General features: G+C 39.8%; 1 protein-coding gene and 1 long non-coding RNA gene across 2 annotated transcripts; both read right to left on the bottom strand.

Moving 5' to 3' along the window:
• Positions 1-29,824: 29,824 nt before the first annotated feature.
• On the bottom strand, positions 29,825-30,543 carry LOC142097051 (uncharacterized). Its single transcript, XR_012678104.1, has 2 exons — positions 30,398-30,543; positions 29,825-30,261 (listed from the first exon to the last, which is right to left on the bottom strand). It is a non-coding gene; the product is annotated as an uncharacterized LOC142097051 (long non-coding RNA).
• Positions 30,544-63,368: 32,825 nt separating this feature from the next.
• On the bottom strand, positions 63,369-129,180 carry CWC22 (CWC22 spliceosome associated protein). Its single transcript, XM_075180506.1, has 19 exons — positions 128,938-129,180; positions 121,511-121,566; positions 119,990-120,125; positions 118,895-119,157; positions 116,274-116,402; positions 115,724-115,892; positions 115,117-115,170; positions 111,378-111,513; positions 110,373-110,579; positions 107,867-107,929; positions 107,152-107,265; positions 102,552-102,633; positions 92,822-92,882; positions 75,630-75,707; positions 73,157-73,309; positions 71,847-71,974; positions 70,558-70,659; positions 70,305-70,477; positions 63,369-63,908 (listed from the first exon to the last, which is right to left on the bottom strand). The coding sequence occupies exons 1-19, from the start codon at positions 128,962-128,964 to the stop codon at positions 63,706-63,708; spliced, it is 2,334 nt and encodes a 777-aa protein (XP_075036607.1). The 5' UTR covers positions 128,965-129,180; the 3' UTR covers positions 63,369-63,705.
• Between the last annotated feature and the right edge of the window lie 14,999 nt (positions 129,181-144,179).

Genomic DNA, 144,179 nt, shown 5'->3' with positions numbered 1-144,179 from the left:
TGTCTTCAGTTCCTGCTTGTTCTTGGGGCATTTTCCCTTCAGTTTTGTCTTCATCAAGTGAAATGCATGCTCAATCGGATTCAGGTCAGGTGATTGACTTGGCCATTGCATAACATTCCACTCGTTAGCCTTAAAAATCTCTTTGACTGCTTTTGCAGTATGTTTCGGGTCATTGTCCATCTGCACTGTGAAGCGCCGTCCAATGAGTTCTGAAGCATTTGAACGAATATGAGCAGATAATATTGCCCGAAACACTTCAGAATTCATCCTGCTGCTTTTGTCAGCAGTCACATCATCAATAAATACAAGGGAACCAGTTCCATTGGCAGCCATACATGCCCACGCCATGACACTACCACCACCATACTTCACTGATGAGGTGGTGGTATGTTTTGGATCATGAGCAGTTCCTTTCCTTCTCCATACTCTTCTCTTCCCATCACTCTGGTACAAGTTGATCTTTGTCTCATCTGTCCATAGGATGTTGTTCCAGAACTGTAATGGCTTTTTTAGATGTTGTTTGGCAAACTCTAATCTGGTCTTCCTGTTTTTGTGGCTCACAAATGGTTTACATCTGGTGGTGAACCCTCTATATTAACTCTTGTGAAGTCTTCTCTTGATTGTTGACATTGACACATATGCACCTACCTCCTGGAGAGTGTTCTTGATTTGGCCAACTGTTGTGAAGGGGTTTTTCTTCACCAGGTAAGAAATTCTTCTGTCATCCACCACAGTTGTTTTCAGTGGTCTTCCGGGTCTTTTGGTATTGCTGAGCTCTCCGGTGCATTCTTTCTTTTTAAGAATGTTCCAAACAGTTGATTTGGCCACACCTAATGTTTTTGCTATCTCTCTGATGGGTTTGTTTTGATTTTTCAGCCTAATGATGGCTTGCTTCACTGATAGTGACAGCTCTTTGGATCTCATATTGAAAGTCGACAGCAACAGATTCCAAATGCAAATGTCCCACCTAGAATCAACTCCAGACCTTTTACCTGCTTAATTGATGATGAAATAACGAGGGAATAGCCCACACATGTCCATGAAATAGCTTTTGAGTCAATTGTCCCATTACTTTGAGTCCTTTAAAAAGTGTGAGGCACATATAGAAACCGTTCTAATTCCTACACCGTTCACCTGATTTGGATGTAAATACCCTCAAATTAAAGCTGAAAGGCTTCAGTTAAAGCACATCTTGTTAGTTTCATTTCAAATCCATTGTGGTGGTGTATAGAGCCCAAAATATGAGAATTGTGTCGATGTTCCAATATTTATGGTCTTAACTGTACATGGATTTATATTTGATTTTTACATGTCCCTTCCCTGAAAAGGACATTGGTTTTGGAGTACTGAATTGCAGAGCAGGTCATAGTAGGGGGCAGTGTCTGTCTTGCCTCCTGCTATCATTTATGTGTAAGAATATACACTTTTTATGCCTAAAGTACTCCTGGCACAAATACTACCGATTTTGAGCTGAACCTACCTTGAGATACGTCCTACTCAACATACCCAGGTAAGTACACATTTTTGGTTGTGTACTTCTATTTTTGCCTACATTTGGAGCTCAAATGCATCCAATTCTAAATGAGTGTATTTAGTTAAACTATACATAAAATAAGTTATTTGTGTATGTATGATCTGTAAAGTCACAAATTGTTCAGGAAGAACAATTTACCTTTTATGATTGTCATTTGGAGTACAATTCAAAGTGAATTGTAGCTTTGTCTTCATGGTGCTTATTGAGTAAAGAGTTATATTAAACAAAGCCGTCAGTTGTTTTCTGATGGCTCAGCATGGTAACATATTTTAGTGAGCTGCAGATGTTGTCGCCACGGGTGTATTCTACCACATTAACCATAGGTCACTTTGTCTATATTCCTGGTCCCAGGCATAATCATATACCGATTCTCGTGCTGTTAACACGATTACATTAATACAATAAATGATCTTCAGGAATGCCTCTAGTAACACTATACGCACTTATATCATTTGATTGTATGATTTATGCTTTGTGGAATAACCTTTACTACAACTTTAAGTGATTTTACCAATTTAATTGGGTATGTAATCTCTTTTGCTGTTGTTGTTTCAGTATTTCATAAAGCTGCCTCTTCGGGTGAAAGGAAAAAGAGAGAGAAAAGTGCTTTCCTATCACATTTCTTCTGGACTGAACTCACCTGAGCATTTACACATGGCAAGTGGCAATAAATATGCAATAAGCATTCTTCCCTCAGGTGACAGTGGACATAAAAACATAATTTTAATAATGAATTATTAAACTCTGTGAAGTGTGTAGCCTGAAACGCAAGGCTGAGATATTTATTTGGCATGATGTTATTTTGTATTTTTGCATACATAAAGGGTACATTGAAAACAGTTATTTTATACCTGCATTTGAGAGATTACACTATGTACAAAAATAATAAGAGATGTGTAACTTTGGGATTTTGCTAACATTGCAGTTTAATATGCAACAGTGATCTTTGATACAAGTACGCAGTTAGTTTTTTTGTAATCTACAGTTTTGTTATGTTCCCACTGGGGTATGATAATTGTTTTCACATACCCCTCTAAATATCAATATCGTTCCCTTGCCTCTCTTGAGAATGATGGCATGACATTCTAATTGATTATAACAATATATATGTGTTTATCTATCTACAGGTCCAGATTTATATTGTGTGCTCTCCTAGGTCTGTTGTTTTTTTTGTATGTGTCTGTTCATACCTATATACCGTTCATAGAATATCTATGTTTCCATCTATTAACCCTCGTGGCCAGTGTGGAAAACCAGACCTGAAGGCTAGTATAGAAAAGCAGAGCCTAGTCCTGATGGTTAGTGTAGTAAAATAGACCCTAGTCCTGATGGCTAGTGTAGAAAAGCAGACCCTAGTCCTGATGGCTAGTGAAGAAAAGCAGACCCTAGTCCTGATGGCTAGTGAAGAAAAGCAGACCCTAGTCCTGATGGCTAGTGTAGAACCCAGTCCAGGAGGTTTGCATAGAAAAGCCTTTCAGAGATCAGTTTTTCTGTGATATAAGTAACATTGACAGGCTTTTAATGTGCAGTGGCTACACTGTATCTCAGTTGAACGATGGCATAAAATAATACTTGATGACAAGCAAAGTGTATATATATACTCCAGTATTTACATATGTTTATAGTATACATATAGTAATACATATAGTATTAACATATGTTATCGCTCGTATTTAAAGGATAAGCGCTGACAACTGTCTTTTTGTTTTGTATACATTGCTGGTATTAACCAGTCCTGGTGGCTAGCGAACAAAGCAGAAAAAGGAGACCCCATACTCTAGTGTAAAGCTTTGGGTATGAAATGTCGACAGTCAAAATGTTTATACCATAAGGTTGACAGTCATAATGTCAACACAGTTAAAAGCTTGACATGTAAAATGTAGACAGGCTTGTAATGTTGTAAAGTCGACGGTCAAAATGTCAACAAAAAAAGCAGCTTCACCAACTCTAGTGCTGCCAGTTTAAGCTGGTACTAGCAAAAATGGGGGGGGTGGACAAAAAGCATGAGTCCCCCCAATTTCATTATTACCAGCACTAGGGTTTGTCAAAAACTTGTGGGGTCCCCAGGGCCGTAACTAGGGCTGTGTGACAGGGGCGATCGCCCAGGGCGCAATGATGAAGGGGGGCGCAATTTAGGAATATTTTTTTGGTTCATTTGGTTAAAATTGAGTGCTAGGTGGGCGGCATTTGTCTTTCTCGCCCCAGGCGCTAGAATTCTAAGTTACGGCTCTGGGGGTCCCCGACATGATGCCGAAACAGCCTCAGGCTGGGTCATGGGGCTGGATCCCTAGGGAGATCGGGTCTGCAAAATAAAATGCAAAACCTTGTGCTGATAGCACTAAGGCTCTTCCCACACCCCTGGGCGGTGGGTGGGGTGTAATAATAATTTTATAATGTATAAAGGCATTTTGCACCTGGTGCACTATGTAGTTCCCAGAATGCCGGCATGCCCAGGCTGCCAGGGCATGCTGGCATTCTGGGAACCACAAGTGACAACATGCCCTGGCACCCAGGGCCCGCTGGGACCTGTAGTACACCAAGGAAAATGTAAATAAAACACACACACACAAGTGTAAAAATGATTTTAACACCCCTACACAACCCACATTCACCCTCTTTATTTCTCACCTACACTGTAGGTGTCACTGCTATAGCTCCTGCTCTTTAGAACCACAAAATTCACTGAATTAAACTTTTTCAATTTTCTCCTAAAATACTCATTTTAGCTTTGTGTATGGCTTAATTGCTCATGAGAGTGAAAGTAGCTCAGGACATCAGGATTGTCTCTCTTACACGCGTCACTTTTGCGTTTAAGCTTTATATTATATTGGGTAAAATGGACCTAGAAATGCACTTTTCTGTCAAAGTGCAACTGGAAGGTATGAAAAGTGTCCCATTATAGTAAAGGGCAAGGCAATATCTTCTTACGTTCTTTTATCCCCCTGCTCCTCCACACAGAAAGGAACACCCAAAAAAATGCTGCCTTTCCACCACTTATATTTAGTAATGTCAGTCGACAAAATGACTTGTTTTTTTCATTGCTTCATAGAAACAAGGCGCAACTGTGAGCCTACTCCGCACTTATGGCCTGAGTCATTAAGGAGTGTATCTGCTGATTATGTGCGTATGGTCCTCACATTCATTCTGCACATGCCGAGACCTGGACTATATGCCAAGAATGCAGCCACGTCCAAGTTATCTAGGAGCACAAAGGAACAGAAAGTGAAAGGGGAGGGGAATGGGCATACACTCGTAGTCTTTGTACAGTAAGAGTGTTCCCGTGCAGCAACATCTAAGTCAACCTCCAGTGCACGCAGAGGTCAGCTGGTTTTCTGACGTACCGTATCGCTTGCTCCAGCCACAGGGCTAGTCTAAGTCCTGAATACTAATTATGACGTCTAAAACATTTGTTATGCATTATGGAGCAACTGTATGAATGTATGTTATATACAGTACACATTAAGAACAGCCTAATAAATATTTTTCATTAAAAATAATTTTGGGAAATAAAATATATTTTTTTTAATTTACGTTTTTTCATGAATGCCTATATACATTAATTGAATAGTTTTTTTCCCTGTACGTTCTTTTGTGAGTTTATATTCTATATGGGTACTGTACGTATCCTGCAGTTGTCTTGTCTAGTAGCGCAGAGCAGACCTAAACCCGTAGTCATCACTACATGTATATCTTCACATCCACGCCTTGATGACTTTGGGCATATAGATACCGGACTTACGGGCGTTCTAAAACATTGCACTCAGTATGCGTGGCTTAATGACTCAGGCCCTTAGTGAGGAACCCTTATGCTGTCCAACTTCACCAATTGGTGCAAATTTCTGCTCCTCCCCCAATGCCGCCATCTTGCTCCCTAAACCTATGTGCTTTGGGGGAAATCTAGTCACTCTTGTGGAAATGGAGAAGCAAGTCACCACCAAAGAGAACTTTACTTTGCAGTTTGGCTGTTTTGTTCCAAATAAAAGCAATATCTTGAACCTTGAGAAAAGAGTGTACAAAATGGCAATGCAGACCCTCAAAACTTCACAGAATAATATATAGTCACCTGGGGCATCAACCCACAGCATATGGTATTGCCACAGTATATGATGGAAAACAACATGGTTTCCATTACTTTAATAAGTGACCTGGGCACCGTAAACCATTGGGACCATATTGTTTGTATCTCCTGTATCTACACTCAATTAATGAAGCTCTATTATTGTAATGTACATTATTATTTTTTATTTCTAAGGCGCCACAGATTCTGTAGTCCCGGATAGAGAAGATTACATTTGCTTCAAAAGTAATGTTCTGTTTTGTTCATCAACTTAAGGTCTTGTAAGCACATTAAAACAGTGCCAGTTAATGCAACACCTTATACTTTGTCCTTTTAAGAGAAGCATTTGAGGTGCATTCATTAACATGTCTCAAATGTTCCCTACTGCATAATGTACTTACTGGGCCATAGACCTTGTATTTTATTGAGCAGTAACACTTCCAAACACCGCTGGCAACTTGACGGGAAACAAAGCAAAGCTAACATTTGTCAGAAAGCATGTGTGTACTGACCATATCAGTGGCAAGTCATGGACCACAGACTGTGACAATGTGCATTAAACACTTTAAAATAACAGCCACAGGTACCACACCTAAGAGAGAGGTTTATATATGTAGATGGTACTTTATCTAGAATATTTCTTTATTAAGTTTATATAAAAAACCCTATTATTACATGATTACAGCCTCCTTCCTGTCATCTCTACATCAGTTACGACATTTTAGAACCTCTAAAATTCCACCAAATACTATTTACTTTGCTAATGATTGAGGTCTGTCTTATTACAGAGTAATGTTGTGTAACCCAATAAAAGCAGTGAGGCACAAGCCACTGGTTATTAGTGGAGTCATAGGATGTATTCTCAAAAATATTGGTTTAGCCCACAATAGTATTTATAGGCTACATTGTAATATATATTTGTACAGCCTGCAAGATGGCTTGTTGCACTGTGTAATGGGGAATTTGAAATATTAGACTGAAATAACTGCAGTGACCTGAATTCTTTTAAGGTTACGCACATTTTTATTTCTATCAGCAATAGAACCTCCCAGATTGATTGACTACTACTGACTAATAGAGATGTTCACTGTTCCCTGTGTTTTGTTCTGGATTAACTTCGTGTTTTGGCAAAACCGCCCTTGTGTGTTTTGGTTTTGGTTTTGGATCTGTATTTTTAAGAAAAAATAGCTAAAATATACTAAAATCACATAATATTGCGCTTTTTTTGTTCCTACATTATTATTAACCTCAATAATTTCCTCACCTCACAGGTCACAATATTATTTTCATCCACTCTCGGACAAATACTGCAGCGACCTGGCTGGTTGCTAAGCGAAAGAGCAATGACACAAACACAGGCCAGTTCATAGCACATCTAGGAAGCATTGCCACACAGCAGTGGCAGAAAAGAAAAGTGTGCAAGATGGAGTTGTCCTTGGGCCCTCCTACCCAACCTTATGTAAGATATTGAAAAGGACATGTACAGTTTAACAAACCAAGCACTCCAGCGACAAGCAGTGCCACTTTTGTGGCTGAAGTGCTTGGTTTGTTTGTGCCCCAACAAAACAAACTATCAATAGCTTAGCTGCCTTAAGCCTAACAGTGCTGTCAATGAACTCTACATTATTAAACCATGTCTGCACCTGCTGCATCTTTAATCTCCTTCTCCTCTATAGACACCTCCCTCTCATCCCTGAAGAACTGCCACACTTATGTAGACACAGGAATGGATATTACAATTGGAGTAACATTAGATCTGCCACAGACAGACTGTGACACGGAACATGTGGGCAGCATAGAATCTGTCATGTTGGAATACGGTGCATTGAACAGAGATTTAAACCAATATTTAGACGCAGTTCAGGAGACCGCACTTAAGTTGAAACGTGACCCACCGGATGAGATCCCGGATTTAAGAGCGCTTGTACACGAGAGATACACTGCACTTCAGAAGAACAATACAGAGGAGGCCCTGAGGCAGGACGATAAATATGTCCAGTTTAAAGAACAGCTAAGAGACCTCAGAAAACAAATGGGTGTGTCACTGACCCCTGCAGGCTAAGCTTTGGAAGATGAAGACGAGGAAATTCCCATCACCCTGAGCACACGGCCGGTACAGTGAAACTGAGAATGGCTCATGAAATCAGTTATGGTTCATTTGAACGCTCCACCTGTTCCTGGATAACTGTGGTAATTCTACAGCTAATACATGGCGATGAGCGCTGACCCCACCCAGGATGCATGGGTTTATCAGACAAAGGCCAATCTAGGGTGCCCCGGCGGGTTGGAAATGGTGAACCCAGTGAAAAACAAAGTATGTGGACACACGTACAAGAGAGTAGCAATTGAAAGGATGATTAAAAACAGACTTCAGAAGGGTAAATCCACCAAGTGAACAAATATTGGCTGTGATCACTCTGACATGAGTATATCGGATCTTGTTCCAGACAATGCACTAAAAAGAACCATGGGAGTTCACAGCAAAAAGCAAGGTCATCACTGAGCTTCGAATCAGCCCCAATTCCCCAAAAAATATAATATAGTTAGGTACCTTTGATGTAAAGTGCAGATTACAAATACTTTGTGCAATACTGATGAAACAGCAGCAAAGTGGAAATTCTATTTAGACATCCATGCTTACATTACTTCTGCAATCAACATTGTTTTTGTTAATAAAAATGTTGTCTTTATACCGTTCAAAAAAATGAATAATAATCCTTCACTATTCTTTGGATGTTGATAGTTAATAGTAGGATCAGGTGGAGTTACAGCAGACGTGTCACTAATTTTGGTCAATTCTTTTACAGTAGACAAGACCAGGGGGTAAATGTATCAAGCTGAGAGTTTTCCGGCGGGTTTGAAAAACCAATCAGATTCTAGCAATCATTTATTTAGTGCATTCTACAAAATGACAGCTAGAATCTGATTGGTTGCTATAGGCAACATCTACACTTTTCAAACCCGCCGGCAAACTCTCAGCTTGATACATTTACCCCCAGATGTCTTTGATTTTGGCAAAGCACACAATAGTATATAGCACATGTAGGTAACATTGGCAGACAGAGGTAGCTGAAAGGAAAAGTGGTGCAAGATGAAATTGTCCTTGGGCCCTCCAACCCACCCTTATGTTGGATCTTTAAAAGGACATGCACACTTTAACAAACCAAGCACTTCAGCGACAAGGAGTGACACTTTTGTGGCAGATGTGCTTGGTTTGTTTGGGCCCCCACAAAACAATCTAACAATGGGCTTAAGGCACATCAGGTAACAGTGCTGTTAATGAACTCTACTGTGGAAAGATGTTGTTGTCATCATCCTCAGCCTCATCCTCACCCTCATCAGTGTGTACATCATCCTCACACATTATTAATTTATCACCTCTGGAATCCAGCATTACAGAAATCTCTGTATTTTGATGTAATTTGCGGGAAAGTCCTTCCTCGTGGAAATTGTAGTTCATTTTTATGAACATAATCTTTTCTACATTTTGAGGAAGTAGCCTCCTACGCCAATCGATGACAAGGTTCCCGTCTGTGCTGAAAACTCTTTCCGAGTACACACTGGAGGGTGGGCAGCTTAGGCAGTGCAAAGTGAGTTGATACATGGGTCTCCAAATTCCCTTTATTCCTGCCAGTATGTAAAGGGACTGTCTGATGTGTCTATTTCTATGCTGTTGTTAAAATAATCCTCCACCATCCTTTGGATGTTAATAATCGGATCATGTGGAGTTACGGCAGATGTGTTACGTTTTTTGGTCAATTCTTTTTGACCAGGCCAGATGTCAAAATGTTGTGCTGAGACATCTGCATCATCCCTGGGTCTCTTCGGAAATCTAAGTTTAATCCTAGCAGCAGTTGACTGAGAAACTGAAGGAGGAGATGCCGTCCTGTCACTTAACACTTGAGCTGTCATCTTGCTCACCAGGAGCTTCTTGCATCTCTTCAGATTTGGGTCAGTTGGAAACAAAGAGAAGAAATAGCTCTTAAAGCCAGGATCAAGCACAGTCTTCAAAATGCAGTGATCCGATTTCAAGAGTTTGATAACTCTTGGATCCTGGCAAAACTAATAAAGTACTTGATCTACAAGTCCGACATACTTAGCGTAATTGCTTTGTTTAATCTCCTCCTTCAGTTTCTCAAGCTGCTTTTCCAAAATTCTAATTGGAATCACTTGGCTCAAGCTAGTAGTGTCTGAACTCACTTCACAGGTGACTACTTCAGCAACTTGCACAACATGGAAAGAACAAAATATATCCCCCCTCCTTTCCTAATGTCATGGCTTGTGGAGTATTCGTGGATGGCTTTACGCTGTTCCTCCATCCTCAGAAGCATATACAGGGTGGAATTCGACATTATTACCACCTCTTGCTTCAGTTGGTGGCTGGGAAAATTAAATTGCTTTTGTAGCTGCTGCAATCTCCTACATGCTGTTGCCGAATGCTGGAAATGTCCAGATATTTTACGGGCCACAGAGAGCATCTCCTGCATGTCCCTGTAATTTTTTAAAAAGTTCTGCACCACCAAGTTTATTGTGTGAGCAAAACAGGGAATGTGATGGAATTCACCCAGATGTAATGCGCTCACAACATTGGTGGCGTTATCAGAAATGACATATGCTGAGTAGAGTCCAAGCAGGATAAGCCATGTTGCAATGACATCCCTTAGTTTTTGTAACAGATTGTCAGCTGTATACCTCTTATTGAAGCCGGTGACACACAGAGTAGCCTGCCTCTGAAAAATATGATGTTCTTGGGTACATGCTGTTGCTGTTCTTGCTGGTGAAGGCAAATCACCAACCCAATGGGCTGTCACAGTCATATAATCTTTAGTTTGCCCAGTTACGCTTATCCCCATATCTGTGGTTAAGAGGCATTTTGTAGACCAATAATTACATTTTTACGAACCTTCTAGTACAGACGAGGAATAGCTTTTCCAGTAAAATGGTGTAGCGATGGAATTTGGTAACAAGGACACAAGAACTCAAGTAACTGTCTAAAACCAGCTGCATTAATAGTTGATATTGGACGCAGATCTAATACTAGCATAGTCGCCATGGTGTCTGTGATCCGCTTTGGGACTGGGTGACAGCGTTCATACTTGCTTCCTCTTGCAAAGGATTGTTTAACAGTCAATTGTTGTAAACTACTAGTAGTCTTCTTCTTGGTCTGCTTTTGGGATGAAGATCCACCCCCAGCAGCAGCAGCAGTGGGACTAACGCTCAAGAATTCCTCTGAGGAATCCAGGATCGTGGAGGAGTCATCTAGCCTTAGCAACTTGGATGCAGGACTAACTCCGATCGCTACTGAGGATATTGATGAGGACGGTGTTGTGGGTGTAGCTTGCAGGTGTCGGGATTTAGCTGAGAGAAGAGACCTAGCTCATGCTGGACTGGTTGTTGTTATTTTTTATCATAAGTTCCCTGATTTTCCGAACAGCTTGCCATGAACTTGCTTCAAATGGCGTAACATGGATGAGATTCCTAGATGGTTAAGGTCCCTACCTCTACTGACTGTGGCTTTACAAACTCTACAAATGGCTAGACTTTTGCAAGGATTTGGATAGAAATAATTCCACACAGAAGAGGTGGATTTTTTGGTCTTATGCCCAGACATGACAATGGCTTTCTTCTTATCACATGTAAGAACTGCTTCCACTGGTGCAGGACTTACACAAACAACATCATCCTCATCAACATCCTCATTAGCGCCCTTGTCAGCTACACAAATCTCCCCCTCATCCTCTTCTAAATCCAAAGTGGCCTCCTCAATTGGTGTATCACCGGCTACACTTGGGCTGCACATGCACACATCTGCAGAATGCTGACAGGGCCCTTCTTTATAGGTACACTATCAGACAGGTCAGGCTTACACATAGCACTCGTGGATAGACTCTGTTCAGGGATATGTGTGATTTCTGAATCTAAACATACATTTTCCTCTAATGCCTTACTGTTTTCTTCCAGCTCGGCTTTCACACGTAAAAGTATTTGGGCACCACTTTTGAAGTCCGAATGACAAGGTCTTGTTTAGTCATAATATTGCTTAATATTTTTTTTATGTTTGATCTTTTGAGATTTTATATTCCACAGGTATTGTACATATCCTACAGTGTCTGGTCTAGTACAGCAGAGTTAACCCACACCTCTAGTCAACACCACACGTATCTTTAGATCCATTCCTTGTTGACTGCGGGAGTATACAGAGCTGATTTACGTGCGGTTAAAAACAAACGCATGATGCCCTCAGTATGTGTGCCTTATTGACTCAGGCCCTGTATTCACACCTTGATGAATCAGGCCCAGAATGTGTCATTTATATTAATGTTCTCCTTTAGCTTCTCCCAGTGAACATTATCTCCCATCATTTTCAAATTAAATTCAAAGTAAATTAAACATCAAATTCAAATTACATACCTTTATATACAAAGCTGCCAACAACACTACTCCTGCATACAGCTCAAATTTCATATCAAAATACTCTCCTTCCCACGCTCTTAGATCTACCTCTGACCTGTGCCTTGTCTCGTCTCTGGTAACCACCTCTCACTGGCGCCTACAAGACTTCTCCCTTGCTGCTCCCCACTTATGGAATTCCCTACCTCTCCGACTCAGGCCTTCCCAGAGCCTTCAAATCTTTAGATGCTCTTTGAAAACCCATCTCTTTTTTTAGAAGTGACCTTATCCCCGATAACACTATGCACACTAATACAGTCTCACAACTGTCCCAATCTCCACTCTGAGCCACACTCGCTCCTCTTGTTTCAGCTGTGCCCTCTTCTACTTACAATGTAAGTATGGAGGGCCCTCCATACCCTTTGTTTTTATGTCTGCATTTGTTTTGTCTGCCTTGTATGTTCCTGTTTTATGTAAGTCCTGTTTTCCTTACTGTACAGCACTGTGGAGTACTGGATCTTGTGTTATACCGCTCCTGTTCAATTTCCCGTTTGTCCAACACAGTGACAAATTGAATGCCCTCATCCGAATCCTATTTCTGCTTCATTTGTACCACTTACCTCTTCTACTGCTACCCTATGCTGCCCTGATGAGGCAGTATTTTTCTACAACACACCACTCACTATAGTACTACATGAGTCGGTTCCACATCTTGCATTGCCTCCATCAATGCATTCTATAACCCATGCAATCTAAACAAACAAGCCGCCTACAAAAGTAATCCATTACCACTATATGATTATATATGCCTCTACATTATATACACACACACACACGCACATATATATACACACACAAATATGTGTGTGTGTATATATATATATATATATATATATATATCTCCACACATACACACGCATTATATATATATATATAGATATATATATATATATATAATATACAGATCTTGCTCCGACACTTACATCCTCTACTACAAGTTAATCCTTTCTTCTTAATATACTGGCCTCTCTCTCCCCAAGCGAACCTACTTTACATCCCTAATATCCACAATGTCTTCCAACCTCCGTCATCTGTTTATCATGTTGAACTCGCTTCTCTGCCAACCACCACCTGCTTCTTCTTTCTTCACTCTTGACCACCTATTTCAAATGGAAAATCAGCACTTTCTGTCAAGAATTTCCTTTTGCCAGATCTAACACCCCACACCCACCTTCTCCTCCACTCCCTTATACTATCATCATATTCTTTCTCTCCCATTACTGAGGATGGGGTTTGCACACTCCTCTATTTCTGGACTCTGCTCCCTCAGCTTTACTCCACACATCAAGTCCTTCACTCTATCATAACATCTTTTCCTTTGAAACTTTGACTACAGTAAATTCCTCCAGCCTAGTTTTCTCACTACATGTAAATGCTGGTCTTTCTCGCACACTGCACCACATCTGTTGCACAATTCTACAAATTCCTACACTAGTTCCCCATAACTTCCAGAATCTGATTCCAGTTACTCATCATTAGCTTCACATCTCTCACGAACACATCCTGCTCATAGTTCTCTGACTTCCTCATGAGACACACTTGTTTATGTCTTCTGAGATCTGTGTCTGACCAGCTCTGCTTCCTCTCTAATTACTACCTCTCACTCTGACATCCAAGTCTTCTCCTGTGTTGCTTCTACCCTACGAAAGGCCCTACCCTGCTGGACCAAACTTTCCCCCAATCTTCAATATTTTAAGCTCGCTCTTCTCTATAGCATACTTGCCAACTCTCCCGGAATGTCCGGGAGACTCCCGCATTTCGCGAGAGTCTCCCGGACTCCCGGGAGAGTGTGGCAATCTCCCTGATCGGCAAAATTCGGTTTAAACGCCGCGATTCACGGCGTTTAAACCGAATTTTGCCGATCAGGGAGATTGCCACACTCTCTGATCGGCAAAAATCTCCCTGATCGGCAAAATTCGGTTTAAACGCCGCGATTCACTCGGAATGACGCAATTTCGGCGCCCCGCCCCCTGCACGCCCACGTCCCAGCCAGCATCTCCCGGAAGCCCGAAAACAAATGTTGGCAAGTATGCTCTATAGCCTATCCTACCCACAATGGATACTAGTATCTCTGGGTATTATCAACTAACATTCCGTCCCACTAGATCCTATTGTCTGAGCTTTGCCCTTTCCCTTTAAATTCTAAGCTCTCAAAAGTAGGGTCTGCTCTATCCCTGTTCTATGTACGATATGTTATACAGATTGTCAGGTGCTGCAGAGCTTTGTAGCACCTTATAAAGAAACGATGCTGAACGTTTAAATGGAAGACAAGTTGTTTAGAATATGTCACATCCACAGCGGGTAATTATCACTCTCACTTGTTAAAATGACACTGAAGGACCCATTCATGATGTTTCATTTAGAAGGGAAAAAATAACACAATTACTGTCATATATGGATTCAATCGTCTGAAAAAAACAATTCAAAATATATGTTAAACACAAATTCATTATATAAATATCTTTATTAGTTATTGCTATATATCAAAGCACATGAGATGAATAGCTTAATATCTTGCTTCTTCATTTATATGAGACTGGCATTGACATAATGTACTTTTAAGTATATCTGGAAGCAATGTACCATTTCCTGAAATTGCAAGAGAGACATACTATGTAACAGGGCAAAACTGTCATTATGTCACTACAGTGCAGGCTAGTGGAAGTGATGTGTGACAGACATAACAGTCTGATGTCATTATAGTAATAACGTATAATACTATCACAGTGTTGTTTCTGATGCAGTGACATTTACCACTTGGGAAGTGTATAACATATCCTACGATCAATGTTAACAGTTTTAATCCAAAGCGGAGTATAATTATTTTGTCACTATAATATTTTGTTTATCTCTGTTATAACTAATGTAACCATAGCTTAGAAATGATATCAAGAAGCTGACACCTAAACTACTGCTATGAAATGTTAATAAAACTACTATCTCTCAAATAAAAACTTCCTTCTATAATATTAAAATACACAGCTTTGCATTTTTCTTAAATAAATATGTGATTTTGTCCATTTCTGAGTGGCTACAATATAAACTGTGGGGTTTTTTTTTCTCCTAAAAAAATATGCTAAAAATATACTGTTTTAACCTATAGCTTTGAAATTCTGAAGGAACGATGCATCCATTATTCATGTCCTGAATGTAATGGAGATGATGGAGATGATACAAATGTGACCGGCTTACCAAGCAGATATGCCGATTTTGAAAAAATGCTAACTTTTTCCTAGCAATCTATGATGTCTATATCACTCCAAACAGAACAGCACATTGTTTATTTTCTTGATCTGAGATGACTTTCTGAAAAATGTGCCAATTACTGAGTAGCTGGTTCGCCCAATTCAGACCTTCTTAAATGGCACTGATTTTATGTTCAATTTTTGATGTTTGCAATGTTATCTATTAATCTGACGTGTGAGCGACTACTGTATTTGTTTGAGTACCTGTCTTCATGAGTACTGTCAGACAGGGAGCTGCAAATAGGAATTGTATAAACCTGTGAGCCAGCTCATCATTATAACCAGATAGGGTGATCACAATCATCATCATCATCATCAGTTATTTATATAGCGCCACTAATTCCGCAGCGCTGTACTCATTCACATCAGTCCCTGCCCCATTGGGGCTTACAGTCTAAATTCCCTAATACACACACACTGAGACTAGGGTCAATTTAGATAGAAGTCAATTAACCTTCCAGTATGTTTTTGGAGTGTGGGAGGAAACTGGAGCACCCGGAGGAAACCCACAAAAACACAGGGAGAATATACAAACTCCACACAGATAAGCCAATGGTCGGGAATCGAACTCATGACCCCAGTGATGTGAGGCAGAAGTGCTAACCACTAGGCCCCTGTGTTGCCCCCTAATCCTGGTGATGTGAGTTGCTGCCCCAGACCCTGGCACTCTCTAGTTGCTGGAGTTACCCCAGCCACTACTAGTATGACCTTGGAACAAAGTTATCTCATTATACAGTTGCACCCCTCACTGCCTGTGACATTGCCATCACAGGCTATTTAGCATCCCTTAACCTGAATACATGACGGAAATAGCTTCATTAGGGACAGTACAAGTGATCGTGCAACTAACGCACTCTTTAAAAGAGTGTGTCACCTAGACATCAATTGTGCCAACAGTACCATAATTCATTAGCTCAGTACTGAACTACTGTTTATTTCTGCTATGTTTGATGTCTTATTTGTGCTTGTTTAGATAGTCAAGGGGAGTTGACTGTGTTGGATGGGGGTTTCCCCAGCAACCCTTATCCAATGAAAGACTGTAGTTCAGGAAAATGAAGTCCTACATAAAAGTTATCACATCCAAATGCCAACTGCAGTAGAAATAACATAATGTACAGTATATGTGTAAAACAAACCTGTATGTAAACATTAAAGCCCATGGATGCACCTTAAACTCATAAAAAAAATCTACCTTAAGAACAATGAGCTCTCTTTTTACTTAAGAATGGCAAGGAAATAACCACCTATATCCCAATCTGACACTATTTATTAATGTCAATTACTTTTTAGACTACATTTTTAAAATAAAAAAAAAAAATGCAATATGTCCATCACTGTAAAAGAAACCGTTGAATATTTAAGTGTTAAAGTGTTAAAGGTGAAGCAAGAAAACTATAAATAAAGTAGAAAAAATCTTTTTAGAAAAATATATAACGATGATGAATGGTGATGATTAAGATCACATGTTTAAAAAAACCTCAAAAGCAATAATGTCTTCACTATACCTCACTCGGAATATAGCAAAAATAATACATACTTGTCAATATAGGCAAGTTGTTTCCCAGGAGATCCGGGGAGCAGGGGCTCAAAGAATCATGTCATTAACCCCGCCCCCAAAACGGTAATCACTGTTTTGGGCCAATAAAAACAGGGGGCGGGGCACAATGACGCGCAGTGTCACTAAGCCCCACCCCCTCCGTTTGATTTACAGGGGTTTGGGAGATTTGCCTGCTCTCCTGGAAGGACTCCCAAAAAATTGTGAGCCTCCCAGACATTCCGGGAGAGTAGGCAACTATCTAATAATAATAATAAAAAAGAAAACCTTGACCCCCCTCTCATCAAAAAAAAATCTTATCATTAGTCCTGGCAGGCTAGGATGTACTAGCAAAATAGGGGGACAAAAAGCATGGGGGTCGCTGGAATTTACCAGCACTAGGCTTTGCCAGCCCAGGTTTGTGGCACTTTAGCAGAAAAACCCACAGTGTGAGGCCACCTTGCCATAGTGCCAAACCAACCCTTGACCAGTCAGCAAGGATTGGATGCCCTAGTTATAATCAGCCCATGCGGCTAGGACTAGAGTTGTACCCACACCCCTGGTGTGGAGGGTGCGGGTTAATGTATGAAAAATTGATGTTTAAAAGCATTTTGTTTGTAGTGAACTACAGGTCCCAGCATGCCCAGACCAGCATCAAGTGTCTGCTCATGCTGGCGTTTGTAGTACTACAAGAACCAGAATTTCTATGGCTGCCAGTGTATGCTGGTACCTGGGGAACTAGAAGTGGAAAATTGTTTTTCGAAAACACGTTACACATAAACATTGGAGTATGTGTGTTGGGGAGGAGGGGGGTGAAGTAAGCTGGATTTTAAACTAAGGATGACTTCATTTTTATTTACCGCATATTAGCCTGGCGTGGAAGGCAAAGGGAGTGCTACATGTGCATTAGCCTATGGCGGCCTGAACCCTTGTTCAGCCCAAAGAAAATCCCCAGGGTTGACTTTACTGTATGGGGTCCGCAACCCCCAGCATGCGTGCCAGATGTGGCACGTTGACAACTTCTGTCTGGCACGCCGGCAACACAGCTGCTTCCGTGAAGTAGACGATGGGCAGGAGCTCCATTACGGCGGTCATCGGCTGCTTTACTGAAGCAGCTCCCGGGTTTCTGGAGGAAGACGTGTTTCCAAGGTGAAGTAAGAGCAGCAAATTGAGGGGCACATCTAATTGGCATTCTATGAATTGGGGGCACAACCATGTGTCATGATATGAGTTGGGGGCACAACCATGTGTAATGATATGATTTGGGGGCACAACTATGGGGCATGATATGAATTTGGGGCTCAACTATGTGGCACAATACAAAGTGGGAGCACTACTGTGAGGCATAACATAAACGTTTGTGCCAATACTATTAATATGATATTAGCATCATGAAATAATACATAATAAATGTGTGTGTGTGTGTGTATGTATATATATATATATATATATATATATATATATATACACACACACACACACTCGCCCGACTGGCACATCTGGGCTTCACTAGATTTTAGCCGGCACACTGATTGCTGGGGGTATATTTACTAAACTGTAGGTTTCAAAAAGTGGAGATGTTGCCTATAGCAACCAGATTCTAGTTGTCATTCTTTTTGTACATTTTACAAAATGACAGCTAGAATCTGATTGTTTACTGTAGGCAATATCTTAACTTTTTCAAAAACGCAGTTTAGTAAATATACCCCCTGGAGCCATGGATGTATTATAGATGAAGAGTATGCCTTGGATGCCAGCCTGGATGTAGGTGAGTAATAAAAATAGAATTTAATTAGGAGGTGGGCATATCATATCATATCATGTCTCCCAACATGACCCATGACATATATTGGCAGTTGGAACATCTGACCTGCTCTGGGAGAATGGACATTCTCCAACTAATTCTTTTAAAATACAGCTGGCCAGCTGATGACTCACCAGATGTTCTGAAGGAGAATTGCGATTACAATCAGTGTTTGTTAATACCTGGTAACACTGTGTCAATTTACTCCAAGGCTATGAACCAATGATGTTATTCAAGCATGAAAGCACATTACCCTTTTATCGGTGAAATTACTTTTACTTGTAAGCAGGACTTATGGACAATACGTCTAGCTACTTTATGTGTTACAGTGTTATAGGGCTTGTTATATTCCCTTATCATTTGATTCATATTTTCACAGTCATGGACCATTTCTCAGAACCTGTCAGAGCATCTTGGCATTGAACAGATTAAAAAAACCTACTCTTTGCTGTGCTAGTTTGATTTTTTTTTCTAAATAAGTAACCAACGCATGTAGCATTACAAAACTTTGTCCTATAAAGTGAGCAGTGAGTGGGATTGTTTTCTAACTCCATTCAGGGGTAGAATTTGTTGGAGTCCTGATTTACCCAGGACAGTACTGGAATTAATCTATTTCCTGAATCTAGACCACTGGGATTAACAGAATTATTGGGAATGGGATCCTACAGCTGTTCTACTGCAAATGGCATAGGCTGGTGTTTGTAGAGCCAAGCTGATGCTGGGTAGGTTCACCTGCAGCATTTTGCGTAATGAATCCATTTATTACAGGAGTTTGTTAACGGGTGGGCAGGTGGGTGGTGCCCACCACAGTTTTGGCATTGCACATATTAGGGTACTATACCAAGTATACTACATACTTCTGCCTCTTTCCTTAATTCCCTTGTACTCCTCTCAGACTGTTCATTAAGCATGCAGATGTGAATAGCAGTTAGTAAAGTCAAACTATTTTCTCAACTGTGTGCATATAGTATCATTATGAATACCACTAACAATTCTGTCTCTGATTAGTTAGATGGTGTTGGCGCCAAAATCAAATTTTTTGCTAGTAGTTTTAATGTTGACACCTATGACTGTACATTTTCATTATGCTTTTGGTTCACGGTATTAAATATATTACTGCCTATTATTACATTCTTTACAGGTAAACATATCTCTTCAAACTTTTTTATGGACACTTCGGGGTCCTCATAATCTTCCCCTTCGTCATGGACAAATTTATCTACTGTCTCTGCACCAGCCAGATTTAGCACAGTATATGCTTCTACCTTTTTTGACTTCTTAGCCCAGCGATGGAGTAGATTTTTCCATTGCTTTCTGACCTGGAGCCAGTTGTCAGCGATGTTTTCATCAAAGATGAGAGGATCAAAGCTGCCGAGACCTTGAGCCATGTTTGCCAACTTCTGAAACCATGTAGCTCAGTGTAGAAGGACTAGAGAGACAACTTTCAGGAGTGAGAAATGTGTTTACTCAGCATGACAAACATAACTACAATGCTAAACAGTGAACAGGGACTTCCCACATGCATAGCCAATGACATCACTTCCTGCCAGCCACGGGCAGGTCATACATTTACACCTATTAAAGGCTAATTTAATTAACCAATTTAGTGCTGATTTAACAGTATGAATGGACATTGATAAACAATCTTAGTTGATTTGATACAGTCATTGTTAATTTTTGGGAGGGGGGTTAACATGTCATGTGTTGTGAGACAACGCATGTCATAATAGTGGGGTGAGGGATTATGCCACAGACCTTTCTCAGCCAGCATGTATGAATTTGGTAAACATTAAATGGCGCGTGATAGAGGACTCGTATCTCAGCCAAGTGTCACAGTGTTACACTGTAGACAAAATGGAAGGCAGGGGTCTCACTGACTGATTTGTTCATCTAAGATGGTCAAAGAAGGGAGGTATAATAAATTGCTGCAATTCACGAGCCAACAAAGGCGTGCAGCTACCAACCCATTTCTCTACTTAATGTAGATTTGAAACTTTTTGCAAAGATTTTGGCAAATAGGTTGGGTGTGGTTTTACCCTCCCTGGTGCATCCAGACTAGTTCGGCTTTGTCCCAGGCAGACAAGCCTCTGACAACACCAGAACATTACATGACCTGATCCACGTAACTAATTCAATGGCTCTCCCTGCTCTGGTGGTCGCACTAGATGCTGAAAAACTCTTTGATAGGGTAGTCTGGCCTTTTATACTCTTGTAAGTATCGAGATCCAGGGTGCCTTCTGTAGAGGGATCTCTGCATTATACCATAAACCTTCGACAACAGTGTTAGCCAACGGCTTCACTCCCTCCCCTATCAACATATGTAATGGCACCTGGCAAGGGTGTCCTTTGTCTACTTTATAATTTGCCCTTATTATGGAGCCCTTGGCTGCCCATATAAGAAATAACCTCGACATAACAGGAATCCCCACTAGTATCGGAGACCAGAAGATCGCCCTTTATGCCGATTATGTTATCTTAACCATCACCTAACCAAACATCTTAAACACCAAACATCTTAAAGGAAATACAGTAATTTAGTTCTTTATCCAATTATAAAATTAATGCGTACAAATCCGAAATTCTAAATATTATTGTCCCATGTCCCAAGGTACAAATTATGAAAACTAACTATAACTTCCGATGGCAAGCCAAAAAAATAAAAATACCTCAAAGGATTCTTAACCCAGATTTCACAGCTCTATGCAGCTAATTTCCCAAGACTTATTAACACTATCAAAACAGACTTAATGCACTGGACCAAGTTTATTATTTCCTGATTTGGCCGTATTGCAACAGTCAAGATGAATGGTCTGCCCAGACTCTTGTTCTTATGGCAAACACTCCCCATACATGTCCTGACTCACATTCTGAAAAACTTACAACAAGACCTTTCCAAATTTATTTGGGCAGGCCGTAGGCCAAGGGTCCGTATGCGTCTACTCTTTAAACACCAAACGTCCGGTGGTCTGGGCCTGCTGAACCTAATTAAATATTAACAGGCAACTCATTTTATGCAATGCATTCCGCCCCATCAGCGAGTCTGGACTCATATAGAATCCGATCTCTTAAGTCTATATTCCCCATCCTCCCTACTCTGGATATCTCCAAAACACAGGACTAAGCGCTTGGGACAGATTCAAATATTCAATATCTATATGGGATCGAGTAACCCATGCCTATGATTTACGATAAAACTATCCGTTGTTGGCTCATTTGTGGAACAACACAGGTTTTGCACCTGAATTGGACCATAAGGTGTTCCACCGCTAGACCCGACACAATATACTTTTCGGCTGAAATATTGCTCCTATACGTTTCTTCCCTTCTTTCCCAGAGCTTAGCACATAATTGGAATTACCACATAAATAATTTTTATCAATATCTACAAATTAGACACTTTTTCCTCGTTCTGCAAAAGTCGCTCCCCTCAGACCGATGTTCTTCTCTGGAATCCTTGTGTCCCTCGACAAGAGGTCTCATATCCACATTGTACCAATAGATAAACAACCATAACCTCCAGCCCAAGGATCCACACGAGCCAGCATGGGAGAGAGACATTGGGGAAAGTTGAACCCTATTTGATGGTCAAAGATTGAAACTAATCTAGCTAAAACATCTATTTCAGTTTGAATTAAAGAGAACTCAAAATTTATTACAGGTGGTACTTATTCCCCTCTCTTTTACAAACTATATTCCCAAGCTCTACAGATAGATGTTGTAGAGTATGTGGGTTTAGAGGTACCCTGCTGCATGTTTAGTGGTCCTGTCCCAAACAAAGCCTATATTGGCAACAAATGCACGCACTCATCTTCTCGATCACTAAATTCAAATACCCGACTCCCCATCCCAGACACACTGCATCCTGTTCCAAAATTAGTCAGACATATTTTGAATGCTGTTAACTGCTTAATAGCACTGCATTGGAAAAACACTCCCCTCCCCCCTCGATCTCTGAAACTATAAACATCATACGGTCAACATGCCGATTGGAAAGCATTACTGCCATACTAAAGAACACCCCAAGGCATATATAGACTCCGTGGACTTCTTTCTACGATGCTGAGCCACCTTTATCCACCGTTTGACATTTTCCAAATCTTCTAAACTTATCTGTTGAATCTCCGTGGTTACTTGGAAACCCTATACAGATCTACTCAACATAGCTAGCTATCCAGTAGCAATTTCCCTCCATTTTCCCTCTTTCTCTTCCCATTCCCCACTAATATGTTTCTCCATACGTACAAGTCATAATGATGTCTACACTCTACAATACTTCTGTCACGCTTCAATGCTGAAATGACAGCTATGGAGCCCGGAATATGGTGAAAGCATATGATATTTATTGAACATATATGATCCAGATAATGCAGAAAATGGTACAAATCGAGTATTGCAGACACTAAACAAGGATTTCTGAAAGGCTGAAAGCTGCTAAACAAGGAATACGACTTGTGCAAGTGAACAGGCTGAGTGGAGAGAAACCAGGTACAGAGATGACAGCAAGTAGCTAGTAGTATTCCCAGAGAACAGGAGAAACAAGTGAGCACAACAATGTCAGGCACAGCAACATAAACAACAATGACCAGCAAAGGTAACTAGGAGAGGCAGGTATAAATAAGGAGGCAACAGGTGCAGATCATTAGCTAGTGCAGCAGGTTAACCCCTGGTAGTGAGAAGAGATAAGGCAAAGCACAATAGCAACACCTCTGGTGGATTAGCAGTACTGCAGGATACATTCAAAGTAACAAGTCCAGAGTAGTCCAAAGACAGAAGCTGCAGTATAATATCATATAACAAGCAAAATATGCGTGAGAAATATAATCACAGATATGTTTGGAAATGGCTATATAATGAAACACAATTGTAACTGTATAAGAGAAATGGCTGTTTCTAGGGACTCTGCACCCCTTAACAAAGATGAATACACAATAAAAATTAAGAGGTACTCAAAAAACCTTAAACATAAATTCAATAATGATGAGAGAAAAAGAAAATTTAAACTCCAAACTAATTTATTCATAAAGTAGCAATATTGGGGAGACTCAATTGCCGGTGATGTGGTACGCGGACATTGCACTTTGCTGGCAATTACAGTAGGATCTCTGATGTGAGGTGTCTCGTGGACGTTCCTGAGACACCTTGCATCTAATTGGATCTCCCCCTATGTCTCACAACACCAAAAATTTCCCCTTCTGTAAAAAATTTTTTTTTTTTAAAAAAATCCAATTATCTAGCTGGCGGTCTGGGCCCGCCAGGCAGGCCCAGGGCCCGGTAATTTGTACACCCCCACCCCCCCTCAGTGCCCCTGACAATCAGACCTCAGCTATTACTTTCAATGGGATACCTTTTGTTCCATTTAAGTGCATTTTAAGGGGGAAGCACATTGATATACACTTCAATATTACTTTTGAGGTTGCTCAATTTAACATGGCATGCTTAAAAAAAAAAAATTAACTTTTTCTTTCTACCACCTTGTTTGTCAACTCCCGTGCTCTTACAAACAGAGGCCTCACAAACCTATTGGAACCTTTTCAGTTCAGCTTTTGTTCCCAAACCTCCACAATCTGCACTGACTAAACTGGTCAATGATTTGATCACTGCTAAACCTAAAATGAACTACTCACTAATAATACTCCTTGCCCTCTCTGCTGCGTTTGATACTGCCAGCAACTCACTTACAAATGCTGCATTTACTACTTCAGGATCTATCCTATCTTAGTTGTTATCCTACTAAAGGGAAGTTTCCCTTTACAAGGCAGCGTCGCTTTAAATTTAAGTGCTGAAGACGCCGAACTCGCGGGTGTTGAAGAACCTGGAGCTTCATACATTTACCCCTAAGTATGTGTTTCTCTGGATTCACCTCCTTTCCACTTCCTCTATCAGCTTTTAGTATTACAATGCTCAGTCCTCTTCTGTAGTGTATATCACTTCTATTGGAAAACTAATAAGCTCAATGTCTTTCTGCTATTTCATCTTTGATGTCATCTTGCCATCTCAAATTAATCTTTAAAAAACTGAGCCATTCATCTTCCCACCAGCCAACAGATGCTACTAAACTAACATCCCTATTTCTGCTGACAACACAATAGACAACGCTCTTTAAGCTCTCTGCCTAGATGTCATCCTTGCCCTTTATTCCCTACATCCAATCTGTTTCCACGTCCTAATGCATTAATAAACCTCTCTGGAATATGCAGATATCTTCCACAAGACACTATAGTAACTTTGAGTTCATGCACTTGATTGCATTTTTTATTTCAATTCCCTTCTTACTGCTGTTCTACTAAACAGACTTTAACCCCTACAATCTAATTTGAACATAGTGGCTGCACTATTTTTCCATGCGTTCTATAGTTATTATTATTATTACCATTTATTTATATAGCGCCACTAATTCCGTAGCGCTGTACAGAGAACTCACTCACATCAGTCCCTGCCCCATTGGGGCTTACAGTCTAAATTGCCTAACACACACAGGCACACAGACTAGGGTCAATTTGTTAGCAGCCAATTTATCTACCAGTATGTTTTTGGAGTGTGGGAGGAAACCGGAGCACTTAGAGGAAACCCACGCAATCACGGGGAGAACACACAAACTCCTCACAGATAAGGCCATGGTCGGGAATTGAACTCATGACCCCAGTGCTGTAAGGCAGACGTGCTAACCACTTAGCCACCGTGGCTATGTTCTGCCAAATGCAGGTAATTCACTAAAACTACACGTACATACCACTCTTCAATTATATCAAGATATCTCCCGTCTCAATACGCTCTCCCCAGAACCATGTCTCTCATCCTCTCTCATTATTCGTTCTCATTCCGATTTACTGGACCTTTTGGAGGCTGCAGCGAATCTGTGGCATTCCCTCCTTCGTGCAGCTAGTCTTTCCCATAGCTTACAAACTTTGAAGCATTCATTGAAAACTCACCATTTTTAACAAGCTTATCAAATTTACAAACCACTCTCTTTACCTTCTAGGATGTTTTATCTGATTACCAACCTTCTATACATTTCACAAAAGACTTGAATGTGTTCTCCTTCTATAATCAAACAACCTAATGATCTCCAAACCAGCATTGTTGTGTGACTGGACTACATATCCCAACTAAGCACTTTTACTCATTGCAATCAGGCTGGACTAATATATAATCTGTATCAAACTCTTATTTTCCTATAGATTATAAGATTGGGAGCAGAGCCCTCTTACCTATTTATCAGCAGCAGCACTATTTATATAGCGTCACTAATTCCGCAGCGCAGTACAGAGAACTCATTCACATCAGTCCCTGCCCCATTGGAGCTCAAAGTCTAAATTCCCTAACATACACACACACCCACACACACCCACACGCACCCACCCACACACACACACAGACACACATACTTGTCTAATCTCTGGTACTAATATTTCTGGACTGCCTAGTGAAGTGGAATCTCGACGGGATTTGGTACCGGGGACACAATAACTCCATCAACCATCTAAATCCCACTCCACTGATGGCGGACACCGGACGCACGTCTAACACCAACATAGCTGTTACGGCCGCAGTTATCCGCTTTGCCATAGGATGACTACTGTCGTACTTCATGCTCATGGCAAACGACTGTTGTACGGTCAACTGTTTGGTGAAAGACGTAGAGTTCTTACGACTTCCCCTCTGGGAAGATGACCGACTACCAGCAGCAACAGCAGCAGCGCCAGTAGTAGGCGTACCGCTGCAGGATCCTCCAGAAGAATCCCGGATTGAAGAGGACTCAGTCATGCCGGTGACATGACCTGCAGGACTATCTCTGATGGAGATCGTGGAGGAAGTTGACGAGGAGGGTGTTGCTGGTGTGTATACAACAGGACCAAGGGATTTAGGTGTCCCTGGACTGCTGACGGTCCTAGCCACAGGTCCTGAACTAAACACTGAATTATGAAGGTTCTTCAGGTGACGTATAAGGGAGGATGTCCCTAGGTGGCCAAGATCCTTACCCCTGCTTATTTGAGCTTTACATAAGGTACATATGGCCATACATTTGTTGTCCGGATTGGGATAAAAATAACTCCAGACCGAAGAGGTGGATTTTTTGGTCTTCTGCCCAGGCATAACGATGGGCTTTTTCATCCCATGGACAACAACTGTTTCCCCACCTGGTGCCTCATTTAAGATAACCACATCAGCATCCTCCTCGTCAAGTTCCTCCCCAGCTACATTAATATCCTCCTCCCGTTGTACAACATTGAAACCTTTATTAGCCAAATCTGTAACTGGACTGTGGGTGATCCTTCAAGCATATGCAGAGGGCGTGCTGCAAATGGTGGAAGGAGCCACCTCTTCCCGTACAGTGATAGGAAGGTCAGGCTTCGCAACCACCAACACTCTTGGACTCGCCTTGGGGATTTGTGATGCCATCTCTTTAGAAGGCAGAGTTGTTTGCTGTGTTGTTGCTGACAGCATAACTCTTTTACATTTTTTTGAGGGGGGGGGGGGAGGAGGGCTTAGATCCTTGGGTGAAGCTGAACCACTAGTCATGAACACGGGCCAGGGCCTAAGCCGTTCCTTGCCACTCCGTGTCGTAAATGGCATATTGGCAAGTTTACGTTTCTCCTCAGATGATTTTAATTTTCTTTTTTTGCTAATTTTAGTGAACTTTGGCTTTTTGGATTTTACATGCCCTCTACTAGGAGATTGGGCATCGGCCTTGGGAGACGACGTTGATGGCATTTCATCGTCTATGTCATGACTAGTGGCAGCAGCTTCAGCATTAGGAGGAAGTGGGTCTTGATCTTTCCCTACTTTATGCTCCAAATTTTTGTACTCCATTATAGTTAAATCTCTGGTACTACTATTTCTGGACTGCAAGAACAGTGAACGTATTTTAATTTAGCAGTACTAATATTTCTGGACTGCAAGAACAGTGAACGTAGGTAAATATTGCAGTACTAATATTTCTGGACTGCAAGAACAGTGAACGTATTTTAATTTAGCAGTACTAATATTTCTGGACTGCAAGAACAGTGAACGTAGGTAAATATTGCAGTACTAATATTTCTGGACTGCAAGAACAGTGAACATATTTTAATTTAGCAGTACTAATATTTCTGGACGGCAAGAACAGTGAACGTAGGTAAATATTGCAGTACTAATATTTCTGGACTGCAAGAACAGTGAACGTAGGTAAATATTGCAGTACTAATATTTCTGGACTGCGAGAATATATTGCACTAGAATTTTTTTTATACTTTTTAAATATTTTTTTTATTTTTTTTTAAATTATTTTTCTATAATTTTTTTTTGATTTTTTTATGATTTTTTAATAATTTTAAAATAACTATGGACTTAGCAGAACAAAGCACAGGACAAAAGCACCACTGGACTCAGCAGGACAGAGCACTGGCCAAAGCACCACTAAACTGATCAGCAGGAGGGAGCACAGGATCTCCCAAGTAACCACTGAAAATCTGGAATGACTTTTTACCTTGTAGTGCTCTGTATAGTGATTGTAATATGGGCACTCCTGCTGCTGGGAGCTGCATCCTTTAAGCACACAAACACATTTTAATATAAAAAGGGTTTTTACTAATAGCAGGAAATACAGACAAGTAGCATTTAATTATGTGTAAATGGGTATTTATCTGCTTGCAGTATACTCTACTTCTTCCCCGACAAAAAGACTCTGTACGACCCACTCTGGATTCCTGACTACTAGCACTCCAAGAAATACATTAATTGCTTTTTCTTTTTACTCCTAATAATTTCTGCTTGTTGTTAGTAGCTCATTTATGTCATAAACCATGAAAGTACTTTATATTTGTGTATTACACTAGAATCTAGAATTACACTAGAATCTGTTAGCATACCTAATAACTATGCTGGTTCCTGCATCAGATGTACCTAAAATTGTGCAAAAGGCTTCTCACTGAAGGTATATATACAGGAGCTCCCAAACTACAACCTCCCTCTTCAGTGATCGCAGGCAGAATGAAGATGGCGGCCACGAGCGGGGAATTTATGACATCCGAGTCTCGCGAGATCCGACGCGAGACTTGGATGTCATAGCCTCGTTTTGGATTCATTTGGCCGCCGGAAATACCCGAACAGTGCTCGGATCCCGTCGGATCCGCACTGTTCGGGTGGGCTCGGATTAGCGAAATCCGAGCCCGCTCATCTTTAATATATCTATAATATAAATGCTTAGTGGCGTGTGTTAGTCTGTCTGTGTGTGTGTGTGTGGAAAAAATAAAACCAAGCTGCAGTGCCACCTGCTATATATATTTCTTGAAGGAGAAGTGACAGTTGGGAGTGGTTAGTGGTTGCCGGGGGTGACAGTGGGGAGTGGTTGGTGGTTGCCGGGGGTGACAGAGTGAGAGGAGTGTGATACTCAGGACGGCTGAGAGAGATCCCTGTGTCTGGATAGACATCTGGATAGATGTGGCGATGAAAATGAAGGATAAGGTGATGGAGAAGAATGATGAGGTGGTGACATGTGGACAAAACCATGTTAAAAAAGGGCGCTTACGTTGGGAAGTAACGCTCTTCCCCTGAGGAGGCCTGAGCTATGGCCCAAATGCATGACAAGAACCTTTTTAACACCTTAAGTAGCTTGATTTGACTAGAATGCATGAGTATCATGCACGGGTTAACTTGTGTGTGTATATATATATATATATATATATATATATATATATATATATATACACACACATACATACATATATACATATATATATATATATATATATATATATATATATATATATATACATATAAACACATACATATATATGTATACACACATTTATACACACACACACATATATATATATATATATATATATATAGTGACCGTGAGAGGGGGTCAGGTACCATGTCCTGGTGTGGATGGTGACGAACAGCAGCAATAAGTTACTTGAATGCAGGGTTTTCAGTTTAACTGGCCTCAACCAGTTTTATTATGGTAATCAAAATAAACAAAACATAAATAAAAACCTTGCCTGTCCGGCACTTACTTAAACATTTAACACGCAAATAATATACTGATCTGGTTTTGTGGCCGGGCAGTATAATTATGTATATTAAGTATTCCTTATTTATCTTTAGACTCTAGTGTAATAAGACTTTTAAAGGTGTGTTTATACTGCACCATTTGTGCAGCGTGCATGTAATATGTACCTTAACCCCCTTAATACTTAAAAGATCACAGGAGACCAAATTCTGCTTATTTTTTTATTCCATGCTTTTTAATTGCACCTAGATTAACCTAAATGCTATCGAACTAAATGGCAATGGTCCCATGCAGAAGTAAGCTGACACTCAGTGTGACTAAGCCTTCCACACTGACTAACTTATTTTCTTCTTCCTTGCTTTTTAACTGCACCTAGATTAACCTAAATGCTATCGAGCTTAATGGCAATGGTCCCATGCAGAAGAAAGTTGACACTCAGTGTGACTAAGCCTTGTACAGTGACTAACTTATTTTTTTCTTCCTTTTCTTCTTATTTTTTCGTTTTTTTTTCGTTTTCTGAATGCTGTTTAAGGCCAGATGAGGTGTCTGTGTAAGGTCAGGTGAGCTGCCTCTGGCATGTGGAGCAGGTCACCGGCATCATCTTGTCTTTCGTCTCTAGAAGGTCAGACGTTTACGTCTGTAACCTGCAACAATGAAATATAACAGCTTATTAGGATAAAGAGTCACTTTTTCATGGTAGACAGAATTTGTTGAGGAAATCTTGAACAACACTGGCCTAGACTATAAGTTATACAGTAGCTGGAACATATATATATTTACCTCTCTTTCTGCCTTTAGTAGGGGCGACACGCTTCTTCTGTCTTGTGATGTGCCGTCTCCTTTTTCGGACGGTCACTGCCCGTTTTTTGGCCATGTGGCCCTTCTTTTGTTTTCTTTGATAGGCCATGGTAGTGGCCAATTTGCCTTCAGCCAGGAGCAAATGACTTGTGGGCTCCCAGCCCTCTCTTTTATACCCTGAGACTACATCTGTCTTTAATGATGTCATATGGGTGGGGTTTGGGTGTGGTCTGGCCAATTGTTTGTGGCATCGTCAGCTTGTCATGTGGGTGTGGCCAATTAACCAGTCATAGAGGTCATACTAAACATTATCATCTGAGTTCACTGCAACAATAAAGCAGGTGACTGGAATATATGTTCCAGGAGAGCCAAGAAAGAAGCAAGCTTTATATTTGGGTTGTAAACACAATCACAAATGTTTGGAGAGAGCAGGAAAAAACAGCTCAAACAGACCTACACGTAGTGGGAGGGTTATTAGGTACAGCCATGGATTACAACAGTCAGTAAATTTATTGACAATAAAATAACTGAATTTTCTACCAGCCACTAAAAAAAGTAAATTTCGGAAAGAAACAGACCATGAGATTAAAATAAATTGATCACAATACTTTCTTACAGGTGATTATACTTAATTATTATGTTTCTCTTAATTCAGAAAACAACCATGTTTGTATATCTATATGTATTGAGAATGGAAGTTCTCTTAATGATACAACACAAATCAAAGTAAAAACATTATTTATTACCAGACGACGGCTGGATAACAACATCAAAACAAGCCAAGCTTCAAATTTGCATATATTCTCCAATCCCGGGTCCTGATTCATTAAGGATCTTAACTTGAGAAACTTCTTATTTCAATCTCCTGGACAAAACCATGTCACAATGCAAGGGGTGCAAATGAGTATTCTGTTTTGCACATAAGTTAAATACTGACTGTTTTTTCATGTAGCACACAAATACTTGATAGCTTAATTGTACACTAAAATTTAAAGTTGATATTTGTGTGCTACATGAAAAAACAGTCAGTATTTAACTTATGTGCAAAACAGAACACTCATTTGCACCCCTTGCATTGTAACATGGTTTTGTCCAGGAGACTGAAATAAGAAGTTTCTCAAGTTAAGATCCTTAATGAATCAGGCCCCCTGTGTGGATGTGCTCTTACCCCCGTTTGGTGAAATACAGGCATGTACAGTAAATACCCCTCACTGAGTAACCTTCACTGGGTAGAGGATCCCCACTACCCGCCTTATTGAGGCACACAATCAGGGCCGTCTTTCCTATTGGGCACAATTGCGGTCAGCTGGCGATCCGGCTCCCTCCATGGTCTCCTCCTCCGTGCGGCGCTCGCAGTGCATGTCGGGCGCGACATCATCACGCCCTCCCGACATCCATTGCAGAGCGCGACGGAGGAGGAGACCATGGAGGGAGCCAGGTCGCGAGCTGACCACAAGGTAAGTATTGTCTTTTTTTTTTCCCCAGGTTTTGGTTTTTTTTTTGCTGCCTCCGACGGGCAGGGCCCATATATATAATCATTTTTTTTTTTTTTTTTTACATATAGGGGCCCCGGTGCACTGCTGTGTCCGGGGGCCCAAGATGTTCTTAAGAGGGCCCTGCACACAATGCTACATTTGATGTTGAGCTGGACAACATCAGATGTCTTATCAAAGACATTGAATAGATGTGCAATAAAAGGGATGAGATCGTCAAAGAGTGCAACATTGTAGCAAGAAAATCGAGATTGTAACCGAGTTCTCGTCCAGTCGCCACTTACCTACTCAATTCGATGTCGAAAAGCACTATAGGGTCAAAGTTTTCAATGTACTCGCTAACTCCATTCTGTCTGATTTACTTCAGTGGAAGAAATCTGTAACTTGTTTGAATTTCTTTTGGAGTTCATCAAAATGAGTAATGAAGACCTGCGCTCCGCAGCTGATAACGTACAGCAACAATACAAGAAAGATACAGCCCAAGATTTCAGTGATAAACTAATTTTCCTGAAGCGATTTTATAGAAAGCAGCCAAAGGAATTTCTTGCAGAAATTCTAGAACTAGGACTTTCTCTGGTGTTTCCCAACATCACAATTATTTTTTCTCCATTTGCTAGCATCTATTGCTTCTGGTGAAAGAACGTTCAGTGTGTTAAAAAACATAAAAAATTATCATCGCTCAACTATGGGGCAAGAGCGATTGAATGGGCTGGCCATGCTCAATATTAACTGTAATAGTTGGATTTATTCAAATTCATTGCTGCATTTGCCAAAAAAAACCTAGAAAAGCATTTTTTTAATTTGAAATCTTCAATAATCCAGTACATGCGATATTGCTAAATTTAATTTCCTTCTACACATCTATAGAGGTTTCAACTCCTTACAGAGAAGCCACTTCAATTGAGGAATGACCTTGCACCAAATAAAATCTGTCTTAGGAAATATTGTTTTCAAAAAGGTCCTCTTAATCAAATGAATATTTTTTATATTCTTCATCTATCCAATATTGATACCTCCCAAAAGCACTAATATTACAACAGTAGTGGCCAAAGACATAATCGCTGCTGAAAATATTAGAATCAATTGCACCCTCCAATAATGGTCCTGATTGAATATCGTAATTTGTATTAAGTGTTTGAGCTACATTTGGTAACTGCCTTAATGAAGCTGAGTCATAACTTACCAGACAAAACAGATACAAGAAAAAAAAGATACAATATTCGTTAAAGAACCTAAAATATTCTGCAAACAATGATATTGCCCATCGTTACCTTTATTTGAACTTGAAACCTCATCCTGTAAAGTCATTTAAAGACTACACAAAAGCAGCAGCTAAATTAGATTAAAAGGGTCCTATGCATTAAGGCAAATATAGAGGAAATAGTAGCGCAATTCTACACTTTCTTCCATATTTGCGCCACTCTCTTTTCTCCTCCCTGCTCCAAATTCCTCTGTCACCTCCGGGGTTTTTGAGTAGTGTTGCTTTATATATAATAGCTTATCCTTACATACTTCTCCATTAGCACTGGCACTCTATGGGGGTATTCAATTGATAGCAAGATTTATTTTTTCCCCGCAGCGTAAAAAAAAAAAAATCTCCCGCAGGTTTTTGACGGCAATAGGGACCGTTTTGAGTTAGCGCAGCGGGAAAACTCGTGAAATTCAATTGAAAAAGAGGGAACGCTGCTCCCGCTCATTATAACTTGTGTTTGCGAGATTTTCGGGGATTGAAGGGGAGTTTTAACGCGGTCATGTATAACACAAAAAAAGGTTTTGCATACATTTCCATACATTAGATTGCATTACACATTGATAATATCTACATTACAGTACTTTCTTTAGCATATTTTTTAATTGAACTATATTTTACCATACAATCATCTGTACCATGTCAAAACACATTACTACATTCATATTTGTACCAAAAAACAGCATATTTTCCTGTTTTACCCGCCGCGTTAAAAAACAATTGAATAGCTTTTAACGCGGATGCCTCTCGTACACCCTATACTTTCAATGGACTTTCCACTGGAGCGCGAGAGGACCGTTTAATGAAAAAAAACATAGCGTTAAAAATGTAATTGAATTGCGGGTAAAGTTAACCCCGCTCGAAAATGATAAAAAAACAGCGTTAAAATGACTTAACGCAATAAAAAAAAAACAATGATGACAATTGAATTTCCCCGTATGTATATTCTATGTACTAGAAACAGCTGCTCCTCCTTCTGAGTTGGATCTTTTATTATTAACATTCAAACTTTCTCTTCAAAAGAAGGAGTTGGCCCTTCCTCTGTGACTGGGACACACTTGAAGGACCCTGTGCTTACTCCAGCTCTTAATTCACCAGACTGCCTTAAAAATACCAGGCAGCTTCTTAACAGCTCATCGCCACCAGCCTACTTGGCCTGCCGCCTAAATGCCTCCAGCAAGTTTTCGTCTGAGATTTTCGTTTTTTAAACTGGGCCAAACAGCTGGAAAACTTTCATACAGAAGAAGAAACACAGCGAGGTAAAATTCAATTTAAATATATCTGCCTCCTGTCCTCTACAACACAGTTTACAAAACTAACTGCATTGCATGAAATGGTTTTAAAATGCCAGATGCCAAACACCGTCATTCAGTAAAAACAAAGAGGAAGGAGGCCAAGTTAAAAACCCAGACATTGCACCCTTCACTTCCCTAGGTATATTGTGTTTAACTCTGTGGTTCCATGATGCTTTTTCTTCCTCATATATGGTCCTACACAAAATGAGTAGCTACTTCTTAGTAAGAAGAGTGAAATTGGTAATTGTAGAAAATTAAGATAACTCCAACCAAAACTGAACATTTCAGATGGTCACCTGATGTCTTCATGTTCTGGACTTACTCTACTTCATGGTCTGGAGTTAATCTTCTTTATGGTCTGGATTTACTCTACTTCATGGTCTGGAGTTACTCTACTCTATGGTCTGGAGTTACTCTACTTTATGGTCTGGAGTTAATCTTCTTTATGGTCTGGAGTTACTCTACTCTATGGTCTGGAGTTACTCTACTCTATGGTCTGGAGTTAATCTTCTTTATGGTCTGGAGTTACTCTACTCTATGGTCTGGAGTTACTCTACTTTATGGTCTGGAGTTACTCTACTCTATGGTCTGGAGTTACTCTACTCTATGGTCTGGAGTTACTCTACTCTATGGTCTGGAGTTACTCTACTCTATGGTCTGGAGTTACTCTACCTTATGGTCTGGAGTTACTCTACCTTATGGTCTGGAGTTACTCTACTTTATAGTCTGGAGTTACTCTACTCTATGGTCTGGAGTTACTCTACTTATGGTCTGGAGTTACTCTACCTTATGGTCTGGAGTTACTCTACTTCATGGTCTGGAGTTACTCTACTCTATGGTCTGGAGTTACTCTACTTTATGATCTGGAGTTAATCTTCTTTATGGTCTAGAGTTACCCCTTGCAATGTAACATGGTTTTGTCCAGGAGACTGAAATAAGAATCCTCTTCATTTAAGATCCTTAATGAATCAGGCCCTGTGTTCTTAGGCAAAATTGTGTACCTGCATTAAACATCAAGTATTGTATGGTGACACAATAATAAAGATTGCAACAACAGTAGAAAATGACAGATTAGAACATTAAAAACATTTTTAAAGTTACTTCTTTAAAATTGCACTACCACGTACAGCTCCACCCTCTACCCAGAGCTCCAGGGTCTGCTCCATGCAGCCAATTTTCCCCGGGGCTCTGGTTAATGTCACAGCCCCGGCTGAAACTTATGGATGTGTGATGCTCTGGAGGGATTTGTGCTTGGAGGAGCAAAGAGAGGCCACAGTCATGGACACCCGCAGCTTCTAGTTATTCATCTCTCTAAAACTCCCCTTCCACAGCCATTTTATAGGGTTGTAATTTCCGTGGTGTATACTCACTTGGATTTTCAAATTGTTTCAATGTCTACTCATACATAACTGATAAGCAGTATAATATTATTTTGAAAAAAAACATATTAATTTCCAGAAACATAAGTACTCCTAGTTGTCAATTATATTGTACTCCCATATAATCTTCCTAAGACACCAGCAACTTTAAACATTAAAAAATTAATTATTATTACACTCTATCTAAAGTTTAATGGAGAAGGAATAAGAATGACCATGATAACATTATCATCATTTATTAGTAAGGTGGCACAAAACTCTGCACTATATTGGCATCACTGGGATGTAATATTATAATTGACACTGCATGGTCGCGATTTTTATTGATTATGAAGGGAGAAGTCCATTAAAAATTCAAAATATCAATTCACTCGGAATAGCAAATATTGCATATAGAAAGCAGATATCCTAGTGGACCCAAAAGAAAATGAAAACAAACATAGTTAAGTATATACTGTATAGTTATATATACATTCCTATAATAATAATAATGAAAGCTGTGTCTTTGTAGAATAAGTATGATCTTCTTAATATATGTGTCTTCCTCATTTTGAGACCATATAAAATAATAAAAGGAAGATTAACTAGTGCACAATCTGGGGCTGAAGCACAGTTGGTAGCAAAATGGGCGTAACTTGCACCAAAAATAAGTGCACACGAAAATAGCGAATTTCTGGCCATATACAATGGTGGTAATCGTTTTTACGATTACGATTACCACCATAACGACACAGAGAAGTCCTCCAAATAAAAGACGAATCTGTAAAAAAACGATGTAAAGAAAAGCAGACTTACCTGTATAACGAAGTTGCAGATGTCCGATTGGCGCAGGATGCTGACCGCAAATGAGAGAGACTACTGAGGTGTCCGTCAACAGATTTTAACGTCAGTGCGACTTCTTTTAATTTAAAGCGGCAGTGTTTGGTTAAGTGTTTCAACCCTTAACCTGCGGGGTTTGACATTGCCACTTTAAATTAAAAGGAAAAGAAGTCGCACCGACGTTAAAATCTCTTGACGGACACCTCAGTAGTCGGACGCATTTGCGGTCAGCATCCTTCGCCAATCGGACATCTGCAACTTCGGTATATAGGTAAGTCTGCTTTTCTTTTCATTGTTTTTTTTACAGATTCGTCTTTTATTTGGAGGACTTCTCTGTGTCTGAATATTCTGCACCGAGAGCGCGTACCCCACCCATATACAGAGCGGTACAAATGTCAAGGTGTATTCCACATAAGCAGCATAAGTGCCTGGTTTACACTAAGTCATCATCATCATTAGCGTGTATTCTCACCTGCCCTGTAGCAGGTGCAATAGATACAACAGGCATGTATGCGTGTTTCTGCAGTTCTGCATGAGATGCATTTGCGGGAATGCTCCTTTACTATACTTGGCCTGTGTTTGCACTAGAGACGGTCACTGACCCCCGTGTTTTGGTTTTGTTTTTGGTTTTGGATCTGGATTACTGTCGTGTTTTGGTTTTGGTTTTGCAAAATCGTCATTGCATGTTTTGGTTTTGGTTTTGTTTAGTTTTGTTTTGCTATTTTGTTGGAAAATCAATGTTTTTGGGCATAAAGTAACCAAATTTAGTGCTCCACCTGTTTTTTGGATAAGTAAGGAAATTCTAAAGCTAATAAATTAGGAAGAAAACAGTTTAATCCCTGGTAGGCCGTCCTTAATTCTGCACATGAACCTAATGGTCTTCCTCTCCATCTTAGCCTATTGGCAATGCAGCCATCGTCTTTGGGTGTATATTACACCCTACACTTCTAGTTAAATATCTAAAGAAATGGACAAAGGCAGTTTGGTATCTGTCTGCATCAGCCCCCCCGCCCCCCGCCATCCCTATCCACTTGTAGTAAAATAGAACAAAAGCAGCCTGCATAGACTGTAGAACTAGAAATTCGAATATACAAAGAAATGGACAAAGGCAGTTTGGTATTTGTCTACATCAGCCCCCCCCCCCCCCCCCATCCACTTGTACTTGTAGTAAAATAGAAAACTATTCAGCCTTTATATAATCTAGAATATAAATATAAATTAAGAAAGGCAATTTGGTATCTGTCTGCATCATATTCATCAACATCCTCATTAGCGCCCTCATCGCCTACACAAATCTCCCCCTCATCCTCTTTTAATTCCAAAGTGGCATCCTTAATTTGTGTATCACCGGCTACACTCAGGCTGTTCAGGCACACATCACCAGAACTGCTGAAAGGGCCCCTTTTATGGGCACACTAACAGAATGCTCACGATTAGACACCCCACTGTTGGATGGACTCTCCACAGGGATTGGTGTCATTTCTGATTCAGAGCAAACATTATCCTCTAATGCCTTACTGTTATCTTGCAGCTCGGCTTTGACACGTAACAGTAGTTGTGCACCACTTGTAGGCTCGGTAACATTTTTGGATCTGCCACTGATAGAGAAAGGCGAAGGCCTCATTCTCTCTTTGCCACTGCGTGTGTAGAATGGCATGTTGGCAATTTTTTTTTTATCGGCAGTTAACTTTTCCTCAGTTACACTTCTTTTTCGCTTCAATGCGGTAAAAAAAATTTTGGTGTGGGTTTTTTTGCACTGATTTCAAAAGACGGTGTAGTTTGACATCTCCTTTCCCAGATGACGTACTGGGAACACTACCATCAGGACTGGTGACAGAACCTGGTTGCTCATTTTGCTCATATGTGGACTGCTTTGAATCCATTCTGAGCCCAAAGCACTTGTAGTGCTACAAATTGTTTTTGACACTGCTGCAAAATAGGACTTTTTTGACAGCCAGATAAATTTCTGCAAAAGAATGGGGGACACCCCAACAGCAAATGGGAGTGCTAAATATATTTTTTTTACAGTGCTGCAAAATAGGACTTTTTTCACAGCAAGATAAATTTCTGCAAAAGAATGGGGGACACCCCAACAACACTTGGAGTGCCAGAAACTGAACAAAAACCTCCTCTCTTCTCCTCTTACTGCTGTAACAACTGGTATTAAGCTTTCAATGGTATTGAATACAATCAATCACTGTCCCTGCGCTGATATAGCCAGTGTGACCTAACCCTGCTTTCTCCCTCTGTCAAATGGCGATGGATTGCTGTGGAGGATGGTATTTATGCTTTTCAAATCTCGTGAGATCCGAGCTCAGAAAAACGAATACGTCACAATGACGTTTTGCCTCGATTTACATAAAACATAAATACATAAAAACACACAGGCCCTGATTCATTAAGGAAAGGAAATCCCCAAAAAATTGTAACTTTGCACATGGGCAAAACCATGTTGCATTGGAGGGGGATGTAAATTAAAATGTGGGGACAGGTTTATAGTTGGGGTAGGGCATGTCCTAGATCAACTTTAAATTGCAGTGTAAACATAAAGCTAACAAGTATTCGTGTGCTACATGAAAAAACAGCCAGTATTTAACTTATGTGCAAAATAATTAACTAATATGTATCCCTTGCATTGTAACATGGTTTTGTCCAGGTGAAAACTTACTTATTTTTTTTTATTACTTACATACATGAATCAGGTCCACATTAGTTTGAAAACACATTAAAATGTCACTGAAGTAAAAATCCACATTCAAAGTTAGCGCTGATCTCTCTTACCTGATCTTGCAGTGCAGACTACCTGATGTTCTCTCTTGCTTGTTCTTGAAGTATTGTTGTCAGTTGGCTTCTGGAACATTGGGGTCCTGTATTGAAAATGTGCAAAAATGCAAAATGTTAACAAACCCTGAATGATTCAAACACAACACTCCATTATGACCAAATAAAACAACCCTTTACTACAGGCATATATAGATAATAAAAGATTTGAAAATTATTTATAATAATATACTAACATCTACCAACCCCTGACAGTCAGTTAATTAACCCCCCAGCCCTTAGCCAATTTATAATTTTTATGACCCCTGCAGCTTATTCCCCCCCCCCCAAGTCATGATCTCACCTCTGGCCCCCATATAGAGAAAAATATTTATCCCCCTGCAGCTTACCCCCCCCCCCCCCTGCGTCATGATATGTGCCACTGTCCCCGCCCATAGAGAATAATAAGTAAAGCCTATTATCCCACCCCCAGTCGTGATCTGTGCCACTGCCCACCCCCCCCCCATTAATTAATTATTTCTGCCTGAAAACGCCAGGTTCCCCCACATATTGTGTCTGAAAATGCCAGGTTCTCGCCCCCCCCCCCACCCCATATTGTGCCTGAAAATGCCAGGTTCTCGCCCCCCCCCCCCCCCATATTGTGCCGGAAAATGCCAGGTTCTCCCCCCCCCATATTGTGCCTGAAAATGCCAGGTTCTCCTCCCCCCCCTTATTATTGTGCCTGAAAACACTCCCCCTCCCCATATTGTGCCTGAAAATGCTCTCCCCCCTTTTTTAGTACTCCCAGTTTTTAGTGCTCCCTGTTTTTAGTGCTCCCAGTTTTTAGTGCTCCCAGTTTTTAGTGCTCCCTGTTTTTAGTGCTCCCAGTTTTAGTGCTCCCTGTTTTTAGTGCTCCCAGTTTTAGTGCTCCCAGTTTTTAGTGCTCCCAGTTTTTAGTGCTCCCAGTTTTTAGTGCTCCCTGTTTTTAGTGCTCCCAGTTTTAGTGCTCCCAGTTTTTAGTGCTCCCAGTTTTTAGTGCTCCCAGTTTTTAGTGCTCCCTGTTTTTAGTGCTCACAGTTTTTAGTGCTCACTCAAAGTTTTACTTACCTGCCGCTGCCTGTGAACTCCTCTTCTGGTCTTCTCCGGCGTCCGGCGGTGCTTGTGGTTTCGCGCGGTTTGTCTGATCAGTCTGGTCTTGTGAGATGTTAACATCTCACGTGACCCACTGAACAGCGCACATCGCCCGCACTGACGGAAGCTGACAGCTTGTGATTAGCTGTCATCTGCCGTCTTCTGCCTACACTAGCTGAGCCTGTGTATGGAGTCATAGGTGGACTCCATACACACGGGCGGACCCTATAGGGTAAGAATTTCGGGGGGGGGGGGGGGGGGCTTGGCGGGCGGGGGGGAGTTGTTTGAATCGGGCAAAAAAAAGAAAATTTTTTTCTTCCCCAGCGCTGCTGCGCCCCCCACGACTCAGCACCCCAGGCTGCAGCCTGGTCAGCCTGTTGGCTGATCAGGCCCTGCACAGAAATAACTGCAGCTAATAGACACTTTTGTGTCACTGTTCAGTCCAGACCACTCCACATTGCACGCTGTTTGTTCAGCTAATTTATATATATATATATATTATGTACATCAGTTGTATGCTGAGATATATATATATATATATATATATATATCTCAGCATACAACTGATGTACAATATGTTGCGTAAAATAAATTTGAACTTTGCCAGAGATTCACCTCCTTTCAACCTTTGATGTTCTATATTTATTTTTTAGTAGGGACCATCTAAAATGAATCCTTTAATTCATCTTTCTAACCAGTTAGCAGTATTTAAGAGCATACTTGCCAACATTTGAATAGTGAATTCAGGGAGATCCCGGGCAGGGGGCGTGGTTAGAGGGCTAGAGGGGGCGGGGTGCAGTCAATCGCGTCATTTTGCCATTCTCGTCATTTTGTCGCGGGGGCTGGGCCAAAATTACGCGATCCCCTGTGAATCGCGTCATTTTGGCTAGTAAATTGCAATATGTGGGATACTTGCCTGCTTTCCTGAGAGTCCGGAAGACCTACCCAGATTTCGGGATTCTCCCGGACATTCCGGGAGAGTTGGCAAGTATGTTTAAGAGACATTATTATCACACTATTTCCACTGATATAAATGGGTTGCAGCTGTGATATCACTTTTGGTTTCCAGGCATTGAGAGACTTTGTACAGATTACTTAACACCCACTTAATGTTAATGGCTTCAAGTGTCTGAAGACTTACATCTCCAGCAAGCAGAAGAACCTACTTCCTTCAGTATTATATAGATTGTACAATATACAGGGAGACTGGGAGGTGTGAGCAGCTTGTGGGAGACATTAGTATTCAGACCCATCAAATTAATTGTAGAACCACACATGATATGTTTACTTGCATGATGTGAATGTCAGAAGACCTGAAAATAGTGAGGACCACATTATCAGCTGTCACTGTACTGACCTCAAGCACAGTGTCCAACAAAGCAGCCTGCTATGCCCATGATCTGTCCGAACCATGACTACTGACTGTGATCCTAATAGTGGGGCAGCACGGTGGCGAAGTGGTTAGCACTTCTGCCTCACAGAGCTGGGGCCATGAGTTCAATTGCCGCCCATGGCCTTATCTGTGTGGAGTTTGTATGTTCTCCCTGTGTTTGCGTGGGTTTCCTCCGGGTGCTCCGGTTTCCTCCCACACTCCAAAAACATACTGGTAGGTTAATTGGCTGCTATCAAAATTGACCCTAGTCTCTCTCTCCCTCTGTGTGTGTATGTGTGTGTATATTAGGGAATTTATACTGTAAGCTCCAATGGGGCAGGGACTGATGTGAGTGAGTTCTCTGTACAGCGCTGCGGAATCAGTGGCGCTATGTAAATAAATGGTGATGATGATGATGAAGATGATAGTCATCTAAAACTTCAGGGGTGACTTTCAGGGAGGTCTTAAGGTGTGGACAAATCCAGAACGTTTACAAAACTGTCAAAGTCTAATAGTAATTATTTATAAATAGACCAAACACCTTCCATATTGGTATGTTACCCCTACTTACTGCAGTTACTGATAGCTATATTGATTTATAGTTATCAAAGAGAAAAATAAAAGGGATAGAGGCACCTCACCAAGGTCTCTCTGTGCCCTAGGCAAAGTTTCAAACTACCGCCCCACCACCAAATACTCTCTTCCCAGACCCTCTCACACTTGACATTTGTAAAAATAAAAATGATAAGGCTTACCTCCTCCAGCGGTCCAGATGCAGTGATGTCTGATGCAGATTGCTGTCCAGACTCCACTGCTGCCCAGGGACAAACACAGGATCTCTAGAGGAGAGGTATCCAGGTGTTAGCTTTGGGAACAAAAAACTTGACACAATAAGCCGACAACAGACAATTTTTTGTGATGATTTGAGTCCTTGTCTATGTATTATGCACTTGTTAAAAGCAATGGGCATCTTCTCTCCCATTTCGGTCAAAAAAATGACAAGTCATCACACTGCATCACACTGCCCGCCCTGCTTCACATTGCCCCCTTCCATCACACTGCCGCCCCCTTCATCACATTGCATCACACTGTCCTCCATGCTTCACAGTGCCCCCCTCCATCACAATGTCCCCCCTCCTGCTTAACACTACCCCGCTGCTTTACAATGCCCCCCCCCCTCCATCACAATGTTCCCCCTCCTGCTTCACACTGCCTCCATGCTTCACACTGCCCCCCTCCATCACAATGTTCCCCCCCTGCTTCAAACTGCCTCCCCCAGCTTCACACTGTCCCTCCATCCTGCTTCACACTGCCCCCATGCTTCACACTGCCACCCCTTTGCTTCACACCACCCCCTCTGCTTCACACCGCCCCCCTCCGGCTTCACATTGCCTCCCTCAATCACAATGTTCCCCCTCCTGCTTCACACCACCCCCTCTGCTTCACACCGCCCCCGCCTGCTTCACACTGCCCCCCTCCGGCTTCACATTGCCTCCCTCAATCACAATGTTCCCCCTTCTGCTTCACAATGCCCCCCTCCATCACAAAGTTCCCCTTCCTGGAAGAAGGACTACAGTGACAGGACAACAGAAATAGGTAAGCGCTTGGGGTGGGGGGCAGCAGGTGGCTCACAGGGGGAGGGGGGTGGCTCACAGGGGGGGCCTCATGGTGGAATGGGGGCCCCATTAGCCCAGGGGCCTCCATTCCTTTAATCTGCCCCTGGGGACCAGTGGTTAGCACTGGCTGACCATGCACTGTTTGGTTCAGTTATTAGTTGCAAATTGCATACTTTTTTTTAAATAACTGTGACCTTTTGCTAAAACTTTAAATTGGTGTCCATGTCTTTATATATGTTTGCCTCATGCATGCAGTCACAATAAATGGTGGATAAACATTTTTCTGTGAAATTATCGTAAGACTTTTGGCATGTTATACTAACTTAAACCCTATGCTACCACCCTCATGCTGTTTCCTAGCCACTCACTTATTAGTCTGCAGCTGCCTAACAAGTGTAGCATGAAGGCAACAGCCTGTGGGCTCCCCATGATACAGCCCATTCATCTCTTGTGGAAATTTCTTGCAAAAACTGAGGTTTTCCATTTGCCCCTGACGATTGCCAGCAAAAATCACTAGTGACACAGTAGGTCCACATTTGGATTTAATTTACTGTTTGCTCAGGTCATGAACCCCGCTTGCATTCTGCTCCCAGCTTCAACTCTGCAGGCTCATTCTAGGAAAGTAATGATGCAGGAAAATATTTACCTTTCTGTAAGGTTTCTCTGGCCCTATGAATGAGCTTCAGGTCTCCTTGTCCACTTCATCTGGCATTATGGTTTCAAATGTGAATTCATTCTCTGTACCCATCTTTTTTAAACATGCATTAACTGTGTTTGATTCAAATTAAACTTATGCCTGGGAACTCTCTTCAAAGTTCTACATAATGAACAAATTTAATTTCTTCTAATTCTAAAAACCTTCAATCCGTCTGTTGCTTGACTTGGCCAGGCTACAGGAATGCTCTCTTTCATTGGGCTAGATTCATGACAAGTGCTCTATTTTGGCCTTCTTGGATTCAGTAATTGACATTCGAAAGGTAAACCCACTACCTCCCTACCTCTGTGGAGATCACTCTGGGACCTCTTTTTCCCATACACACGTGTTCTGAAAACAAAAGGCCGAAATACTACTAAATAAGAATTACGATTGTGATATCAACCTGAAGCCTGGTACTACTGCTTAAGGATGTTGGGTCTATTTGTTTTCCATTCCGGAAACTCAAGTCTGAGTACATTAAGGAAGATCTAGGCAGAGGCTTTATTCTACTGCTATTACAGGGTTCTTTTTCGTTTAGATAAAGACCATTCCCTGAGGCCCTGCATTAATTACTGCATCATCATCATCATTTATTTATATAGCGCCACTAATTCCGCAGCACTGTACAGAGAACTCATTCACATCAGTCCCTGCCCCATTGGAGCTTACAGTCTAAATTCCCTACTATAGACACTCACACACAGACAGACTGAGAGGGAGAGACTAAGGTCAATTTTTGATTGCAGCCAATTAACCTACCAGTATGTTTTTGGAGTGTGGGAGGAAACCGGAGCACCCAGAGGAAACCCACGCAAACACAGGAAGATCATACAAACTCCCAGGGCCTGATTAAGGGTTCTGGCCGCCCTAGGCTAATACGGCCGCAGCGCCCCCCCCCCCCCCCCCACCCCCCCTCCTCCGAATATATAGTTGTATAGGAACACTCCTGAATATGAATGTTCAGGTGTATTCTCCAGCATTCAAATTTAGACAGATTGTGCCATTGTCTCTTACCTGTTCTTGCTCTTCTCTCTTGCAACTTTGTTATCCTCTCGCTGGCTTCTGGAAAGTTGGCGTCCTGTTTTGAAAATGCAAAAATGTATTATAATGCAAACCCTGAATGATTAGGCCCTTTAGTTAAAACAAAACACTCCATTATGGCCAGCTAAAAGTACCCCATTGGACAGGCATATATAAGCAATATATTATTTGTTGTCAATCAAATACAAACCTCTACCAGCCCCATCTCACTAATATTTAGTATTCTAGTGATTGCTGAGACCACCCATGTGACCACCACACAGTCATGAGATTCTGCCCCCCAAAGCTGCTCTATTTTTTAAATACCCCCTGCAGCCATTTTCCTTAACCACAACCCCCCCCCCCCACAGCCATTTTCCTTAACCCCTGCTGCAGCCATTTTCTTTACCTCTCACCCTGCATCCATCCCCCTTGCAGCTATTTTCCTTACCTCCACTCTGCTAGCTAGCTATCCCCCCCCCCCCCCCGTCACATTAAAACTCCCCCAGTCACATATATCAGCTCCCCTTCTCTGCCCTCCTTCATACATATCAACCTCTCTCCCTCCCTATAGATTTTCATGGCAGCCCCCCCCCCTCCCACCCTATAGATTTGTATGACATTCCCCCTCTCCCTCCCTATACATATGCATGACAGTCCCCCCCCCTCCCTATAGATATGCAGGGTAGTTCCCCCCCCTCTCTATAGATATGCAGTGTAGTTCCCCCCCTCCCTATAGATATGCAGGGTAGTTCCCCCCCTCCCTATAGATATGCAGGGTAGTTTCCCCCCCCCTTCCTATAGATATGCAGGGCAGTTCCCCTTCCCTATAGATATGCAGGGCAGTTCTCCCCCTCCCTATAGATATGCAGGGCAGTTCCCCCCCCCCTCCTTATAGATATGCAGGGCAGTTCCCCCCCCTCCCTATAAATATGCAGGGCAGTCCCCCCCCTCCCTATAAATATGCAGGGCAGTTCCCCCCCCTCCCTATAGATATGCAGGGCAGTTCCCCCCCTCCTTATAGATATGCAGGGCAGTTCCCCCCCTCCCTATAAATATGCAGGGCAGTCCCCCCCTCCCTATAAATATGCAGGGCAGTTCCCCCCCCTCCCTATAGATATGCAGGGCAGTTCTCCCCCTCCCTATAGATATGCAGGGCAGTTCCCCCCTCCCTATAGATATGCGGGGCAATTCCCCCTCCCTATAGATATGCAGGGCAGTTCCCCCCCTCCCTATAGATATGCAGGGCAGTTCCCCCCCTCCCTATAGATATGCAGGGCAGTTCCCCCCCCCCTCCCTATAGATATGCAGGGCAGTTCCCCCCCCCTCCCTATAGATATGCAGGGCAGTTCCCCCCCTCCCTATAGATATGCAGGGCAGTTCCCCCACCCCTCCCTATAGATATGCAGGGCAGTCCCCCCCCTCCCTATAGATATGCAGGGCAGTTCCCCCCCTCCCTATAGGTATGCAGGGCAGTTCCCCCCCCTCCCTATAGATATGCAGGGCAGTTCCCCCCCTCCCTATAGATATGCAGGGCAGTTCCCCCCCTCCCTATAGATATGCAGGGCAGTTCCCCCCTCCCTATAGATATGCAGGGCAGTTCCCCCCCCCTCCCTATAGATATGCAGGGCAGTTCCCCCCCCCCCTCCCTATAGATATGCAGGGCAGTTCCCCCCCCCTCCCTATAGATATGCAGGGCAGTTCCCCCCCCCTCCCTATAGATATGCAGGGCAGTTCCCCCCCCTCCCTATAGATATACAGGGCAGTTCCCCCCTTCACTTACCTGTAGTTGTGCCAGCGTCGCTCCTCTCCTCAGATCAGCAGATAGGAAGTGAAGACGTCCTGCTTCCTGTCTGCTGCACAGCAACAGGCAGCCTGGCGATTGGCTGTGTGTTGCTAACCACTGACCACCAATGCTTTTGATCGTCGAGCCCTCCACCCCCCCTGCGGCGACCCCCCACCCCGAAAAAAAAATGAATGAAAAAAAATTAAAAAAAAAAAAAAAAAGTTAAAAAAAATAAATAAATACCCACAGCCCAGCGCCCCCCTGGACCCAGCGCCCCAGGCTGCAGCCTGGTCAGCCTAGTGGTTGATAAGGCCCTGCAAACTTCACACAGATAAGGCCATGGTTGGGAATCGAACTCATGACCCCAGTGCTATGAGGCAGACGTGCTAACCACTATGCCACTGTGCTGCAGCGATAAGACTATCACCTTAGAATCACTATTACAGTCTCCAAATGTCAGATCTTTTTTATTAGACCCAAGGTGCCTCCATTTTTACCAGGCTTGTAGACAGTCAAGTTATAAACGGCTGTTAACACTTGTGACGGGCACTACAATTATCTTGTAATGCCCTTTGGTTTAGCAGTCTTTCAGCACATCATCAATGAGATAGTCTGCAATTCCTTACCTGTTCATCATCGTGTAATTGGTTAACATATCGATTTAATCCACCAGTTTTGTTGGGGCCGTGTAAGATTTGTGCCTCCGCGTCTAAGAGATAACAGCCTCTATGCTAAACTTTAAAAATGCGTTATTGACCATCCCCATTCATTGGTTACATAAATTCTGCTTCAGATGGATCCATAAAAGGTCTCAACAGTTCCAAATTGGCCCCAATCGGTATAGCTTTCAGTTATTCAAAGATCCATCAGTTTTTGCAAGCTACTGTAATCAATTTATAAGAAATATTTCTTCGCTTTTTTCAAAACAATGAATAAACCTCACTCACCTGCAACATTCTCCAGGTTTGGAGGATGGAAAAGCACACTGAGTCAGCTAATATTAAATAACATTGTATTATTGTAAAAATGTTTGTGTTGCATGCATATCCCACCTTAAATAAACTACAAACATGTTTTCAGTTCCAGATGTGGGACAAACAAAATTTTACTAAGAAATAAATGTTTTTTATTGTTGAAAAGTATCAATACATTCTATGGTTAAGATTCATAAAACAGGTTTACATTATTTTAAATACATCACACTATTTTGACCCGAGGCAGCTGCATGAGAGGAAAAGATACTTTGTAATAACTGCTGTAAAAATAACACCAGAACCTACTACATTTTGCACACCTACAAACATGCAAAAATTCTGAAACAGAAATTGTCAGATTAGATGATGTCCTTGTAATCAACACTAGTTAAAAATAATGGAATCATTAAAGAAGAGTAATTAAAATTGTGTTTGCATCTGTGAAAAACTGTTGATGGTGTTGAAAAAATAATTTCAGGGATAAAAAAATATTTTCCTGTAATCATTTTTAATACTTTCAAGCTCTTCCATTTACCATAAGACTAAAATATAAACTATGGAGGCTTAAATTGCATCCAACAAAAATATTCAATTTACGTACCAGGCAGAGTCTGCATAATACCTAAAATGCACATGGTAGAGTATGATATGCTTGAATTGTATGATACGCTAAAAGCGTACCATGTGGTAGAGATAACATTCATCAAGTAGATGATGATGACTGCCGTTTGTATTGTATGTTTTGTTTCTCCAAATAAAAAACACACAAACATGTAGCCCCCCATTCCTTCTCTGAAAAGGACTACCTCCACTAATGCTGCCCAGCCTGGGTTGGTGTTGGTAAAATAGACTGGATGAAAAGCGTGAGGTTCCCCCACAAAATACTAATACCAGCAGTAGGCAATGCCAGCCAGAGACAGTGGGGAATCCCCACTGTATGAATAGATAATAATAACCGGCGGGACTCTGTAGCGAGCAAGTACTCTGCATTCTACGTGGGGTTTCTTCTAACCCAAGAAGAGGACCTTGCTGCACCCCAAGAATTAGGTGAGCAATAAATTGTTGTATGAGGGTTGTGTGTAGGAGTGCCAACACACCCAAACAATTTAGGACAGTTAGGGATTACTAGGACCAGTAGAGCACCAAGTCAAGATGCTCCCATCTCACTTCTACTTTATTTTTATCACTCCATACACATTACTCCAGTGGGGTGGGATGAGCCCTAGCGTTTTCAGCACGGCACTGATTTTTCATAAGGGGTACGCAAAAGTATTGTAGGGGTCCCCTTGCTGCAGTTTACCTACTATAGTGCCACTATCCCTGACTGGCATACACTAATGCTGGTTTTGGGATTTTCAGGCAACCAAACCCCAGATGTTGCAGTTACCAACCTAAGCTACAAGTGCTGGTAGTACTTTTTCATTTGTTTATTTTATATCACAGAAGAGCAAGCTGTGTGCTGATGTTCATCATGTTCAGCACACATCTTCCACCAGGGGTGAAGCAGCCACAACAAATACTCTTCCAGACAGGCGTATCTGTGGCTGCTTCCACAACTACAAAATATGTAAGCTAAAAATTTCCTTACTGCCCCTTCCCTCTATACAGAAATATACCCATGCACTTTTGCTGCACATGCGCAATAATGAAAAGCACATTTTTTGCATAGAAGTTGGACTTACATCCTACTCTACATGCGTCCCTATATAAACTGAACGCTTAATCCACTGTTTGCAGGAATAATTGCACTTAGTCCATAATGTGTTTGTTCACCATACACAAACTTAACAAAAATGTTGACTAAAGCTGTCACTCTGCTACAGGATCACTCTCCAATTTGACCATGAACATGGGTGACCAAAAATCTGTATGTTAGTACTCAGGTTGAGTGGGCAGATCACTGCCAGATTACACAGGATCTTTTTAATGCATTTGAAAGATTTTTGAATATACAGACCAATTGTGGTTAATGTTAAGATCCTGCCTGCCAGACTGCTAATTAGATGCGCATAGGCACATTCTGTTTTCATTTGTGCACTACTGACTAGGTGAGTGTGCCTATCACAGTGCTCAGTAATGCACACATTGATAGGCATATAGGCTGTTAGCTGTGGAAAAAGATAACTCCAAACCACTTAAAAATATTAAAGTTAAATCCAAATCTATACTATTATATTATCACACATATGTCCTCCACTTACCTATCTTTAATTTAGGTGCATCGCTGTACAAATGTGTAATGTCTGCAACCGTGCCCAGCAGACTGTCAGCTGAATCCCTAATTCCTCTCTTAGAGGCCTGTGTGCAAACCACTCCCTTTGTCACAGCTGTTTCTTGTGTGCTGATGCTGCCTGAATTTTGGATTTTGATTGCGTTCAGCCACGATCTTTGCTGTGTTTGACCTGTCCTTAGCTTGCTGATTTTGTACTTCAATTCTCTTCTGGTTCCTGACCTTGATTTGTAACTTTATTGTCCATGAATTTTGTCTATTTTCTATATTCAAGTAGTAAACACCAATAACTCTATATATAATTCCTGGGGGAACAGAGCACATCTTGCTCTAAGGGTGCAGTCTCTTACTCTCATCTAAGATCAGAAGATAAGAATGACCTATTTGCACCATGCAGCCATGTGGAAGTAAAAGAAGCCCCCTATCACCGCATACACTTTCTCAATAAATGGATATACTACCAATGTCACGCCTGTGAATATGCCCATTGATCAGATTATTTACCAATGCAAGTGCAGATCCCCCATTTTACAGTAGTTGTCATTTTGAGTAATTACACAATATGTAATACATTTACAACTAAAAATATCACAATTCCATTAGGTGTTACAAGTATATATAATAAAATGTCTTTACTGTAAATTTAATTTGTGAAATTTCCCCATTCATTTATCACTAACAATAATTGTCAGCACACATTCATAAAGCAAATACCTTTAATTGCGGTGCTATACCATATGGTCACTGTAGACATTGCATTAAATAAGACTAAAAGGCACATAACTCTGAAGCATTACTTATTCTAAAAGAGGAAGTGACAGACATAACTCTTCATGGAAGTAAAATCTATAGCACATTGTCCCAGCTTCTTAGTTTGGGCATATTTGTGTGTTGTACATGGACACGTGTACATGTGAGTTAATACAGATGCACCATTATATGTTCTGTTCTATTCTGCTCTTAATGAATGATCCTAAATATTTATGCTCCCTAGAAGTGGTAGGACAAGCTGTTATTACTTCCAAGTAAGAGATACTGAATCACACCACAACAGGAACACCTCGTAGTTTGGCGATTTCTGTCTGTGGAAATAGGATAATTACATATCCAGCCAAGTTGACAAAATCACCAATGAGTGATAAAATAATTCCTAATAACAAGAGCTGTTGGGGGTGCAAGAGAACTGGTGTTAAGAAACACAGCTTATACACATGTTCATTAGTGAAACGCGTTGCAGGGATTATGGTTACCAAAAGCACAGCCATACCTAAGGTCTGTTTCTCTTGTCTCATCTGGAGGATTGGTTGATTATATATTGATGCAATATACTACACATATTGTGTAAGTGCAATTGTATTCCTTTTAATCTTGACAATTAAAGCTCACTTGATAGAATGAAGCTTGTATTTCTTCCTTGACAACTCCTTCTGATTGTGTATGAGATGTTAACTGCAGGTAGCTATGAAATGTGAGTCTGGCTCCAAGAGGGACATTCCAAAACCCAGTGAGAGAGATGAGCTGGAAACACTGCAGTAAATGTACATAGATTATATTTTCTTTCTAAAGTATACTACTATTATCAATGAATGTTGTACTACGATAGTTACAGGGCCTGCTTTGCTTTCATAGATTCTCAGAGCTGACTTTACTGATTATGCTATAGTAATAATGGGACTGTGCTATTATGAATCTTCCATAGGTAGTTTGCAGAGGATCTATAACACACCATGGGCTGATGCTGAGTTGGACGTATGCCCGTTTGCATAGCATAATATAAAATAATTTGCACTATGCATGCTGTCAGGTACATAGAGAACTTACCGTTATTTATAAGGGTTAATCCATCACATAATTGTGGGGAATAAGGGATAAATCATAACTGCAGTGTAAATATGTTATATCAAATGAATTCATTGATAAGTTTAGCTACTAAAGTGTAAAATGTGAAGACAGAAATTCTGATGTAAACGTATTTGATGGCTTTGCACAATCCAGTGTGAGAAGATAGGAGTGTCACCTGTGGCAGCTTCAAATAGCTCCTGCTGTGAGATATAGCCTGGCCTGGGAGGGAGTGTGACACCTGAACAGACTTTTAGGAACCACTCAGCATGTTGTCTGGCTCAAAGAGGCCATGTGGTGACGTAGGCTATATGTGATATAGACAAAAAGAATTCAGTTTTAAAATATGCCACTTAAAATCAATAAAAGTAGTGATCAATCACATATTCCTCAATAGCATGATGAAGAGCAGCTCATATGTCAGGTTATGAATGCTGTCCCACAGAGAAGTTAAGGAAATGAGTGTAAGCTCTGCGAATACACTGTATTTAGGCATGTTTGGTATCAAAAGATGGACAGATTCATAGGGGATTTATTAATAATAAAATTGGGTCTGTGTGACGCTCCACAGAAAAGTTAGGTCACATAGTAGAATTGCGTAGTAAATCAGACAACATGCAAATTGTGATTGAAAAAAGTGTCACAGGCCACAACCCCTGGGGGTAGGAAGAGGTGTGGAAGTGTCTTTAAAAAGCTGAGACCAGTTACAGGAAAATTGTCAGACTTTTGGGAAATCAATTCACATTGATAAGCTGTCCATCCTCCAAGCCAATTTCCCTTGGCCAGAAAATGCAAGTCATGTAAGTGCTACTCTGAATGTAACCCCTTTTATTTTAATCTGCTTTGCTTGTATATGCTATATCAATCTATTGTTTATTAATTATTTTTTTATATCTGAATGCCCTGTACTTTTGTATATTAAACTTATAATTTAATATGTGGCATCCTTGATACTCTAAATAATCCATTAGCCTGTTAAGAAGAAATAGCTCTAACAAATTAACCCTTTGAATGCCAGTGTGTGATTTGTTGATATATTTGATTAACAAGTTGTGTGTGTGCTTGCATTTACATTTGTGTAACAGTCTGGAGGTGTGAAGAGTTACCCCTTTGTTTGCTGGTGTAGGTCTTGCTAGTCTGTGGGCAGCTAGAAGCCTTGTTTGCCAGTGTGAGAGAGACCAGCACCGAGATGCATATACACCTGTCAGGAGCTTTAACTTTTACACCTGCTAGAGGACAAGTGCAAACACATGGTGATGATGGCCTCCAGAGCTAGCTAGCTGCTCCTGATTGGCTGATTGTGAATTCACCTCTGAAGCTGATGGGTGCTTTCTCCATTGATCGTGCATATATTACAGGAATTTGTGGAAGTATTTTTTTTTGCTAAATTCATTCAGATATGAGAAGGAATATTATATGTCCTGTATTCTATCAAGCCTAATAGCCAATGTGTTATTTGATATCAAAACTAATGTTAACAAACTTTTTTTGTGCTTATGACTTGGTTGTGTGTATGTGTATGTATGTATGTATGTCTGATGTAACCCTGGTGTATACATGCATGTGCAGAGTTGGACGCATCTCACAATGACTCATTGGGCATTTACACTCTGGGACCCATTCATTTAGGAAAGTACCCAAAAAAAAAGTAAATTTGCTCCAGGACAAACCATGTTACAATGCAAGGGGTGCAAATTAGTTTATTATTTTTCACATAAGATAAATACTGTCTGTTTTTCAGGTAGCACACAAATACTTGATAGCTTTATTTTTACACTGAAATTTAAAGTTGATCTAGGACATTCCCTACCCCAACTATAAATCTGTCCCCACATTTTAAATTTACTTCTCCCTCCAATGCAACATGATTTTGCCCAGCTGCAAAGTTACTCTTTTTATTTTTCTTTACTTTCCTTAATGAACCAGGCCCTCTATTTTTATGGCTTTTTTTTTTAACATAAATTACTCCCAATATGTGTCAAACTCAGCATCTGCCTCCTTATGTTTAAAGCAGTAATAGGTATTGTAACTCTCTTCCCAGAATCCCGCAGGAAACAATTAACAAGCAGTTTAGAAGAAAGAAGAGTTCACACTCAGATTAACTGTTATCACTGAGGTCAAAGCATCACACTCTAGCTAGTAAATGATAAAATAAATCATTTTGTTAGATAAACATCCACACTCATAGATTACCTTTTTTATCTAAATTCCGGTATGGTCAGCATCACAAGTTACACTTTATCTGTAGACTGCTTTAATCACTAGCTGTCTTTCTACATATTATTTTGTCAATCTGGTCTATGGATAGTGTATCAGATTTCTTGCTCCTGGTATTCAGTGAGGAACTATACTGGCAGAACAGCAAAACACTCCACCCAGCATAACGTATGCTTAAGTAACAGAAATAACAGGGAATCTTGCCATATGCATAATTATGGTGTATGCTAAATATAGCAGGTGCCTGAAATGCTTGCTCTATTTCTGTCTTTAACCTTTAGAAAACATATAGATGGATTAAAGTGGTACAAATATCTTCAAGCATCTTATTTATAAGCTATTTGATTAAAATACTACAAGGACATGTTTATCTGTGATATACTGTGCTAAATATAACAAGCAGGAGTTATGTTTTATTCTGAATGATAATTTGGAATGTCTGAGTGAAAACAATGATACAAAGTAAGTGTGATAACGATTTAAAAAAAATAAAATGTAACATAATGAATGTACAATAATGTTAATCTACAAAGGTCAATTACAAATCGGTTTCGCATTTGACCTGCGCAAAGAGTTTCCTTACATTATAGCATGATAATTAATCTTATGGAGTTTGTACTTCTGGGGGTATATTTACTAAACTGTGGGTTTGAAAAAGTGAAGATGTTGACTATAGCAACCAGATTCTAGTTATCATTTATTTAGTACATTCTACAAAATGACAGCTAGAATCTGATTTGTTACTATAGGCAACATCTCCACTTTTTCAAACTCGCCGGAAAACTCTCAGCTTGATACATTTACCCCTAGATGTGAGGAATAAAGCAGAGGGAGGAGTCAAATATGACACCAAGGCAGCAGGTTTGGGAGTGATGTTACTGATGTGGGGAGATTTGTGGGGAGGTGGTGACTCCGGGAGGATGGAAAAAGCTCTGTTTTGGAAATGTAGAACCTTAAGTAACTTTGTGACATCCATGTGGAGATAATAGAGACAGTTGATTACACAAGATAATACAATTGGGGAGAGGTAAGGGGAGGAGAAGTAGATTTTGGTGTCATCAGGGGAGAGGTGGTACCGGAGGCCGAATGGTGGACGAGTTGAAGAGTAAGAAAATGAGGACCGAGAACAGAGCTTTATGGGACCCAAATGGATAGCGGGAGTGGAGGGGAGGATGTGCCAGAGGTAGAAATACTAAAGGAGATGTTCAATAGATAGGAAGTGAAATAGGAATGAACTATGTCACAAAGGCCAATGGAGCGAAGAGTGTGTAGGAGGAAAGAGTAATCAACAGTATCGAAAGCAGTAGAGAGATCCAGGAGGATGAATAATGAGAACTGACCCTTAAACTTTGCTGTTAGTAGATCATTGATCACTTTTGTGAGTGCAGTCTCAGAGGAATGTTGGGGCCGGAATTCTGTTTGCAGAGAGTTGAGAGTGGAGTGAGGAGAGAAAGTCTGTATGAGTTGTTTAAGTAGTAGAGGGAAAGGGGAAGAGGCAAATTGGGTGGTATTTGTACACAGTTTAGAGATTGTTTCTTTAGGATTGGTGAAATAAATACAGGTTTAAAGGAGGATTGAAATATGAAAGTGGAGAGAGACAGATTTGAAGATGATGAGCAAGAGGTAGGGGTGCTGCGGGGGAGGAGGAGTGAAGAAGTTGGGAGGGATAGGGTAGAAGGGGCAGGTTATAGGGTGAGATGAGTGCAAAGACTTGTCCTCAGTTACTGGGGAGGGTGGATTTGGGAATGTAGGAGAAGGTGGGTGGGGTATATAGGAAATGGAATGAGGAAATTTCTTGGTGTTGATTGTTTGGGTGGCAAAATCATGGACTGTGAGGGAAGAAGGGGAAGGAGGTGCAAGTAGGCAGAGATTTTTAGGTATAAGGTTTAAGGTATGTATTTAAATTTGTGGTCTACGTATTTGGGTCAAAACAATCATGTATGCGCATTTGTATGTGTTTTTAATGCTTATCCAACAAAACATTTTAAGTATGATAAAAGTGCATATAAACATGCAATAACGAAGTTAGATGTCAGCGACACCCAAACATTAGCAGCACTGTGACAAAAGTGAACTGTGACAAGAAAAGAGACAGTGGCTCATTCTTCTCAGATGATGCCTCCTGCATGTACACGGTGTCTTATAGTGGAATATTGTGTCTTGGGGTTTAAGAATCTGTAGTAAAATGAAAGACTTTACGGCCAATGCATTGAACAAAGTGTTTACTAGTTTTGGCCCAGATTCTGGTGCACAGGGAATAGAGGGGGAACATTCCGAGTTTCTGGGGAAATTTTGGAGCCATGGGGGAATACACAATAGGCAATAGACTTGCATGGCAAGTATGGGTACCTGCCGTGCAAGTCTGGAGCTGTTCAGGTATGAGAATAAAAAATGGGTTATCGCTGGGGTGTAGGTATTATATATTTTATTTTACATTCATTTATTTTACTTAATTCCACCCAAAACGTTTTACTTCTGAACGGAATTAGCCTTTAAATGTGTTCTCCAGACAAATTAATGATTTCTCCCCGGCACAGCATGAATTCTACTAATTTAAGAAAATGTAAAATCTGCATTAGCTTAACCTACATAGAGAATCACCTCCCTAACCACTGGGCCCCACTCTCTGCCATCAGGATCAAGAGAACAGTTGGAGATAGGCAGCAAACACCTTAAGATGATTTAAATGATTCATTTCAGTAAGCTAGAGCTAATGTAGTTGCCATCTTTATGACTTTTCTATCACAGCATATACATTTGTAACAACTTAAAACATCTTAAGAAATGTTCCTAATTTGTATTCTTTTTGTCACTGTTCTAATTAAATGCATACCCTCAAAATAACTTCATTAGCAAATGGTATAACATTATTATTCTATAAAAAGAATCTCTAAGTCATCTCTGTCATTCTTATAAATCTGCTATTTATGCATCATGACAGAAGTCAGTTCAACTTTAGATGTGTGAATATGTTATACTGTATTTAGCACAATGGGCTCCAAATTACCATCACTTGGTAACTACAATCTTAAAGAGCAGCTAATTTTATATGATAATGCTACTGTGTTATCATTTCCTAAACCAATAATATGAATGTGGTTTTATACAGTAGATAAAATATATGCAACATTGATATTTCAAAGGGCTGCATTCATATTCAATTAGGATCATATTTTAAGCATGTATATATACAATAAATAAAGGATTCCAGTGAGCTCAATAAAATGCAGGAAATCTTAGTGACCACTATTCAATACAGACTTACACATCTCTGGTGACTTTATAATGTAGAATCCAAAATCTCTGGTGGAGACTGCATCTCTCTGCTCCCTCTTCTCTACAGGTAGTGCCAGGCAATGATCATAACCACTAGCCTGCTCCTGGTACTAGGATTGGTGAAAAGTATAATTTTATGATGCCACCTCCTACAGAGATGGCTATAGAAGTGCCACAGCTTGGCTACATGTATAATGGCTATGCCCTGGACTTGTTTCTGTGAAGATAACCCACCCACCTGAAGTAGTGGACTGCTCAAAGCAGGGATATCTTAACAACATTATGGGCCCCCGGGCAAAGTAGGGCCCATATAGAGATATAGATATAGATATAGATATAGATATATATATATATATGTGTGTGTAAAAAATATAATAAGTGATATATATATATATATATATAATCACTTTTTTTAAAAATCCCCTTTAACTTACCTTTCAATCACCCTGTTCTTCCAGTCCGATCCTCTTCTCTTCCTCGTCGCTGATCTTTGCTCCTCCGTGCTGCGCTCGCAGTGAATGCGGGCATGATGACGTCATCACACCCCACATTCACTGCGAGTGCAGCACGGAAGAGGGGACCAGGGAGGGAGCCGGATCGCCACCTGACCTGGACCAGATGACCGCAAAAGGTAAGCTTTTTTTTTTTTTTTTTTTTAATAGGAGTCCTGCCTCACCCCCTTCTCCGCTGGGACCCCGGGCTCCTGCCCATCGCGCCCAGTCGGAAAGACGGCCCTGGCTCAATGTTCACCCAACTGTTAAGCCAGATGTGTTCAGCAATGGAAGCCTGAAGCAGCGGCATCTGGGCACGGGTAATGTTACTCCTCCTTCCTTCTCTCACCCCACCCTCATTTTTAAATTATTCTCTATGCAACATTTGCCCCCCCCCCCTTCTCTACAGTAACCACCAATCCCCGGTTCCACCTGACCATTGCAGTAGTTTACTTACCTCTCTGCGTCTCCTTGCTGTCTCCTTTTGACTTTTCTCCATTGACAGGGCTGAGATGTTATTAATTACATGACATCAGCGATGCTGCAGGAAGCCTATCTGCATTGTAGCGGCTCTCTGTCCGACAGTCAGGCCACTGAGGGGCTGGGACTGGAACAAATGGTGGCAGCTCTGAAACCCCGAGTTCTTCATAGTGGTGGAAGATATTGTGCCTAAAAGAGGGCCCACTGCCGCTTCCTTAATTACTCACAGAGGTCTCTCCTCACTTCACCTTTCACATCTCAGGAGCAGCTGCTGCCTAGAAATGGCGCCCGCTACCTCCTTTAATTCACTGCAGAGGCCCCACCCACTAATACATTTGTTTGGGCCCAGGGCTGGTGGGGCCCCACTCTGCTGTTCTCTCCTGTACCCCCCTGATGGTGGCCCTGTCTGTGATATCTCCGCACTCTTTTGTGAATTCCACCAAGATACAAATACCTCTGGAGTCTGCTGCTCTACTGACGGAGCTATTCTGGCTGTTGGACAGCTCCTTGCATTTGCTCTGTGACTGAGCTCAATGTTGTGCTTCCCTGATATTGTCGCATCTTACTGATACAACCCCTGACTTCCTAAATAAACCAGGGCATGTCACTTCTTCTCAGCAACAATAAATAACTAATTTGCAGGAGCTTTAAGAAATGATGATTCTGTTGCTACACAAATCTCACAAGCACCGATACCTTCAAAGTTCAGCAGGTATCGTCCAGATACTGAGGTTTCCCAAATCAGTGCTGCATTTGTTTTCAAATGCAACCTGCAGAGTTTAATAATGACAAGAGTTTAATAATCAACCTTTTGACTGAGGAAGCTCTGAGGAATTCCTAAATTGATTGAGAGGCTGCAGAAAGCTAAGATTTTTGACCAAGCTTGACTTAGGTGGGGCTTATAATCTTGTTCACATTTGACCAAGAGATGAGTGGAAAAATACCTTCAGGATCCGATCACCTTGAGGAACTTAATAAACATGCACTGTGTTTGACGGTACATTAAACTGGAAAAATGTGAATTTGAACAGACCTGAATCCATACCTTACAATATATTATTTCCCCAGATGGCCCGAGTAGAGATACCAGCAAGACTGATACAGTTGTTAATTGGCCTGTCCTTAAGAATGAAAAAGAAGTGCAGAGCTTTATTTGCTTTGCAAACATCTATCGAAAATTCATAAGTAACTGTTCAAGAATAATTGCTTCTATTACACAACTCACCAAAAAGATTATTTTATTGTACCGAGTTTTTACATCTGCACCAAAATTGTTGCATCTCTCTGCCTAATTTTCTCACCAAATTACCTTGGTTGATAAGAATCACAATATTGGCAATAACTGCACAACAAATGTGCTTTTTCAGTACGGATATACTATCTTGAGGGTTCTGTCCATCCATCATCACCATTTATTTATATAGCGCCACTAATTCCGCATTGGAGCTTACGGGAGGGAGGGAGGGAGAGAGAGAGAGAGACTAGGGCAATTTTAATAACAGACAGTTAATCTACTAGTATGTTTTTGGAGTGTCGGAGGAAACCCACGCAAACACAGGGAGAACATACAAACTCCACACAGATAAGGCCATGGTTTGGAATGGAACTCATGACCCCAGCGCTGTGAGGCAGAAGTGCTAACCACTAAGCCACCGTGCTGCCCAGTAAACATTCTTATCGATCAAACACAACTATAATTTACAAGCACTGTTAAACTTAGAAGAGAACAGGTATAAGACCCTTTTCTTAAACTGCCCCTAGAAGACAGTGATATGTTAAAATTTTCAATTTGACCTGAAAAAAAACCCCAAAGAACAGCTCCTACACACACCTCTTCGATTGTCTTGTTGATGTGGCATTATGAATGGGATGTCCCTATGTTCCAGACATGGGTCCTCACTATGATATAAAGATGTGTGTATAAAATATATATTTTATAATTGAATATACACACATGCTTTGCCTTTGAGGGCCTGCCCAGTGTCTTCTCCCACATCCGCTCCTCCTCTTCTTACGCCACTATCTAAGCTCTTAATCACTGATGTCTAAGTGTGATTGACTGAATGGGTCCTCCCTCACTTATCTTTAGATACTATACATTTACATTAGTAATAGTTATTCATTTGTGCATCTTGTTGATTTGGGTGGGGATGAATTTCCTAGTTTGGCGCCCTAGTAGCCTTTAATGATATCCACATGTGTTTGTTAGACAATTAAATGTTTTAAATTACATGATGTCTTGATAAAGAACCAGTGTAGGACTTAAATGTCAATTGCTTAAAAAAAAACAAAAAAACAAACAAACAAAAAAAAACAACAAAAAAACTTATCCTGATTATCAGCGAGATCACTCATTGCATATTTTAAAGAATATTTGTTGATTGTAGTTTTCTTAGCAAACTGGGATGTCGAGATATCTTATAACAAAAGGTTGAAAAAAAAAATTACATTGTTCACTGCAATTTCTTGGGAATCGAGTTTCGCAGAGGCGCAAAGTTCCAGCTTTGCAAACTTTGAATTGTGTATTTAATGCTTTTTAAGCTACAGGGTTTGGACAGCAACTGTCTCTGTTCCTTATACTCTGTAATGTGGTTGGGGTAGGAGTAGGGAATTTTGCACATGCAGAAGAAAAGTGAAATTTCACAACCAAATATGGAATGATGCGATTATTCTGCAGTTATATTCTTATAGCCCTTTCAGTAAAATGACTGCTGCTGAAGATGGGTAGTTTTAAAATTCTGATAAAAATAGGCTCATTTTCCTTATGGTAGCATATACATGTATTTATTTTAGATACTATTGTTTGTGAGCAACATTCATGTATATTCTTACAGTCTTTGCTTCCATTTATACAGAATGATTTGATGTGCTGGGTAAAGTATATTAAGGTTCGTTTGACATTTGTCAGAGCACCTTGTTATTTTTCTTCTCCTACTCGTCAGTGTGCACCCTGCTTTGAAGTGGGTATTATATCATCAGAATGTTCACAGCAGTGCAGTATATTTTTGGAGATGGGTGTGATGATCTTGTAGGAGACAGTGACCGGTCCGTTGTCTGTGCGGGACAGTGTCAAGACATGGTGATGAATACCTGAAGGACCATGGTCCTCCAACAGCACAGACTATTGATGGACGACTTCTGTTAAAATGATGCTTGAACATTGTGGTATCAAACTTACTTCTATATAAAACATTAATCAAAGTTCATTCATCAAACTTGTGTTTTTTGGCAATTTGGAGCACCATGTCTAATGTAAACTAAAACACAAAAGTACTTGTATTTTCCCTGGCATTCCCTCCCTCACTGTGTAGCAGTGCTCCTCATAGTGACTGTAGGATAAGACACTCAGATAACTTATCAATCAACAGCATTATTTACTTTTTTTCACTTCTTTTTCAGAGATATCTGGATGCTGTGTCTCAGAATAAAAGATCTCATGCATTAACTGACTGTCCATAAGGCATTACATATTATACCACAGTAAAAAAAAATGTCCTATGTGTTCTAGAAGGGGTTAATTAAAATCACCTGGGGTCTGCGCTCTTAAAAGGAGGGTGTGTCTGTAGAACTGTTGGGAGAGGATTTTTGAAGGGACCTTGGATTCTGTTTGTGACCAGTGTTGTAGTATAGACTGGATATAGTTAGGATTTCATTTTCAGGTGAGCAGGTTTTTATTTTATGTATTGTTTGACTGCCTACAGACCACAAAGCATGGTGAACTTTTGTTTTGAAGCCAGTAAAAGCCAGCCAGACTGGGTTTAAAACTATACATAAGTGGACTATCAGACTGTGGAAGCTGCTAAAAATCTGCTGAGTCCACCTGTATCGGAGCTAACCCCCCAATATAATACATAAATTAAAATGTAAAAAATAATTACATATATATTTGTAAGTAAGGAGGATCTGACAAAGGGCATATATTTTCAGTGTGGTATGCAACATATAAAACACCTGTTCAATTATCAGGGATTAATTATGACAACAGAGAAGACTAAACCTAAAAAACACAATTTACAAGTGGGCAGCACGATCAGCCCATCGAGTAACAGGGTTCGAATACATTAGGCTAAGCTAATGATACTCTTATTTGTACTACAGTGAACCACCTGTGATCTACGTTCTAGACTAGAATTCTTAATCAAGGTGTTGGGACCAAAAACATGGTGATTTAACAATAAATTGTTTGGCTTAATTCTCTTTGCAAGCCTATTTTGTATAAGCAATTAACATACAAATAAAGTGTTAATAAATACTAAACTAAGATATATATATATATATATATATACATATACATATACATATATATATATATATATAGTTGGACAAACCCAGGTCTCTGCTCCCCACTACCAACCGAGATAGCACTCTCTTCAATGTACTTGCCAGGAATATTTACAGTTCATTACAGACAAGAGGAAGGAGCAGCAGGAGGACATTTGGGGGATCACAAGCCAGTAATCATTTAACCAGTATAACATGGAGGGTAATTATATGCTGGCCATTATTAGGCATGAAGTTAGGTTCTCGTTCAATGTACATCTCCACACACCTAAACAAATTGCATGGGTTTCAATTGTCCATTACAAAATTGCATTAATTTATCCAATCGCTAATGTTCTGTCAGATATTGTGTTATTAAAAGCTACAATGAACAAACTTTTATATAAAAGCAGAGGAACCAACATAAAAAAATAAAATAAACACAAAACGAAAAGAAACAATAGGCCACAGAAATTCAGAGCCATCAGTTGGGTCCTCATAGAGAGGTAGATACCCCTGTTCTAAACCTAACATTTAATATTCAGATGTTCAAAAAGACCAAACCAAAGTAATATAAAACAACAGTTTTAATAGACTGGAAAAGTAAGGTTTAGAAACATTAAAACACATGTTTCATAGCTGCTAAAATACAGCTTTTGTTTGGTTTTACTGTCCATTAATGTTGTTCAAATGGCAAAACTCCTGTCCTGTTTAGACACGCTCCTGCCACATGTCCATATGCTGTATATTGATTTTCGGCACCAGGTGTACATGTCTACCTAGACTTTTGGGAAAAGATATAATGTGACAACCGCTTGTTAAAAAAATGCTAATTTTCCACTTATGCCACTTTGCTCTGCATGAAGTGTTTCGATAAAAAGTAGTAGAGAAGTAAACAAAAAAAGATCATCTACGGGAGCCTTTGGAGTTTCTGTCTGGTTTGCTCGATTGTCTCTCATCATGGTTGTCTTTACGGAGTTTCTTTTCTTTGTGCCGCACTTCTTTTCTGGAACCTGATTTGTGTGTTCTCTCTTTGCTTTTCTCCTGCCTTGACGTCTTTTCTTTACTTCTCTCTTTTCTTGACGTCTTGTTTCTCCTCCTTGATGTGTCTGATTGTAATGTAAAAGGATACATGGATTAGCTATGCGACATATTAAATGATGCACATTAAAAACAAGATAACAGGTGTCTTAGGTAAAGCATAAACTATTACAAAAAGGTCATGTTTATAGGACAACTAAACCCAAAAACTGAAGTTTATACAACTGCCACATGAAGATGGAGTATTCATCACAAATGTAGAACACAAATCCCACATAAGGCCAGGACAAGCAGCTGATGACTTATAATCAATAAGGTGGTTATAGGAACCATGTTAATGTCAGGAATAACACCGTAAGCAAACTACGGGTATTTTCATATATTGTTTATATGCAAATCCCCCCACCCAAGAGTTTACAACGTATAGAATCTCTAATGCTTTAAAATCCACAGCTCCTACTGAAGTTTTAGAAGTTTCACATTTTACATCAGCGACATATTACAGGGAGTAGCAGAGACAATTAAGCAGTTTAACAAAATCTAGAACTTGCATAAGCGATGTCGTCTTCTGCACTTTTCACCAACACAACCTCACTCGAAATTAGTCTGAATGTTTTTTGTTTAACTTAATCACCTTCATCAATTAAAAACTGTAATATAGTAATACAATTTAGAAAGTGTTCCCATTATTGGCTCGAAACAGGACACAATGATCAGCTCTGTTACGTAAAAATCCGAAGAAGAAAGTACTCTCAAAGAAATAGGAGTTAATTGATTGCTTTAGGCACGATTACAACTATGTTTACTACCTTCTTTTCTTGTTTTTGTTTTTTTTAATTCTAAAACTCTTACAAGGATTATGTATTCAAAGCTGCCTATAACCATCTCCTTAAAAAATATGAGATTTCAGGACCTTAATGGCCAATTAATAGACTAATGTGGCAAAATACAGCCTCCTGCCATTAGAATTTTGCACTGGTAAAATTTACAGCTGTCCATGTGCCTACATTGCAGTTTCTAAAGTCCAGACACAGGTGACTATGACACAAACACAGCTATAACTACATCACGTACAAATATGAACACATAACTCCTATTCTATGTATCATCATTTACTAGATACACTCTCTGTAAATGTCCAGGGAGATGAGAACTGCTACTAAAAGCAGGCCAGCACCAAGTGTCCCATGACCTGGCATATACTCTTTCCCCCACTGTTGCCTTTCCTGTTGAGGATGATTTTCCATTGGAGTAACACGCAATCACCTTAGACAACATTGCTCCTGAAACATTAGTAAGTTCAGCCATCGTGGTCCCTGGAGCTCCTGCCAAATGTGGCTCAACTCTTTCAATGTCACTGCAGTCTCCTCTTGTAGCCATAATTATAGCCAACCAGGGCAGTCCAGTAGATTTATACATGCCAGACCATGCTAGCATGTTATCTGCTCAATTACCACAAGTGTGGAAGCACTTTCTTTCAATACGTTTGGTGTCCCTCATACACCTGTATTTGTGTATTTATGTGCATTGAGTTATTCTGCTTACAGCACAGATAGTGAATTGGGCAGGGGCACAGGAAACATGCAGAGAGAAGTATAAATCTCACGGCCACTATTTCCAGAGTCGACTTATGCTTCAGCCTCCCAATGGATATAAATCAATGAATTTCATTGTTCTACTAGGATCATCTAAAATGAAATGCTGTCAAATTATTTATTGAAAAATGGCCACGATGGGGCAATATTCTACAGCTCCAATTCATATAAAAATGCATGGTACAGTAGATATACTAAAGCCTGTATGTGAAGCCTGTAAATATTCAACATGGAAATGATTTCTTTCAAGCTGAAGGATGTGTGCTGTACAGGAGAGGGGTCATGGTAAGCGATAATCAACCTCTTCTACAAGACAATTTCCACAATGCAGACGTTTTATAATTATACCCCTCCCCCCCCCTTATTCCACTGCAGTATAATCATTATAAAAGCTTGTGTCTACTACCACACTGGTGTTATAAATCAAATTAATCCCAGATCAGCAAGATCCCCCTAAATACAGACATTCATGCTGTTTTATCATCTGCTCTCTAAACAATCAGTATAAAAGCCATGGTGATCTCTGAATTAGAGGAAGCACTTTTACTTTAATATCTGTATGCAGCAAAATAAATAAAATACCATTTTTAGCCTACACCGATGGAAAAATGCACACGCCAGCATTTCTGACACTGTCTGTAAAAACTACAGGAGCTTAGATATGTCTTACAGTACAGAGAAATTCAACATTCGGAGTCTAATGAACACTTACATTGTTTGTTTTTACAAAGTAGATTTGGAAACTAAAAGCTGAGACAGAGTAAGGATTTCTCAGAAAATGCAACCTACTTAGAACTAAAACTGGTTTCCACTTTATCATTTTTCATAAAAGCCTCATAAAATAAGGTTATTCAGAACAGAAGACGACTTTACTAACATTTTCGGCAAGTGCTGGGGCACAGAGGTAAACATACTTGTTTTCACACTGGTCCTGGGGTTGGTTTTAGGACAACACTATCTTCGAGAACTAAGATACACAATAACACTACAAAACCTGAAAGTCTTAAACCCAGCTCTGGTCCGTAAGAGGGTTATACAATGAAAGCCACACACTCACCTCTGATCTTAAAGTACACAAAATAACTCAATATGCCACTCAATATTAGATGGTGGCCTCTACTGTGTATTGTAGGTGTACTTTTATAGACACACCGACAGAAAAGCTGGAGCGTATGGGAGGTGGGGAAATCATATACCAGATATCTAAAAAAAAAAATCCTAATGTTTATGAAATACGTTGACCAGTAGAATATCAATAAATCAGGTGATGTAAGCAGTCTACGCCCTACATTTCCAATAATCATCACCATTTATTTATATAGCGCCACTGATTCTGCAGCGCTGTACAGAGAACATATTCACAACAGTCCCTGCCCCATTGGTGCTTACAGTCTAAATTCCCTAACACACACACAGACAGAGAGAAACTAGGGTCAATTTTGATAGCGGGCAATTTACCTACCACTATGGGTTTTTTTTTGGGAGTGTGGGAGGAAACCGGAGCACCCGGAGGAAACCCACGCAAACACGGGGAGAACATACAAACTACACACAGATAAGGCCATGGTTGGGAATTGAACTCATGACCCCAGCGCTGGGAGGCAGAAGTGCTAAGCTCTTAGCCACCGTGCTATGGTGAACAAATTGATTTAAAATGATTTGCTCAATCTAATTTTTCCCCTGCAGAATGATTGTTCTTTTTTAAAACTTTTAGGATGCTTTAAATAACAATCTATCTGGTTTTAAAAACAAACAATACCGCCTGACCGTTTCATCACGGCATAGTCAGGTAAACAATGACATCTCCATAAAACACTGTGCAGCGATGTTGTGGGGAGAATATAAGATTCCAGGTCCTGACATTTTAATTTAATGCGTACATTTCCAACAAGAACATTACTTGAGCAACTCATTATTTCACTGAGCTTAATGAGCTGAAACTGAACTCCAGGGAAAGTTATTACTGCATGGACCTAATAGAGAAGTCAAAAAAGCAGAAATAAACATTGCTACTTAAGGAAAATTGTTCTTGTTATTTTACTTTTATATATTAAAGAGAAGCAGCAGTCTAAAATATATTCCAAAATGTTAGAAAGGCTGAGAACGTACACTGGTGCACACACATTCTTACAGCAACATCACCAAAAATGGGAATTACTTAATGCAAACAGAAAAAAAAACTTCTTTCAAACACATCCGTCAATGTTGAATCAGGTTTCCATCCTAGACCTTAAGTAAACTGACTCTCATGCTGTATGTGACACCAGCCCAACAACCGCCCCTCCCCCAAACAACAAAACATTGGTGGCTTCGCCTCCTCTATCTTCTCTCCTCTACGTGACATTCAATTCAATACTTACATTTAACATTTACTATAGTTCACTAGCAAGCCCCCCTGGCCTATGGTTGAACAAAGTAATATATTTTGCAAAGAGTGTATGCATGCCCTTTGCTTCCACAGCTGGGGATCTGTCTGCTAACCACACCTTGCCATTTCTTTTAATGATTTTTTTAAATAATAGGCCACTGCATAACACAGTTACCATTGTGAATAGGTAATAGTGCTATGCTCAAGAAATATGTTCAACCAAGAAATTTGAAAGCTTCATATTACTCCTACTCCCTTTTGAATCTTGATTTAGCATTTCACAAATGAACACATACTTAATAGGAAGCGATTGCCCCAAACACAAGTTTGTTTGAACAGATTCTTAAACAGACTCCCCTGAAACATTTTGAAAGATAGCTAATGGAAGTGCCCCGTTAATTAAGTACATGCAGGCAGACAAGCACAACATGCCATTAACATAACCCAATTAAAAAAAGGACTTCACCATCAGCACACACTCGTATCTTTAATTTCTTGCTTATTTTCCAGTATAGACATTGGTTTCCGAAAATGTTGGTGTGTTACGAATAAGCATGTCAATTATTTGGTACTTGGCTGTAAGAATAGCCACACACTGATGGAAATAACAAGACTGATCGGTAACACCAACCACGCTTGCTGAGCAGGTATAAATTGTTGTCAGTAATTAGCTGGCTGCCAGTTCACATAAAATTCACTAACATAAAATAGCAAATAACCCCAATAGTACAGACAAGTAAACCCAGTATTGTTCCGTCCTGTCCTGGTATTCTTGTCTGCTTGTGCACATAACACCAAAGGCTTAAATAACAGGTTTTTTTCTTTTTTAGATCCAGGGTAGTGACCACGTAACTGAAGAACATGCAAAATAGGGCGACCTGGTTTGAGACATAGCACAAATTACAACACAAGTCACTTTACTTCACTTTGCCTTTGGCATGAAATCAAGGTGAATGTAAAAGGACACCGGTATCGCAGATAAAATAAAACATTACACTAGTTAGGCTCTGGTGTGATCATTTCAAAGAGGTGTCTAAAGTCTGGCTCATTCCTTACTTTAAAACGCCTACTGAAACAAGCACAGAGATAAACAAATCACTAGCGGTTCCACAGATAACATATAAGTGACCCCTCCTAAACTTTACCCCCCCCCAATAATTGAACTTAACAATCATAGAGAATTAACTCCACTTTCCCCTTTCCGTGTTTGTCAAAAGTGCCTTATTTACACCCGAAGCCAAAGCTCAGCTACTTACTAAATATGACATATTTCTGAGACCATCCATAGATAAACCAAGAGAGGGGAGGACACATGACACTGTCAGCATACGTGATGAGTCGAATGCTGTTCAAAGAGAAACTCTTTCTCCAGCAGGGCTTCTCACTACACTCAATACTACTTAATATTCAATAACATTTTATTTTTAATGATCCTTTGAAATGATTTTGTAAAAATCTGATACGACAGCCCTTTCATTTAAGGCCAATATTGGATTTGGCTTTGTTCCTGTGACGAAGATAAAAAAAAAAAGGAATATTTTAGCCTTGTAAATTTTGAGGGAATGGAAATGTACAAACTCTAGGTATTTCTCTAGGATGATATATACATATTTATCTATTAAAAGATGGAAGCAAACATATATCATGAACCATAACATACAAGTTCGGAACATAACTTGGCATGTAGTGACGTTACATAGATTATTATTTGGAGGACCCAGATACTCTGGCTCATCAACTGTGTAATGACAGTATAATTTGCCTTCGCTTCTTTTATTCTTTAGACCAGACATCTGCAAAGTACCATCTCTTGCACGCTATGCTGGATTAAATTCATATTTTTGGTTTCTCTTTTATGCATCATTATTTCTTCCTCATATTTAATTTCGAATGTAATTTACTGTAAGCTGAAGATATTTGGCATTTATAGACTTGTGCACTTCTGCTATTCTGTATGCAGGGTGATATTCTCTTCATCTGATATTGCTGTATAGCTTTTAGTAAATTCAAACAATATAGCTTATCTTGCCGACTGCAATGGACAATAATCTTACAAATTGAATATATAAAGTTGTATTTTGTATCCCCATGTAGAATTACTATAAGTGTGTGTGTCTTGGGTGAATATGTTTTGCATCCAAAATGTTAAAAGGAGTTGTCCACTTTTGGAGATTTACAATTATATTACAGTCAATGCAGAAATTCATAAGATAAAAGCTAATAGAATAGTACATGTGCAATTAAAGTGATCCACTTCTGACACCCCCTCTTTAACCTATCCTGGTCCAGTCATAATAAAGCGCTATGGATGGACTGAGCGAGTTAAAAGCCGCGGCGGGAGATTCAGGGAACGAATGTGTGTTTGGGGTTGGAGGTGAACAGGATGGCACAATATTGCCATTCACACTAAAGTTAACACCACTAATCTAAGCTGACTTACTGATTTCAATGCTATATACACGGTAAAGGATGAAAAAAAATTATTATGGCATAGCAAGTACCTGAGTCATTGCTGGAGCTGGATGAATCACTGTCGCTAGATGAGCTGGAGCTACTGCTGGAGGCTGAGGAAGATTCAGAAGAGGACTCTGAAGATGAAGAGTCCGATTCCACGTTTTGCTTCTGGGTCATGATCATTTTTGGTGCATTCTTCAAATGCTCCCGTAGTTCATCCCTGCGAACAAGAGTAAAGAGACACTTAATAAAAGGATAAATGGGTAATAGTTATAAGGTGACACTCAAACGTGATCTTACGTTAATCCTCCCAGGCCAATTGAAGTGAAAAAGTTGATAGCAAAGCGAGTGTTTTTTGGGTTGTCCATTGGTAATAACCCTTGAAAGAAAGGTTGAAGGGTCCTGAATAAATGACAAGAATCAATAGTCATTAATACCAGCAATTGTGTATTTCCAGTCATATATCTTATGGTTACAAATGATTCATTAATTTAAAGCAGTGCAAAAAAATATATATGCTTTTAGGATACAGCCACGAACATTTTATCACACTACATCTAACCTGCTTACATGTAAAAGTTGGTTTTAACTAATGAAGTATCTCCCTTACATTAGTCAGAATAAAACAAGTTTTGACAGAACTCCAATCTACTATATTGTGAACAATTAACACAGATGAATAAGATCACCAAGAGAAAGGGAACTCCACTGAGTGATGAGTTCTGCAAGTAAACGTACTAGCACTGTCATAGATACAAGGTACAATACAACAAGAAGAATATTTTATACATTTATCTCCATAATTGCATTCGATTGTATTTGACATCCCTATATGTAAATTAAAATTTTGTTTCAACACATGGCATGCCTAACATACAAGATGTTAGCTGAAATACAACGATCACAGACAAATTATGTCTCTTTACACATTTGTTGACAAGCAGATTTACATATTTTGCTCTGGAAAGGTTATTTAGTGATTACTTATTACAAATTGTTAAAGTTTATGAATATATATTAAAGTAGCAGAATAGTTTTAATTCACTCTCCCATAATTATATCACAATGCACTAAAAATCTTAATACAAATAAGTAAATGATACAAAGTAAAAAAACAAAACAAACCTATAATACATCAAATCTCCTAAACGTTGAACCCAAATGGTAACTTATTAAAAAGAAAGACAATCAGAATTTTTCTTAAAGTACCAAGTGGTGTATTTACCAAACCTTTTAAAATGGAAAAGTGAAGGTGTTGCCCATAGCAACCAATCAGCTTCTAGCTCTCATTTTCTACAATGTACGAGATAAACGCTAGTAGAATAATTGGCTACAATAGGCAAAACCTCAACTTTTGCTTTTAAGATACTGCAGGTAGTCTCTTTGAGCTTAAAATGGCTGATAACAAAATAACATGCCAGTAGGGTATGAAATCTAAATTCAGTGGCCAAATATTATATAGGTCATAATTTATATATTTGTCAATGCTATAAGAGGTCTTCATATTGGACCAACCTGTATTTTAGGTAGAGTGACCTTTTAATAAATAATGTTCTGTAGGGGAACGCAGAATCACTAGTAATACTTACATATCCTTAAGTCTGGCATTAAGCTTTGGAAGTCCCATGTATTCACAGAGTTCCTGGAAGAATATTTTCACAAATATTCTACTAGATGAAGTTGTCGTTTCTTCACTAAGATTTATGCACTCAAGAACCTAGACCACAAATATTTGTAAAATTAACTTTTTTAGACTGTGATAAGACATTTCCTTGCAAAATAGACAAAAATACAAACAGTATGCTCTCAGCCAGTGGCGGAACTACCATTAGTGGATCCCATGGAGATACTGGGGCCCGCTGCACAGTAATATAAATATTGAGTACAGAAGGGGAACAAGCGAGCTGTGGGCCCTGGCTCCCTCCTCCTTGCTTCCCTGCACTTGGTCCCACAACTTGCTAGTTTCACCTCTGCTCTCAGCAAGTGCTGCGAGTGAGTGTCAAGCCAATGGAGTAACCATCCTGAAGTTTCAGGTAACACACTTTCATCTACTGTGTATGAACAGTAATCTGCAATTACTATTCTGACCTTTAAATCAAATAAACTGTACAACTTAACAAAAAGTATGCTTGATATTTTTGAACAAATCTTTTAGTCAGAGCTACATGATTTGGTTTTCAATTAAACATTGGCATCACCCAGATGTGTGCAGACCTGGTTATAAGGCCAAGTGACTGGACTGCAAGGACCTCGCACATTGTGGTTTGCCGATAACCACACATCGATGCAATCATTGGCTCTTCCAGTCAGGATTTTCTCTAAACCACACATGGTGAAATGTTTGGTTTTCAACCAAATTGGCCATACTGGTTCAAATTTATGTATTAGTCGGAGCACTCAAAGAGTACATAATATGTATTTTCAGAATTTGTAGCTGTAAAACTAGCAAAGCCATAACCTTATGATGTAGGAAACACAGACAGGGATTAATTTATTGGCAAAATAAAAGTGTTTGCACTTTAAGGGCTTGTACACATGGGCACTGAAAACCTGTTAAAATTGTAGCCAAATCTCTGTCCTTGCTTTAAAACAGAGCATTATAAGTATATTATCATAGCATCATGTACTATATACTCTATAAACGCTCTCGTAGAACTCCATTATCTTATATCAAGAGTTAATGCTGGTAAACGCTGGAGGAATTTTGAAATTAAAGCAGAGTGAATGCTTGTCAGAAAGTGCATGTGTGTATAGGCCCATTTGCAGTCACTAGTCTTATTTTAACATGTGTTTAATGTGTAATATTAATTCCTGAGTACATAATCCTGTGAAGGATGAAAACTTTCACTTAGACATGTCGTAAAGAAAAAAGAAATTTCAAGCCCACATGGACACTTACACTCCAAGGAATTGAGTCTGTGTACAGGAGATGGGCAAACATCTTTGCAACATTTCTTAATTTGTTTGTTTCCAGTCGGTGGATGGTATCATATTGCTCTTTGAAAATACATTCAAAAGCCTCCATGTATTCTTTCCTTAGTAAACAGAAACGCTAAAGATAGAGGTAGAGTGGACACAATTACATGCCGAATAAATACAACAATGAAATATTTTTAAGCTGGAGATTTAGTTTAGTTTTTAAATCTGTAGTACAAAGGGCAATCATTTAGTTTACAACAAGCTAAGTTTCAAAAACACATCACCACTCAATAATAACAATAAGCCATATATTATTTTAATATGTACATCGTTTTTGTCTATTACACTTGTGTTTTATAGTGCATTAATGAAAAAAATACACAAAACAGCAGTAGGAAAGTTACCCAGGAAACACATTCAAAGTGTTAAGAGCAACATTGTTTCCACCAACATAAGTGGGCTATTTATGTTGTTGTTCAGTAGAATAGAAGTAAATTATATCACATTTGTATACTTTATTATTACTACGATTGTTGATTAGCAACGCACCACAGTGATTTGCAGCATCATGCACTGGGGAAAATACAAAATATATAGAACAGGGTAGGGAGGGCCCTGTTCACGAGAGCGCTTACAATCTAGTAAGAAAAAGACAGCGCTGAGGGAGGAGTAACTGAGACTCAGAGTGGAGATTAGAGCAGTAGTGATGGAGTACCAGAGTCTGTGGTACAGGTAGGCTTCAATAAAGGAGAAGTGTTTTCTGAGAGTGTTGGTGGACAGTCTGATTGGACATGGAGGGCAGAGTCATGAGAAAAGTCTCATTGGCATACATAAAAGCAATGATATTTTCTAAGCTCATAAGGTTTCCTCCAATAAATACATTCTCAAACATACTAGTTAGGCTGACAGTCTAATGGTAATATAACCAAGAACCAGATTTGCCAATATCTATAATATAAATGCCTAGTGGCGTGTGTTAGTCTGTCTGTGTGTGTGGAAAAAATAAAACCAAGCTGCAGCGCCACCTGCTGGGCGGAGTTATACACTGACCTACTAAATTCTTCGGTGTGTGTGGGAAAAAAACTCAGAAAGGGCTGAAATTTGGTATACTAAGATGTTTTTAATTTGTTAATTGTTAAAAGTGTTTATAAAGATTTAAAAAAAATATATATATATTTCTTGAAGGAGAAGTGACAGTTGGGAGTGGTTGGTGGTTGCCAGGGGTGACAGTGGGGAGTGGTTGGTGGTTGCCGGGGGTGACAGAGCGAGAGGAGTGTGATACTCAGGACCACTGAGAGAGATCCCTGTGTCTGAATAGACATCTGGATAGATGTGGCGATGAAAATGAAGGATGAGGTGATGGAGAAGAATGATGAGGTGGTGACATGTGGACAAAACCACGTTAAAAAAGGGCGCTTGCGTCGGGAAGTAACGCTCTTTACCCGGGGGGGGCCTGGGCTAGGCCCAAATGCATGACAAGAACCTTTTTAACACCTTAAGTAGCTTGATTTGACTAGAATGCATGAGTATCATGCACGGGTTAACTTGTGTTCACATATAATCTCAACATTTTCCTCTAAGCAAATGAAAACAAAAACTACCAAAAAACAAACATGGTTACTCTAAGAACTATATATATATATCTATCATATACGCTCTCCTCTGGTCGCAGCATGACAGCTGTGATGTATAGAGAAAGCCGGCTACAGACAAAACATACTGTGTGAGTGTATAATTATGTAGGTGCTATACAGTTCACAAATAGTATGCAGCTAGCTTCCTGAACACAGAGGATCACTATTTTATTAGCCAATTGTGCTTATTACATAAGGCCTAATGTATGGGACCTTATGTAATAAACATAAAAAAGCCCACATGTAGACTATGGTGAGCTGTTCTCTTTAAATTATTGGGAGCTGAGAATGAGGAAGCCCCTTATGTCCCACTAATTATGTGAGTAAGCAGCTCATTCCGAGCTATTCATCATCATCATCACTACTATTGGGGTCAATTCCCTTTATGCACAGCTCTAACTTCTGATTGGTCCACATTAATCAGAAGCAGTTGCTTTAAGATTTCATATTCTATTTGTCAGCTCAGTTGTAATCACATCCTATAAAGCATCTATTTACAGATTACGTCTGTAATTATTGCGGTTCACCACAACACTTCCTCAGAACATCGCAGTTGCGCACTTTTACCGTTACTATGGTGAAAATCTCAGCTCAGTTTATTTTTTTAGCATTACTTCCATGATGCTCTTTGTTTTTGGCTATCAAGGCTCATCTTACATAGTTTATAGAATGCTCCATCTCTACTTTTCTGACAAAACTTACAAATACAGTTCACAATTATTGAAGTCTACTTTTCAACTGTTCTCTTTATTGATGATCTGCAAACACTCATATGAGCTCAGGTAAAAGGGGGAAAAAAAAATGGAACAATTAACTTACCCCTGCAAGCAAGCCAAAGAACTTCTCATACGTTCTCTGCTGAGCACAGCAATCCAGGATCATGTTGCAAAGTTCTTTCTGTTTAAAAATAAAATTTAAATATTCAGTAAGCAGATTTTCTTTCCACAGCTGCAGAACAATAGACTGTAAGCTAAATGTGCAGAGAGGCATTTCCCATTTGTTTTACTTCTTAAGTAACTGTAATGAATACAATAAAATATGATTGCGCTAGGGGTTTGTGCAAAGTAGCAGTATATGGATTACTATGCGTTCCAAGATTTTTAATATTCTACATGACATATTTGGAGAGCATTCAACATTAATAAATGTGTTAATCACAGCATATGTTCTTAAAGGAACAATCAGATTAAAAAATGGACAACAAAAACGTTGCAGAAACATATAGGCCAAAAGTAAATATTGAGCACAGTAATCTGTAAAGTCCTGGAGGTCTACTTCAGCACCAGGGTCAGCTACCAGAGCTTGTCAGTGTGGTTGGCAGAGGATCATACAGGCTGATTTTAATATTTCCAGCATGCCCGATAAATATTACATTCATTTTGATTGGATGATCCTGGAGTACGCCGATTGTTTTGGAGCCAGAGACGTGCCAAGATCCGGACAAAGTTGGTGTATGAGAGACAAACATTAGGATAGATTCAGATACTGTTAGATACAGAAGGTTATTCAGTATCTACATGGTCCATGTGATGAACAAATGGAATATAGTAGCCAAATGATTAAATCTAGGAGCCACTTTAAGCATTCAAAAAGTCAAAGAAAATGTGCACCCTTTGGACCAGGGGTGGGCAAACCTGTCCTCAAGGGCCATATCCAGTTCATGTTTTTAGGATTTCTTTAATCATGTACAGCTGAGTTAATCTATTTGGCTGGGTCAGTAATTATCCCACCTGTTTCTACAGACAGAAATCCTAAAAACATGAACTGGATATGGCCCTTGAGGACAGGTTTGCCCACCCCTGCTTTGGACCCTTTCAAATTGATTCCAAAAAGGAAGCAGACAGCTGTACATTTGGGGCAACCTAGCTCCTGATATATGTCCTGGCTTGATTTGGGTCTCAAAGACCTATTAAATACTATAACCAAGAAACCCCTACACTTTACTGCAAGAAAAATAAACAAAACAAAATGGTGTTGAGGGCCAGGAGAAGAAGGTTGTATTAAGATACAGGTTGAGAATTCCCTAACTCTACAAAGCAAACAGAGAACATGGCTACCACACACAGAGTTTAACCAGAGACCTACTGCTTGCTTCTCGTCAATGCATAAATAAATGTAGAAAGAAAACACTGAAGTACATTATGGGCTGCTACAATCAAATCTGCATATGTATAAAGTCACACTGTGCGCTAAATCTTTGTATCTTGGTATTACTTAAAAATGATACATTTTGATGCAATAAAATACCATCATGGCCAGAAAACATTATGTAAAACATTAAGTAACGTGTCAAGTATTTTCTTCTACTTTAATCAGAAACACTTTTAAAGCATTACAATTGCTGGATATACAGCTGCCAGGCTCCTGTAATCTAGATCTAATCAATTCTACCTTTAGGGCTTGTACAAGTAGGGTCTAGCCAGTGTTTGAGCTGCTGTACACAGACAGGACACAGAAGCAGGGGTCATTCAACCCACAGTCTCATTGTGTGCCGTCATGTTCACTAATATTTCCGCACATAATTCTCAGCATAGTGACCAATAATCCTTATATCAAGATCTGCCTCTTCTCTGGTCACTTTGTGCCAACTTACGACCAGAATAAAACTTTAAAACGCCCATCATGTGTGCTCTTTAAAGACAAACTATAGATCATGATACTAAGCAGAGACAATACGGTTGGAAAGTATATAAAATAGACCTCTTCATTTTAGCCAATCTATAAATGGAGACCCCCAGTTTGCTAGTCAGGTGACAAATAGAAAACATTAGGCCATATCTAATGCAATAATTAGTACTTACCACGAAGCTCTAGGCCCTGGCAGACATTTTTTTTAAAATAGTGACCTTGACACCCAGGAGTTATTGAATCCTGATGATATGCTTAAGATTTTTATCCCATCAAATAAAAATGCATTGCATATGGCTGACTGTAGAAGTACCTAGCTCTCATTTAAGTTCTCAAAGACTAGTCGTTAATGTTTATCCACATAGCATATCCCTTCAACGTAGGCTATACTGATTAACTCCAGAAACTATTACTTAGGTTTATGAATTGTATTAGCTGTGATTTTATGTAAAAATCATTTGCAGTTTAGGTACTATAAATAAATGCTACTTTTCTATCATACACTAGCTATCAGAACAGGGTGGGTTTTATATTCTAAATACCAAGAATGGTCTCAACTTCTGTAATGGTCAAGTTGACTTGGCTGGATAATGGTCTATTAGTCATAATAGCAGTGCAGTGTATTTCTAAAAGCACAGATTACATATATATTATAACTTACTGTAGTAAAGTATTATTACTAATACAAGCCACATTCCTTTTATATAACCCGCTATTTGAATAAACCAAATCCCTTTGCGCGATGCACTATGCAAGCTGCATTAAATCAGTTCATTATTCTAGCCCTCTCCTAGATTTTGAAAAACTGTCTAAATTAAATAGCTAATATTACTTGCAACTATGTTAGGTAAGGTATTCCATTTCATGTTTACAGTAGTGTGGCAGGTGTTTTATGGCTGCAAAGAACACTTTCAATATCTCTGACAATTTCTTAATTTTTTTAATATATCCAAATAAAATGCAGATAAATTTCAAAAAGTCAGTCTGCAAATAGATTTGAATTGGCATAAAACTACACAAGTATTTTTTAGTCTTCTCCACAGATATGGACTTTTTTATACTCAAGTCAATTGTTTTTTGCTGACCAATCTTCCATACATGCTAATATAGGAAAAACACATGTGCTTTGAACGATGTACAAGTCATAAGTGTCACTCAAGCATATCAAAGCGGAGTTACTAAAGGCAGTAAATAGACTTCCATGAAGCTCACACATTAACAAATAATTATGCCCTGAGAATTTACCAAGCATTTCTGTTGTGTTTTAATAATGTACTTCCTTTTCACTGCTTCACTGTTTTTTACTAGATTGCAAAAAATGTAATGGATAGGACACTGGGGAAATCGCACAATAAAGCAATGATTTATATTTAATTGATTACAAAGCAATAATAATATTCAACTAAATGTTCATTGTGAGATTTGCTCTGAACACAGAACCCTAGGTTAAGTACCCGCTGATGGATACAAGTTCCTCTACTGGGTTTAGAGGCTAAGCAGATGTAGGTACAATGTGGCACACTTTCTGCATGTGACCATTCTCTCACACCTACAGAGAGTATATTGATGACAAATGCGGTGGTGGTATTTATAAAACACATTATAAACACAGAAACACAGCACTCCACGCATAAGTGAATTTAAATTACTTGTATGGCAGAGTCGCAGGTCACCTCAATGTGCACAGGTTTGGGATGGGGGGGGGGGGACTTTGCAGTGTCTAATAATAACTATCATGAACAATAAACTGCTCAATTAAATTCATTTAAATTCATGATTACACTGAAACTGGTGCCCTGGAAATATGCATTCTTTTTGCCTTTATTGTTCGCAGAAGGTTTGTTCCGCCTTGTTAGTCAGTCTGTATTGCGGACAGATATTAGTGTTCTTGATATTGATTGTAGCTAGGCCCAATGCCCTTCACTTATGCTCCATTTTCTTATGTTCATGTTATTCATTTAACCCCGAAAAATTCAATAAAGCTGATGGCAAAAGCAGAATCCACAGTTTAAGGCTAGTGCCAAACTTAAATTTGTAAGCAAATTATGCTGTGGCCTTATGCATTTAAAAAAATAAAATAAAAAAAATACTATGCTCAAATTCTACTAATGCAGAACTATTTCAAAACATAAAACGCAGCCTGCAGGGTATTCTTATATTATAAAAAGCCAATGGATTGTGTCTTGTACAATGCTAGCAAACATGGTTTGAGGGTAATGAAGTCTGCAGCAGTAGCACAACAAATTCATTCTCAATCTAAATGTGCAAAAAGTCCTTATTCCTTGTGGTTTTTAGTAGGGATGTGCACCGGCGACTTTTGAGGTCTCGTGTTTTGTGTTTTGGATCCGGATTTTCGTTATTTTTGAGGTTCGGATTTGTCTCGCAAAACACTTGACGAAAGGTCTCGGTTCGGATTTAAGGTATTGGATTCGGATTTTTTTTGAAAAAAACATAAAAAGTTTAAAAATCAAGTTTTTGGGCTTATTTTCACTCCTAGGCTATTATTAACCTCAATAACATTCAATAACAAGCATTTCCACTAATTTACAGTGTATTCTGAACACCTCACAATATAGTTATTAGTCCAAAACGTTGCAACAAGGTATCTTTCTGGACTGCGTAGAGGAGTGGGTCACCACAATATATATTAAAAACCCTGAACTTTTATGATTCGCACCAATAATTGTACCTGGACTGCGTAGAGGAGTGGGTCACCACAATATATTAAAAACCCTGAACTTTTATGAATCGCACCAATAAATGTACCTGGACTGCGTAGAGGAGTGGGTCACCACAATATCTTAAAAACCCTGAACTTTTATGAATCGCACCAATAAATGTACCTGGACTGCGTAGAGGAGTGGGTCACCACAATATATTAAAAACCCTGAACTTTTATGAATCGCACCAATAAATGTACCTGGACTGCGTAGAGGAGTGGGCACTGGGCACCACAATAAAATATATAAAAAACCTTCAACAGGTCTGCATTACACTACACATACGGCTGCTCCTCCATCCTCTCCATCATATACATGTTGGAGTTTTAGCGTGTGACAACCTCTTGTTTTTGATAATGTCAGTGCATTTTGAATATTTTTCAATTTGCCCCACACCACTGAATGTACTTTATCTATGATACGCATCTATCTATCTTGACTGCGTAGTGTGGTGGCCCCGGTACACAATTTGGTACCGGGGCCACAATAAAATAAATACACCCTCCACGTGTCAGAATTCCACCAAACAAGTATCTGGACTGCGTAGTGGGGTGGCCCCGGTACCCAACTTGATACCGGGGCCACAATAAAATAAATACACCCTCCACGTGTCAGAATTCCACCAAACAAGTATCTGGACTGCGTAGTGGGGTGGCCCCGGTACCCAACTTGATACCGGGGCCACAATACCTCCTCCAAACATGCTACAGACAATTCGTCATTGACAGACCCCAGACAGACAGGGTCGTAGTGTTATTGTTTGACTTTGTAAACCCAAAAAAATGTCCCTGTTGCACTTGCACATAGTCGTGCAATGAAGACTGACTTTTTCATTTAAAGGCACGATCTTTCAAGTGTAGTGTTTGTAAGTCTAAGTCATATTATACTTTTGGTAAAATTGGTTTTTTTTGTTCCTCTTTATGGTAATTAATTAGTAATAGAATTAAAGTAGGAAATAGAATTAAATAGAATTAAAGTAGGAAATAGAGTGGTATAGAGTTGTAGTGTGGTATAGATAGAGTGGTCCACACAATATAATAATAAAACCCTCAACTGGTCTGAATTCCACCAAACAAGTATCTTGACTGCGTAGTGTGGTGGCCCCGGTACACAATTTGGTACCGAGGCCACAATATAATTTAAAAACCCTCCACGTGTCGGAATTCCACCAAACAAGTATCTGGACTGCATAGTGGGGTGGCCCCGGTACCCAATTTGATACCGGGGCCACATTACCTCCTCCAATTTCCAAGTGTAGTGTTTATAACATCTTAACACTACACTAATTCTAGCACGTCAAAACCTCTTGTTTTAAATAATGACAGGGCATTTAACTTTTGATTTAATTTATTGAATTTGTTGGCATTTTCTTTTACTTTTTGAACATGGCAAACGACTGTTGAATGGTCACATAATGCCAAAAAAAAAGGTGCAAGATGGAATTGTCCTTGGGCCCTCCCACCCACCCTTATGTTGTTGAAATAGGACATGCACACTTTAACAAACCAATCATTTCAGCGACAGGGCCTACCAAACAACTGTGGCTGAAATGATTGGTTTGTTTGGGCCCCCACACCAATAAAACAATTCATCTCTCCCTGTACAAACTAAACAGGCTCTACTGAGGAAAGATGTCGTCCTTATCCTCAACCTCTGATTCCTCTCCCCCTACAGTGTGTACTTCCTCCTCCTCACACATTATCAATTCGTCCCCGCTGGACTCCACAACCACAGTCCCTCTGTACTGTCTGGAGGGCAGTGCTGTACTTCATTGAGGAATTGATTATTCATTTTTATAAACATCATTTTTTCAACGTTGTGAGGAAGCAACCTCCTTCGCCGCTCACTGACCAGGTTCCCCGCTGCACTAAAAACTCTTTCCGAGTACACACTGGAGGGGGGACAACTCAGTTAAAAAATAGAGCCAGTTTGTACAGGGGCTTCCAAACTGCCTTTTGGAGTTCTACCACGTCACTACCTCTAGTTAATTTAGATTGCAAGGCTTGTAAATATAAATACTTTGAAGATAAAAAAAAAGCAGGCTGCACAGACTGTGGAGCTAGAAAGTGAAATTAAATGGACCACGTTACTTTGGTGGCTATCTATGCCCCCCCCCCCCCCCGCCCTACACTTGTAGTTGAATATAAATAAAGCAGCCTGCATAGACTGTAGAACTAGCAATTCAAATATACAAAGAAATGGACAAAGGCAGTTTGGTATCTGTCTGCATCAGATCCCCTCTCCACTAGGAGTAAAACAGAAAACTTTTCAGCCGTTATATAATCTAGAATATAAATAGAAATTGAGAAATGCAATTTGGTATCTGTCTGCATCATAATCATCAACATCCTCCTCAGCGCCAGCTACATCAATATCCTCCTCCCAGTGCACAACATTCACACCTTCATTAGCCAAATCTGTAACTGGACTGTGGGTGATCCTTCCAGCATATGCAGAGGGCGTGCTGCAAATGCTGGATGGAGTCACCTCTTCCCGTACAGTGATGGGAAGGTCAGGGTTCACAACCAACAACACCCTTGGACTCGCCTTGGGGATTTGTGATGTCATCTGTTTAGAAGGCAGAGTTCTTTGCTGTTTTGTTGTTGTTGCTGACAGCATAACTCTCTTAAATTTTTTGTAGGGGGGGGGAGGAGGGCTTTGATCCTTGGGTGAAGTTGGACCACTAGTCATGAACACGGGACAGGGCCTAAGCCGTTCCTTGCCACTACTTGTCGTAATTGGCATATTGCCAACTTTACGTTTCTCCTCAGATGATTTTAAGTTTCTTTTTTTGCTGTTTTTTGAGAACTTGGGCTTTTTGGATTTTACATGCCCTGTACTAGGAGATTGGGCATCGTGCTTGCCAGACGACGTTGATGGCATTTCATCGTCTATGTCATGACTAGTGGCAGCAGTTTCAGCATTAGGAGGAAGTGGGTCTTGATCTTTCCCTACTTTATCCTCCAAATTTTTGCTCTCCATTATATGTAGCACAAGATACTGCAGAATGTGTGAACTTGGTAATATTGCAGTACCAATGGACTTATAATGCTGGATTGGTTTTGCAAATTTGGTTATAATTATTATATATATTTTTTTTTTTTTAATTTTTTATTTTTTTTTACTTTTTTTTTATTTTTTACAAACTTGGGAATAATGGGGAAATAACTATGCCCTTAGAAGCACAGAGCACAGGACACAGCACCACTGGACTGAACAGGACACGGCACAGGACCCAGCAGCACTACGGAACTCAGCAGGACAGAGCACAGGACACAGCACCACTGGACTGATACTGCAGAATGTGTAAACTTTGTAATATTGCAGTACCACTGGACTTTTACTGCTGAATGTGTGAACTTGGTAATATTGCAGTACCAATGGACTTATAATGCTGGATTGGTTTTGCAAATTTGGTTATAATTATTATATTTTTTTTTTTTTTTAATTTTTTATTTTTTTTTACTTTTTTTTTATTTTTTACAAACTTGGGAATAATGGGGAAATAACTATGCCCTTAGAAGCACAGAGCACAGGACACAGCACCACTGGACTGAACAGGACACGGCACAGGACCCAGCAGCACTACGGAACTCAGCAGGACAGAGCACAGGACACAGCACCACTGGACTGATACTGCTGAATGTGTGAACTTGGTAATATTGCAGTACCAATGGGCTTATACTGCAGGATTGGTTGTGAAAATTTTGTGGTAATTAAAAAATATTAAAGTAGTTTTTGGTATTTTATAAAAAAAATTTTTTTTTATTTTTTTAAACACAGGGGAATATTGGGGAAATAACTATGCCCTTAGAAGCACAGAGCACAGGACACAGCACCACTGGACTGAACAGGACACAGCACAGGACCCAGCAGCACCACTGACCTCAGAAGGACAGAGCACAGGACCCAGCAGCACCACTGACCTCAGAAGGACAGAGCACAGGACCCAGCAGCACCACTGACCTCAGAAGGACAGAGCACAGGACCCAGCAGCACCACTGACCTCAGAAGGACAGAGCACAGGACCCAGCAGCACCACTGACCTCAGAAGGACAGAGCACAGGACCCAGCAGCACCACTGACCTCAGAAGGACAGAGCACAGGACCCAGCAGCACCACTGACCTCAGAAGGACAGAGCACAGGACCCAGCAGCACCACTGACCTCAGAAGGACAGAGCACAGGACCCAGCAGCACCACTGACCTCAGAAGGACAGAGCACAGGACCCAGCAGCACCACTGACCTCAGAAGGACAGAGCACAGCACACAGCAGCACCACTGACCTCAGAAGGACAGAGCACAGCACACAGCAGCACCACTGACCTCAGAAGGACAGAGCACAGCACACAGCAGCACCACTGACCTCAGAAGGACAGAGCACAGCACACAGCAGCACCACTGACCTCAGAAGGACAGAGCACAGCACACAGCAGCACCACTGACCTCAGAAGGACAGAGCACAGCACACAGCAGCACCACTGACCTCAGAAGGACAGAGCACAGCACACAGCAGCACCACTGACCTCAGAAGGACAGAGCACAGCACACAGCAGCACCACTGACCTCAGAAGGACAGAGCACAGCACACAGCAGCACCACTGACCTCAGAAGGACAGAGCACAGCACACAGCAGCACCACTGACCTCAGAAGGACAGAGCACAGCACACAGCAGCACCACTGACCTCAGAAGGACAGAGCACAGCACACAGCAGCACCACTGACCTCAGAAGGACAGAGCACAGCACACAGCAGCACCACTGACCTCAGAAGGACAGAGCACAGCACACAGCAGCACCACTGACCTCAGAAGGACAGAGCACAGCACACAGCAGCACCACTGACCTCAGAAGGACAGAGCACAGCACACAGCAGCACCACTGACCTCAGAAGGACAGAGCACAGCACACAGCAGCACCACTGACCTCAGAAGGACAGAGCACAGCACACAGCAGCACCACTGACCTCAGAAGGACAGAGCACAGCACACAGCAGCACCACTGACCTCAGAAGGACAGAGCACAGCACACAGCAGCACCACTGACCTCAGAAGGACAGAGCACAGCACACAGCAGCACCACTGACCTCAGAAGGACAGAGCACAGCACACAGCAGCACCACTGACCTCAGAAGGACAGAGCACAGCACACAGCAGCACCACTGACCTCAGAAGGACAGAGCACAGCACACAGCAGCACCACTGACCTCAGAAGGACAGAGCACAGCACACAGCAGCACCACTGACCTCAGAAGGACAGAGCACAGCACACAGCAGCACCACTGACCTCAGAAGGACAGAGCACAGCACACAGCAGCACCACTGACCTCAGAAGGACAGAGCACAGCACACAGCAGCACCACTGACCTCAGAAGGACAGAGCACAGCACACAGCAGCACCACTGACCTCAGAAGGACAGAGCACAGCACACAGCAGCACCACTGACCTCAGAAGGACAGAGCACAGCACACAGCAGCACCACTGACCTCAGAAGGACAGAGCACAGCACACAGCAGCACCACTGACCTCAGAAGGACAGAGCACAGCACACAGCAGCACCACTGACCTCAGAAGGACAGAGCACAGCACACAGCAGCACCACTGACCTCAGAAGGACAGAGCACAGCACACAGCAGCACCACTGACCTCAGAAGGACAGAGCACAGCACACAGCAGCACCACTGGACTGATACTGCAGAGCACAGCACAGCACAGCACAGCACAGCACAGCACAGCACAGCACAGCACAGCACAGCACAGCACAGCACAGCACAGCACAGCACAGCACAGCACAGCCCTAAACAGCACAGAACTAAACAGCACAGAACTAAACAGCACAGAACTAAACAGCACAGAACTAAACAGCACAGAACTAAACAGCACAGAACTAAACAGCACAGAACTAAACAGCACAGAACTAAACAGCACAGAGGACCACCTAACACACCCTCCCTCTACCCTGATCAATGCCCGAGTGAAGATGGCGGCGACTAGCGGGGAATTTATAGGATCCGAGTATCGCGAGATCCGACAACGGGATTATGAGTCAGAGCCTCAGTTTCACTTTTGAATTTGGCGCCAATACCCGGATCTGTCTCGGATCCGACTCGGATCCGCAACGTTCGGGTGGGCTCGGATTTCAGAAATCCGAGCGCGCTCATCCCTAGTTTTTAGTAATTAAGTATTCTGACATTTTAATTAAATATGCCTAATTGTACAGGGAATTTGGGAAGTGACACATGGAAACTGCACTATAAAGATCTTTGTGCAAACTGTATACTAAATACATAAAAGTACAAATATGATTTTAAATCGTGAAGCCAAACAAGCAAATCATAACCAAATGACCAGATGATTAATGAAAAGCTGACAGGGCCACAAAATGAAGTGCAACTGACTGGAGACATGCGATGTACCTCCAAATTGTGTGTGTTGGCTACAGAGCTCCACAACTGCCAGCCAGTGAACTGCATATGAGCCTACACGGTGTGCCAGGGTTCTCCAGACTGTTGGTTTTATTTTCCACTCCCACTTATGGGTTGTGTTCTTGAAAATGTTGACTCTATAGAGATAGGCAACGTGTGGCTCTACAAGTCCAAGCTTTAGTTTCACAATAGCCTTTGGCTGGCAGGCTATGCTGCTAAGGGCTAACTACCTCTGTTATGTGTAAAACGCTGTAGTAATAATTATAAGAAAAAAAGAACAAAAAAACAAAACATGAAAGGGTTAAACAACAAAATTCTGGATATGGTGATAACTTTTTAGAGCTTAAAGAAAATGTAAATGCAAATGTTTCTCAATGCACCTGGGAGATATGTAATCACAGACATGTGCTTCCTTGCTGTACAGACGCTGCTATGCCCGTCAGCAAGTTACTTAGTATCCATCTCTGACACACAGGCATGTCATTTCTCTATCTAAAAATACAAAAATTCCAGATACACTTTGAAATACAAAAGGTTACATGAGTAAACAGGAGTAAAATGTTACAACAAGAGTAAAGTGTTTTGAATCTTGTTAAAAGCTATAAAATAACAGAGGTATAACAATGACATATAGTGAACGTATGTTAAGACACACGTGTCATGTATATATTTAAGTGTTAACTTCTTTTATTTGCAAATATCATAGATATAGAAGGGCATAATAATGTCCTCCTAGTGCAATGAAGGAAAACAGGTGGCCCTAGGGCCGCACTGCAGCGCTCCGAGTCTATAACTGCGGCCCCTAAATCATCTCTGCTTTATGCCCCGTCAGCTCCAGCTCTTAGTCTTTGCTTTATGATCCGCTGACCTTAACCTGCAGCCCCAGGCACTTATTCTGTGGGTAAGGGTAAGGTGCGGCTATTTTGAAGGTTAGAGGCTATCAGGTTGCACATCACTGTCCTACAGTATAGGAGGAAGTAGTAATGTTGTATTTAACATTTGCCAAATGAATGGAGTTTACAGCAGCAATGATACCTTGACTCCTTCCAGCTCAAGTTCCCATCACCTCATACCTTTAATAAGATGGGAAAAGACCACTGGACTCCACAAGGAGAGATACAATACAGGATTTGGTAAACATACTTTGAAGGTCTGATTTCTGATCGCAAGTATAAACATATTGGTTATCTTGACAAGGAGGCAGATTCGTACACAATCATTGGGTGATGTGTAGTTTTCTGTTATCTCTCCTTTATATCTTGCAACTTGTTACAGGCTTAGAAATATGCAATATTAATAGGTATACTGTATAAGCACTATACATATCCCAGCGATAAGAAATTAATTTACGCAGCAATTTATCATTTTAGTTCATCAGATACAGCGCCTCCGGTAAGTGACTGTCCTGGCAAACACATACCTGCCCAGTGTAATCTGTCGCCACTTGCTTTACGCAGCAGCGTAAGACTTCCTTATCTTGTCTACTGCGCATGTAAAGGAATGACATCTCCACACAGAGTAGAGTGTCATACTGCTCGGGTGTATACAGTGCTAGACTGACAGACAGAGAATCTGTGAATATAGCAGACAAATGTCTGTCACATACAGTCAGGTGCTGGCATTTCTGGGTCCCATGTGCTGACTCTGCTAAAAGTCAACTCTACTATCTGATTAGTGACTGTAAATGTGAACAGGAAGGAGGAGAGGAGTGTGCAGTCTGACAGGGAGGGAACACTCTACACTGTGCACATTTACACCGAGGTAAGAGCTGTGATCGCCACCCTCAGATGGTGTTAGCAACAAAGGACAAACTGTATAGCATGGTAAACTGCCCCATTTGTACCAGTATTGATTGTTACTTTAGTGAACGCCCCAAACATCCCAGATCTCTGTCACTACACGGTTCATGCATTGGTCCAATACTTAAATTTGCCTTAACCCTGCGGAAATGGACGCTTTTGCAGGATTTAAGCCTAGGAAATGTTTGATAAATAGGCACCTAAAGCTAAAGACTTTATGCTGTGTTCTTCCTGCTGTAAACAAAATCTTACGTAGAGAGTAATTACTTTCTGAAGTCTTTCCTGGACAGCTTTGTGCTAGACTGTGTTAATGTGTAAAAATGTCTTCAGCGATGGCAGCATAATTCAGGGAGTGTGGTCTGTCTGGCGGATATTTCACTCAATTTTACAGGTTACAAAAGATTAAAATGGAGAAACTGATTAACACCTTGCAGACCACATACAAGTCCCATCTACTGAGTGCATGCAACAACAGCAGCAACAATAATGATAATTCTAATAAATCATTTTTAGATCACAAACCTGAAGCCCATAAGTGACCACTCCATAAGCATCTGGACAGCACTGGCTTCCTATATACATAGATCACACTATGGTATGGTAACTATATATAAACACCAAGTAATTTATAAAACACTGGAAATGCTTTTCTTGACTCTCCCATGTATTGACTACAGGACACCCCCCGAAAAGGACTGCACAATATTATCAACTGGAATGACAAGAAAACCCTTTTATCCCAAAGTACAAATCAAACTAGTAATGGTCCTTCAGAAAAATAATGTTCAATAGAATCTATTTCTTTCACACAAGCAGCAGAAATAAACCCCTTGATTGGTGATCATACAGAAACCATTACAATTATGAGGCCATCTGTGCCTTGTAGGAAATAAATTGGAATCTTTTCACTAGACAGATGCCCATAAAAAAAAAAATTAAATACACCAGATTCAACTTTGCTTACGGTCACTAAAAATTCAGTTGGCTTTATTTACCTTTTAGGTACCTTATTCTCTTTCTATTTCGAAATAAAATAAAACACACCGACTGTACACCAAGCGTGAGATGCTATACTACAAATATATATAGAATATAAAACAGTTAACAGGCAATAATAAATTTCAATTGGCAAGTACTTAGCAACCAATTGTGGTCATTGGTTTCATGGTTAATAGCCAGTGACTGGCAATCTGATACACTAACTGGGCAACACAAGATGTTTTCTAACCTTCAAAAGGGCCGCACGTTACCCTTAATCTCAGAAACTAGAAGTTAAAACAATACATTTACTGAAAGCTAGACATCTATAGTAATCTATCACACTATTAAATTAATACTCTGAATAATAATTTAATAGAATAATCTATTGAAGACCCGTAAAAGAAAAAAAAAAACTTTTCCATTTTTATGTTTATGACTATGTAAAGACAATACTGCACTCCTAGAAATATGTTCCTCTATTTCTCCAATTTATTTTGATACCAAATGTGTGGAATTCTCAAAAGTTACATTTTGTCTTTTTTCTCTTCTATTTTGTTTTTTTTAATACAGTGTCCTCCAGTAAATGAGAATAGACCCCCTGGGCTGCACTACAAATATATTTTCACTTTTATAGCAAGTAACTGTTTGCTCTAATTGGAGCCGACATACCAGCAGTTAGAACTTACACTGCTAAGACCTAAATTTATTTTAAACACAAAGCTACTTTCACCCAGTACATCGCTCACCTGCAGGGGAGATCATGTGAGGGTACATAATGTGAAAGTACTCTGTTGATTGACAGCCCGGAACACGATGTACTACACTTACAAGTGTGTGGATGTGCCATAAATACACAATGCATGGGTTTAAGGTAACTCATCAAGACCTGCCCACTGCCTATTTGAAGCACCATCACTGTTTTCATCTTCTTAGATACTACCATGTCCTCCTGTGTGATAACATTTCCCAGTCCCCACCTCTATCTGCACCACTCTACATCCATGATGCATATAGAAGTACTGGTACAAATAAATGGACATCATATGACATATATAGGACCAGGAGGTGAAAACAAATATCCAATCTTAGTGCTTATAACTGTTTAAAATGATTTCTTAAAGAGTCAGTTGTTTGCATGAGAGAATGAGTGTAGGTATAACTCAGTGTACATTCAGTGCACAGATGAGTGATAAAGAGGAGGAAGAGTTGGAATTGTTGCCCTGTGAGGAGATACTGAGGACAGGGAGAAAGGGTGAATGAAGGGTGAGAGTAGTGGCGGGTAGAAGGGGAGATGAGAGCGGCTCCGCCACTCAGCTTCATTTTCTAGGTATCAGATTGAAGTAGTTTGTAATGGGGGTTTGACTCAGTGATCGGACCAGGGAGATCTGGTCCTTGAGAAGCTATTGGGGGTGCTGTGCAGTATAGCAATTGGTAGACCATGTATTATGGATTGTAGCAGTGAGGAGGGCTTAGTCTGTTTCCAACTGAATACAACGTGACATTTAACAGCATTCAATATATAGATAATATTGGGATGTGTTTGGTATGAGCCCTGTAGACGGGAATAAAGCAGAGACCCTGGAAACTGTATGTTGGTTAGCTACTTAATCTGATCAAGGATTTTTGCCTAGTAAGGGGGCTATCTTGGGAAAGGACCATCATAATTGTGACAAGGTGCCCCACTGGCCACACAGCATTACCAACATAAGGAGGAGGTTAGAAAATTGGAACGTAGACATGCTGGGACCCAGTACAACCCATAGAATATCGTTTACAGTTCTCCGTGACTCACAGATTTTGAACCCTTGGCATGGCCTTTAAGTCCACTGTTTGGGGTCTAAAATCTCTCCCGTGTCCCTCTATTACTCACACTTGTGCAGATCATTTACCGATTAATTATGTTCGAATACTAATTGGCAAAGTGTTGATATTAACCCTTTGGAGGACAGAGGGCCTAGTGGTGAAAATTGCAAAATAGGACCTGGTGAATACAGCATCTGGTATAGACAAACACTTGCAAGGCTCAGTAATGGGGTATATCTAAAATATGAAGAAAAAAAATCCATAACATTTTTCACTGAGTACATTTTATTTTTAGCATTCTTTTATTACAAGACAGAATTCATCACAAACTTAAAGAGTGCTTCCCACAGTATGACTAAAAACACACAAAATATGCTCCATTTATATTATACTACACAATGCAAGAGATTTGGTACAGGCAGCAAACAGCAATTTAACGTTAACCACTATAACTTATAACTATAACGGCCTTCTAACTGCCAATTTGTTTTACATTGCAAGAAGCATGCTGGACAGAGTAGATTTTGTACCCTACAAAAATAGTCTCTAAAAGGAATCGTGTCAAACTTGAAAGATATTAGACAGTTAAAAGGTGCTATTTAGGAACATCAGCTGAAGTACAGCGTGTAGTGAAATGAAAAAAAAATAAAAAATACATGATACATAAAGCCAAACTGTACAGAAAATGTTACAAGGGTAAAAGTATGAACAAAACTACTATATATTCAATTTAACGATACATCTAAAAAGGTACTTTTTGTGTTTGTTTTTTTTCTGGTTAGCTGTGGTCATTCCTCACTCTAAAAATATTGCCTAAAGCCAAATAAGAAGAGCATTAAAATGACAAATCCTATTTTGGACTGGCAAATAACATTAAATTGTGGCATTAGGAAGTCGTGCTCAGACTTTCCTTTGGAATAATCTTTCAAAATGTGTGAGTGATGCTGACACTGGGAAAGTAGGTATAAGAGTGAAGAAAACATGGAATGCTCAGCAGGCTGTAAATATTAACACATTATTTATTACACGTTCATTTAATGAAAAGGAACATGGAAAGAACCAGACACCTTTTGCTGGAATAGAAGTGACTGCTGGACTGTATGCGCGAACCTGTGTTTGCAGTATAGTAACTTAGGCAGTGTCTTAATAGGAAAGACAAACTGCCCTTTCGGACAGTCCCAATTTCCTGTGAAAAAAGGTGGTCTAATTTGGAATGCAGGAAAGTTAGGCGGTGCGGAGTCAGGTATGTGAAGCGTGCCAGGCACGGTGGAACTTCCCACATACAGAGATTTTAAAGTTTAAAGTTGTAAGGGAAAAATACTATTACTATCTTGTCAAGATATACAGACCTGTACCCACCATGATGTGATACAATCAGAGTAATACAAGCCATTTCCATGTAGGGAAAGTTCTCTCCATTTACAAAGAAACATTCCCATAGCCTGACGGCAATTTCTGATTGTACTCTTAAATTCAGGAAATCAGGGTAGTATTGCTGTGTCTTATACTTTTAAAGAGGCAGATATTTTCAAATCTTCTAAATCATTCCATGTTATAAAGGTGAAAATCAGAGTAGTATTTTTTTAAGTTTAGGACCAAAATACAAAAATACTTGCAGTATATTATCAGAATATATATTACATTATAAGACGTACCGTTTGACTGTCTGGGAAGTCCATCTTTATTAACTTATGGGCACATTCTTCAAAGTCTAAACTGAATAAGAAAACAAAAAAAAGCATTAATATCCACTGTATATGGTCATAGCTATGAATGTCATGCGTTTTCTCTGTTCGGCATAGATCTCAGAAAGATATATTTCATATTTATATTTTTTCCCTTACATTTTACTTAAGAATGATTGGGTTGTGTCCTGGTCAAGTGTCTTGGTGACCCTGTGACATGTATAAATGACCTACCCCCCTCCGCCCCCCACACACACTCCCATCTCGCCCCATCTGCATGGAGGAAAAGTGCCAGTTACAACAGTTATTGCAGTGACCACGAGTTCTTGGGATTGTATCAGACACACATGATGTGTTTGTCATGTATTTGTCAAGCATTCATCACTATCTACGGAGTTGCATTAAGACCCGCTAAATGCAATGTTTTCAATGTGGTCTCCATGTGTTGTGACTTGTTTCAGAGCACTTCTAAAAAGGTGGATGTACACCGGCATAGCAGACCTGAAACATCAAATGCCAATACCTGAGAGTAGGCCTGGTCAGCCACCTGTGGCTCTCCAGGTGTTATGAAAAATTCCCAGCATGCTTTGCCAGTAGACAGGCAGCTGGTTGCTGGCAGTGCATGCTGTTACTTGTAGTGCCACAGGTTTGTTAGACCTGCCTAAGAGTGAATTGCCAAAATATTCTTATGTTGTCTTTTATACGCACATCAGTTTTAAAGCAAGTCTTATTCCAGAAATCTTTTTTTTATTTTTATTTTACAAATGCTGCCTCTATTAATATTTTAGACCACAGCACCAATGTCCCTTCGGTCAAGAAGAATGTTAAAATGAGTTGTTCACCCTCCTTTTCTGCTAAAGATGATCTCAATATATGAAACTTTCGCAACACTAGAAAGTGTCACATGATTGATTGAGTTTAAGTGGCCCACAACCAATCAATCATAGATCACCCAAGGTGGCAACCCATATTTAAAGCTCTTTAACAGATGCCTGTGAAAAGCAGGGACTGGCTTTAAAGAGGAGGTGTACAAACACTTTTCAGTTTTCACGACTAGTTTTGTTTTGTGGCCCATAAATGTTCTGTCTTCAATTACAGAAGTCAGTCATGCATTTGGCTTTTAGAAATACAAGACTGAGAACGGCATTTTCATTGAGGTTTTAATTACATCTGTAAAAGTAGTATGGTCAGTAAATCCGAAGTATCATAAGAAAATTCTATAAAAAAAAATATTAAAAGCAAAAGCCTGAAAAAAAAAAAAAAAAGATTCAGAAATGCTTCCTATATAATGAAAGCACATGGATCAATGCGGACCTGGCGGTAGGGTGATAAGTAGAGATGGAAAAGTTAACATTAGTATCAAACACATTTTGCTAAATCTGAAAATTGCCTCACAGGGAAGCAGGAGCTGTTAAATCATTAGCGGATTTTCAGATGAAATCAGATACATTTATTGCAGAAAAGCACCAGTAGAGTTATAGGAATTGGTAAGCTCCATTAAGCATCTGTAGGTATAAGTACATTTTACGGTCACAAAAAGCCATTACACCAGCATTATTTTGATCCAGGCTTTTTGCCGATCACACACATTTGGAAGCTAGACATTTTTGCTTCCGATTTTTTTTCCTGCATTGCTGACAAATAAGCAGGAAAAATAAATGCTGAAAAGTCAGATGAAATAACCACATTACCATATGATTATCAGAAGGTAAAATTAGACAATGCTGACTGCTGAACACAAGATTCTGAATGAACCAATTTCAGTTTTAAGCATAAATGGCTATATAAATGGACAGAACAATATTAAACCATCTTACTAAGAGGTTATTGTTTTCTGCTAGAATGAAAAGGACTTTACAAATTCAAGGTTATGTTGAAATGTTTTGTACAAAAATTAAAATGTCTCTGATGCATTATATATTGCAAAACATTTTATTGCCATATATTCTAATTAGAAGACATTTTATACATGGCATAAGTTCTGTTTAAATAGGTGGTAACTGATGCATGTCCATCTTTACTGAACTTTTAAGTAGCAATTACTTTTTGCATGTTACTATCTTAACGTAAGATAGAAGACGGCGCTAAAGAGTATGTTTTGAAAATCGCCAATAGAAGAAAGTCATTAAATTCAATCTCACTGTTATGTGATCAAATAATCCTCCACATGAATGTTCAATTAAAGATGTGAATACTTCATTTAGTAATTCCGCAAATAATTCAATATCTTTCTAGCATTCATTAGCTGTTAAATCTTTGGTTGTATATATCAGCGCGTCATGTGAAAAAAGAAAAAAACCAAATCATGGTTCAATACTCAATGATGTATAGTTTCCATAGTGTGATAAACAAGAAAAATATACCATAGTGATATGGAATTATTCTCCAATAAACAGAAAAAATCAACTTGAAACTTTAACACCATAATATAACAGGATATCAATAAAAAATACATAAAATCTTCAAAAACCCGACCTCGGGTACAGATGGATTCTTACCACAACTAGATGAAAAACAGCATATCAAGGAAAACACTCTGATCCCCGCTGAAGGACAACTGCAGGAAGCCGGCCTTTATGTTCCTGTATGTGTGGTGTAAGTAAATGTCAGTCCCAAAGTCTACTCTCCTCCACGGTGGTGGAGAGCAGACTTCAGGACTGACATTTGAAGCTTTCTTTTTTCCCGTTTATTGGAGAATAAATCCATAGCACTATGGTAATTTTTTCTTGTTTATCCCACTATGGAAACTATACATCATTAAGAAATATTGCACCATGATTTGTTTTTTCTTTTTGAATGCTTGAAAGATATTGAATTATTTGCAGGATCACTAAATTAAGTATTCACATCTTTAATTAAAAAATTCATATGGAGGATTATTTGATCACGTAACAGTGGGATTGAATTTAATGACTCCTATTGGGATTTTTAGAACATACTGTTTAGTGCCGTCTTCTATCTTACTTTTTGCATGTTGGTTCTTTTTCAGATCTTTATGGGTGAGGTCTGTGGATAAGGGCTGCTTTGCAGGTTGTGCGCCTATTTATGTTTTCAGGTATTTTATGTTTTTATGTACACTTTAAGATAGCGTTCCATGGAATTTTTGACTCATTATGCATTTGGCTGGGAAACATTGCATACTTGTCAAAATCTTGGCCTGAAGTCTGCAGAATCATCATCACCATCAGCTATTTATATAGCGCCACTAATTCCGCAGCACTGTTCCCCTTATGACTCCCCTTCTCCGCTGGCCAATCACAATTGGGTTCCTAGACTGGCCATTTGAAAAAAAGGCCCACACCATTCACAAAGGGGATTTTTTTGTTTTTTGCTTTCTTTTTTCCTTCATTTGGATTTTAACATATCTAAAGAGAATTAGAGAAGAGGATAGGGTTTTCCATTTGGACTATGACGGAAACAATTATTTCATAAAGTGGAGAACAAGGGTTTTGGGGAGTTGTTTATTCAGTAAAGTTTAGCAGGTGGATTATAATTTAGAGTTGGGTTGATTTCCAGTCAGACTATCCAGATCAAGGGACACGGTTGTCCAAAGCAACAAAGGAAAGCATGAAGAAGCGGCTGTTATTACGATCAAATATTAGATATAACAAGGAAGCCGTTTCATTCAGGTAAGTGGTGCCTGGTGAAAAAAAAGAGGATTTATGTACTTACGTTAAATCCGTTTCTCTGATTCCGTCTGGGGGACACTGCTTACCATGGGTTGTGGAGGGAGCTTGGGGAGTTGGCACCTAACTAGTTAACTTTAGTACTGCCGACAGACCCCTCCCCTCTACAATCCCCCTGCCCCCTCCTGTTCAGTTAATTAAAAAGCCCAAGGAGAAAAGGCCAGTCAAACAAGAGCACACAGAAGAAAAGCAGAAGGGAGGGATCGCAGTGTCCCCCAGATGGAATCAGAGAAACGGATTTAACGTAAGTACATAAATCCTCTTTTCTCTTTCATCTACTCTGGGGTACACTGCTTACCATGGGGACGTTCTAAAGCAGCCCCCTAAGGGTGGGACTACTCTGAAAGCCCCGCTCGTAAAGCACTACGAGTGAAATTTGCATCCGCCGATTACATTAAACCGGTAAAATTTTGTAAAGGTGTGGACAGAGGACCAGGTGGCTGCCCTACAAAGCTGGTCTGCAGAAGCCCCATTTCTCTCTGCCCACGACGCCCCTACCGATCTGGTGGAATGGGCGGTAAGTCTCTCCGGCACAGGACGGTTAGCCTTTATGTAAGCTTGCTTGATGGTTGCCGTAATCCATCTTGCAATGGACTGTTTTGAGGCTGGCCAGCCTCTCTTATTGGCATCATAAAGAACAAACAGGGAATCAGTACGTCTAATCTGAGAAGTTCTTTTGACATAAATGCGGAGAGCCCTAACCACATCTAGCTTTTCCATAGACTGTCGATCCGAATGGGAGGTAGATGAGAAGACCGGAACTACGATTTCCTGGTTCAGATGAAAAGACGAAACTACCTTTGGAACAAAGGAAGGGAGGGTTCTTAACACCTCTCTGTCCTAGTGGAAAACCAGATATGGTTCCCGACAAGAAAGAGCTCCTAATTTCAAAACTCTATGTGCAGATACAATAGCCAAAAGAAAGAGGACCTTCCAGGTCAACCACTTCAAATCTGCCAGAAGCAATGGCTCAAAAGGAGGCCCTTTAAGCATATCCAGTACCTGGTTGAGATCCCATGGTGCTGTAGGCGGAACATAGGGAGGCTGAATATGCAAGACTCTCTGAAGGAAAGTCCTAACATCTGGTAAATCCGCTAATTTCAGGTGAAAAAATACTGAAAGAGCCGATACCTGGACCTTTAAAGAACCTAACCGAAGCCCTGCTTCCAGGCCATCCTGAAGGAAAGCCAACAAGCGAGGGAGACGAAAGGAGGACGAGTGACGTGTCCTATTTTCACACCATCTGATGTAGGCTCTCCAAATCCGGTGATAGATGGCTCGCATCATAGTGTTCACTCACTACGCTGGAGGAAAAACCTCTAGCCCTCCAGAGGCTGGCTTCAACAGCCATGCCGTTAAAGTGAGCCGAAGTAAATTCTGGTGACGGAAGGGACCCTGCAGAAGAGGGTCGTCTCGAGACGGAAGACGGAAACCCTGTTCTTCCGCCATAGAGATTATGTCCGCGTACCAGACACGGCGCGGCCATGAGGGAGCTATTAGAATTACTGGCAGACCGCCCTGCCTTACTCGTCTGAGTATGCGAGGAAGCATGGGGATCGGAGGAAACAGGTATCCCAACCTGAACTCCCATGGCATTGCCATAACATCCATTGCCACCGCTAGGGGTCTCTTGCCCTTGCGCAAAACCTCTGAACCTTTCTGTTGTGTCTGGAGGCCATGAAATCTATGTCCGGAAGACCCCACCTCTGAACCAGAGACTGGAAAACTTCCGGATGGAGTGACCACTTCCCCAACATCAACTGGTTTTGACTTGGGTAGTTGGCCTCCCAATTTCTTATTCCTGGAATGTATACTGCCGATATTGCTGGAACATGCTGTTCTGCCCAAACCAGAATTTGAGCTGCAATATTCATTGCAGCTGCACTCCTGGTTCCTCCCGGCCGTGGCATTGTCGGACTGAACTCTGACAGGGTGGCCCTGGAGGAGGGACTAGGCCCCCCGGAGGGCCAAAAGAATAACCTTCAACTCTAGCACGTTTATTGACAAGGCCGATTCCTGAACCAACCAAAGCCCCTGGAGCCGGAGGTGCAGGATTACCGCCCCCCAACCTTTCAGGCTGGTGTCCGTCGTGGCTATGATCCATGACCATGGAGCGAAGGACCTGCCCACTGTCATGTGATCCTGAATCAGCCACCACTGAAGCGATTCTCGTGCCTTCGGAGCAAGAGAGATCCTCTGAAGGTCCAAGCGTAGGTGGGATCCTGACCATTTCGTCAAAATATCCCACTGAAAACATCGAGAATGGGCTCGACCGAAGGGGATATTCTCGAAGGAGGCCACCATCTTTCCCAGCAGCCGCATGCACAAGTGCACTGAGGGGCTGGGAGAAGACAAGACCTGAGTTGTTATACTCTGAATAGAACTGATCTTCTCGACAGGAAGGAACACCCTTTGCTGGCTGGTGTCCATAAGGAGCCCTAGGAAAACCATGCGTTGACACGGAACCAACTGGGATTTCTTTAAGTTTATTAGCCATCCATGGCTCTCGAGAACCGCCATGGTGAGGGATAAGTGATGACGTAAGTCATTTTCTGTGGAGGATTTGATGAGCAGGTCGTCCAAATAAGGCATGACCTGAACTCCCTGAGGGTGAAGACATGCTGCCATTACTGACATGATCTTCGTGAAAACCCTTGGCGCTGTTGAGAGGCCAAAGGGGAGGGCCCAAAACGGATAGTGGAAGGATCCCACCGAGAATCTTAGGAGGGACTGATGGTGGATCCAAATGGGAATGTGAAGGTATGCGTCTTTTATCTCTATGGACGCCATAAACTGATCCTTCTCTAAGCCGTTTATCACCGACCTTAGGGATTCCATCCGAAATTTGTCCACCCGTAAGTGCACATTGAGGCCCTTTAGGTTTAGGATGGGACGAAAGGAGCCGTCCGGCTTCCTGACCAGAAACAGGTTTGAATAAAACCCCTGTCCCTTCTGGAAATCTGGGACCCTGCAGATAACTCTTTGAGAAAGAAGAGAGGCGACAAAGGACCTGTATCGCCTGCCTTCTTGATGGATCTCGGGGGAGCGGAGTCATGAAGAAGCGATGTGGAACCGGGCCCAGCAGGTCTCTATCCTGTACCCCTCTGATATAATGCCCCTAATCCAAGGATCTTGGGAGGACGCTGCCCATTGTTCTAGAAACAAAGACAGACGTCCCCCCACTGGCGCCCCTTCCAGGAGAACAGAGTGGTCGTCAGGACGCAGGCTTCTCCTGAGTCTTGGAGGCCTGGCGCCTAGCTGCAAACGAGGATCTCCCCCTGGCAGAGGAGCCTCGAGAATTGGGCTGTCTGCCTCTAAAGGACTGTCCTCTAGGCAAGGAGGTCCCCCGAAAGGGCTGACGAAAGGAGCTGACCCGAGGGTTTCGGCTCTTGCTAGGGAATACTGGCAAGGAAGTGCTTTTGCCCCCCGTTGCCTGTGAGATCAGGGTATCCAATTCCGGGCCGAACAAACCTGCTGCAGAAAAAGGAATGGTTTCCACAGACTTTTTTGATTCCGCATCTACTTCCCAGGATTTCAGCCATAATGTTCTTCTTGCTGAAATAGATGCAGCCTGAATAGAAGAGGATACAGCCGCTGTGTTCTGGGCCGCCTCATAAAGGCACCCCGATGCCTCCTTCAAATGTAAAGCCAGGGGAAGTAAATCAGTCCTGTAATGCCTCTGCCAGCTGGTCTGCCCATGCTTCCATAGCTCTAGCAACCCAAGCTGAAGCAAATGTGGGCCTAAATGAAGAACCCGCAGCCGCAAACATAGATTTTAGCTGGGATTCCACTCTGCGGTCATTGGCGTCCTGCATAGATGCAGAACCAGGAGCTGGGAGTAAAGTGTGCTTGGCCAATCGGGCTATTGGAATATCCACTTTTGGAATACTCTACCAGCGAACCACATCTTCCTCCTGCAATGGATACAAGGAAGAGAATCTTTTGGGAACAGAGAACCTTTTATCAGGCTGTTTCTTGGCTCCTTCTGCAATATCCTTAAGCTCTACTGAAGGGAGAAAACGAATAGCCTTTCTTTTGGCCTTCTTAAAGAGACTTCTGTCTGTAGGAATAGGATCCTCCGGTTCTGGGAGGTCCAACGCCTGTCTTACTGCTAAAATCAAATAGTTAATAAATTGGCTTTTAGAGCTTTCTTCCTGTCCCAAAGTTTGAACCTAGTCAGGATTAGAATTAATTTCCCCCTCTTCCTCTGAAAACTCCTCAGAATCTGAAAGGACCATAAGGGGATTATCAGATCTAGGCCTCCTTCTTTTAGCAGGCGGAATATTTGCGGATTCAAGTAACTGGTTTAGTTTATCAAAACCCTTTATAAATGCTGCAGACCATGCCCGTTCTGTGGGAACAGGGGCTTGGTCTGTATGTAGAGAGTAAGGTCCTGGTATAGACGTTCCAATAGAACCTGTGGTAACAGGGAGGCCCAACTGCGCACTAGTATTATTAGCCACCGAAGTTGCCACAGTAGATAGCAATTGATTGGATTGAAAAACCATCTGTGCTAAAGAGGAAACTGACTGTCAGGGAGGTGACCCAGGCCGTTTTCTCCGTCAGTGGGGCTGAAATATGCTGGGTTTGCACAGGGGGGACCCCTGCTTCGCAGACAGAGCAGAGTGCCAACGGGTCCTTCTGCCCACAAGGTAATTTTACACTACATTTAGAACATGTAAAATATTTTGCAATAGGGCCCTTTCCCTTATCTGTCATTTCTTAATAAAGGAAGGCACACCAAACACACAGACTTAAATTGTTAAATTTAGTTGAGTAGAGAAAGAGGTATAAATGTGTGGAGAGTATAGTGTAACAACAAGTAATCAACCAATGTAGATATAAATTATCTTAAACACAAATAATAGTTAAGCAAGTAGGAGAACTATAATATAACCCCTGCTAGCCCCAATTGTACACAGCAATACAAAGTATGTGTGTTCTCTATAGTAGCACACGCTCCAGCTCTGCCACCCGTAAAAAAATACAAGAATAAAATAAAATGAAATAAAAAAAATTACATTAAGCACTAAAAAACACTGCCCAACTCCCTGGGCACCTAAAAAAAAACTGAGCAAGAGGGGGCAGGGGGGTTGTAGAGGGGAGGGGTCTATCGGCAGTACTAAAAGTTAACTAGTTAGGTGCCAACTCCCCAAGCTCCCTCCACAACCCATGGTAAGCAGTGTCCCGCAGACTGGATGAAAGAGAAATGTTTATTAGAGTAATTACTAAATAAAGTACAGCACAAGTTGACATAGCTTTTAAAGCCAATACAAGTCACTACCTAACTGGTATCTACAGCAAGATCTCCAGCCATGTTCTTCTAATAGTACCTGAATATGCAGAAACTGAGGAGTCTAGTCTCTTCAAGAGGCTGATATATATCAGCTGTCACCAGGGGCTTACCAAACTCCTGCCAGCAACCAATTTTGGCAGGGGGTTTTTAGTGACACAATGTTAGGGGTTTGACACACGCAGAGGGCCACATGCATTCCATCTGACAAGAGAACGTTCAGCTGCGGTAACATTATATGTAGTCTTTACCAGAGCGTTGCCAATGGAAACAGGTAGACAGGGACCTGTATTTAAAAAATGGACCCTTTGACTACATTAGGTCTTGCTGAAAGCAGTTTTCACTATTTGAAAGTTAACATCCATTTGACTTATTCAGTATATTCATTAGTAAAGCAAACTTATTAAAAGACAACTCTATACATCTTATTTGTAGACTCTCCCTCTCCCAGCATAGACTGTCAGCTTTCAGTTTTGTCAGCTATTCCCAATTAGAGATAGAGAAGGGTGTTTATAGTGGTCAGATATTCATATTACATGTCAGAAGAGGGAGAGCCAGACATCTGCAGAGGATTTCAGAATTAGGAGCGCCCTTTATGGCAATAAAGGATAGCTATTTTTCATAGAAAAGTATTAGGAAGCAGGAATTTAAGCATCAATAGAATAAACCTTACATGAAAACTATTAACAGCCCAAAATGTAATCATAATCAACTGCCTTACCTTGATTGGATTGCAAGATAGATTGTGCGGCGGAATGAAACCAAGTTAATTTCGGTTTTGTCGTGAATAGTCATTTTTTCTCCTAAATATAAAGAAAAGTGAGTTAACATTAGATTTAATGATAGAAGAACATAGCCCCAAGTACCCATTTTATTCAGCAACATATATTAGAATAGACTTTCACACACCGAATGTGTTTGTTTCTTAGACTCTAAATACCACAAAACACACTTGGCAGGAGAAACACATTTTTTTCTACGTTTCCATTTTCCTAGGCTGTTTAATGCTAATTTTACATTTGAGTAACTCAATCCATTTAATGTATTGCCTGTAATTATATTTTGTACAGGTAAGAATGTGTGACATTTCCATCTGGTGTTATGAGGTTTAGTCAAGAAGCTTTGCCTGAAAAAGAAAGCCTTTCGAGTTACCTTAATCAGACCTATTTTTGCCTCACATCATCAGTGTTCACCCAGCTTATAAACACATCATCTTGTGTGTGTTTATTCCTCAAAGTTGCTTTATAGGGCAGGAAGAGGAGAGCAGACAGTGGTTGAGAAAAAGGAACAAGTTTTGAGTAGACAAAAAGGTATATAAAGCAGTTATCTAAACTGCAGCCTTACAGTAGGATTTTTGGCTAGACATTTATCTAGAGACGCGATTGAGATAGCCAATAGTAACATATTATAGAAAATTAAACAAAACATTGTTAGTGCACTTTTAATCTTTGCAAATGAACAGGCAAAACTGGTTCATCAAATATAACTTCTGTAGGATGTAACAAACTGGTGCGCATTATATCCTTTTGGCTAGGATTGCTGATCGGTTGTGCCACGAAGTAAATGACTAGTGCCACATGGTACAATACTACTGCTCAGCAACATATGCAATTGCGACAGAGGAGAAGCTCAGGCCTTGCAAGTGAATATCTTCCATTGTCCTTGGGGGCTTGTTGGTCCAGCTGCAAGATGACCATTCACACACGGGCCAATAGAGGTCTCTGGCGGTCATCATATGAACTCATTTACCACCATGTATGATAATGATCCAATCAAATTATTACCGGTCATGGACAGCAACTATATATATATATATATATATATATATATATATATATATATATATATATATATATATAGTATTCATCCATTCCTTGTTCCACTGTTTATGCTCCGTAATGCACAGTTCTGTCTCTTTTCACATCTTTTCCTAATATATATATATAATTTTTTTTGTATTTATAATTGTAGTTTATCTTTTGCAATCATTTTTCTATTTGTATGGCCATTGCCAATTCCAAGATAGAGATCACTATACTACAAAAGGTTTTCAGAGCAATTTCAGTCTATTCTAATCCACTGCATTGAAGTGTCACTTGTAAATGAGAAGCTACACTTAAGCATTGTGAACAGATGGTAGTAAAACGGCTTCAGACTGAAACAGACTAATATATACAGCATTTGATGTGTGTCCAGCATAAAGCCAAACAAAATAATAAGTCAAAATTTGACTCTTGTGACTCGATAACCATTGAAGGCTGCAATTGTCTTTAAAGTGAGCAGTAAATGAATATACTCCCAGAAGGCTTCATCATTAGTTGCTGTTTATTTTAAGCCCTCTAATAACCAAGAGAACACGCTCTCAATCCTGCAATGATAACACATTTACATTATTGGTCTAGATCGGAGGTGGGTGACCTGTAGCTCTCCAACTGTGGAGCAACTACAAAATACAGAAGATCTTGGGAAGGCATGCTGGGACTTATGGTTCTATGTAGGCTGGAAAACCACAGGTTAATCAAGCTGGTCTAGATTGTAGGTGTACCTCAAATACTATAATATATAAACTATAGTTGTATGTGAATACTGTGTCCTAAAATACAGTATATTCATTAATAATAGGATACAACATTTCTTACAAGAACAGGTGAAAGCAGATACTTAAAGACATTCATAGAAATAAATACTCCTCGCCTTCACCACCCCCCAAGTTACTAGAACTGTGATGTCTGGGGAGCTTGTGCTTTTGTAGATACAGCTGATAAAGCTGATGCCAGCTGATAAAGTGGACTGAATAAGCCTCAGCTGCTGTACACTCTGCTGCATTGGCCACTATTCAATTCAGCCCAGTAAAATCGTTCCAGGCCTTTATATGCCTGAAAAGGCAACTTGAGAGGAGTAATTTCCTACTACAGTGGGTTCCTAAAGGTAAACAAATCCCTCTCTCTTAACTAGAGGAAGAGAGGTTATATTGGGAGATAATGTAGAAGCACACTCTTGTCAAAAGATCTTTATCTAGTACTAATAATTCTGCTTAAAGACAACCATTCAGTATCCAGCCATTGTTTATCTTCTCTGAGAGCCCTGCTGTCAATCTAAGGGAGACACCCTCCCACAATACAATTTAGTTTAGGGGCGTGACCCAATGACAAGGCATGTGGAGACATTGAGGGGTATACCATCCGGGGAATGGTCAGATCTAGAGAGGTCTGAAAATATGAAGAAAGCAGACAAACAGGTAGCAGACATAGCACCAAGATTGATCATTGCCTACATTACAAAACTGTATGTAGCACATACATCTCCCTGTACTAATCACACAAACTCATATTTCTAGGTTAGTGTCCCTTTAACCAGGACAACTTTACAAAACGGCTTTTGTAGCTTTATCATGCTGTCATATAGATTAAATAGAAGTATATGAATACTATACACAAACGAGCAGTAGTAGTATACTCTTCAAAGCAAAACTGTTGCAAACGCACATTGGATACTTTATGGTCTGAACCAATGTTCACGAGCACAAATCTTCATTCTTCAATGCAGGAACCAGCGACATCACGGATACATAAGGTACTTTGTGCTTCAATTATGTCACCGGTTCCTAATAAACAAAGAGACTGCATTCTAGGAACATTGGTTCAGATCTCAGAACGCTACATTCAAGACCAACTAAAGTCACGTCTGAAATGTATTTATTTACCTTCATGTTTCATATATGAACATTATAATTTTAAGGTTTAAGGTTTGATTGTGCTTTAACTTTTGGTAGACAGCAGGTGTACATTTTATCTACACGTCCCTTTTTAGCAATGGACCTTATTAAAATAAATTAGTTCAGTTTGGGACATCTGTTACACAGACTGAACTTGGATAAACAGCTGTGATGAAGACATAAATGTGGAAATGTGGATGGAAAAACAAAGTTGAGGCAGACTGATTTGTGCAGTGAGCTCATCTTTATTCCATATTACTTCAGCTCCTGTCTTAATTTATCTTCAAATAATCTCAGTGCCAATTTGTATCAGACGAACACCAAACATGCCACTAACCCAACACCCATTTGCGGCTGCCAATCATCCGCTGAATCCATCTTTAGCAGATCAATTGCCTGTATTTAGTCACAACTCTACTATAAATATGTAAAAACTAATTGCATAATGTTTACTTTTTTGTTTTTTGGTCGTTTGCCGGTTTTAAACTTTCCACAATGAATATATGTTATAAATATTAATAGCTAGTGGAAGAAATGTAGTCACTGGCTTTTAATTTGTAGATGCACAGTAACACAAATAGCTAAACGGGTGTCTAAGAAACCAGGAAAAACCTTCAGGAGCTCAGCACACTAAGGAATCTGTAATCATATTGTGTCTTTAAAGCATAATTCTATCCAAATTGGAAAATTAGGTTTTGGGTGGAATATCAAAGAAAATCTGCTACCCTGTGTATCAGTGTACATTTAGCTGGGGCCCACAGGTGAAGGCTCGGAGGGCCACATGTCCCTTGTGTAGAAAACTACAGTACATTTCTGATTGGTTGCTATGGGTTACAGCACCTTTCCTGCAGTTACCCATGTGCACATTTCCATGAAAGCCTCATTTGTATTATGACCAGACTTATTTATTAAATAGAATATTTACATTTATGGATGAGCAATTAAATTAATGAAATACAATGATTGCATATTCAATTATTAAATTAAAGCAAATGATACAAGAGACATGTAAATAGACCTGTAAAGAAAAGAGATCTTATGGAAGACAGCAGTACACAAAGAGGACAGTCGTGTCCACACTACAGATAAAAACAGTCCGAAAGTCAACAGCGAGTGCATGTGCAGGACAGTGGATACCACGGAACGTCACACACGTGGCCAACACCAAAAACATGGGCTTGTACTTGGGGCATACTCATGCTATATACATTTCACCTTTATCAGCAAGGGTATAGCTCTGTGTATGGGAGTCCACATTTTAAATACTAGAATGTATTTAGGTTTAATGGCTAGTTATGCCTAAAAATTCTGAATATTACCGTCACTACAATATAACAAATCCTATAAATGATGATATCAGTACAATAGCGTGTTAACGGGGTTCTTAGACGTCCCGCTACAAAACACACGTGTAAGAGAGCATGTCATGATGGTAATCCACATTAAAATATCAAACCTATTAAATTATTTAGGAGATGGCACGTAAGTTAGGAACCATAGCTGCGGGTCATGAATAAAGTCTTGAAACACAGACCTGAATATATCAAACATTGATTCCATTAATTAATGCAATTAATATATTCCAAACATTAACAAAAACACCAACCTTCCTCGCCAACTTCTTCTCCAGCCTCCTCGTCGTCGTCATCATCATCATCACTGTCATCTCCACTTGCCCCAGCTTCTCCTTCTGAATCACTGTCCCCTTCATCCAAAATTTCTTAAAGCACAAAAAAAAAAACAAACAAACACATTTTAATAGCAAATAAAAAAAGTTTCTATAAATTATACGGAGTATCTCTGGATTATTTAATAATTAACTCCTCATTTCCAATTAAATTCAGAATCATGTTTTCAAATCTGCACTGAGGATAAGAGCAACAACGAGTTACTAAACGCAGTACATGAGCAAAGACGCTTTAACTGCACTGGATTTCAACCTTTAGAAAAGGTGATGTTTTTTCCCCTTCACCGACAATTCATAATGATAAATAAACTCTCCCGAGATTTAAAGGCATTGCTGGTTTCAGATGTAGAGTTATTACACACATTGTAGCAATGACAACTAAATCACATTCCAGGTTTATTAAAAATACAGTATGAATTTCTAATGTAAAGTTATCTGTATTGTGAATTTCAATGGCTTGGAGAAAAATACAACAAAATGCGTTTTGCACATCTCATGAATGGCAAGTAGACAACACGCAGTTATGTTAAAATGAATTTCCCCAGACAAATTATATTTCCTTTTTAAAACAAAATCAAACCCATTCACAATACTGAATTTCAAACACTTCATGTATTTTTTATTTTAAACATACCTTTTTTAATTGCTTTGTACTTTTCTTCATTCTCAAGAAAATTTGGATCCATTTTGAAAACATCTAGAAGAAAAGGTTTTGAAGATTATAGCTATATAATGAGAAGGTCACCAAATAAAAAGTTTATCCTATATAAAGGGGAAAGAAAAAAAAAATAAAAAAAAAATATTACGAAAACGACATGAAGATCCCATACTAAGATAAAATAACAGATTACATATATTATTATGGTTGATTTGTAAGGTGCCACAGTGCTCCGCAGCGCTGTGCAGTGGGGTAAACACAACATACATAACATGGGGACATACAAAGCAGATACAAATATAGGGAGGGAGGGCTCATGACAGAGCTTACAATCCAGTGACTGCTTAATAATAATATATTTTATAAGCCTCAATTTTGTCATCTATAAGTGCTGCTATCTACTTCCACTAAAGTCTGTACACCCACTTAGTTTGCCGGTGGTGCTTTGTTAAAAGGGACAATTGATCTTTATGATCTATAACTTTGCAAACAGCACTTCTAATACTTTATCAATGATTCCACCGGTTCTTTCTTCCTAGTTCTGGGTGTGTTATTCACAGAATGGTGGTCAGAGTGGTGTTCATGAACAAGAAGGCATCCCGTGTGTGGCCCCTGAGGGATAAGTAGGACATTTTAATCAACATTGGAGATTTCATATATTTTTTTAAATTATTATTAACTTTTTTTTAAATGCTGCATACAAAACACAACCTACTGGAAATCTTTTAGGGACAAAATGTAAAAATTATTTTCCTAATCAATATTGTATCACATGGAGATCATGCTGGATACTAAGTTCCAGAGTGCTTAGTTTAGGAATTTGACTAATAATTTCCATTTGCCTCTTCCACCTCACTTGCCGAAGACATTGTGTGAAAATGAGGAAGAAGAGAGGGCATGTCACTATTACTGGGGCTCACTCAGACAGGTGTCAGTACTGTGTTCCTCTAACGTGCCTGTTCAGAAAAGTAGGTCTGCGAAGTTTTGGCACTTACCATCCTGTAACTGTTCACTACTAGGTGGAAAACAGCACAGGACTCATTCCTTATCACAATGCCCCTACATAAAGCTCATCTGCAGGACACACTGAAGCTTCAGACAAACGTATTGAAAAGGTTAAAAGATTGCCTATCCTACCAATTAAATCAAATACTAAATCTGCATTTTAATACTCATATGTGATAATCTGAAGCAGAAATAAAAAAAACTCAGGAGTTAAGTGTCCACATTAGTGAACTCTAGAAAAACTGTAGATAAATACAAGAAAGAATGTAAAATATCCATTTTGCAGATATTTATACCTAAATACTAAAGACTAGATAGTTTAGGTCTGGTCTTCTCTAACAAAACTCAACATCTGCAAACAATTTAATTTATTAACATTCACAATAAAAGTGATGCAATATATTTCTAGGTGTTTGATAGTGGTTGTAGCTAGAATGTTAGGAGAAATGTTTGTTAAGATACATGTGTCATAAAGATTTATGGATACCATGGGAAAACGGAAATACCATGTTCCCCTGACTCCTGGCGTTCATGTTCCTCTCCCATAGGATATCAGGCCAGGGCTTTAAACACCCATCTCATAGGCCAATTATTTATGTAAAGCAAGGTGCAATCATTGATGCTAAAGGAATTGGTTTTAGGGCTACCCATATTTTGAAGAGAAAGAAAAACCCACCCACACAGGAAGATAGAAACATCTATCTATATATGACCAAACACAAAGTCACTGGTACTCCCGGCCCTTCAGCAAGTGGAGCATTTCTAAAGTCTGTGCAGGGAATTTTCATTGACTGTTGAAACTATTTATTAAAACTGCGCTGACAACACTTTTTTTAGCAGTTTCTGTGCTCCAGTTTTCATATATGCCCCCTACTAAGTGAGCTCAAGTATTAGTAATGATTAATAAGCCCTGTGTCAGCATATAAAACCAATCAATCATTTAGTCATCTAAAAAAAGGTTAGTGGTCACCATCACCTGCAGAGAAAGTCCAGACATATTGATCTGTGCTTGCGGCAGGCGCGTCTAATAAGTCCCTTATACCACCGCATTGCAAAGAAAGCAGGAGAGACGTAAACACGTCTAAACATGCATTACGAATAAAAATATAAGGAATGTGCCCAAAGTACCGAATTATCTAGCTCTAAAGTTTTTGGTTATGTTTTTTAATGGGAATAAATGCCTGGGGAACACAAAGCAAGGGTTAAAACTATATTGAATGATCACAGCATTCTAGTTTCAATGCAGATATATAAAATAATTATATGAATGATATACACAGTATAATGACACACACAGTATATATATCATATATAACAGCACATCAAAGCATTAGAGAATAATGATAAAGAAACTATAGCTCAAAAATGACAGATTTTTCTACAATTGAATGATCTTGATTTATGCTGCAAACAAATATTTGTGCAGACTGTCACAGATTTCCATCAATGGAGTGATATATGTAACGGTGAGACTTACTAAGTACGTCTTCTGGGTTATAATCGTCTTCTAAAGGAAGCATGTGTGTAAACTGGTCTTCTTCCTCTACCAGGTCAAGTCCTTCAGGGATAACTGGGTGATCTTTGAAGCCATCCTTTCTCACAGCAAACATGACTTCAATCATGTACTGGACACGTTTGTCTATTTCTGACTCATGCAAGATGTTACGAAGACGTTCAAATATAGCTACAGGGAATACAAATGCTGCACTTAATAGCAAATAAAACAAATGTTTTGAGATTTAAGCCAAATGTTTTTGCAAAATGACACAAAATAACAGAAAGCCTCCATGCAACACATCATTCAGTGACTGGTCCAGGGGTTTTGCACCTCTGGGAAACTGGTCTCTGACTAAACAAGTAGTACAAGCAACCAATCAGGAGCAGTCTCATTTGAATGAGTGTTTTGACTCCCTCAACTCTTCTTTGGCCCTACAATGACAGATCCAGCATCTCTTCTGCACAGGTCCTTATTACAGGCAAGTAATAAAGGGTAAGTAAGGGACCAAGGGGAGGCATCACCACGAATATACTAATCATTTAGTGTTGTAAAGGCCACTACCAATGGTAACACATGCTCAGATGGGAAGTGCAATTAGTGGAGTCCACTTAACAAATTTCTTGAACCAAAAAAAAAACAAAAAAAAGTCAGTGGCTTCACAAAGAGAACAAAAAACATTGGTATCCAGGAAAAAAACAAAACTTTTATTATATTAAAAATAAGTGGGTATGCATGTATCAGATGTATGTGCTGTAAAAGATTGGTTTTAAGATGGCAAAGGCGACATTTGCTAAGTGCCATCCATAATAAACATGTTTTACCTATAATATATTCAAGCAATTCCCGTGGCAGGTGCTTACCTTGATGTCTCCAGCACAGAAAAACAAAGTCTTGTTCAAGTTAAAGTTCAGCTCTTTCCAAGCATTAAAATTAATGAGGAGAGTAATGTACCGTCAGCCAAGACACTATACAGCAACCACTTACCATTTATACCTCTGGGTGTTACTTGAGTTAGCTTAAGCCCACTTTCCTTTACAAATCCAATCGAAACTTCCACACTGTCGTCTGTAGGTCGTTCCAATAACAAGGTCAGCATTTCCAGCGCTAGCACCTCATGGGCCTAATGTAACGAACACAAACCAATATATATGTGAAATTATGTAAAACAAATTCCTAAGCACTTAAGACCACAATCCTTCAAAATACCCCATCACCCATAGAACTACTGCTTTTCTACTTTACAGGTACAAGTGACACTTTTTATGAAACAAGTCCATCAACTTTATAGAAAGACCAAACCATTCCTCTTACACAAATAAGCCCTATAAAAAAAAAAAAAAAAATCAAGAAACTAAGTTACAAGCATAGAAAAACTACAGAAAATTTTGAAAATCTACTAGACCATTTTAAGACTTAAAAAAGGATCATACATAAAGAAGTATAGAAAACATTCAAACTTAAAACTACCATTAAGATACATATGCTACAAATAATTGCATTTAATTTTACTACAGAAATGTTGCTAACTTGCTACGGTGCTCCTCTACTAAAACTACAGCTGTAACAGCAGTGACATCGGCATGCTATAATAACACACTTGCTAAAAGAGAATAAAATGAACACTTTCAAATCGCATGTTTGGCTCTGGCCACATTAATAGCAAAGCACTCAATAACAGTCTACTGGGGAGATTTAAAAGAACAGAAATTAATTTAATAGTTCCTAGCCTATGCACTTGAGGAAGAGGGAAGAAAATCTGGCACAGGCTGGCATATTATGCTTTAAACAACCAAATGACCATCACGTTCTAATATTTTTGGCGAGTAAAAGGCTAGTCATAGCTCAGTAGGCACAGCCACATGTGCCAAAGTGAATAGTTCACAATTGCCAATTCCTAACATTCTGTGAAACTTATCCAGGCATGGAATACAATATATCCAGCACTGTTAAGCCATGGAAGCAATTACATATACATTTGGAAATGAGACATGATGCCTTTTTTAAACCTGAATCCGTTTGTATTTTAAGTTCGTATCGAACTGAATAAAGAAAACACATTTAAATGCAAGTTCCTTTATAAATATAACTGTGCCATATCAGGTGATATAGGGTTTAACAGATAGGCTGATGACCACACAAAATCTTTTGAACCTTTCTTATAAACAAGAGTGGGCAGAAGCAGCCAAGGTATCAATAACTGGCATAAAACTCAAGGCATACAAACATCAAGTAATTTCTATGTGAGTGATGGGCCGCAGGCAGACATCCCAGCCTTCACCTGCATCTCCAAAGCTCCTTCCTGTTTTATTTGCTAAAGCTTGTTTAAAATGCCTGCAGATATGGGATTACAGATAGGTGTGTCTTAATAAGTTAAAACAACCCATGCTGCCCCGGACGTTTATCAGGTTCTATATGCACTGACATTCCCTGGCGTTCAAGTAGCCATTAACATACTCTAACCTTAGGTTCAATGTCACTTAGCTAAGCTAATGTTATTGCATTAACAGTTAAAAAAAAAAAAAAAAAAAATATAGAAAAATCCCAAACACAGCATTTATATACAACTTTTATTTTGGCAATGAGTGAATATCCATGCACACATCAGTTATCCCTAAAAAGTCTAAATAAACAAAACAACAACTGCATAAAAAAACAACTATGGATTTTTGTTTTAAGGTATTAATCACAATATACTACCAAAAGAATGTACAATTTGCTATAAAATGTACTTGGGTAGACTAGGAAATATTAGTCATTCCCAATAATGGTAAAATAATAAAATGGTCCTATAGGAGTTAAAATAAAGTTATATATGTAAGCATATCTGTCTTGAATAAAGTATACATATATACAATTATAAGTCTGATAAGAAATCCTCAGTCTAACAGAATGTGAGTTTTTTAAGAGAGTTATAGAGAAAACCACTAAACACCAAGATATAGATATCCCTGGTGTGTCACATAATACACAGGAAAACAATATTGCTCTTTAACTTAATTTCCAATTTCACAGCCATAATAAAGGATACCAGCCTATACAGTGGTGTAATGCATTTTAGCATTCTCCACCATAAAACAATAGGTCTGGTTGCTTGTGAGAATGGAAGTGTAATATGTAGTGTGGATGAGAGATCTATAAACAGCAGGACACCATTTTTTTATTTTTTTTTTGCAATATCTCATTTTAAATCAAACAGTTACGATTATTTTTCTGATATAGCAGTTTACAGATCCCATGGTGGTTCTTTAAAGTTCATAATATAATTTCATCATTTGTGAAGAGCTGGTTGGCAGCAAACAAATACAGAATGATAGAAAATATCCATTTCGGAATCTCTGGTGGGTGTCGCACAGGTAGACATCCCTAGTGTACCGTTATTCAGATTAGAAATGGACTTCAGGAGTGGGGTGGTGGCAAGGTCAAAACAAAACTGAAGGATCGGCACTAATTGGTTCCTAAACATCTAAATATTCTGCCATCAACATTTATCATCAATAACATTTATTTACATAGCATCAGTAAATTCCGTAGCGCTTTACAATGTTGTTGGGAACAAATATGGTAGTTAAACTACACTGGGTAATACAGACAGACAAGGAGGTAAGAGGACCCTGCTCACCAGCTTACAATCTATAGACTATTTCATACTTGCCAACTCTCCCGGAAAGTCCGGGAGATTCCTGAAATTCGGGTAGGTCTCCCGGGAGAGCAGGCAAATATCCTGCATATGGCAACATGCTCCTCAAAATGATGCGATTTGTGGTGAATCGCGTCATTTTGGCGCCGCCACCACCCCCTGCGAGAAAACTGCATTTTGCGGGGGCGGAGCCAAAATGACGCAAATTACAGTGCCCCGCCCCTTCTGCCCTCCAACCACGCCCCCATGCCTGTGATCTACAGGAATTAGCTTTCCATAGTTGGACCATGATTTTTAGGAACCAATTAGTGTGGCTCCTTCAGTATTTGTTTTAGCTGTTGTTTTGGGGTTACTGGCAATATACCCAGGAGACTAGCAGCTTGGTTGCAATAAACAAGTCTGAACTTTGTATTTTTACAATGGATTTTATATTTAATGTGTTTAAGAGTGAGCAACTGAATTATATTTTTTTCTTTTTTACTGTATGAAGTGGTTGTAAGTTTAACCTCAAAATAACGCTGTTGTCAAATACTACCTTGGAGGGTGCCTTAGAACTTAGCTTTTAAGAAGTTTAATTTATTATACTTATTTATATAGTGCCTACATAGCATGCAGTGCTTTCTGAGAATATTTAAATCATTTATATCAAGGCTTCCTGCAAGTTTAACAAAACATTGCTTCTATTTCTTGCTTCCTCCTTTGTTTTTCACCACAGCCTTTCACTCATCCAAATAGAGGTGCTTATTTTTTTGCCTTTGGTGTAATCCACTTCAGATATGTTGTGTGCATTGGTTACAACTGCATCAATAGAGCAATTCTATGTCACATCCAAGAGCAATGTAAATATACAGGTCTGTCTTCATGATAAAAAAAAGTAATTGTTAAAAAACAAAGGGAGGAGAATAAATATCGCACCTTCCAAAACAATTATTTTAAAATTAAAAAAATAAAATCAAGCTTGTTTGGTAGCTATATAGGCACAGTTTCTTCGGTTTCCTGTGCACCATATTTCATAAAGGAGACCACCTTGTTTCTAAATACTTTAAATACGTCACAAACACAAAGAAATTTAAAATCTGAACTTACCACATTCTGATTAATCAGATGACCGACAAACTTTGAAGATGTCAAACAAAGTTGCTGAAGGAAACAAGAAACCAGAATTATTTCTGTAGTTAGCAGTTATGAAAATATCATTACAAACGCAAGCATCTTTCTTTGGTGACACACACATGGGTATTTGCAATGCATTTAAGGCATATTAAAAATGCAAGAAAGACTCAATTCTCTACGCATTTGATATGTAATAAGATGCATTTAACCTGTAGGGTACAGAGCCAAGGATTTCAACGCTAAAGTACGAATGTGAGGTAGGGTTTTTGATTTTGTTCAAATTTTTTCCAAAAACACAGAATGCCGAAATAGTCAACTCCAAGGGTTAGAGTTTTGTTTTCTCTTAAATGAATATAGCAGGATGGCAAAATACATACATGCACTTTAAACATGCACATACAAACATGTTCTTTATGCTGTAGAACTTGGGCTCATGTTTAACACAAACACCAGTATAACATTTTACATACACATTATATAAGGCAAAGTAGAATAGACCGACATCTTTAACAGCCATGGGAAAAATAATCCCCACAGTGACTACCAAAGCAATTCATAGTCATGAGAGATGTTTCAATACCTTATCATTTCTTCTATATCCTTTACGGAAATTTAGAATAAGCCTCTTGAGTATGAGCTCTCCAATCTGAGGGAACTTGGAATTGATGATTGCTACTACTGCAGCATAGACATGGGTGAAAATGGGAGACGCACTCTGTGCTTGGAGAATAGACCTGGACAGCTGCCCTCTGAAAAGGTAAAAAAAAAAAGCAGTTTAGGGTTCAATAACCAAAAACATCTTTAACTCTAACTATATAGATGGATATACTAGTGTTTATGCATAGGTTGTGTCATTTCCTAGAGCATGGCTGTCCACCCAAGGTCCCTTGGGTCAAATACAAGTCTTTTATGAGACTTCTAGCCAACTTCTACAGTCTCCACTGCATGACAAGTCAATAGGGCTTCACACACAAATAGACCTGCATCTAGTTTATCAGTATATAACCAAAAAATAACTGTAGATAAGATTTGATTATGAACTATCCAATTAAGACAGAAACAAGGATATGTTATCTATTAGATTACAAAATAAAATCTCAAAATAATTAAACAAAGTAAATACAGCTTACCGTCCACGAATTATGTTTTCCTGAAGAAGCTCCTGTATAATATTCCCAATATTTGATACGTTCACTTTGTTAATGAGACCATTGATTGACTTTTTTAATGCTTCCCAGCTCATTCTTTGGTAAGCTAAGCTGTTAAACAGAAAAGGAGTAAATGCAAAGGACAAATAAAATTCATGTACTATATACAACCAATGTGCTGTAACCCATAGCATAATACAACACATCAATTTGGCAGCACACAAAGGAAAAACATACCTTTTAAAAAGTCATTTGATATAACCTCAAAAGAATGACCTACCTCCCATGGTTTGAGTTACAGCAACCTCTGCAAACATCAACAGCCTCATACATTCCCTTCCATATCTAGCAGGGAAAACCAACGCCATTACCCAAGCAGCATGTAAGAGAACCTCACCTCCCTATATCACTGCCAACACCTTGTTAGAAAGTCATAGGACATACTGGAACATTCAACTATGGTGATGTCAGCAGTATAATGTGGTGGGGGTGTTATTGCCCTATTATATACAGAATACAGTACATTATGTGCCCATCACAGGGATACAATTTGTTCTAACAACCAAGATAAGCCATATAAGAACAAAAATATATCTACAAATACAAGTCCTGAAAACTTCCTTCAGGACTCCCACTGGAACAGCCTATGGTGTGGTTTTCCTGCTACCCCAAATGCCTCAAGAATATACTGAGAAACCCAGAAATAAAGGTGCAAATGCACGTGTTATGGCTAAGTCTCCTATTAACTGAGGGTATCCATTATCTCAAGACGTAGAGCCATTCCAAAAAAATACATTCATTTTTAAATTCAGCAAATTCCCTAAATTCATTGAAATATCCTTAGCAACTAAAACGTATATTTTGGGGGTGGGGCTATGTTAGGTCACATTATAGGGAGGGAGAAATGCTCAGTAATGGAGAAGATGCAGCAACTGACAGTCAGTGCTGAAAAGTGTCTGTGGGGTAGACGCAAGTCATAATAGTATATTTATAATGGAAATGTTTTTACTGGAGGAGGGAAAGACACAATATCAGTTGATATCTTTCAAATATTATAGTAAATTGGTAGTTTCTCCAAAGACACCAAAGAAGTTGGTTGTTCCTAAGCTGCCTCCAACTGACTTCCATTTGATTCCTAGAAATTAATCCTGTCAGCTGGTATCTTTGTACAGAGCTCTTGTTCATATTGCTTTTCCTCCCACCTCTGACACAATTAAAGTTTTAGTAATAATGTAGCATCAGCTATTTTCTTTTATATTGAGCGCGAGCGAACTGCTATAAGACAAAGAACTGCATGAAACGTTTTATCAGATACTGTATTTTTATGTAAAAACAGTAGAACCTACAATTAAGATATAGGCAGCTCATGCAGACGTAGGTTTCATTCTATACCGTAACAGTTCTGTGAAAGTCGCTCTTTATCTAAATAACTGTATACAATCTATTGTGCTACTTTTATTTTATCAACCCACACACAATCTCTGTGCCAACCTGCTTCCCTGCAGGTCTTTTTCCCTTTGCTATATATATATTTGAAGTGCCAGATTGCAAGCAGAATCTTTATAAGAGGAGCTGTCAGGTTAAATAAGCAATTTCCTTGGACAAGAGTGCGGGACATTGAAATTGCAGCAAGTACGCCAAACTACAGCACTTTAGATGGATTAGAGAGTGCCAGCAAGAATTTCAATCAATGCAAGAGCATTATACATCATATTAGAGAGTTTTCCAGCCTTTTGGGTGCCAAAATAAGGTTCCATGTGCATAACCCACCCCCCCCCCCTCCCAAAGAAAAACAAACAACAAACCTACATAAAACATAGAACACCAAGCAAAATAAAAAAAAAAAATCTATAAAAATATATGCATACATTCCTGTAATTAATATGTGTTACAGTGTGTTCTGATGCCATTGCTTGTAGTCAATGAGGTCGGGGGTATATATTTACTAAACTGTGGGTTAAAAAAGTGGAGATGTTGACTATGGCAACCAATCAGATTCTAGCTGTCATTTTGTATAATGTACTAAATAAATGCTAACTAGAACCTGATTGGTTGCTATAGGCAACATCTCCACTTTTTGCTAAACCCACAGTTTAGCAAATATATACCCCCAGATCTCATTGACTACAAGCAATGTCATCAGAACACACTGTAACACATTACAGGAGTTTATGCATATAAGCATCACAAGTGCATTATATTAAACTTTACCATAACTCAAACGTAAAAGGTAATCTGCATTTTCTTTTATACTACGCAGGTGGTCATATTTAATAAAATAGTAAAAACAATGGTACAAACTTCAACAAAGGATAGTGACATGCTGAGCGCAGAGAGGGCATCTAAACTGTATAACGTTATGCAAGCTTAACTCAGCTATCCAGTACTTATGGATCCAATTTTACCTTTTCATTGGCAGTGTTATGTATTTAATCCATTGATGTACGCAGTGAACAAAGACTAGCCAACACAAACAATATCAGACATTCAGTCGGAACCAAAGATGTAAACTGAACTATATGATTAGAGTGCTACAACAAAAAAAGCTGTGGCAGCCGATATCAAAATAGAACGGTTACTACACGACTGTGGGGGACACTTACCTGCTTTTGTCAGTTATCTGCTCTTGCATCATACGCAGCTTAGCAGGAGGAATATAAGCTCCACCAGTACGGGTAAGAATTGGATCCAAGTCATCTTTCTTTTTCTTTACTGGAGGCTCAGTCATGGCTTGTTCTTCTGTTCGTTCTTCACCTCTCCTCATCGGTGGAGAAGTATCGCCCTTCCTGGCTGGTGGAGACGGTCTTCTGTTTCGCCTTCGATCCGAGTCTCTGTCTGTATCTCTTCTTGATCGGTCTCTGTCCCTCTCCCTGGGACAAGATTAAACATTGCTCTATATATATACACACTATACCATTTAGTATCAAGACAACTAAAAACATCCATTATGATTTCAAAAAGAACATTTAGCTTCTGACAATGAGAGAAGAGAGAAGTCTATACGTACTGCAATGCTGCACCTGCGAGTATTACACTGTGTACAAACTCAAAACCACAGCTGGAAACTATTGTAATAAAACATGAGACAGGGACATTGGGAACATTTTATTGAACATAACCATTCTTTGATGTAAAAAAGGAAAGAGCTAGAACTTGGAAATGTGGGTCGGCATAGAAATATGAATAAGATCACGTGTACTACTCAATACCTGTAATTTTTATTTATATGACCGTTCTCAGGGAGGCGCACAGCCCAGAAAAGGGACTTAGAAGGCATGTCTTGACACACTGACAGCTTCAGAAAGTTTCAGACTTGTCATTTGTATAATTTAGGTACTTGGAGAGTATTTGATGAAGCTGAGTTTTCAAAGACTACAAAACATTTCCTGTCTGCTACTTTAGAGGCTAAAGCTTTAGAACAGTTTTTGGATTGTTTTTAATTTAGGGGACTGTAGAAAGACATGGAAGAGATTAGAAGGGTATGGCGCACATTTTATTTAATTTCAACGTGTCGGCTGAAGACTGCTGACTAGAAGATGGCCTTAGATAGCTGTAAAAACATTAGTTTAACGTGACTGCTCTAACCCGCAGTAAAACAAACATTCACTTAAAAAGTTACACTATAACAGAAAAACTGCAGCTTCAAACCCTGGCTGTATTTCGGTTCATTGTTTTACCTACCCCACCATCACAGGCACTTGCCTCATATCCTCTGATCTGTCATAGCGCCCATTTCTTGGCCAATCATCATACCGGTCACGATCATTGTAGCCTCTACTGCGATCAGAGTAGTCTCTATCACGTGGAGACAGGGACCGCTCTCTTTCCCGATATCTACAACCGACAGAAATAAAAAATAAGCACAGTTGTTTCTTTTCTTGTATATTGAGGTAGTCATATGTTATCCAAGTTAGCGAAATGTATGTGTGCTCGCTAGATAAACACATTAGATTGAGTCCGTCCCAAAAACAGATTTAAATGGACCGAGTGATTTCAGATATCTGGTAACTCCTAGATTTACCCCAGGAGAGCACTGCTCTTGTTTGTTAATATTTCTGAAAAGAAACACAAACCATCCAGATTAAAAAGTGGGGAGCTGCTGGCAAAGAGAATTCCAATTCCTGAGGCGCTCTGACGTGAAGCTGCACACTAACACCATGATTGTATTGCTTGCTACTGCGGTCTAGAACAAGAGGGCATCTTAGATTTAAATATTTGTGACCACCAGATAATGGTAGAAAAGTAATACAGAGCTGATTTGGAGATCATGAGATCTGTTATTTGGGTATAAATGCTACAAAAAGTTCCTAATTTTAGAAATAGTTGTATTATAGAATCCCTGCTTATTAAATCAATACTAACTTTAACTTCCATACGGACAGCCAGTACTTTTGGTCTGTAACCTTGAGCAGGACTAAAATCTGTTCAGGTATGCCAGAGTTGTCACGTTATTGGACTGGATATATACAGAGTTCCCTAGTCTCTCTGAAAGGTTAAGAGAAAGACCATACATCCAAAATATTTTAAACAAGATAATTTTTCCCCTCATATTTGCCTTCAGACTTTTAACAATTAATACCTCGGTTTTTGAAGTTGATATCAAGAGTTAGACATAAGGGAACTAGAGCAAGTATCTTACTATGGCTAGAATGTGTGAGTATGTCCATCATATGAGAAACAGTCACTGCAAATTCCATCCTTTCCACTTTAAAACAACTTTGAACCCTCATTGCATATGACTAACTTGTGAAACAATGATACATCTTAAAGCTGGCCACTGCAATAATGAAAAACATTATTTTGTTGGGACAGAGGCTAAAATTGCAAAGTGTATTGCACCTAATCTACTGTTTAACTCAAGCACCAACACTATAATTAACATTGTTTAAACAGCAGCAGCAAATCTGCAGCACTTTACAATTTGGGATCAGCACAGTTATAAAACAAGACTGGGTATTAATAGGCAGACAATTTACATTATAAAACAAACATGATGCCAGATAAAAATCTGATTTAAATAACTTGGATTATTGTCAGGCATGTTGGTAAATGCAGTTGGAGTATGAATGCACCATTGCTATCGAACTGTGTTGAGCGTCATCTTCCAAGTACACACACACAGATTCAAGTCATGTAGAAAGTAATCCATGCCCTTGGCCCAGCTGTAGTCAGAAGAGGTTAAAACACATAGTGCAAGCAAGAATATTATTATGTCATACCTGTCCTCTGGAGAGGAGCTTTCTCGGCGAGAATCCCTTTTGTCATAACTCGAACTCTGAAAATTTCAATAAAGATTCGTACTGAGTCACAGGTGATAAGTATTTGGATAACAATTCATTTTAAAATCAAAAATATACTTTTTTTCAAAAAATATATCTCAAAATGTTGTTTTTTTTACATTTACAATAATTTGTCAGAAACTATTAAGACATTTGTTAGCTCTATCCAAGATATGGAGTTATTTGTTGTCCTGGCAATGAAGGTATGTTTTGTCACAAAACAGTCACATGCTTAGCTGTAAAATGGGCACATTATATTACAAAGTGCACATCTTGTCTGCTCACTAAAAACCAGTGGGTTTCATGCGAATGTCTGTAAATAAACAATGAAAAGCCATCTTACAAACAGCATATAAAAAGAATAATAGTGCGTTTCAGGAGCTTGTGTAACCCAGCTCTGAACTACTGATTAACACACATACTGCTCAATTTCTGGTACACTGATCTTTAGGTCTGTTTGTAAGTTACAGCTGCCTATTATAAAAAATATTGCTCATCTATCTATTATTAATCCACCTACCAATAGTGCACACGGGATTGACAGTGTATTTGAAGGAATGGAGGGCAGCCAGGACTGCCTAAAATGGTAGCCCTGCCCCTTGTATGCTGGTTATGCCCACCCTGGTGGGGCTTTGTGGAAACCACCCTCTACAAATCCTGTGTTTGCCAACCACTTTAAAGGACAGAGCTAAAAGATAGTTTGATGTTTTTCCCAAAGAATATTTATTTAAAGCGCAATTGAGTTTTATTCATTTCTGCACCTGAGATCTCCACTGCCAGGCAGCTCCCTCAGAGACCATATCTCCTTTACCCACCACTTTTCTGCCAAACCTCTGGATAGAAGTCTTACATATTCTCTTGTTTAATCTGCATTTATGAACATTTTACCAGCAGTAATATTGTTTATGATCATGATCTAACCACTGTTCAAGATCCCCTTCCCTCAAATCTATATTCACTGTAGTTATACACCTTGTGTTTCTTAAAAGCTTAAAACTTTGCAACATATATTGGTAGCAAGTACAAAAAGGAAGGCATCCATCCATCTATATGTCCAGCAGACTCTCTCACAATCCTACCAATGTCTATTCATTCTCATGCTGGCTCTAAGGTGATGTTTGAGCACATCCTGGTCCTTCCCTTTTTCTATGTGCTGACAGTTTCTCCTTCAAGCTTCCAAACAGGCTCTCTGTGCTCCATGTAATGATTCACGGTCTAATACCTCAACTGGATGAATTATCTGCCTGTTGCTTTATGCATAAATATAAATATATAAAGTCATAATATTTAGAGAAACATGTCTGAACCCTAAGACTAGGGATGCATGCATTGCCATTCAGGTATACACAGCTTTCTAAGAAAGATAGTGCTAAAGAATATGAGCAGTATTATTCCATGTAGAGGATTCCTGAGTTTTAGAATGGCAACAACTTAATGTTTACATATAGATTTGAATGCTTAATTGTAAAATATCATCCCTTCACCAATCCAGTCATTACTGTGGGCATCTATTGACCCTTTAAAAACTCTTTGTAGTCTCCGATATGAAATGTTCTGGGCAGTATGATTTCTGCAAGTCCAAAAAGCAAGCTGTTCTCGGGAATTTTAATCTGAATTGACCACAACAACTGAAATTTTAAATAAATAAATGTAAAGCAATGAGGACCAATCTCAATTCCTTAAAACACTCACTCTTAAACTAGATTGTTTTAATCTGTTGTAACCGAATCTACTACTCTGCTAGTGTATTTGACAATTTTAGTGACCATGCAATAGCTTATTGGGTACCTAAAATCAAATTTGTAAAATTTAAAATTTAAAGTGCTGCACACAAAAACATTCAAAATAATTTAACCTTGGTTATTTCCTTGATAACTGCCCCTGGTATACAATCAATTTAAAGCCCACAAAGGATTTGAGAATTTTTAATATAAGTTCCTAAAACTCTGACACGCATGCGCCATTCAGCAGAGCCAGAATGCATGAGGGTTATCTTCCCTGGGTCACTTCCGAACTTATGGAATTATACCACTCCAAAGAGGACCGTGGAAGGCATGGAAAGTAAAGTGATTTCATTGCAGGCACATTCAGAATAAATACAGGCAGAAGATGCAAATGCCCAATATTACTCTGACAATTTTTATCAAAACACTTAAATCCAAGCATTCCGAATGGTCATTGATAATTTATTTGTGCCATCAACAATGATACAGCGCTCTTTGTCAACAATACTATTGCAAATACATTCAATAACCACTGTGGGGTGTGCAGCTTCTTTAACTGCGAAGCATAATCATAACAAGAATTTAGAGATGTACATACTATTTGAGCACACTCATACAACACCTCCCCCCACAAAATATAATGAAAAGTTCACATTTGCTCCAGTATGTCAAGAGGAGGCAGCACATGAGCTCATATCAATCAAACTAAATAACCAATGTGGGCCAGAGCAGTCAGTCAAAATTTCTACACCTTTGTTCCATGTTCATTACTAAAATCTATTGTATCCTTACTAAACTCTGTTATGTCATCTGGTCACATGCCCAAGGCATGGAAAATAGCTAGAGTCCTTCTGATCCACAAAAGTGAGTTAGATTATTTTAGACCTCTCTCCTTATTGCCTATAGTGGACAAAGTAGAGAAAATGTGTTCAATACCAAATCAGCAGCTTTAACAAAAAGAACAAATTTCCTTATTTCGTTTCAATCTGGATTTCAACCAAACCATTAAACCAGTGGTTCCCACACTTTTGCAGTTCGCAGCACCCTTAGAGTCTCCAAATTTTTTCAAGGCACCCCTCCAAAATAATTACTGAGCAGTCCTGTTTTAGAAGTAGTTAGGTCAAAAAAATGTAATAAGTATTTAGGTCAGGACAGAAATACTTATTTAGTTGTATGCAAAAATGCCCCCTCTACATCCAGACACACTGCCCCCTCTGCATCCAGTCACTCTGCCCCCTCTCACTGCCCTGTCACGCTGTCCTCCTCCTCTGCCCTCTGTCCCCCTCCTCTGTCACACTTTACCCCTCCTCTGCCCTCTGTCACACTTCCCCCTCTGCATCGTCACTCTGCCCTCTGTCACTCTGCCCCCTCTCACGCTGCCCCCCCCCCCCCCTCTGCCCTCTGTCACCTCTCACTGCCCGCTGTCGCGCTGGCCCCCTCCTCTGCCCTCTGTCGCGCTGGCCCCCTCCTCTGCCCTCTGTCGCGCTGGCCCCCTCCTCTGCATCCAGGCACTCTGCCCCCTCCTCTGCCCCCAGGCACTCTGCCCCCTCCTCTGCCCCCAGGCACTCTGCCCCGCTGTCCTCCTCTGCTGCCCCCCTCTGCCCTCCTCCGCTGCCCCGCTGTCCCCCTCCGCTGCCCCGCTGTCCCCCTCCGCTTCTCCCAGCCATAAAAAAAAGAAAGAGCACAGAAACTTACCAATCCGCCGGGCGCCAGCAGCCTCCTCTCTCCCGCAGCTGTCACAGACGTCGATATTCAGTGACAGCTGCGGGAGAGAGGAGGCTGCTGGGTCCCAGCGCCCGGCGGATTGGTAAGTATGTGCTCTTTCTTTTTTAAGGCTGGCCCGCTGCACCCCAGTGACAGCGCCGCGGCACCCCTGGGAGCCGCGGCGCACAGTTTGGGAACCGCCGCATTAAACAGTAACAGCCCTATAAAAAAATCGAATTAAACCCAGTATGGAATGTAATGGGACAGGTGACTAGGACGATATTCCTAGATTTTGCAAAAGCGTTTAACACTTTGGCTCACAATATACTGTAGAGCAAACATCTGTTCCAATATCTCACTGGAACATTCTCACTTCTACTTAGCAGAAAAATCCTGGTTTATATCAATCTCTAGCACCAACTCTAGCCACCTAGATGTTACCTATGGCACCTTTCAAGGCTCTGTTCTGGGGCCACTACTGTTTTTTTTTTGTTAAAGATTTATACACTTTGTAATTCAGTTTCTATATAAATATTTTTATAGATGTTATCTTGAATATGCAGAGCTCAACCCTGTGACCTTATAATAGTACTGCAATCTCATGTGAAACATTGGATAATAGAAAACAAGCTGGTTTTTAACAACGATAAAACAGTGTCCATGTTATGTGGGACATAGGCTAAAATTGCAAAGTGTATTGCACCTAATCTACTGTTTAACTCAAGCACCAACACTAAAATTATTAACATTGTTTAAACAGCAGCAGCAAATCTGCAACACTTTACAATTTGGGATCAGCACAGTTATAAAACAAGACTGGGTATTAATAGGCAGACAATTTACAGAACATTAGTGCCCAAATATAAATTAATGGGTTTATGGCTCGATCTTAACTCTCATTTGGTTTGCCTATTGATACCCCAAAATCCATTCCAAACTCATCATGCAGTATAGAAACAGATCCTGCTCAACTTCCACTGCCAGAGAGCACATTGTACACCAGATGCTACTGCCCATTATAAACTCTACCATTTTCTTTTGCTGTGTAACCACAAAACCCACAATTGTGACTAGTTATCAGGTCTGGGTTGGCTTTCCTTGGAGTCCAGATGTAGAGTACACTGACAATTTATACTTCAAAAGCTTTCTGGACAAACTATGCAAATACCTAAATTGCCTTCTTACAGCTCTTTTCAGCTAGATCTATTTCCACAAGAAACGACTGTCATGGTAGCTTAATCTTTTAATCAAAAGATTATGTGCTAAATAAACTACAAGTGCATCATCACCAATAAGCGGACAGCGATACCTTTAACCTAGGCAGTCTGAACCTGGTTAACTAAGTGGCCTAAGGCAAGAGATTTCAAAATATTAGGCTACACCAGTGAAGCCTTTTGTAGAGACACACTGAACACAATTCAAAAGTAATTAACAAAAAAAACACAAATAAAAAACGTACTCTACACTGAAATATTTGTTATGTTCCCTTTGAATTAGTCTAATGTAAAAATTAAAGGATGTATAAAAATATTCTTGTTATAGGACTTTGCAAGCAGACCCAGTTTAATAAAAACTAGACAGAGTTCTTCATTTAGTTAAAGCACACAATGGAACTTATTTCCCCCCATACTCCATCTTCACCCAGAACTCTTCTGGTCAATCTAGTTGAAGTGTGGTAATCCTCCAGCAATACAATAGTTTGGGCGAGTGGGACTTTGAGGCGTTTTAGGTTATCTTCTTGTTTAGGCAAAGTCTAGCTCATACATTTTCTGTGGCACAATTAAGAAAACGATTTTTCTGAGGTTCGTGTCCATTTATCTTTCTATTTCATTATTGTGATATGAATTTATAATCAAAGAACATATAAAAAGAAACACTGCAGCACTCCACTTATACTTCATTTGTCTATAGAAAACAAATCAATGCAATACCAAAACAAAAAATGTAAACATAACAATGTTTAGCACTTTAATATTTATCAGATATGTTCTAAAGGCTAAATTTATACACATATATAATGTAACCACTGTAATATATTCACTTTATATCACTACTGCACTTATTCATATGTTATACACACACTGTCTAACACAATGCACGGTTCTTCAAACACTGGCAAGTCCATCTTGTCAAGTATGATGTTGTCGTACTAGCGAAACAATTGAAAAAGATCTAAAAAGCTGGGTACACATCTATGCAATTATTGTGGAGATCAAACAATTCAAGACTGTTTGGTCAGATATTGCAAGAGTGTGTACGCTCCCACGATCATGTTTCATCATACCAAAACACATCACACCTGTAGGTTTGGTATTATAAATTTCCTAAATCACAATCAAAGATGGAATCGTGTTAGTCAAAGTGTGTACGCACTCATGACCAGCAGTTTAGGCAGATATATATAGAGAGTGTGTGTATAGAGTCACAATCTTTTCAGCAGATGGTTACAGATGGTTATGAGAGATGAAGATCACAGATCTGAAGGGAAATTGCGTAGATGTGTAGTCATGAATCTGCATGCTCATCTGGACTTTCAATCTTTGGTGAAATCGTTACAGAAATTGCATCTATAGTAAGATTGCACAGGTGTGTACCCAGCTTCACAACACAATTAGTGATAGCAAAGACACTTCTCAAATTGGGGGATTTATCTCAGACACTGGACAACAATTATGAAACCGGGAGCGGTCATAATTTGTGCAGAACAAATGAAAATAAAATATCACAACACTCACATTTATTTGTTGCACTTGCTGTGCCAGTCCTGACTGTCATCATTTGGGCACTTAGTTTGCCCCTTAGAAATATCTTACATTTTTAACAATATTTTAGGGATTACAAAAATAAATAATATCTAACTCCTGCCAAGAACAGTCAAAGGAAAGAAAAACAGTTTTTACCTTAAACATGTCTCACCTATGGGTCTATTTATTACAGGGAGAAAATGTGTATTGTTGCTGGCGATAGGGCTTCTCCCTCTCCATCAAGGACTACTGTTTTGCTTTCACTGGCAGAAGCCACCACAAGCGAAAAGGTTTGCCCGGTTTCTCTGGTGAAGGCTTTCCCATATAAAGTTTAAAGAAGCCTATTTAACAACAATCGCTGTGATACATACATCTCAAGATGGCAACAGTACAGGATATTAAAAATAAACAATGCGTTATACAAGCATTTGTTCAAAGTGCAACAATGTTAATTTAAGTATTTGTTTTTTATTTTTAAATGTGGAACCCCAAGTCAGGGCTTCCAGTAACACTGCACACACATAACCAACAAGCCAGGTCACGCATTTACAGATGCAACAATCACGGGATGGTGAAGCGGTAAGACTTCTCTTAAACTAAGTACACACTGAAGTTTTTTTTCCGACCAACGTGCTATCTCAAACGATTATACCTACGACTGAAGGTCCAATCAGTCTGGCGATTCATGTATACAAACTGACACGATTTACCTTTAGATCTGTGCTTTTCATCTGGTCTTTTATCTAGTCCTCAGAATGACAGCACAATATTCATTCACTACTGCAACATTGTCACACTGATTAAAACCTGCCTTGTTATAGCTATACACATGTCCTGCTGGCAGCATACAATGTGAATAATGTAATGTAAACAAAATGTACTACTAGACTGACACAGAAAGAAAACACACAACTTTGTGTCCCAATTTCTTCTTTGTCTCAGAAGTTAGTCACATTAAAAAAAAAAAAATGCCTCACGCACATTTACAGGTGTACAATACAGTGAAAAAAAGAGGTAAGATCTTAGCTCTCCAGCTGCTGTAGAACTACAAGTCTAAGCATGCTATAGATAGCAGGAGATGGGAGGACTTCCACAACTAATGAACCACGTACTGCCTAAGCCTGATGTAAAGACACAGACCTCAGACCACAAGAACAGGAACAGGATGATGGAAGTAAATAGACACAGCACTCACTTTCACTTGGGCCACGCTGCTCTTCATAATAACACCCAGGTACTGTCCCTCTTACACACGGCGACCTCTACTCTCTCCCTCTTCTCTCCCGCTAACCACAAAGCTTCCAGGGGTAACGTGAAGCCCCTCGATCCCGCTGACCCTCTGCAACCCGTCAGTTCAATGCCTTGGACACCACACAAGGCACCAGGAGTGACTTCCGGTTTCCCGACACGCTCTGCGCTGACGATAGTCTAACGTGGACGGATGCCGGCGTACGACAAACAACCTAGAAAAACGTTTCGGATTACGGTGAAGAGATTTTTTACCATTGCAATAATGTAGAGAAGTTTCTGGTCATATTTGCACCCGAGGAACGTGTTCATTTACATTAAATAACTAATACATTTTGTCAGTATAATCATGTATTTTAGTATGTGTAAGTATGTAATAAGTATATAATGGCCAACACTAACAACTGGTGCTGTCATTGATGATAACGCTCGGCTGCTCCTCCAGTGAGTTCCAGGAGCCAATGGAACTCACCTCTGTAGAAGTAATAGAAATTCTGTTAACAATGATAGGGCTGATGATACAGTTTTTGCACTAGGCAGTGGATGGACTAATTAAGACAAGCAGTCTGTTTTTTACACTAACCTCCAGGGCTGAGGGTTTTTTCTTACATCATCAATAATGATTGAGGTCTGCTTTCTACACTATCCAGTACTTTTGGAATTGTCTTTTGATACTTGTTAATTATATAGATGCCACTTGAAAAATGGACTCTGCCACTGTTATTCCAAGGATTTGATTATCTCATATTTGCCAACTCTCCCTGAATGTCAGGGAGACTCCCTGAACTAGGGGTGATCTCCCTCACTCCCTGAAGAGTCTGGCATTCTCCCTGATGCTGAGCCAGTACAAGACGTGGTTGGCTTCACCATCTGTGGCATGATGACACAGTTCAGAAATTGTGTCCTATGTCCATGTATTGATGCCTATGGAGGTGGCCATTTTCATGGAGACCAAGATTAAATCAAAGACTGACAGGTAAGACAACATGACTTCAGTAATGGATACAGAAATGTAATAGACACTTAAGTCTCTAGAGATTCATTAGCTGCCTTTCTTTAACGCATAGTTGCCTACTATTCCGGAATGTCCGGGAGACTCCCACATTTCTGGCAGAGCAGGACAACTTCCTGGTTCTCGCCCCCGCGATAGATAAGTGACGGGGGTGGGGCTTTATGACAAATTTTGTGTCATATTAGCCCCGCCCCCTGCTGTAATTGGTCAAAATTTGGACAGTCGTTTAGGGGGCGAGCCAAAATGATGCAAATCATCGTGCCCCGCCCCCGCACGCCCACCTCCCCCGGGATCTCCCTGAAGCCAACCAGGAAAAGTTGGCAAGTATGGATTATCTTGAGTAAGTGGGCAGCTAGCTCAGGATAACCGAATCCTATTCTTCCCTTGCCCCAGGAGCCCTAACATTGTCTGCTAGGTTTCCATAGGCAGATACGTTCTCAAATTGATTTACACAATAAAAATTCTATTTCCTCTTTGTTAACTATTTTAACACTGTTTGTGCAATCCAATATGTGCTGTCAACACCTGCCTCATCACAGAGTCAAGAAATTAACTTAGCTGGAAAAATATAGAGTAGAAATGATGTCAAGTAATTTTACATATTGATATTCAAACATTAAAACTACGTATGAATATGGGCATTTCTGTATAAAGTTTGATGGGCATTTCTGTATAAAGTTTTCAGGTTGTCAATGTACATATAAATGATTAGAAAAACCTCTCACACACAGGATATTACTAAACCTATTCTGATGTTAGTTTTAAAGATTGTATAATACAGTGAATTTCTGGAAACAACCCGCTGAGAAAGCCACGCAACGTGGTGAAACATGCTTGGAACCTACCGACAGCTTGATATTTATCAATTTTTTCATCTATACAAATATTCATTGATTTGTATATTTATTGTTTTACTGAGGCATATATCTATTGATGTATTGTTTTATCTATATCTGTTAATTCACTGTCTTATCTAAATCTATTTATTTACTCCATTCAGATCTTTAACACTCCTCATTTAATTATAATCAACTCTTGTCTATACCCACCATCTCAGTCACAGTGGCCTAGTGGTTAGCACTTCTGCCTCACAGCACTGGCGTCATGAGTTCGATTCCCGACCATGGCCTTATCTGTGTGGAGTTTGTATGTTCTCCCTGTGTCTGCGTGGGTTTCCTCCAGGTGCTCCGGTTTCCTCCCACACTCCAAAAACATACTGCTAAGTTAATTGGCTGCTATCAAAAATTGACCCTAGTCTCTGTCTGTCTCCCTGTCTGTCTATCTCCCTGTTTGCCTGTCTGTGTCTGTGTGAGTGTGTGTCTATATTAGGGAATTAGGCTGTAAGTAAATAAATAATGATGATCCACTTATAGCCAATCCTACCCTTCTTACACTAATCACTCGAACTCCATTCCAACAGAGGACTTGGATCCACCCTTGTTACCCCTGATATAACTAGACTTCACCCTACCCCACTTGTAGTCTATTACTTTCTACAACACCTCTCCCTATTTAGCACAACTCCTGCCCACTACCCACCCTATTAGCAAATTCGCATCACACATCTATTCTCAGATACAATCACACCCTTCTCCCACCTACCAGTATCCAAATTATCTTCCAACCCCCCACCAAAAAAAAAACACACTCTATCCCCTACCACGCACCTCCTCTACATATCCTTTACTCCACCATCATTACTTCACTCCTACGCACCCTTACTTAACTCCTCCACTTACACCTGTCCTAATGCTTCGTCTTCATTAATCTCACTACCACAGTGTCAACCCCCAATACACTCATTCCACTGAACCTTATGTATAACCTCTCAGGATCTTTAGTTACACCAGATGCTTAACCCTAATAGTGCTAATTTATTAAGTCACAATATTACCTCTCAAACCGTCAGCTCTGAAAACCAGGAACCTCTTACTCATCCACCTCACTGGACCATGCTGACATCTCTATCTCCAACCTCTATGGACCACAGCAACATACTACAAGCAGCGCTCCATGGCTACAGACAGATATAACTATATTTCTAGATCTACTAGGTGAAGGAACCTGTGTCTGCAGCGGACACAAACTATCAGCCACAACAGTCAAGCGCAGTAGTATACTCTACTGTAACCAACAGCTACTTGTCACCAGTGTGTAATCTTCAGCAACTGTAACTTTGCCACCAGTGTGTAATCTTTAGATACTCTTGCTACCAGTGTGTAATCCTCATTTCCAGCCCTGCTCCAGACGTATTACCTACATCACCTGTACAGCTTCATCCCTCACTTTTGTTTCTAGTCCAGTCTGGCTTCCAGCCATTGAGGTCCATCCTTTGAACTATAACTTGTGATCATTTGCAGTGCATTGCCTGTTTCCCATACAATAAAGTCTTCCAGATTCATCCCAGCTTCTGCCTCAGCTCTCCAGCTTTGTGACAGATCCAGTTTTGCGACAGACCCATTCGGTTCTTACAGTGTTTGATGATGGGTAGCATGGGGGAGCCAGCCTCCTTGGCTGATGGGATTGGTGGCCCTTATCTTCTGGCAGTGTTTAAGAGCCAGTCCTCTGCCTCACATCCTGCGGAATCCCCTGCTGAATAAGGCTCCCCAAAGTCTACAGACAATGGGCACATACAATAGGCACCACCTTTATTCCACTAAAGACCTTAATCATCATTGTTTAGCGGATCTGGATAATAATCGATAATTGAAAATTGCAGCGTGGAGCACTCATTATACAGCGTCTCTCTCTCTCTAGAATTGCATTACTAATCCACATAATAGCTGTCTCTATAACAAATTGTTTATTTAGTTGTGTTTTCTACCTTAGAATCATATTGGGTCTGTTGGATATTTAAAATGATTGATAATTCTGGTCCACCATAGCTGACCGCTAAATCACAATTTAAAAATTTAAACAGAAGTAAACATAAGACTAGACTGAGAGAAAGATATTCAGGCACTACAAATATTGATAGAATCAATAAATATAAAGCATAAAAGCTGCTAATTCAGGGATATTGCCAAATACCTTGAAAAGGCAAAGCAGAACAACACAAAAAGAACAGTGCTAAGTTGCATAATATCCAAAATATTGATATATGGCAGAAATTATAATAATCACAAAAAAATGGTTTACTTCACATATAAATATTCAATAAATAAATTGTAAAACAAAATGCCCAGATTGTATGGATTTACATGCAATGCCACTATCTAGCAGTGTTCATTCTCAAGTGCTGTTTGTTAAGGCTCACTGGGCTCTCCCTCTCATTGGTCCCTCAGTAAATAAAACACCCTCACTGTCTATCACGTGTGCTGGTAATAGGTTGCACTTAGCTAGTGTGCTGTGAATACTGTTCTGATTTGTCTTATTGTTGTGACCCGGACCGTACATGTTGTTTCTCCTGCCCTTTACCACTGCCTGTTTTCTGGATGGGCTATTGACTTCTTCCTGCCCTGACCTTGGTGTGATTACCAGACTTTGCCCTGAATTCTGCCAGCCCTGACCTTAGCCTGTATTATCAGTATTTTTATTGTACTTCCCCAGTCCTGACCTCAGCTTGTATTATCAGTAGTTCTATTGTACTCCCCGCCCCTGACCTCAGCTTGTATTTTCAGTATTTCTTTTCTACGCAGCCAGCCCTGACCTCAGCTTGTTTAACCTTCTTCTATGTCCTGTCCATTCAGCAATATCATGTTTGATTAGCTTCTCCTACCATAAGTTAAGACCTGGGGACAACTGAGTACTTTGGAACATATTAAGTTCCTAAGAAAGGGGACAGCTGTGGGTGCAGACCCTGTGAAGAAGGTTATAGTGGTGTATTATCCCATCCGATATAGTCTAACTATAACATTTATGGGGAATGGAGATTCATAAATCTAACATGCATTCAAAAGGAAGCTGATCGTATAGGTGTGTGGTAGTTCCTATTATTGTTATTAGCAAATGCCCAATTTACTTTTTTTTTTTGGTATTTTGAGAACGCGTAATTGACTATAATATAAAGAAATGACTTTATAGCAGTCATCCCAGTCTCATTTCCCTACACATAGTTACTGTGTAACCTCTACAACCGTTTACCAGTAACATCATAGTAGGGTTGGAATACAATCCCCGGATTATCCCTATATAGTCATTATCAAAGACCCTGTATTGAAGTATCTCAAATAGATGAGACGAGAACACTGTATCGAAGGCCTTGTGAATATCTAAGCTCAATAAAGTGTTTTACATACTGGTCTGTGACTTAGATGCTATCACGCACAAGTGTGAAATGGGAGACAGGTGAAGGGGAGCAAAAGCAGCATGGAGGACACAGTGTCAAACATCCGGAAGAAAACATTAACCTTTATTTCTGTTTTTTCTTAATAATAAACCTTACAAAATTGCATATGACACTTTTTCTTTTTCTTGCGTCCCACACAATCTTAGACTTTGATTATTTGGCCCAATTGGGGTTTTGAGTTTGACATATCTGATGTAGGAGCTGGGTTTGCAATGTCTTGTCAATGACCTTGCCTGCATAGCGCTCTAAGTAATACCTCTCAAATTCACTTAGGATGTCCCATGTCTTTGTTGCTAAGGCACAAATGGTAATGGTAGTAATATAGGCACGCTTATGCAAGGATTTCAACATCGTGGACAAAAATCTCCATGCCTTATTACCCATCTGAAATATCTATACTTAGAGAACTCTAGTTGGCCCTTAGCCTGGGAGAGAAAGAAACTGTCCAATAGTTTCTTTGCCTGTAAATAATCTGTGAGAGAGAAGTCCTATGAGTCATTAATATATAACTGCAGGGATTCCCCCAATGATTTGTGAAGAGACTAATAAGTGGCATTGGATTCCTTTGTTTTCCTAGATGTAAAACTAATAATGTGACCCTGCTTAACTGCCTTAGAGGCATTTCAGAACAGCACTGGCTCATCCTAATGCTCAAGATTATTGTCTTGATAATCCATCCAAGACCCACCAAGCCACCAAAAAATTTCAAAACTCATCGGAATTACCCATATATCCCGGGAACCTCCATAGTCTTTCAGACTGAGGAGGTGCCACATGTTCCAATGTAATGGAAATGAGAGCATGATATGACATGATATTGTCATGTATGTTAACAATTTGAACCTGGGTTATGAATGAATCCGATGCCAACAGATAGTGAATCCTCGACCAGGTACGATGTAGCGTCGAGAAAATTGTAAGTTTTTTTTTTCCGTGGGATTGTCCACTGAATTGAAATCTTCCACAATAAGAGTCTGGTTGCCCTTTTGCGCCAAGGTCTGATGTAGTTTAGATTAGATAGGTTTTTTTGATATCTACATTAGGAGCGTATATATTTATAAAAGTATATTTGCGACTTCTGATGTCTACGTCAAGTATCAGTAAAACTCCAGACAGTTAAAGAAAAAATAAACCCATCCAAACAAACACTGTTAACTTTCAGTGATCAACAGTGGATTAAGAGGGCCTACTATATGTGTGGATAGGGCAGGCAAGAACCTCTCAGTCTGATAGGTCACTCCAACTGCATGCTGAAGAAGAATTGCCAGCAAAAGGCCATGCATCATGAAAACTATCAACTGACTGTGCACTGTGGGAGTTGTAGCTCTGCACAAATTTGCATAACAAAGGTTGCCTCTCATTATTTTGGCCTTTGAGGACATTTGGGACAAATATATAAATAGTCAACATATTCTAAGCATGTTTATTTAAAATACAGCTATAATAATTGTACAGAATATATCAAGGTCAAAGAGATTGCTAAAGCAACAAGAAAGACAGATGGTTTGAGCATGGACAGCTGCAGATGTATTGAGCTGCCTGGTAGGAACGTGAACAGTAAGTCCTTAGCGACAAACCAATTGATTTTACAGACTGCCTGTGTGGCACATCTTACTCTCCAGCCTAACATGTTGTCCTAACATTCTGATTATCACAGCAGAAGAGTTTAAATCATGCTTATGTACGGCAGTTATATCTCCTGATAATCTCCTGCAGATTGTTTATAGGTGAGATGTTTGTTGTTTTGTATTTGTGTTTTGATTTTAGTCTCTTATTTTTGTATTCAGCTCATATATATTGTATTTATTTGTTGTTTTAAAGATTTCGCATATTTAACTTTTTTTTATTTGTAAGTATTTATAGGCAACACATGTAGGGATTATCAGAGAACGGAGCAGGAGAACAACATTTTGGGCCTGATTTTTCAAAGAACATAAACAACGGTTCTGTACGTACAATCCGCATAGTCACTCTGCATATGACCAGTACTGGGTCATATGCCACAGACCTCAGCCACATTCCATTCATCTTCGAGCACAAAGGACACTTACTGTAGCCTACGATTTCAGGGAGGGAACGCGGCAGAGAAAGAGGGTTTGGCCAAAGTCATTGTACAGTAAGGGAGTGCCAAACTTAGGTGCACGCAGCCATGTCCGATCCAAGTTCTGAGAATCTCAAAAGTACTTGTGTTTCAGCCATATCTCTTGCTCCAGCTACGGGTCCAATCTAAGTGCCACTTACTAGTGATGACGGCTGTGTATGCAGCTAGAACAGGTGTATGCAATCAGTAGCAACTGTGAAAATATATTCTATATACAGTAGTCATTAATAGCATCCTAATAAATATATTTCATCTGATTCTTTTTTATTTATTTTTTATGTTTGTTGTTAATGCCTTTATTATTACCAGGTGACATTAATTCAATATTTGAGTATTTACATGCCACATATGTGTTGGATGTATCCTGCAGTGTTCTGTGTAGCATAGCAGACCTCTACCCATTGCACTCACATTCACATCCGATCTTTGTTGAATTCAGGAATGCGCAGACCTGAATTACAAGCGTTCTGAAACAAACGCACACAACACGCTCAGTATGTGTCCGCTGATGAATCAGACCCTTTGTGAGGACAAATATAACAGCCACTGCATTCACAATTGATTTTAGGGGTTTAGGGGTTTAGAATTGGAATCGTTGGAAGCACATTTTTGTTTCTTTCTTTTCTTTTGGATTATATACATGTGTATTTCAATGTGCGGGTGCACCGTCCGATAGACAATCTCTACATATCACCTACAGGACAGCTAATAGCCTGAAGTCACTTCAAATAGAACACCAGGATATCCTGAATGTTTCTTTTATTATTATTTATTATAATGTATTATTGTCAGGTTGCTATAATAATAAAATATACAATTTTTACCCTTTTTTTAATCAAATAATTACTTTGTACTACAGTTGTATTTAAATTATAGTATTCTTAAGCAGATCTGAGCTGATTTGTAACTAGGAGAAATACTCAGCACTGACTACAGTTAAGGGCATATGTTTGGATCAGTAAGCTGCACTGGTGACTGTCTTTGGGGCATGATAACAAAAAGGTTCTGGTCAAAACAACAGATGGTGTTAAATAATGAGACAACAATTACTACTTACACAGCATTTCTATAACTGGTCTCTATTTATTGTGTTAAATATATAACGTGCTTACATTGTGAAATTCACATTTTTTTGCAGGTGTTAAATTGCACATATGAAGAAACAGATACAGATTATAAATAATGCAACGTGCAGAATTCCGCTGAGAACCTATGATTTATTTTGCTATTGCATATATTTTTGGAATAAAACAATGTAACTGTTCATTTTAAAAATAAATAGATAGATTGATAGGTAGGTTTTAATATCTTGTATTAGTACCAAAAAAAGAGAGAGAAAAAGTGTGTCCAAAGGTTAAAGCACTCAAATGGTCGAAGGTCTTTAAAATATATAACTTTATTAATTATCACTAAAAAAAATTTAGCCAAAGAGAGGTAGATTCATCAAGGATTTGTAGCAAAATATTTAAAAACTTGGATATGATATATGTAACCATAAATATTGTTACTGTTAAGAAGGTAGAAAAAAGCTACCTAGCTGCGCTGCTGTTCAATTTTATGGTTTGTGACATTCTTATCAGTGCTAAAAGAAACCAAATTAGTGGATAATGGTTTGTTTATATATGCCACTACTACTTAATAAAGGCTTAATAGCCTGATCATGTATTGCTCTTATTTTATTTTGTGGAAGTAGATTCTCTTATCACTTCTGTATCCTATATCTGGGTTAATATGGGATCCGTCACTAAGTCCCAAATATTAATTGTGGGGTTTTGTTATCCCCTATTGATTTTCTTATTCATTCCCCCTTAAATAGCTAGTTTGGTAGAGAATGTGTGTCCACTCATTTAAATAGGCAGGTATCATTCATCCAGAACTGATATTTTGCATCTCTAATATAGTCATATAAGCACTTTGTCTATAGAGATTATAGTTGAGATAGCTGATCTAGTGAGCATAAATCTTGAACCGCCTATTTGTATAATTCCTAAATAGCTAATCTTAAGTATCTTTTAGGTTTGAGTCATAGTGAGCAGCAGACGCAGCGTCCGCAGACGCAGCGTCCGCCGACACGCGTTTCGCTAGAAGGCTTTATCTGGTAATAGAAGAAGATGGAACTGCAGAAAGGTAGGATGGTTGAAGTGTAAAATGCAAGAAATGAGATACAAATAAATGAACAAAATTACAAAAAATCTGTAGTAGACTTAGGGAACATCACATTTTGCCAGACAAGAAGCTACAGGGTTCTGAAATGATAGAATGCTCCCGAAGAGCTCCTTTAACAGTGAATGGAGAACGCTGATACCCTGACACTTCAGACGCATTCAGTTGTCCAAACTTGCCCAGAACTAGGTATGCCGCCTCTTTCACAGCAGCCACTTTATATTTTCTGACTTTTATTGTAATTTCTCTTTGCATTCCTATTCAGTGCCAAGCACCAGCTCACTCAGAAGATGCAGACATCTATATCACTTCTCTTGGAAAACCAATAAGCTTCTTTGGATTTCGCTATTACATCTATGAGGATGACACCCACATTTATCCAAATCTTTCACCAGTCAACAGGAGTTACCCGACATGTCTGAGTCTGGTGACAACACAACAATACACCGGATTCCTAAAGCTCACTGCCTACGTGTCATACTTGTCCCAAAAATGTCCATTGTTCCCCATATCCAATCTGTACCGAAATACATCTAAGGAAGGTTTTCAGATCATGTATGCATCTCACACAAGACACTGCAACAATTTTAATTCACTAATAATATCCTGTATTTACTATTGCAATTATCTTCTGGATTTTAATAGCGAGTAGCGAGACAAATGCTGACACGCGTTTCACTAACTCGCTTTTTCAAGACCTTGAAAAAGACAGACATGAGACAATAAGTGGAGAGCCTGCCCATGAGAGCTTAATAGTGAAGTGTTCATTATAAAATAATATTTACGTTTATATAAATGATATAAATACTAGAAACTAAAACAGTTTGACCTGATTTTAGGAGATTTTTTCTTGCCACTTTTCATAAAATTTACATTCTTGGGTAAAATCCAAGACCAAAACCAACATCAAAACACAACAACGGTTTTGGAAACAACCGTCATCTCTAATATATTACCCATTTATCATGTTCTCTATGAAGTGGTATACAAGTGTTTCTATTTTCTGTTTTCATTCACTGTAATACAGACCTATATTTTATTATGCAACAGAATAACATTGCTCATCGTGTTGTATATACAAAGTTTGGTTCTAATTTTATCTAAGAAAAGCAACAGCCTTACAACCCAATAGAAATCAATCTACTGAAAAAGAAAAAGCAAACAAACATCAATTCGCCGTCTTCTCCATTCACACAGTATAACAACTAATGCATTTCCAAGAAAAATAAAATGTAATTTTTTACTTAACAGAGAAAGGACAGCAAAATACATGATATTTAACTTAATATTTTAAGAACATGTTATACTTCTTACATGCATTAGAGTAGAGCACAGCGTAGCTAGATAAACTAATGTTTTTTTCCCGCACAACCATTTCTTCTCTATGTGCTTTTTATTTTAACTAAAACAAGTTTACAGGAGGTCATTTTAAAGTGTGTATTTTTTAAAGCTTTAGAAGAGCAATAGGAGGATACCAGAAGGAGATAGTATGGAAAGACAGGAAAAAATCTGGTTCCTTGACAGCACAGCACCGCCAGAATTTCCTATTTTTCCCACCATGCTATTTTTTTTGTGCAGTCATTTTATACCTCCTTTAGGGCTTGCCCAAGTGCAGTCTTTGAACATTTAAAGTACTCATCTAAGAACCTCTGCCATTTGCAAATAACTCCTTGGCAGGAGAAGTTGACATTCAAGAACTTCAACAACTCGTGTTTATTTGTGTTGAGAGCGTTGTGTGGACGGCTGGGAAGACGTCCAACTGGCCCTAGTTAGACAGTCAGCAGGAGAATTAATCATTGAGCAGACACCAGTGGGTGAGTAGCTCACAAATAGTTATAATAATTGGATTGAGCGGAGTGTTTTACTGCAACATTTTTTTTCAGGGTGAAGTTCTTGAACAAACAAAACAAAAAGCTTGCTAAAAACAGACTTGACAACTTGAAAATATTTTGTGCAGTGTAATCACCGCAGCCAGTATAAAGGAAGAAGTAAATTAAACCACTGGAGAATGTACACGGCCAAAGGCTTAAATTTACACTTTTTAAAAGACAGTGTGCTAATGTAAAAAAGAATCCATAGAGGGCTGTTCCCAGGGATTCATTTGCTGGAATTCACGGACACTTCTTTTGGGCCCATTTCATCATCATCTATGTATTAAGCGCCACTAATTCCGCAGCGCTGTACAGAGAACTCACTCACATCAGTCCTTGCCCCATTGGAGCTTACAGTCTAAATTCCCTAACACACACACAAAGGCAGACAGAGAGACTAGGGTCCATTTGATAGCAGAAAATTAGAAAAAAATAGCGCTCAACACAGACTTGTATAGGTATATTGTTAAGAAACTCAAAAAAAATTTTTGGGGCAAGATGATAATGTAAATGGTGTGGAACTCAGATATGCTATAATTGAAACCAAATAGCTGATGTTATATTACTACTCAGCAAAAAGATGCTGTGGATTATATGCGTTTGTACGATAAAGATTTATTACAATATAAATACAGGCTAGTTTTTTCAAATTTTCTGTATAAGCATTATATAGGTTGGACCACCCTATTTCTCCACTAAGCTGCTTTACAGTCTTTAATATTTGGTTAGTGCGCAGATTAATCCAATATTCGTCCATTTGATAGCAGCCTATTAACCTACCAGTAAGTTTTTGGAATATGGGAGGAAAACGGAGCACCCGGAGGAAACCCACGCAAACATTGGGAGAACATACAAATTCTACACAGCTAAGGCCATGGTCAGGAGTCAAACTCACCACTAAGCCACCATGCTGTCCCCATAGTCTTAATGTATTAAAATAATTTTTAAGTCATCATTTATTTATATAGCGCCACTAATTCCGCAGCGCTGTACAGAGAACTCACATCAGTCCCTGCCCAAATAGAGCTTACAGTCTAAATTCCCTAAGACACACAGACAGACTAGGGTCAATTTGATAGAAGCCAATTAACCTACTAGTCTGTTTTTGGATTGTGGGAGGAAGCCGGAGTGCCCCAAGGAATCACGAACACTGGGAGAACATACAAACTCCACACAGATAAGGCCATGGTCGGGAATCGAAATCATAACTCTGTTGCTGTGAGGCAGACGTGCTAACCACTTACCCATTGTGTCCTCCATGCACGTCATAGATTTTTAATTTCCACTTATTGTTATCTACAAAGGAATCACTAGCTATACTACATACGATACACTGAAACATTATACACACAAGATGCATAGTATAAGGAAAATGTACACGCTTATTGCAAAAGTATAAAAGTGATTATATATTGATATGGATAATCCATTCACACAAAATGGAAGTTGAATTAAAGCTGGTTATAAAATAGTAGTAGGATGCGTAAGAGTTAACGAGCTACAGTGCATATACATATATTGACAAATTAAGTTGTTTTTCTGCTTTTCAGACAATGTTGCTCAAGGTGCATGGGGAAACATGTCTAAAATATATTACAATAGCGTAACGTATTTAAACAGAAATGTGCCCTCCATTGTTTATGTCAGGAAACGGGGAAGCTGTGGTACAGTAAGTTAACGACAGATAAGATGTGGCAAGGTCTACTTGGATTTATGCCTATATCTGGGGGATGATGGGAGATGTTGAGAGATCCTGATATGTGGAGTGATATTATTGGTCTAAAGTCTTATATGATGCTTTATCTACGTATTAATTTTGTGGTTTTAGGACATAAAATGCTTGCAAAAGTTATGTGAAATTGCCATTGTTCTAAATTAATTGAATGGTCTGTATTGCGCATACATAATAAATTGAGAATATTCTAAAGAGACTTCGTTTTTGGATTATTTCTGAATAATGCCATAACATATATAATATGCACTCTATAGTAAAACTATTACTCAATGTGTCATGCACATAATTTTATGCACTTGTGTAGATTGAAAACTTTTATTGAATGTAAAGTTAACAAAATAACATAAACATCACAGAGGGGTCATTTATGAAATAGCAAATCTTACCGAATGAAGTGCATTACTATCTGCACAACCACACAAGGCCACACATACCATTTGAGCAATTTATGGTCTATCTGCACATCCCATCCAATATATGTGATTATTGCTATTTTGTTTGTGGTCTGAAAGGTGCATGTCTATTATATTTGGCTCACAGATCCTTTGTGAGGATTTTCTCCACACCTGATTGGACAGGTTGAAGGTGATTAGCTGAGCTTGTGAAATGTAGTCTCCTATATTGTGTTTTCTGGCTATTCTGCTTCACATCTGTGTGAAAGTGTGTCATAGCCATGGCATTGCGCCACTTCCAGTGTGGCAGTGCACTAGTGGTCGTGTGCTGTCATTTTTTTTTTAGTATCGGCAGGGGCTGTCTGGATTCATCGGAGCTGGCCCAAGCCGAATGGCAGTGGCCCTGACAGATACTATTGCATGACAGGCATCTGGCAGCACATCCGATTGCTGTTAGCTGAGGGGTGATGAATTGGCTGGTGGTTAATGAATTGGCTGGGGGATAATGTAATGGTTGAGGCTAATGAAATGGTTATTGGGGGGATTATGTTCTCTGTATTGTGTAGTGGCCACAAGACATACACTGTGGTTACAACAGTCACTAGAATGCTAAATACTAGTCAGATGGGGCTGGTAGAAGTTAGTATTTGATTATAGCTCTTTGACAAATAAGTTTCATATATTTAATTGTCTTTATATGCCTGTGCTAGGGGTAGTTTTATCTGACCATAATGGAATGTTGTGTTTGAACTAAAGAACCTAATCTACCAGGGTTTGTTAACATTTTGCATTCTAATACAACTTTGCAGATATTCAAAACAAGACCCCAACCCAAACTGCAAGAACAAGCAAAAGAGAATAGCAGGTAGTCAAAGCAGCAAAAAACAGATAAGAGAGAACACAACGGGCCATATTCATCAAGGCATGTATCTGTCGATGTTGAGCATAGTGTATGCAAAATCACACTCCGCATGCCCAGAACCAGGAGTAAACACAGCCCTGTCCGTTCTGTCTTCAAACACAAAGGATACTTACTTCAGTCTACAATTTCGGAGAGTGAATGGAGTGGGAAAGAGGCGTTTTGCTGTAGTCAATGTACAGAAAGGGCCAAAATCAATTGCACGCCACCACGTCCAAATCAAGCTCTGGGTATCTCGGAGTTCCTAGTTTTTCTGCCGTATCTCTTGCTCCAGCTACAGGGCAAGTCTATGTCCTGAGAAGTACAGATGACGGTCTGGTATGCATGCTATAAACAGGAGCAACTGTAAAAATGTATTTTATGTTCAGTGGACATTAACAACAACATAATACATGTATTTCATGGCGGGGGGGGGATTGTTGTTACTGTTTTATCTTTAATGTCTTTATTAATTGGTGGCATTAATCCCAAATTAATTTTTCTCTGTCCACTTTTTTTTGCAAATTTATAATCCACATAAGCTTTGGATGTATCGTTCAGTATCTAGTGTAGTAGCGCACAGCAGACCTACACCCAAATTCAGTGTATCTTGAGATCCAGGCCTGACGGAATGCGGCAAGTGGGATAAGCAAGGCGGGGGGGGGGGGGGGGAAGGGGCACCAAGCTTCCTCCACCTGCCTTCCCCGTTGTCCAGCGGCCCAGCAAAAA

The sequence above is a fragment of the Mixophyes fleayi genome, chromosome 7, assembly GCF_038048845.1.
Source record: "Mixophyes fleayi isolate aMixFle1 chromosome 7, aMixFle1.hap1, whole genome shotgun sequence".
NCBI classification, from domain to species: Eukaryota; Metazoa; Chordata; class Amphibia; order Anura; family Limnodynastidae; genus Mixophyes; species Mixophyes fleayi.
The sequence above is the reverse complement of the archived record's forward strand: the minus strand, read 5'-3'. Positions and strand labels throughout refer to the sequence as shown.

Bases quoted from the DNA above. Each gene is read 5' to 3' on its own strand.
- CWC22 (XM_075180506.1), bottom strand. From the start codon at position 128,964: ATGAAGAGCAGCGTGGCCCAAGTGAAA. The intron at 120,126-121,510 runs GTATGACATAAT...TGTCGGTTGTAG, and splicing joins AGCTCCTCTCCAGAGGACAG to ATATCGGGAAAGAGAGCGGT. The intron at 107,930-110,372 runs GTAAGTCTCACC...CTTTTCTTCTAG, and splicing joins TAACCCAGAAGACGTACTTA to ATGTTTTCAAAATGGATCCA.